A 144,179-nucleotide genomic window follows, 5' to 3' on the forward strand; every position below is an offset into this window, starting at 1 on the left:
ACACTTTGAGAGACTTGTATGTAAAGGCAACAGCAGGGAGTAAAGTTACCCTGACAAAAAAGCTGTACAAAGCCTACCTTGCAGAAGGAGATAGCCTTCCTGAGCACCTGCATTATATTCAGCAGCTGTTTGTTGAGTTGCAGGAGAGAGGAATGGAATTTACACCTCTCACAAAATCCTATATCCTCCTGTCCTCACTAAATGAAACGTGGGACACACTGATTTGTACCCTGGAGGCTATGCCTGAAGCAGACCTCACCCCATTGTATGTTACACAGTGCTTACTTGCTGAATGGGAGAAGAGAGAGGAAAGATTCCCCCCATCTCTTCTGGAAAGCTGCAGTACCAGAAAACAAGGGAAAAGAAAGAAAAGGAAGCTAAGGCCACAGCGCTAGCCAGCCAGTGATGCTTCACTTGTGGTTCAGCTGGACATTTGCAGAAAGGCTGTGCCTTGAGACCCAAGAGTAGAAAGACAGAGAAGAAGAACACAAGGGCAACACAGAAGAAGGCTCTTCAGACAACCCAAATTGCACAGGTTGCTGAGAAGGGTAATTCTGATGTATGGGTGTTAGATTCTGGGGCCAGTTGTCATTTATGTAATTGTAAAAGCTCTTTTGTGTCACTGTCTAAAACTGAAAGACAAAGTGTATCTTTGGCTGATGGGTCTGTGACCAAAATTATGGGACAAGGTGACTTGTATTTATCCTGCTTAGGAGAAACTGTAAAAGGTGTGTTGTATGTGCCAAATTTACAATCAAACCTTTTATCTGTGGCACAATTGGCTGCAACAGGGTATATCATAACATTTAAGAAAAATGGTTGTGAGATACGTAAAAATGGGAAATTGTGTGCTACTGGTATGTTAAAAGACTCCTTGTACATTGTGCAAAATGCAAGGAAGCCAAGCTGCAAGGCTGCAGTTGGCAACTCACCATATCATGACCAATGTGTACACCTGATGCACAGGAGATTTGGTCATGCTAATTTCAAGTATATAGCACAAATGCCACAGCTGTGTGCTGACCTAAAGATAAAACCCTGTGATAAATAGACTGTGTAGTTTGCAAAGAATGCAAAACACTAAAGGCTCCTGTGAGTAAGCACAGTGACAGTTACAACTAGACCTTTGGAAATTGTACACTCTGACATTATTGGTCCTTTTGCTCCAAGTCTTGGACAAGCAAGGTATGCAATGACCATCATTGATGATTTCTCAAGATACACATTTATCTACATCTTAAAACATAAAGATGAGGCATTTGAGAAATTTAAAGGTTTTGTGACATGGGCAAATGGAAAATTCCCTAGGCCTGTATCTGCACTCCAATGTGATAGAGGAGGAGAGTACCTTTCTCACAAATTCAAAAGGTTCCTAGTGGAAAAGGGGATAGAACAAATTCTTTCTAACCCTTACACCCCTCAGCAAAATGGTGTTGCTGAAAGAAAGGGCAGAACCTTGCAAAATGCGATGGAATGCATGCTTAAAGATTTTCATTTATCTTTTAAGTATTGAGGAGAGGCAATATCTATTGCCTGTTATATACAAAACAGATTGTATAACTCTGTGATTCAGGACACTCCATTCCATTTGTTTTATGGTGTGAAACCAAAGGTAAACCATCTTAGAGTGTTTGGTAGCACTGCTTGGGTTCATATTCCAAAACAACAGAGAAGGAAAGGAGGCCCCACAACAAAGAAAACCATCTTTGTTGGCTATGAACAAAGCCAAAGGAGCTACAGGTTCATAATGGGAGAGAAATTAATAATTAGCAAAAGCGCTTCTTTTGCTGAACAAAACTGGGGGAGATTAAACTCTAGCTCTCCAGTTGATCTGACCACCACAAGAGAACAGCAAGGACTTGCTGATGGTGATCTTTTGCCTGATGACATTAAACCAGAAAAGCAAACTGAAGATCTGTCTGATGAGACAGATGCTTCTCAGGAAAGTGATAGGAGTCAAAATTTAAGCCCTGTATTACCTCGCAGATCTCAGAGGAGTAATAAAGGCGTTCCTCCATCACGTTTTCAGGCTGAAACAGTAAAGGCTTTTCACATATTCACAGAACCTGAGTCTTTAGAACAAGTAAATGCTTTACCACCTGAGATTGCACAAAATTGGCATTCTGCCATGCAACAGGAATTAGCATCCTTGAAAGAAAATAAAACATGGAAACTGGTAAATCTACCTCCCAATGAACGCTGTTTAGGTTGCAGGTGGGTTTTCAAACTGAAAAGGGATGCTGATGGCAAAATCCAAAAATATAAAGCAAGGTTAGTTGCAAAAGGGTTCACTCAAAGGAAAGATTTAGACTTTGACAAGACTTTTGCACCAGTTACTAAAGCTGAATCAATTAGATTACTGTTAAAAATTGCTGCACTGAAAGAAATGTCAGTTCACCACTATGACATTCAAACTGCATTTCTCTATGGTAATTTAGACCACAAATTATACATGCAGCAACCCCCTGGCTATGAAAAAGGGGAGAATCTAGTCTGTGAACTGCAGAAGTCAGTCTATGGATTAAAACAAGCTGCTAGATCCTGGAACCAAAAATTAGATGAAAAACTGCAGAATTTTGGTTTTGAAAAAGGAAAAGCAGATCCATGTGTATATATGAAGAAAGACAAAGAAGGCTGTATGTATGTGTGCATTTATGTTGATGATTTGCTGCTGTTCACACCAACAGAAAAACAAAGGCTTGATTTTGAAGCCTGCATGAAAAGCCATTTCACATTAAAAAGCCTTGGAACTGTAACAAATTACCTAGGTTTGGAAATACACAGGAAGAAGGATGGTAGCTTTCTGTTAAACCAAAGGGGAGATAATGTGAATGGAAAGACACAAAGAGTTAACAAAGCAAATTGGTTTGCATCTTATTCTGTAGTATAAAAAGGGGAGCATTAATATGTTTTCTACTACAGATTAAGGTTACTATGGTAACTAATCATTTTGGCCAGGTGAAGAGGTTGAATTTAATTGTCCTCTTTTCTGATGTTAATTTTTGCACCTGGGGAGAAGAACTTGCCTGGACTTGTTTTAGTTTCAGTTTCCCTTCTGTGCAGGCAAGTAGAGAGTTAAGCAGCTCTCACTGAGAGCCTGTAAATATGTTTGCTTTCTGTAAATAAAATTAGTTTTATAGAAATGCCTGGTGTGTGACTTTTCTGATCTCTCCTGGGCCAAAGGCTTTCCTAGCAAACTGCTAACACTTTTCACTAAAATGGCGCATTTTATTCCTTGCAAGGGCCTCCCATCTGCGCAAGCCACAGCGCAGTTGTTCATGGACCATGCTTTTAGGTATAGAGGCATGGTAAATCACTTGGTGAGTGACAGAGGCCCTCAGTTCACTTCCAGGTTCTGGAGGGCCCTTTTCCAGTCATTAGGGGTCCAGATCCACCTATCATCATCGCATCATCTGGCTAGTAACGGGCAAGCTGAGAAAATTAACCAATGGTTACAGCAGTATCTCAGGTGTTACACCACTTATCAGCAAGACAATTGGCCAGCCCTGCTCCCCATGGCAGAATTTACTTATAACAACTCTGTACAATCCTCTACCAAGATGTCTCCTTTCCAAGCACTCTACGGGGTTAACCCTCGGGTGTTGCCCACCTCCTCCCAGCAGGGAGCTGTTCCAGCCACGGCTGATTTTCTTAAAGAACAACAAGCCACACAGGAGTTGCTAAAGGAGCAGCTGAACAGGGCAAAGAGTGCTTACAAGAGAGCTGCAGACGCTCACAGACAAGAGGGGCCAGAGATTGCAGTAGGAGACAAAGTGTGGCTCTCTACCAAGTTTTTGACCTCTACCAGGCCCTCCAAGAAGTTGGACTCTAAGTTTGTGGGTGTCATGTTCATCGTTTCAATGTTCTGTATACATCGTAATGTTTCGCATGTCACTGTTCTAACCCGTGTTGGCAAGTTGTAAATTTCCAGCCGGGCCGGGCTGTAATCTTCTTACTGCAACTGTGGAATGTATGTTTGGGTTAGTGACTCTGTTCAAGGTTACTTTCTCAGGCCGATGTGAGTAACGGTTGCTAACACCTGAGAGGGGGTGGTTGCTAGGAGGGAGGGAGGAAGGGCGGGGTTGGTTTTGAAGCGAGGGTTTTTAGTTTGTATTTGGCGCGCTTTTGCTCATTCTCAGCTTTCTTCGTATTTGCATACTATCCTTTCAATAAATCAGTTTTATTCACTAAACACTGGTGAGACTGACTTCGTTGGGATAAGGCAATCATTACATAAAGCTGAGAATCATCAAAGAAACTTATCCCGCTAGCCCCTAGCCAGGTTACCTGTGTCGGGGAGCGCTAGCGATGTCTCTACTACGGGAAGCCGAGTGGATTGAGGAGGAACCGGACACCACGGTGCAGGTAGCCCGGAGTGCCTGCGCGGAGAGGGCGGCCCACCGGGAACAGCTGGGGCTACTACCCGGTGAGCAGATGGTAATGTCAGAAACGACGGGCACGTCAGGGGCCGAATATAGAACGGGGGACGAGGACGAGGACTCCGCTGTAGGGGATGCCCAAAAGGTCCAGAAACCAGGACCTCCGTTGTCACCTACAGTGGTAGTGGTAACTGGTGCAGCCGAAGAATCGGTCACCCCCGCGCGAATGAGGGCTCTGGAGGAGAAGTTGGAGTCTTTGGCGGTGATGCTAAGGGAAAGCCGTGGGAAGTCGGGGTCGGCTGAGGGGAGACGAAAGTACGCTAGGGATCAGAGTGTTCACCCGGAGTCACCACCCCCATCTCCGCGGAGAAGAGGTCGGACTCGGTTCTGACAGTCAGCGACAGGGAGGAGGACCCTAGACGTGACTGGAAAAGCCGAACGGCTGGAGGCGGCGAGACCCCCCCCTTTCCTGTGAAGTTTGACGGTGATCCTACGAAGCTGTCTTTCTTCATTACCAATGCTAATAGCTACATGGAGGATTGGGAGCAGAGTTTCTGTTCTGAGAGGGGGAAAATCAATGTCATAGCAAATAGGCTGAAGGGGAGGGCGGCGGATTGGTACGTCCAGCTGTGTCAAGCAGAGGCCCCAGAGCTAGAGGACTTTGAGGAGTTCCTGTGGGCACTAAAGCAACATTTCGAGGACCCTCTAGCACAAGAAAGGGCAAAATGGGCTCTAAAGAACCTGGCACAAGGATCGCTGTCAGTGGCAGACTACGCGTTAGAGTTCAAAGCACTGGCCGGAAAAGTTGAGGATTGGTCCCAGTCCACCTTAGTAGAGATGTTTAAAGATGGACTGGAAACTGAGGTCCTTCGGTGGGCTCTGGGGCGTGATGACCCAAAGATGTTTTATGGGTGGATTCAACTGGCGGGCAGTGCCGAAAACGCCCTGGAAACCTTCACACATTGTAAGGTGGTGAAGCAAGGCAAAACCATCAAAAGCACCCGTGCTCCGATCTCTTTGGGACGACCCAGCCATCGTGCGTGGGGAGAGGGAGCATCGCTTTGCAAAGGGGCAATGTCTGCGCTGCGGGAAGGAAGGGCACCGGGCGGCGGCGTGCCCAAAAAGACGAGGCGCGGATAGCCCAGCTAAACCGGCTGGGAAATCGCCGTCCCTACCAAGGAAGATGAAAGCCGCTCTGGTGGAGGTGGAACCTGAGGGCATCACTTTCTTTGGAGATGTGGGGGAACAGGAGACTGATGAGCCGGTGGGAAACGCCAGCCACCTGCTTTAAAGGGCGCCGTGGGGCAGGTGGAAGATGCAGAAGATGGGCGCGACCATGTTTCGGTGAGTGGGGATTTCCCTACCCTGACCGTTAGAGTGAAGTTGGGGTCCAGCACCCGAACCATTGAACTGTGGGCCATGGTTGATTCGGGGTGCTCACGGTCCTTGATGCACCCTGACGTGGTTACTGCGTTGGGGTTACCCACGTTCCCTTTAAAACGGCCTATGATCTTTACCCAGTTGGATGGGACCATGGCAGGGGGGAAACCAGTCACCCATTCTACCGGGATGGTTGCCTTGCAAATGGGCAGCCATTGGGAAAAATTACCGTTTATTGTGGCACCGGTAGGGGGACCTTTGGTCATCTTGGGGATGCCCTGGTTTGTACGGCAAAATCCCTCCATAAACTGGGTGCATCGAACGGTGACATTCGCAGATGGATTTTATAAAGCCCCTGCGAAAGACCAGCTAGACGACAGCAAGGTGGGACGGGCAGCAACCACTTCTCTGCAAGTCCTCCAGCTGCTGGAAGGGCTGCCGGAGTAATACCAGGACTTTGCAGATGTGTTTGGTGAAAAAGAGGCGGATCGGCTACCGCCTCATCGCAAAACTGACTGTGCAATAGAATTTGTTCCAAATGTGAAATTGCCTAGTCCGAAAATTTATTCTATGACCCAGAAGGAGCTGGCAGCACTACGAGAGTTCATTGACAAAAATCTAGCTAGGGGTTTCATTGAACCCGCCAGCTCTCCAGTAGGCACACCTGTGCTGTTTCGACCAAAGAAGGACGGCACTTTGAGACTGTGTACAGATTTCCGTGGGCTCAATGCAGTATCGATATTAAATAAATATCCTTTGCCCCTGATAAAGGACACACTAACACATCTGGCAAAGGGGAAAATATTCTCTAAGCTGGACTTGAGGGAGGCATATTTCCGTATTCGCATACGGGAGGGGGATGAATGGAAAACTGTGTTTAATTGTCTTTTGGGTGCTTTTCAATACAAAGTCTTGCCATTTGGGTTGGCGGGGGCACCAGGGGTTTTTATGCAACTTATCAATGAGGTCTTGCATGACCACCTATTCAAAGGGGTATTGGTGTATTTAGATGATGTTTTAATATATACTGAAACGATGGAGGAACATATATATCTAGTCAGACAGGTGCTAAGCAAACTGAAAAAGGCGGAATTGTATGCTAAACTGTCAAAATGTGCATTTCATAAGTCGCAAATTGATTACCTAGGCTATAGGATTTCTGATAAAGGAATCGAAATGGATCCCGCTAAAATTGAAGCCATTTTGGCATGGGAGCCACCACGCACGCGTAAGCAGCTTCAAAGTCTCCTTGGATTTGCGAATTTTTATCGGCCCTTCATCCAGGGGTTTGCGGAAATTGCGCTGCCCCTCACTGAGTTGCTCAAAACTAAAGAGTTGGGGGACACACGGAGGGTGAAAAATCCAGGAGCGCTGCTAAAGTGGACACCCGCATGCCAGAGGGCTTTTCACACCCTTAAACAGCTGTTTACATCCAAACCCATCCTGCAGCATCCTGATCCTGACAAACCGTTTGTGGTGCAGGTGGACGCTTCTGATTTCTCAATTGGAGCTCTCTTAATGCAAGGAGACAATCTCGGACAGTTAAAACCATGTGCTTACCTCTCCCGAAAATTTTTGGAGACAGAAAGGAGATGGCATGTTTGGGAGAAAGAGGCTTTTGCTGTTAAAGCTACTTTAGAAAGCTGGCGTCACTTATTAGAGGGGGCTACCCACCCGTTCGAAGTTTGGACTGATCATAAAAACCTGGAGGCACTGACTGCCTCTCATAAACTGAGCCCAAAACAAATTAGGTGGGCTCAATTCTTTAGTTGTTTTGACTTTAAACTGAAATTTATACCTGGAAAAACCAACTTCCTAGCTGATGTGCTTTCGCGCCAGCCTCAGGATGCTAGTACGGTGCCAGATCTAGTGGGCACTCTCTGGACGGAGCCCCAAATGAGTCTGGCAGCTGTGACTCACAGCCAAACCTGAGTGCAATGCACAGATGCTTCAGTTTCACCTCGTCTGCCTCTTCCCTCAGACTTGCAACAACAGTTTCTTTCCGAACTAAAAACTGATACTTGGTTGCAAGCAAACCTCAACGAGGTTACTTTTAAACAAGATTTTGCATGGAAGCATGATCATCTCTATGTACCTGAGACGTTGCGCAAAACCATTCTGTCACGATCCCATGATGACAGAACGGCTGGGCATTTTGGGTTTGGAAAGACCCTTCATCTGGTTAGACGCCAATTCTGGTGGCCAACGCTCCGGTGCGACATCAAAGAATACGTCAATTCCTGCCCAGTGTGTGCTGCGTCCAAACAGAAAGTGGGAAAGCCCCAGGGCTTGTTACAACCAGTGGCTAATCCTTCCCGCCCTTGGGAGGAAATCTCTATGGACTTCATTGTTGATTTACCTCCTAGCCAAAGAAAGACTGTCATTTGGGTGGTGAAAGATTTTTTCTCTAAACAAGCCCATTTCATCCCATGTACCTCCATCCCATCTGCACAACAGCTGGCCCACCTTTTCATTGTACACATGTACAAAATTCACGGATGCCCCGCCCACTTGGTGACGGACAGAGGAACACAATTCACGTCCAAGTTTTGGCGGGATTTATGAAATTACTGGGTACTAACCAAGCATTATCAACTGTGTTGCATCCGGAGACTGATGGAAATACGGAGGCGGTCAATTCTACCCTTGAACAATATCTCCGTGCTTTTGTCAATTATCAGCAAGATGATTGGGTCGACCTCCTCCCATTCGCAGAGGTTGCCTACAACAATGCTGTTCATCAAAGCACTGGCCAAGTGCCATTCCATACCGTTTTTGGCGGTGACTTTGTCCCGATCCCAGAACTGCCTCAGCCAGCCTCCCTCCCGTCTTCACCTGCTGATTGGGCTACACGTCTGGCAGCTGCCTGGCCAACAATACAACAGGCGCTGGCTGAGGCTAAAGCCACTTACAAACGACATGCAGATTCCAAATGATCCAACCCGCCACCTTTCCAAGTGGGTGATAAGGTGTATCTTTCCACCAAATTCATCAAGTCTACACAACCTTCAAAAAAGTTAGCACCTAAGTTTATTGGTCCTTTTCCTATTATTGCTCAAATTAACCCTGTTACGTTTAAATTAGATTTGCCTGCAAATCTTAAACGCTTACACCCTGTCTTTCATTGCAGCCTCCTTAAATCTTTCCGCGAATCAGCCCGCTGGCATCCACAGCCTCCACCCCCTGCACCTATCATGATTGATGGTCAACAACACTTTGAAGTCCGAGAAATCCTCGATTCCCGACGGTGTCGTTCTGTCTTGCAATATCTGGTTTGCTGGAAACATTTCCCTCATCCTGAGTGGGTTGCTGCCCACGATGTTCACTCTCCTATTCTAGTCACCCATTTCCACGCCGCTTATCCCGCTAAGCCTGCTCCATAAGCTCGTTTCTTTTATTGAAGGGGGGTGATATGTCATGTTCATCGTTTCAATGTTCTGTATACATCGTAATGTTTCGCATGTCACTGTTCTAACCCATGTTGGCAAGTTGTAAATTTCCAGCCGGGCCGGGCTGTAATCATCTTACTGCAACTGTGGAATGTATGTTTGGGTTAGTGACTCTGTTCAAGGTTACTTTCTCAGGCCGATGTGAGTAACGGTTGCTAACACCTGGGAGGGGGTGGTTGCTAGGAGGGAGGAAGGGCGGGGTTGGTTTTGAAGCAAGGGTTTTTAGTTTGTATTTGGCGCGCTTTTGCTCATTCTCAGCTTTCTTCGTATTTGCATACTATCCTTTCAATAAATCAGTTTTATTCACTAAACACTGGTGAGACTGACTTCGTTGGGATAAGGCAATCATTACAGTGGGCCCTTTCACTGTGGTACAGCAGATAAATCCAGTGGCTTATCGCTTAAAGCTGCCAGCATCCATGAACATCCATCCAGTCTTTCACAGAGCCTTGCTAGCCAAGGACCCTCCCCCAAGTGCCTTACGATCGCAAATGCCCCCCCCACCTCCAGTGATTGTGGAGGGGGAGGGGGAATACAAAGTTGAGGAAATTCTGACTCTAGGAGGAGGGGAAGGGGCATCCAATATTTAATACACTGGAAAGGGTACCCTGAGGAAGAGCGCACGTGGGAGAATGCCAGAGATGTCCATGCACCAACGCTGGTTCATCAATTCCATCAGCTTTTCCCTCACAAACCCAAGCCTTGCACTCTACGAGAGATTCCTCACTTGGCTGAGCAAGCAGAGGAATCCCAAGCAGAGGAGTTTGTAAGTTGGCAACCTCCACTCCCGCCAGAGGCTCTGAGGCCAGAGAGAGAGGAGGAGGGGGAGCCGCAGCCCTCCACCTCGGGCTTGCATTTCCCAAGGGGGAGGGGGGGGAAATCTTCTAATTATCTAGCTATTTTCCAGCAGCAGCCACCTGGGCCAGAAGCGTTATCAGACCTGGAGAGCAGCACTGATTCGTCCTTGGAGGAGTTTTCCTTTGAAGAATTTCCATTGTTGCCCAGTTCCCATGGGAGCTTAGAGGGGGAGATGGACTCTTATGAGACCTCTGGAAGGGAGGGGGCTGAAATGGAATGTGAATCTGGAGGGGAGGGTGATGTCATGAGTACTGATGGTGAGCAGGAGGGGGCCCCTATCCAGGAGGGAAAACGCATGCGCAGTACTGAGGAATTAAGCAGCCATTCAAAGAGACACAGATCAGACCCGCCTTATCTCTTGGGATTTATCTGTCTGGGTTCTTCCCACGCTTCTTCAGTTTGTTAGGATTTTCTGTCTAATGTAGCAGTAATAAAACACTAGAGACCTATTCCTTGTCTCAGCGTGGTTCCTGACTGTTAGGACAAACTGGTTGTATTACTGCAGAGAGTGCTCAGCATGTCTTGCCTTCCTGGCTCTCATCGTTCAACCTTCTGCATAGTGGTTGCATGATGCGCCTCCCTCTGGGGCCTCTCCCTCCAGGTTTTCTGCCCAGCCATTCCTGGTCTGGGGCTTCCCCGAACACTCCAAGAGTTGCCTCCCTCCTTTCCCATCTGCCTTGGAGTTGGGGTGTAGTTTGTCCTTCCATCTGGGGTTTCATTTCTCTTCTGCCAAGGAGAAGCCTCCGGTCAACTTCTTCATCCTCTTCTCCCTCCCAGGGCCAGGGAACTGCAACTGCACACACACTTACTAGGATGCTTCTCTCCAGCCAAAACATCTAATAGCGTCTCTCCAACAGCATGTTCCGCAACCCTTGCTAAAATGGGGCAACAGAGCTCTCCATTCCTGTCCTCTCTCTTTCTCTCTCCCCTGCACAGGTCAGACCAGCAGCATGCTTCCCAGCAACTGAGGTAGGGGTCCCCCCCCAACACCTTTAGTCCCCAACACCTATACACAAGGCTTGACCAATGGGAATGCTGCCTACCTCTGCCCCACAACAGACCTGGCTAGCACTCCAAGGCCATACCTGGCCTGCTTCTCCCATTCTTCTCTCTCCTCCATCTGACTCACGCCAGCACCACAGCAGCCAAGCCAGGCCACTAAAACCCATTTGCCACACATACGCTACCATTTTCTTTGCAACTGTATTTTACACCATCGTCAGCAACATTTTCAGTGGATGAGCATCACTGCATTGTTTTTAAAGGGAAGGTCACTGAATACGATCTACAACATCAGCATGCTGTGAGTGCCTCTCATATCTCCTAGTGAGCAGATAATGAGAGTCACAGCACTTTTCAATTTGCAGTGCTGTTTCATATCATTACCACTTAACATTTAGATAGGAAGCGCTCAGATCTTGAGGTGGATCATTCCAAGAGTCCTTGCAACAGCTTTCTGAGCAGGCAAGGGAGACTCTCTGGATGCTGCACAGGATGGCAAACTGAAGCTGGGCAGCTAGCAGTGGCACCCTGGCATTGCTGGTGATATTTGACCCAGGGACTTCCCAGCTCACAATGTAAGCTGCATCAGCTCTCCTGTGGCTGGCTAGCGGGCCCTGGATGGAAATCCATTAGGAGAGGGCTGTTCACAAAGCTGCATGTTCAAGGAATGGAAAGGCAACAAAGCAGTTCTTGAGCGCCATCTAGTGGTTGCAATGCAAGCAGGCCAAGTGGGGTGTTCATCACCAGGGTTTTGTTTCCAGCTAGTTTGCATTTAGAGCCAGTTTGGTGTAGTGGTTAAGTCAGCCTTTCTCGACCTTTTGACCCTGGAGGAACCCTTAAAATATTTTTCAGGCCTCGGGGATCCCTGCACATTCAGGCTCAGATATAGGCCAGAAGTTACAAAATTATTATATTCGCTTCATGGGTAGGCCTGTATATATGTATTGAGTGTTCTTAAACTAAAAATAAAGAATGAAACTTACCTCTGTAATGTGAAGTTGCCCGAATTTGAAATAATTTTTAAATAAATTGTGATCTCCCAGGGAACCCCTAGTGACCTCTCACAGAACCCCAGGGTGTCCATGGAACTCTGGTTGAGAAACCTTGGGTTAAGACATCAGGCTAGAAACTGGTGTGCCTGTAAGTTCTAGTCCTGCCTTAGGCACACTGCCAGCTGGGTGACCTTGGGCCAGTCCTGGTCTCTCAGCCCTGGGAAGGAGGCAAAGGCGAATCACTTCTGAAAATCTTTGACAAGAAAACTGCAGGCACTAGTCCAAGCAGTTGCCAGGAGTCAAAAATGACTTGAAGGCACAAAAAAAAGTTAGCAATAGCAAAGCAAGCCAACGGAATCTTCTCATCATTTATCTCTCCATTAATAAGTTGTTATTCTGCTATAATCTACCACATATATTATCAAACTGCCCTGGACTTGGGTGCCTCTGCTATCCTAAGGAAGGCTGAGCGAAGGTAGATGCTTTTGAACTGTGGTGTTGGAGGAAAATTCTGAGAGTGCCTTGGATTGCAAGAAGATCAAACCAGTCCATACTCCAGGAAATAAAGCCAGACTGCTCACTTGAGGGAACGATATTAAAGGCAAAACTGAAATACTTTGGCCACATAATGAGAAGACAGGACACCCTGGAGAAGATGCTGATGCTAGGGAGAGCGGAGGGCAAAAGGAAGAGGGGCCGACCAAGGGCAAGGTGGATGGATGATATTCTAGAGGTGACGGACTTGACCTTGGAGGAGCTGGGGGTGGCGACAACTGACAGGAAGCTCTGGAGTGGGCTGGTCCATGAAGTCACGAAGAGTCGGAAGCGACTGAACGAATAAACCACCACCAGCCCCTAAGGGAGGTGGAGGCCCTTATGACCTTCCACATGTTGCTGAATTTCAGCTCTCAGTATTTTGCACCATTGGCCACCATTGGTCATTGGCTTTCAGTTTAACTTGCTGTGAGAGCTAAACTCCTTGGTGGCTTTAAGATGTCTGGACTCTCAGAATTCTGCGTGAACGTTTGCTTTCTCTACTCCCTATACTGAGTTTTGCCTGGAATGGGGGATGCTGGCTGGGGAATTCTGGGAGTTGCAGTCCACACATCTTAATGCTACCAAGGTTGAGAAACACTGCATTACATCATGCCACCATACAGTAATAGGTTTTATCTGTATGGGAGCAACATGCATGCAAACACAACTGTTTGTAACCTGGATGGATTCATTGTGTTCTCTGAACCTGACCTTACCAGTGCTCCGCGTAAACCCAGACGGTGTGGTTAGTATATACTTTCAATGGTTACACAAACGTAGCCCTCTCGTGGATTTGGCAGAACTAACCCGGCTCGCCTGAGGTTCTATTACGACACAATACTAGTCCCCCTCCCATTTCTGGAGGATTCCAAACTTCCGGCCCCGCGCTCCCCTCAGTCCTCCCTCTGCCAACAGGAGGTTGTGGGGGAATAGAGTTTTCGAGTTCCCTCCAGGCGGGCTCGCGGGGAGATTCCGTCGCGTTCCAATGGCGTCATCGTCGGGTATCCGGAAGCGGAAGGCGATTGGGGATGGGGAAGGTGCTGGGGCGAGGAGTTAGGGGCTTGGGCCCGTGACTGCGGGGTGCGGATGGCAAGTGCCCGGGGCGGCTCCGCCTGTCTGCAGGCCGCCGGCTCCGGGGAGCGCGCCTTGGGCGAGCTGCTGCTGGAGTTCTCGAGGGCGCAGTACCGAGCCCGGGAAAGCGGGGGCGCGGCTGGCGGGAGCGGCAGCGCAGGGAGCGCTAGCAGTAACAAGGTGAGCCGGTGGCTCAGCCCGGGGGAGGAGCGGCTGAGACTCTCCGGAGACTGCTCCGTGGCACCAACCTTCCCAGCAGGGCGATGCATTGGCAGCTCAAGGCGGAGACGGAGGAGGCTCCTGGCGCAGCCCGCGGGTTTTCCCTACCGCGCCTGCATCCAGACCCACCTGGGAAGCTTCTTGCACTGGACTTCCATCTGTCTTAAAGAGTGGGGTTGTGTTGCTTCTCTGGAGCCGCAAATCTTAGCCTTAGGGACTAAGAGATGTATCAACCGTTTAAGTCAGTGTTGTTTTAAGATGGGTGGACTTCCACTCCCAGAATTCCCTAGCGAGCTATGCTGGCTGGGGAATTCCGGGAGTGGAAGTCCACCCATTTTAAAACGGCCAAGGTTGAGAAACACTGATTTAAGTGGTTTGGGTAGTATGAAGCCAACCCTTGTGTTCTGCATGCTGGCTACCTATTAAAGAAGTGGTGCCCTATTTGTTGCCATTTTTTATCACTTCCCTGTTCCTGATATAAAGCTTCTCTCTTGTTCTGGTGCTCTTGTTTTGACAGAGCGCTTGCCTGAAATTTATCTGTGTTTCTTGTTGGACGCTTTGTCAAAAAATTAGAGAACTGAGAAGCAGTTGGGAAATTTCTTGTTGTATGAAGTAATGAGTATTGTTCCCTAATTTGGTGGAAACTCTTCAGTGCAGACATCCTAATTCTGTGCTGATTCCAACTTTGTCATCTCATAAACCCTAACCCTTACTTGTAGGAAAATTATTCTGCTGCCTTACAGGATAACTATTCTAGTTTTTGCACGATGACTATTTCTACTTAAAAGGTTTCCTTGTCAAGGTTGCCAGTAAAGGTTACTAGTCTTTTGAATGGTAAACATTTCAAATGTATGCTACTCCATGTACAAATATGGCAACTATCTTGCAAATTCATGGGATAAAGGCTAGCTGCTTAGAATATCTCTTGCTTCAATACTTTGTATTTTAATTGATATTAAATGTCAAAACTAAACATTCCTTTTACTGGTTATTAATGTTCTGATACTAAGGCCATTGTACTTGAATGTATTAGTACTTTTATGAGGAACGTACAACACTGCATTTGTAATAACTGTTTCTTACCCATATAGGTAGAGCACATTGAAAAATGCTGCCTTGAATTGTTCAGCAGGGATTATTGCTACAACCTGATCCACAATGTGAATGGCGAAATCTGCAGTCATTACCCACGTCTAATTGTCATTTTGGAATATGAGAGCAGTGACCGAGAAAGGCACACGTAAGTCGTGACTGCCCTGGGAAGACTGTGTGTATTTAATATTTAAATTAGATAAATATTTTTGTGGAAAATGTGATACTTGCCAATGACCAAGTAGAAATAAATATGTGCACAAAAATTTGAATAGTGCTAAACGTCGTATTGATTGGCTCTGGTCAAGATTATTTTGTGCTGTTAATATGCTTCTTACTATGAGGGTGCTTCCCTTAGGTTCACAGATTTCTGAGGAAACTTTCTGTGCAGCAGCTGTACTTCTTCCTGTGATTGGAAACACTTTGATTTGGTGACTAAATAGTTCAACCTCGGGTAGCGGAGTAAAGAGGCTTGCTTCAGACAGCACTGAGAAAGAGTCTGGGGAATGATGAGCATAGAAACAAGTACCTGGGGTACTTGGACCAGTCCTGATCTTGATAGGACTAATCTTTATTAAGCAGCAAAATTGAGTTACTGTTGTGGTCCTTGAAGAGTCACTTTGCAGATATCTGACATCCTACGTAGTAATGCTTTTTTCCTATGGGAAACTGTACAAATCCTGTATATAGCGTCATGTGAAATAAAAGTGGTTTGTATTGTACATTGTCAGAAATACCAGTGAATGTGTGTAAATGTTGGGTTACCTCAGAAGGAATTGGATAACCCTTACAAATAGACTTCATAAATCTTACTGGCATTGTTCATGAATACTTTTACACACTAAAAAAGAGGAGTGCATTTTTGTCTAATCCGTAGTTTTTTGTGTGGCTGCTTACATTCATGTTGTGTATTATTTTATCCTGACATGAATCCCATTAAACTCAGCAGCAGCAGCAGCACTGAAGTTGGAAAGTAGAGGACTTCTGTTTCATTGCCATAGGTGACCAAGCAAGTTGCTGTTTACAATTCTAATTCAGACTCTTCCATGCATAGGTCACGAGTCATAGAGTACATGACATTTCATATGATAGTGACAGCTATGTAGAAAATCTGTTACGTGATTTATGTCCAGAGCTGAGTGCTAGAAAGAGTAGGGCTGATTCTTCTCCACCCAGTCCTCCTTTCTGATAACTTTGCTATACTTTGAAATTCATCAGCTTTATACATACCTAATTTTCTTTGCGCAACTAATTTCTATACAGGAATGCTCATATTTGAAGTGTCATGAGGATTGTCTCTGTAAACGTCTTTATATTTCTGTTTTGAACTGTACTTAAGCACTGTAATCCCACAAACTACCATATACAGCTTGAACTTGTACATTGATCAAATATCACCATAGGGTAAGTTCTTCCTTTTCTGGTTGAATATCAAGATGAGGGCAATATCACTGAAATAGATTTTGTTTATGCCCTGAAATTCTACTTCAGTATATAGTCCCTTGTACTAAACATATTCAGTAGCACTTCATTCTGCAGTGGCATTCTTCCCTATAGCTTGAAAGGGGCTGTTTGTAGCTGCAGGTTTCCCTTCCTCTTCTTTTTTTATTTTCTGTGAATAAGGTATCTGCAGATTTCCCTCATATGCAGCAGTGCTTAACTGTACTTCCTTTTAATATACACATCAGTGGCAGGATATTTCCCTTGTCCTATGTGAATGTTTTCTATACCTGAGTGGCTTTTGATACCATTTTTGTGTGTCTTGATTTAGTTTCTCAGAGTTAAACTTAGAGCCCAGAGAAGTAGTGACTTAGATAAGACGCCCATTTAGATGTGCTTGACAAAGCAAAAGGTTCAGCAGTTGGTGATCCTCAGGCTGAAGAGTTGGCTTCTCCAGATACTTTATGCACCTTTTGGGTAGCAGTAAGAAGAAATGGAGACTAGAACAGGATTAATTGATACAGCAAAATCAATCAATATTGTTATTTTAAGCTGACAGAAGAATGATACATCCTTAAAGCATAAATTTACAACCCAAGAGGCATATTTCTTTCTGTTTCATTTCTCCTTTCTTTTAGATTACATACGTTACTGCCTTGCCTCAGTCCTAACACCTAATCCTGAAGGAGAAGGATAATATACTGGGCTTTCTTGAACAAGCCATAAGGCACATTTGCATATCTCTGCTTCAAAGCAATCTAGTGCCATGGCTTGTATAATGGTAACTTGCTTCATTCGTGACTCTGTGTACTGCCCAGACCAGTGGGAAATTAAACAATAAATTCCTAGAATCTGGACACTGAACTGAGTGGTCGGGCTAGCCACAAACCAGAATTGATTCTCCAGCAACTCTGTTGTTTCTGGTTTGACTACATCTCCCACACCTGCAGGTACTTAAGGTGGCCTCCCGCCACTGCCATGTACAATGGCTTAGCCTTGTTTGTTTATTTCCTTTTAAAAAGAGGCTGGCCAGCAAGTTGGTCACTCAAGAGTAGCCAAGACTTCAGTTGCAGAGAAGGGAGATGGGCAGTTTGCTGCCAGCACTTATTTATATGCCTACCTCTTTTACACTTAATTAGCATAAGCCAAAATTTGGTGTGTCATGAGAATGTACCCATAGTGGCTTGGCCTGCACATAATAATGAAAAGATGCCCTTGATTCAAGTTCAACTGGTGGCTTCAGTTGCAGGAGGCTTGTCATTCCCTTCTTTAACTTCCCAGTCTAGGATATCTAGGCTGTCTTTTACCCAAATATTGAACAGGCTTGACCCTGTTTAGCGTCCCAGATCAACCACTGAATCCTGTTTTCCAAAGCAGAATGGCTGGGCATAGAGACGAGCTGGTGGAGCGAGTATAAAGCAGATATGTCCCAACAGTAACCATCTCCAGCTGTTCCTTCCCACTGGCTCTTTGATTGAATTAATGGGGGTCATGAAGGGGATGGAGGAAGATCTAGATAACCCTCTATCCCATGCACAGTCACTCTAATTCCACTTGAGCCCTCAGGCTCCCAACCCCGCCCCCCTTCCCAGTGTTCAGAAGATGAAAGGTCTAAACAAGAAATGCTAGATACCAAGGTACTACAAAAGTGGTTCCTAGCCCTGGCTACAGAAGAATTGAGGCCCCTGCTGGAACTGTTAATATTTAATTAATTAATTAATACACTGCCCATCTCAGTATAAAAGTGACTCTGGGCAGTTTACAAATAAAAGTTATAAAAACCACTATAAAAATACAAAAAATAGAAGATAAAAAAGGGAAACTGAAAGGCAGAGAGAGCATCCTTCAGCCACCAACCACCCTCTGGGCTGTGTACCACTCTTGGTTCCCCAAGCTAGTTGGCAGAGCCAGGCCTCGATGCTCTTCCTGAAGGCCAGAAGAGTGAGGGACAACCTCGCCTCAGGGGGCAGAATGCTCCACAGTATAATTGTCTGTTCTGTGATGATTCAAACGGATGAGGCTCAAGGGTTGGGGGCGCTTGTGTGCTGCCAGTTTTCAGCAATTCAGCACACGTGAGGTTGGGAGCAGCATGCAGCCTGGAGATGGAAGTTTAATTGAGCTTCTCCAAATGGACACAACAAGATTATACTTTATTAATGGAAACTTCAGACACTGGTTTTTGAGATCTAACATTTGAATTTTAGACGTATTTCCAATTACTCAAATCAGCATAACCTCAAAACTGTTATTTAAGATGGTTTTGCTTGGCTGGAGCCATTCCTGCATTTGGTGTTTATCTGTTTTCTGTGTAGCATGACCTTTATCCTTCAAGGATTTTTTTTTTAAATTGGCAACCTAGCCAGCTTTCCGATCATTAAAATTTGAGACCATTTAAATGAGGGGTAGGTTAATAACGTTGGGAGATCACTGGATCTCACAGCTCCCAGTTCTTGCTGCTGTGATTCTAGTTTGTGCCTACTAAGATCTGTCTTTTTCCTGCCATGAATTCCTAGGGCACAATGCACCTTTGTGGGGAAAAAAGGGGGGGCTGACAAATCTGAGGGTATTACTCAACCTGAGAAGATTTGTATTATGTATTGTAAACCACTTTGAATTTTAGAATAAACAGGAAGGTTGTGTATCAATTCAATAAATGAATAGGTTTCTTATAAAAAGCTTCACAGCCTTTCTGCCCATTGTTCTTATAAGAATGAACACGTTTTCATCTTGTAAGATGTTCCTTGTGTGGTTGGAAAAGAACAAAATGGAATATTGACTCATGTTATGGATGATGTAGAACTACCCATGCACCATCTTCATAATCAGTATGAGGATTAGGAGAGGACGATGCTACTTCATGGCTGCCCTCTAAATGTGTTTTGCTCCCTTGCAATGTCTCTGGCAGTTTCCCCGAAGTGAAGGCAGGTTTTCAGGAGCAAATTTCATGTATTTGTAGTGCATGGTGATGGGGTATATATTTTGACCTTCTGCAGGGGATAAGAGCATGGGCACCACAGAAGCTTCCTGCTTTTGCCAAAATGACAAAATCAGCACTGCGCCGCAAGCTGCTCCCTTTTCAGGCATGTATGCAACTTAATGACACATATATAAAAGGGGTGGGACTTGTTCTGCAACGGTGCAATGTTGCTTTCATCATTCTGCCTTGCTTGAGACACGCCCCCCCCCACACCCTGCAGATATTTCTGGCTAAGTCAAGAGCGGGCAAAAGATTTCACATTCTGAAGTGCCCTAAATTAGTCTAAAAAAGAACTTCCATACTGGACCCACTGATAATGTGTTGTCTCATGTCTTCACCCCATTGGGAACAACAGCTATACCTTCCTTAAACTTAGAAGTCAACCAGGTTGCATAAAAAGCACTAGAAATGGGTTATCACTTTGAAAGAATTGGTCATGGACAAGTTCATAACATCGGTCTCTGCTAAAACACATACTGTACCTAACTCTGAGGAACCATGAACAATCTCAGAGAAAACCACTGAAGGTCGGGCAGACAATAAATAATGTGTGATGAACCCAGGCCCACTTATTTAGGAAATAAAAAGTCAGTGCTGTTTCTCACTTTGTTGCTGCTGCTGTTTTAAAGAAACTGAAAAGAGTGAATCCTGACTTTCTGTGTAGATCAGTGATTCACAGACAGGGATGGGAGACATGAAGTTCCAGGAAGGAGCAGATAGTGCATCTCCTGTCTTTGTTTCTGTCTCCTCTCTCTCGGTTCAGATGCCCTCACCTAGCAGAGGACTTTTAACTGGTTACATCATCCCACAAATTCAATGCATTCTCATAACTGCATTCTCTCATTGCAGTGTAATTTTAGGAAAAGAGAGGTCAGTTCTAACCCTCTTTTCATTTTTGTTGGGCCTTTTTCCAAAAAGGCCTATCTTGCTTCTCTTCTACTCCCTACAACAGCTGAGATAGGTTAGGCTGAGATACAATCCTCCTTTATGCATTGCGCAGTATTCATAGCAGGGAGATGAGAGCACATGCTTCAGCAGCAACCTCTCTGTGGGGGCGCGGGGAAGTTGAGTCAGTGTTCTCCTTGGTCAGCAATCTTGTGAGCTCATAAATTAATTCAGCTGAGAATGCTTACATCTCTCTGCCGACTGTCCTCATCAAGTGGGGTGCGGGGAGCAGGACCAGAGGCACCTTCCACAAGTTAATAGCCGAAGACTGGCACAGAATCACCCACTGGAGCATTTATCCTAGATCCCTGTGGTTCCCATCTGGTGGCTGCCCCTCACTGGCTCTCTGGAACAGGCTTCACTTCTCTTTTTGTGTTTCTTTGTACATGGGCATGTGGGGGGGGATAGAGAGGTAGGCACACCAGCGTGGCATTCTGCATGCAATTGCTTGCAAAGCAGATTTGAAGAGAAGACTGGTGCTGGCCTTGCTGGCAAGGAAGAGGGAGAGAGTAGTTTGAAGTTCAGAAGCTGCTTCCTTCCAGCACCTCACCCCAAAATACTTTGAATAGTCCTAGTTCCTAATTTTGCAACCAAATCTTGTCATCCTTTATCTCCTAGCATAAGGATTGTATTGCCATGCCCTTACATTGCATTCCACTTCCACTTGCAGACATCTGAATAGGAGAACTGGCTTGTCCCAGCTCCTTGTGACTAGGATGACATCTGGCTGATAAATGCCTTAACAAGACAGGGGAGATCAGGGACATTCCGACCTACAGTGTACATGACATCAGGGTATTGCGGTTTTCCCAAGTCTGGAGCACAACATCCACCATTCATCATGCATAAGTAATGGCCGTGCTGCTGGGAATGATAGAAGTTGTAATCCAGCACACCTAGGGTTGACCAGGTTGGGGAAGGTTGCTCCCTGCCTTGATTTTAAGTGTGAGGTCTTCAGGATTCTGGTAACTCTTTCTTCACAACAGCTGAGATAGGACTTTTATCTATCCACATGTGTTCAGTGGATCATAGTTTCCTTCTTGCTCCCTGAGTATCTTGATGTACTAATTGAACACAGGGGTGTATGTTGAGAGTGCAACCTTAATAATTTTTTCTGTGTTTTTAAATTGCCCCCCTTCCCCCCATCCCTTGGCAGTGGCTGGCATTGGAGCAGTCACGTGTCCACATGACCTTACTTCTTACACAACTATTTTGCTGGTTGGATGGATATATGAACTGTACAGAGTCATAGAATATTCTATGGGATGTTCTACCTTTTCTGGCAATGCTTGCTCCACGCTCTTGCTTTTTAGAACTCGTAATGCTATACTTGATGTATCTTTCATTACCAAAGGCTTGGGTTGTCATAGCAATGTCGTGGCTTATAGAGGCTTTTAAAAGTGGCTGGGAAGCTTAATGGAGTTGGCATTAAACCATAAAAACCTAAGAAGAATCGCGTTGGATCACCTCAAAGTTCAGTGTAGTTTAGAATTCTCTTCTTCCTGTGGCCAACCAGAAACATAGAAGCAAGTCAGAACTCACTTCTGTTCATGTTCCCGAGCAGCCAGTTATCAAGAGGTGTATTGCCTCCAATACTAGAGACAATGTAGAGCCATAACAACTGAAGGCCCTGAGAGATAAATTCATGCAGAAGACTAATCTTTTTTGAAAACCATCCAAGGCTATAGCAATAACTATAACTATAACACTACTATAATTACTATAACTATATACTGTATATATAGAATTTCGTCACCACCCATTGCACTCTTGTGGCAGTGAATTCCGGAGTAGGATGATGCAGAGTAGCGATGAAACACGCCTTTATCTCTGTCCTACCTCTCTACTACTTGGTCTCATTGGATGACTCCATCATCTAGTGTTCTGAGAAAAGAGGGGACATTCTTTTCCTGTCTTTGACACCTCTATCATATTCTCACCTTTTTAAAAAAAAACCAACCTAAATAAGCTCTAAATGTTGTCACGTTTCTCAGAAGCGCTGTAGTATAATATTTGAGGTGCAGTGGCTAGAAAAATGCACAAAACTCTAAACGTTGTTACTGCATAAAGTGGTTTTATTTTTCATTTCTTTCCCAACAAATTGCAATTAAAAATGTGCCCTTCTGCAAGTCACGCACGGACCGTGCATTAGAGGCCCAGGAAGGCACTGTATTTTGGCCACAACTGCTCATGAAACTGTCACTCTAGGCTGAAAAACGGTGGCTTTGCCTGCCTTTTTTTACCACAACAAGGTGAGAAATTGCAGCTGTGCTGTGTGAAATGCTCCACAACTAGTATTTTTTCAAAAGTTTGTGCTGATGTTTGCAGGAAAGCGCTGAATACAACATCTGTATGCTTATTTCAGGGTCGAACGTTACATAATAGGTGTTGATTTATACAAGCGTCTACTGCCTTTCTGTGAAGGCACTTAAGACAGTAAATAGTTTTAAAATAAAATTTTATTTTTAAAATTTATATTTAAAAAAAAAAACATAGCCATGTTGGCCAACGAAGGGGGGGAAACGTCTGTAGTAAGCAGTCCCTTTTTTTAGAGCCAGTCCAACATTTCTCAAAGGAGTATGCAAGTTTTTGAAAGTTATTTTAAATCAATCAGATGTAGCTGCAACGTGAATATGTAAAACAAACACCAACAACTTTTCTCCTTGCTTTGTAGCCAAAGTGTACCTAGTCCCAAGGGAAGTGAGAGAGGAGCTGTCCAAATAATTCTCTGCAGCCAGTTTATTGGCCCTCCAGGAATGGTTGGCGCATTCCCAAGTGCAATTTGGAGTGCTAGTTGCAAATTTTTATAAGCCTAATGGCTTGGCACTTGGATGGATTGCTGGCCTACCTCCAGGGTCTAGAACAGGGTTTCCCAGCCTTGGCAACTTTAAGGTGTGTGGACTTCAATTCCCAGAATTCCCCAGCCTGGCTGGAAAATTCTGGGAGTTGAAGTCCACACACTTCAAAGTTGCCGAGGTTAGGAAACACTGTCCTAGAATGTACTTTAATTTTTTTAACAACCCCAGAGGCCAAACCACCTCTGCCGGGGGCTAAAGAGCAGTTGAAGAAGAGAGACTCTTCCCTTAAAGGAACAAAATAGTTCCCCCTGCCAGGATTAGCAGTGCAAAGGTTTATTTTTGCTTAGGCAGGTCTTTCTTCCTCTGCCATTATATACTCAACTTTTATAAATGTATTTTATGGGAGAGGAAGAAGGTAGCAGCTAACCACTTCAAGAAAACTGCCAAGAAAACTGCACAGATGCAGTTGGCAGGAGCCAAGCTTGACTCAAGGGCCCCTTTACCTTTTTACATTGTGATACAATTTTTAATTTTTTTAAAAAAATTGATGATGCCAACAGCATAGAATAGAATTAGTCTTATTTTTCCAGACAGTAACTCAAAGCAGATTATTTGCCCCCAGCGGTTTGGATAGCAAATCATGGAGTAAGGGAATTACTAACAATGAAAGAAAAGAGAGAAGAGAAGAAATAGATGGCCGGTTGACCAGGACCGAATGTCTACCACTGGAACTAGAGGCAGTGTTGGTGAAAGTGTCCATGTTGGAGGATCCTTTTTAGAAGATGGTGGGCAGTGCCCTGTATCTAACTACAATTTGACACTACAAAGCGCCCAAGAAGTGACATGGCAAACTGGCCGGCTGTTCTGAATGTGTTTGGCACAAAGGTGAACGTTTTCCCCTTTCCATGCACATGGCTTGGCTCAGCCTCCGCTGAAAGGGGAAATGCTGCTTTTCCATGCTCAGTGCCTGAATGGGGATCTAACTTCAACCTCCTGAAGGAGGTAAGCAGATTTAGGCAATATAGTCTGCTCCAGCTACTGGAATAAGTTAGCAGGTGGTAATTGGCACCTGTTAGGAATGTGTGGCTCTTGGCCTTCTCTCTTTCTGGTCCTCCTCCTGGGCCTTCTGGCAACGTCCTTCCACCCAGCCACCCCCTTCATAGCTCTTCCTGACCCAGTGGGTTGCAATCCACAGAAGCTTGTGCTACCGTGTCTCTTAGCTTTTGTGATGTCACGAAGACCTTTTTTGCTTTTATTAACCAAGGTTTCCTGGGACAGAACAGCCTGTTTCTCCCTTAATCCTTCCTGTCTGTTTATAGTTTTGAAATAAAGCATGATACTAACATGTTCAAATCATTATTTAAGATATGGGTTGGCTTCAACTTGGCATGCAAAAGCATATAGAGAAGCTGGCTACATAACTACTTCTCTTTGCAGCCTGTTGTCCTGAGTGATTGATTGATTGATTGATTGACCCAAATCATAACAACAGGTAGCACATCAATTTTGGTAAGTAAATAAATAATCACCCAGTGAGCTTCCATGGCTGAGGATGGATTTGAGCCTCGCTCCTAGTCCAATCTCTTATCTATACAGAAAAGGGGCTAAATGTGCTTTTAATGTGTTGTTGGCTGCCCAGAGTCATGTCCACAAAATGGGTGGCCATCTAAATTGATTCAATGAATTGAATAAATAAAATAAAATAATATGAATTTCTCTGAGTAAGAATGAATGAAGACATTTTTATTATGACCTCTGGCCAATCAGTCAGTTCTTCGGTCTTTTATGATAGTTGCACACATTTCTGTTTCTGTATGGTCAGCGGAAAGAAACTTTCATTCCAGCCAGTTGTGCAAGCCAATTTTAATACAAAGGGTTGAATTCAAAGATGCCATTCTGAGGATGGTGAAGGCACTGCTGGTGGATCAGATTCCCCCATCCAGATATTTGCTTGGGAGAATTGAACACACTTTGGGAGCAGATCTGGAGGCTGCAAAAGGAGACAGAGGAACAGGGAAATTTTCTTTTCTGAGCAAATCATGTTGGATTTAGTCTAGAGTCAGATTAGCATACAGGCAGTTTGGGTTTTTTTTTATTGCAGAGTCCTAAATCCGATTTCATTGAAGGATTGTCAGATGTCTAGGATTCCCTCTGTGTTATCCAGATTATCCTGAATAAATAATGCCCCTGTTTATCCTAACGTTTTGACTGTTTTGGAGCTATTTGTGAGATTAACCATATAGTGTAGGCTTCCACTGGTTTCCCTTCTGTGTCAAGCTTTGCAATTTGAAGAATCATTGGTAATTTTGAAGAGAATTTCTAGTTTTGCTAGCTAGACATGCACCCTCTTAAGCAAGCAAAGGGTAATCATTTAAAAGTCCCTCTTTTGAGGGAGATGGGCGGTGACAAAATTTGATAAATAAATGAAAATTTAAAAAAAATTAAAAAGCTGATCAGTTAGCAAATTGCACACCTATGTATACCACCCTGTGGTAGCAACAGACAGACCCAGATGTGGTGTTGTGTTTTTTATTTTACTGTACAAGGGAAGAACAGCTGTGCTTTCCTAATCAGCAACTAGAAAGAGCTGAGTTGTGTCTCCCTTGCTGTGTAGGCAGAGTGTCTTCTACAGATTATTACACAAATTTCTTTTCAAGAATAGTTCTGAAACCATACCTGACATTTCAGTGGTTGACAGTAGAACCTCTTTCACAAGAACCATGATCTGTATTCTTTTGCCTTGGCATTTGAAACATGTCTTCATTTTAATTTCTGAGACAGGGAAAGGGAACAGACACCAGATAATTCATTCCTACATTATCTTTCCTTAGCTAAACTTCCATGGTGAAGATGCAAACTTTTTCTTCAAAGTCAGCCTTTGGGAGGCCAAATCCTTTGTGCAGGAGAAAAAAAAGGGATTTCATACGCCAGCATGGTACCATATGGTAAAAATCGGTAGATTTGGCAGCCGTGGCGACTTGTCCTGCTCAACTGTAAAGCTTCAGAATAGCCCCTGAACATTCAGCCCCCTCTGTTGAAACTGCTGAGCAGAATTAGTATTTATGTAGTTTTCCATTTTTATACTGCCCTCTCCCAAGACCCAGTGAAGTGTAAAAGCAACATATTTGTCCTCCCAAATCTACTTTTCTCTGGTTTTTGTAATGCTGTTTGCCGTTCTAAAAATAGACATGTGACAGGAAAGCATGTGTAAAAGGGCGCATTTTAAGAAGAATGTACACCAAAGTACATGCGCATTTCCATTTTTGTAAAAAGGAGCTAATGCTCATTGTAATAGTAGACAGTTACAATTCTATATATACTCATCTAATGCAAATATTATTCAGGTACGTATATATTTCTAATAGGTTTACATGACTGTCATTTTTGTTGTTAAAGCACTTTTTATGTGTGTTTTTTTCCTTTTTGTAATTAAAAATTAAAAAAATAAATAGATGCAGCAGCTAATGCTGAATGGATTTAAGCTGGGGGGAAAAATTAAAAATAGATGTATGAAACCAAACTTTAAAGCAGTGTTTCTCAACCATGACTACTTGAAGATGGGTGGACTTCAACTCCCAGAATTCCCCAGCCAGCATGGCTGGCTGGGGAATTCTGGGAGTTGAAGTCCATCCATCTTCAAGTTGCCACGGTTGAGAAACACTGCTTTAGAGCATCAGCTTTCCCTTTCGAGACCAGAACATGCTAAATTTCTGTAATATAACCTTCACTGCAGGTTGAGTTTTTCAACCAGAAACCATTGACATATGGGGGTGCCTCCCTTGTGGCCACAAAGTTTGCAAAAGCAGGAGGTTATTTGACAAAGCGTGTGCCCCCCTCCCTTCTCAAACCATTGGCCTCAAAAGGGACAGACAGAAGCTGCCAAGCTATTGAAGGCTGATGGTACATTGGCCAAATGCCCAGGTGGGAATTGGCATGCCTCCGGATGATGCTTCCCTCCCAGATCAAATGGGTGCCCATACAAATAATGAACTGCTTTGCTTCCTGCAGATTTGAAAGCACCATCCAAATTGGCAAGCTGCAAGACCTCATCCACCGCAGTAAAATGGCCAGATGCAGAGGACGGTTTGTCTGCCCCGTTATCCTCTACAAGGGAAAGGTAAAGCTGTGCGCATCCCGTACGCCTTTCATTGCTTGGCTCTGTCTTTGTGGAGAAGGGTCATGACAGCCTTTGCTGGACTAAAAACTCGGAGGCCCAAAAGACGGCCAGACCTTTCTGTGCCAAGTGGGTGAGTCTCCTGCTCCTTCTCACCATCTGAGGCTGCCCTCAGCGGAGGAGGTGAGCCCTTCTCTAACTTGCAGCCTTCAGCTTGTCACAGTTTCATGGTGGAATTCATGGAAGTTTTTTTGGGGTTTGGTGTTTTGGTTTCTTTTTTGGATAGCTCAGCCTTTTAATTTTTTTACCTGTTAACATTTGCTGCCTTTACTGAGCAGCTGGTTCTCTTCTTTTTCTTTTCTTTGGATGAATGTCAAGAAGCCCTTTTTATTTATTTATATTTTCCTTAGTTAACCTCAGCTGATTCTGAGCTTTCCATCCTCCCTGCGGTTCTGGGCCTCCTCTCTAGCCCAGGGTTTCTGACCCAGGGTTCCGTGGAGCCCTCGGATTCCATGAGAGGCCACTAGGGGTTCCCTGGGAGATCATGATTTATTTAAAAAGTTATTTCAAATTTGGGCAACTTCACATTAAAGAGGTAAGGTATTTTTAGTTTGAGAACACTGTTAATGCCCATATACAGGCCTACCCATGAAACCAATATCATAATTTTGCAACTTCCGGCCTACATTTGAGCCTGAGTGCGCAGGGGTTCCCTGAGGCCTGAAAAATATTTCAAGGGTTCCTCCAGGGTCAAAAGGCTGATCTAGACTCCCCCTTTCTGACCCAGCCCTTTTTCCATTTCTCATGTATCTCCTTTTCTGTTCTCAGATTTTAACTAAGCTTTTTGGCTTTTTCTGTTGCCTTCCAATTTGTTCCTCACTGGAATTGTTTGCTTGTGTGTTCACAGCATCTTCCTTTTCCCATTAGCTTCTCATGCCATGAGATCTTATTTATCATTGCTTTTGAGTTGGTTAAAATCCTTCTAAAGTCCAAGATACTCGTTTGATAACACTTAGCTTTAGCATAGCTTCTTTTAAAATTAAGAACTTTAGTATTGCATTTCCCCAATGTTCTTGCTATTTCTTAAATTAAATCTTTTCTAATCATCTTCGTTAAAGTTTTGAAGGAAGAAAGAACGTGATAAAGAGTTGATAAGCATTGAAAGGGTGCTGCAAATACTGATTGCATAGGAGAATGGGAAGGAATTGCAGCCCTGAGATTAGTAAGTACAGGTAGTCCTCACTTTAACAACCACAACTGGGACCGGAATTTTGATTACTAAGTGAAGCGGTCATTAAGTGAATCTGACCCAATTTTATGACCTTTTTTGCGGCAGTTGTTAAGTGAATCACTGTAGGTGTTAAGGAAACCACATGGTTGTTAAGCAAATCATACAGTTTCCCATTGATTTTGCTTGCCAGAAGCCAGCTGGGAAAGTTGAAAATGGCGATCATGTGACCATGGGACGCTGCAGTGGTCATAAATGTGAATCAGTTGCCAAGCGCACAAATTGTGTTCATGTGACCATGGGGACACTGCAATGGTCGTAGGTATGAGGACTGGTTACAAATTGGTTTTTTCAGCACTGTTGTAAGTCCGAACGGTCACTAAACGAATGGTTGTTAAGTGAGGACTACCTGTAATGAAACTTGTGTTGTAAGCTTTGCAACTATCTAGCTGGAAAGCCCAAGAGCAAAACCATTTTGATTTGGGATAGGTGTGAAGGCAAACAGAACCCATTGCTATTTCTCTGGGCCGTTATTGGTCACTGTATGTCTCCCCAGCATATATGCCGATCAGCCACGCTGGCAGGATGGGGAGAACTTTATGGGCGCACAGGATACAACTACATTTTCTCAGGTAAGAGAAAGGAGGTTTGTAGAAGGCATAGTTTTACTGTTGATAATGCTGTTTGAAGAGAAAGGGAGCTTCTTTGGAAATTAGTGGGGACTGCACATTTACGCTTGGAGGAGGAAACTATGCTGTACATCCTCTTAAGCCATCATATGGGCTGCTTGGTTTAGGTTAGTGTTATGTATGAATCCAGGCCCTGTGGCTTGTAAAATGTGGTTTAATGTTTAGTGTTGGGCATGCATCAAGTTAAAACAAATCATAGGTTAGTGAGTACAACGTATACCTTTAGCCACTGGTTATTTCAAGATGGAAACCAAGCGCCTGCGCTGCACAGAGACTCTTATGGCCTGATCCAGCCACCAGGGGAAACTTGGTAATCTTTTGCTTCAGAAACCACCAAGAGACATTAATTAGACTTAAAAACGTTACTTATTTGTCAAATTTCTGTACCACCTGAGTCCCAAACAACTCTGGGAGGCTTTCCAAGATTAAAAAGACAACAGCATTATAAATAAAATGAACGTGCAATATTATATAAAAGCCCGACAAATGTAGGAGGGAATAACGTATCTCGGCCTCACCCCACAACTAAAGGGATCTGCCTAAAACCTCATAATCCAAGGCCTGTTGGGGGAAAACCTGGTTTTTAGAGACTGCTTGAAGGTGGGCATGGGGAGGGCTGTGCTGTCTCTGGATCCAGAATTATTATTCTACAGCAGTGTTTCTCAGTCTTGGCAACTTGAAGATGGACTTCAGCTCCCAGAATTCTCCAGCCCAGCATCTCTACCATAAAACAGGAGAAGGAAAATAATGTTTGTGCGCCTGCTGGAAAAGGCTAAGGGCTCCACGTTCTTCCTTGACCTGACGTGCTCTTAAACTGGCATATGGATAGTCCTCAACTTACGACCACAGTTGGGACCAGAACTTCTGTCACTAAGCTGTCGTTAAGTGAATCGTGCCCAATTTTACCTTTTTTGCCATGGTTGTTAAGAGAATCACATGGTTCACCATTGATTTTGCTTGTTGGGAGCTGGCTGGGAAGGTTGCAAATGGCGATCACGTGACCCCGAGACCCTGAAACCATTGTAAGTGCAAGGACTGGTCGTGAATCACTTTTTTCAGTGCTGTCGTAACTTTGAATGGTTGTTAAATGAATGGTCGTAAGTTGAGGACTACCTGTAATTCATTTATCCTCTTTTGGAAAGAAAATATTCGGAAATGGCTTAAGAAAAAAGGGGAAAAGTAGGATGTCCCACCACCCTGCAAGCCAACAGGGCAGTCCAACCAGACAGTTTCTCCCACTTCCTCCTCTGTAAGACTGTTTGCCTATATCTATGGTGAGCTTATGGGAGGTCTGTGAGTGAACTGTTGTTCCCCCTTCAACTGCCGTGAAGTCTGTATGGAATATCAGAGCATGTTCCTGTCTTTGCTCCAGTTCCCCATCAGGAGAATGGATTGGGAATCTGGAACAGAACCTTCTCCAGCTGGCCCAGACTCAGGTGCAAGAACAAAACCCAACTGAATTGATTTCATTGGCTTCGTGGGATGGCCCAGTAAGCAGCCTCAATGGGGTGGTGTAATGAATGCCTATTCCAGAAATATTCTCAGACTCACAAGCCAAAGCTTAATAAAATCTGGTTTATTGTAGAATAGAGTGCAAATACAAAGAAAGCCGAGAATGGAAAAAGCGCGCCTAAAATCAAACTAAATAACCCCCGATACAAATGAAGTCCCACCCACCCCTTTACAATCATCTCAAATTCACAATCCCAGGTGCTCCTAACGAGTTCTGCTGATCAACGGGAAAAAGACCTTGAGCAGGGAAGATAACCCAAACACATTCCATCTTAACGAGCACAGATAGGGACCTTGGTACAAGGTCCCTCAGCAGCTCCCTCCCAACCAGATACGCGTGTCAGCGCCATGGCATGCGAAACGTTACGATGTACAATGCACATTGAAACGATGAACATGACATACCGTCCCCCCTAAAACGCTAAGCAGAAGGCTTGAAAGGGTAAGCTAAGTGAAAACGGTGCACCAAATCAGGAGCAGCAACGTGGCGAGCGTGGACCCACTCAGGGTGAGGGAAGTGCTTCCAGCAAATGAGATACTGAAGAGTGCCTCAAAGCTTGCGAGAATCAAGAACCTCCTTGACTTCAAAGTGTTGCTGCCCGTCAATCATGATAGGAGCAGGAGGAGGAGGTTGGGGATGCCAGGTGGAAGATTGGTGGACAGGCTTGAGCAAACTGCAATGAAAAACAGGGTGCAAGCATTTCAAATTATGAGGTAATTGTAATCAGTCACAGGGTTGATAAGGTCGATGACGGGGAAAGGACCTATGAATTTGGGAGCAAGCTTCTTGGAAGGCTGTGGCGACTTAATGAACTTGGTGGAAAGATAAACCTGCTCCCCAACTTTGAAAGTGTGCTGCAGGGAGCGGTGCTTATCCGCTTGAGACTTGTAGGAAGCCTGGGCATCAGCTAATGCTTGCTTAATCACTGGCCAGGAATCAGCCAGCTGAACAGCCCATTCCGAGGCAGAACAAGAGTGGGGAGGGGGTTGTGGCAGCTCAGGAATAGGAACAAAGTTGTGCCCAGAAACCACTCGAAAAGGGGTCTGACCAGTGCTCTGATGGACAGCATTATTGTACGCTACTTCAGCGAAGGGCAGCAAATCAACCCAATTGTCCTGATGGTAGTTTATGTATGCTCAAAGGAATTGCTCAAGTGTAGAATTCAAAACCTCCATAGATCCATCAGTCTGGGGATGCGAAGAGGTGGACAACGCCTGTTTGGTGCCAATCAATTTTAAAAATGATCTCCAGAACTGGGAAGTGAATTGTGTCCCGCAGTCGGTCACCAAACGGGAGGGGCATCCGTGGGGACGGTAGACATGGACAAGAAACAAACGGGCCAGTTGCTGGGCTGACGGGATGGAAGCACATGGGATGAAATGCGCCTGCTTGGAAAAAAAATCCTTAACAACCCAAATGACAGTTTTTTGCTGACTGGGCGGCAGATCTACAATAAAATCCATAGAAATCTCCTCCCAGGGGCGGGAGGGACTGGCCACCGGCTGTAGAAGCCCCTGTGGCTTACCTGGTTTTCGTTTTGACATGGCACAAACAGGACAGGAAGCAACATAGTCTTTGACATCACGACGCAAAGTTGGCCACCAAAATTGGCGCCAAACCAAATGTAAGGTTTTTACGAAACCAAAGTGTCCAGCAAGCTTGTCGTCATGAGAACGGTGTAAAACATCAGCCCTCAGAGCCTCAGGCACATATAAGCGGTGACCCACCCATGCCAGACTGTTCTCAAAAGAAACCTTGTCTTTATTAGCCAGGATCAGATTGCAGTGCCTGGAGGAAGTCCGTTTGTAACTGACAAGAAAGTTGCATCCGCCGCTTCCCAGCAGGAGCGGAGGGCAAAGATGCCTGTGCACGGGTTCTGCTACGGGTGACAGCAACCAACCCCAGTTGAGGTTCAGTAAGAACAGTCCTCACTATGTCTGACACCTGCCCAGAGTCCTGAGGCAGGCATGACAAAGCATCAGCCAAAAAGTTTTTCTTACCCGGAATGAACTTCAGCTGGAAGTTAAAACAACTGAAGAACTGAGCCCAGTGGGACTGAGTTTAGGACTGAGACGCCAGGCAGGGCTTCCAAATTTCTGTGATCTGTCCAAACCTCGAAAGGGCATCTAGCGCCTTCCAGGAGGTGACGCCAGGCTTCTAAAGCAGCCTTTACAGCAAAAGCCTCTTTCTCCCAAACATGCCATCGGCGTTCAGTTTCTGAGAACTTCCTGGACAGATAGGCGCAAGGTTTCAAATGACCGTCAGAATCTTTTTGAAGCAAGATTGCTCCAATTGAAAAATCAGAAGCATCCACCTGGACCACAAAGGGGCGCTCAGGGTCAGGATGCAACAAAATAGGCTCAGCAGTGAAAAGGGTTTTTAACCTCTCGAACGCTGCTTCGCATTCAGGAGACCAATTAAGCATTGCCCCAGGATTTTTAACCTTGCGCGTCTCCCCCAAACCCTTGGTGCGCAGCAAGTCAGTGAGGGGCAGTGCAATCTCAGCAAACCCCTGGATGAAGTGGCGATAATAGTTATTGAACCCCAAAAAACTTTGTAGTTGCTGCCGGGTGCGGGGCTGCTCCCAATTCAGAACCGCCTGAATTTTTTCAGTGTCCATTTCAATGCCTTTGTCAGACACTCGGTAGCCTAGGTAATCAAGTCACGTTTTGTGGAATTCACATTTGGAAAGTTTTGCATAGAGTTTCGCCTCCCGAAGCTTGCTCAACACTTGTTTCAGAAGGCGCTCGTGCTCCTCCACAGTGTCAGTGTAAATGAGAACATCGTCTAAATAAACCAGAACCCCCTTAAACAAATGATCATGTAACACCTCATTAATCAATTTGTCCTAACAGCCAGGAAACACGCTGAGACAAGGAACTGGTCTCTAATGTTTTATTACTAGTACATAACAGGAATCCTAACAAACTGAAGAAGCGTGGGAAAAACCCAGACATATAAACCCCAAAGGTTAATGCGGTCCCGATCTGTGTCTCTTTGAATGGCTGACCAATTCCTCAGTGCTACGCATGTGCTTAACAGTCTGGATGGGAGCCCCCTGCTCGCCATCCTTACTCATGACAATTGCATGAAAACACCTGGGGCCCCAGCTAACCCAAAAGGTAGGACTTTGTACTGAAATGACCCCAATGGGCAATTGAAAGCCGTTTTCCACTCATCGCCAGCTCTTATGCGAATGTGAAAATACGCTTTGCGAAGGTCGAGCTTGGAGAAAATTTTCCCCATTGACAAATGGGCTAACATGTCTTTCATGAGAGGCAGAGGATATTTGTTGCAAACCGAGACAGAATTTAACCCGCGATAGTCCATACAAAGCCGAAGCGTGCCATCCTTCTTTTCGCGGAAAAGAACAGGCCCCCACCAGAGAGTTTGCAGGTTCAATAAATCCCCTTGACAGATTCTTGTCAATAAAGTCTCGCAATGCGGCAAGCTCCTTCTGGGTCATCGGATAGATTTTCAGCTTGGGCAATTGAGCGTTGGGAACCAGCTCTATAGCACAGTCAGTCTTTCGATGGGGGGGTAGCTGGTCCACTTCCACTTCCCCAAAGACGTCTGCAAAGTCCTGGTACAGGTCGGGCAAGCCCTCCAGGTGTGGAGAGCTAGGGCGTGGCGTGGCGATCGCAGCCCTCCCTACCCCACACTTAAAGGTTTCTCCGGTGTAGGAGCTTGGTAAAAGCCATCCTCAAAAGTAACAGTCCGGTGCGCCCAATTTATGTATGGGCTGCGCCAAGTCAACCAGGGGATTCCCAAAATCACCATTGGATTGCCAACTGGGGCCACAATGAATTTTAAAGCCTCCCTGTGGCTGCCCATTTGCATCGCCACAGTTCCAGTGAAATGGGTTGCTGGTCCCCCACCCGCTGTTGACCCGTCTAATTGGGTGAAAACCAAGGGCTGCCGGAGCGGAAAACTAGGCAAATCTAGCGCAGCAACCAGGTCAGGGTGGATGAGACACCTAGAACACCCCGAGTCAATGAGAGCCCATACTTCCGTAGTTCTAGTGCGGGATCCCAACTTCACTTTCACTGCTAAAATGGGGCAGTCAGCACTCACCATCTCGTCCTCGCGCCCATCCTCCTCCACCTGCCTACAGGCGCTGTTTAAGCCAGGTGGCTGGCATTTCCCGCCGGTTGCTCAGAGGTGGCTTGCGCCTCTCCGGAGAAGTAGATCTCCTCTTCCTCGTCCGCAGCCCCCTTGGCCGCCATCATCCGTCACGAGGGGGGTGGTGATTTGGTCGGTACTTTTGGTGCTCGATCCCCAGCTTTGGCCTTCGGGCAGTCTGCGGCTCGATGTCCGCCCTTCCCACACCGGATACACTGGCCACGCGTGTAACGGCGCTGTCTCTCTTCATCCCATGTTCGGTAGCCCGATGGTGCAGCAGTTGTCCCTGGTCGGGGTCCTCGCATCGCGGCCGGTGGTCTTTCGTGCCTCCTGGCTTGCATGTAGGTGCGCTGGGCATGCTCTGCCTTCCCGGCCAGACAGATCCACTCATGCAGTGACTCTGGGTCATCTCTGCCCAGCACCCATTTTAAGACGTCCCAATTGAGCCCATCCCTAAACCTATCTACCAAGTTTGATTGAGACCACTCGGGGACTTTGCCCGCTAAGGCTTTAAATTCCAGGGCATAGTCAGCCACTGACCTGGGACCCTGGATGAGATCCTTCAGCGCCTCTTTAGCCCTTGCCTTGGCCAGAGGATCTTCAAAATACAGCTTTAAGGCTAGCAAAAAGTCCTCAAAAGACTCGAGCTCAGGGGCGTTAGCCTCTGTCAATTGGACATACCAATCTGCCGCTCTGCCTTTTAGCTTGGTGGCTACCACCGTTATCTTAGCCTTCTCGGAAGGGAAGCAGGGTTCGAATTGCTCTATGTAGCTTTTTGCATTTGTGAGGAAAAATGACAGCTTGGCGGGATCTCCATCAAATTTAACAGGAAAGTCCTTCGCCACCCCTCCTGCTGGTACTGAGCCGGCAGCAGGTCGGACGGGGGGACCCCAGGTTACGGTAGTGGCCCCTCTTCGGGGCGGAGGTGCATCCCGAAGTCATCTGCGGCCCCGCGTCAGCGGTAGTTCGGGGGGGAGGATCGGGGATGGTTGATTGAAGCCAGGGCTCCCATCGTATCTCGCCTGGCCGCTCACCGCCAAAGACAGGGTTTTCAACATATACTCCATCGATTCCAGCTTCGCCTCCAATACTCTCTCCCTCTCAGGGGTGACAGAATCCTCCCATCATCGAACGCCGGGCCGTCTCCCCGTTGCTACCGTCGTAGATTCCACCTTGGGGGTCAGCGGGAAACGGAGCTTCCAGGATGCCTGGGACATCCCCGGTTGGGGTTCCCCCATCGTATCCCAGGTCATCTCCAGGGGGGAGCCAGTCAGTGCTGGTCGTTCCGGCTCTCCCCCCTCGCTAGATTCCCCCAGCTCAGGGCTGGAACTCGAATCCCTCGGGTAATAGGAAAGTTTGGGGGGGAGGGGGCTCGGTTCTCTGCTCTGGATTGCCGATTCAGGTAACTGGGTAGTCGTCTCCTCAAGCCCCGCAGACGCTGGTTTCGACTCTGCCATCGCTAACTTCTTCCCTCACAAGAATTTTCTTGGTAGGAACTAGCGAGGTATATTGACGATTCTCAGCTTTATGTAATGAATGCCTATTCCAGAAATATTCTCAGACTCACAAGCCAAAGCTTAATAAAATTTGGTTTATTGTAGAATAGAGTGCAAATACAAAGAAATCCGAGATGGAAAAAGCGCGCCTAAAATCAAACTAAATAACCCCCGACACAAATGAAGTCCCACCCCCCCTTACAATCGTCTCAAATTCACAATCCCAGGTGCTCCTAACGAGTTCTGCTGATCAACGGGGAAAAAGACCTTGAGCAGGGAAGATAACCCAAACACATTCCATCTTAACAAGCACAGATAGAGAGCTTGGTACAAGGTCCCTCAGCAGCTCCCTCCCAACCAGATACGCGCGTCAGTGCCATGGCATGCGAAACGTTACGATGTACAATGCACATTGAAACGATGAACATGACAGGTGGCCCTGATGATCTCATTCACAGTGTCAAGTCCATTTGGACGGTTTAGTTTGCTGAACTGATGGGAAGTCTAAAACTAGCTTGAAGAAGTACTAGGTCATGAAAAGGGCTGTGGACCTGTCTCTCTTTTCCAGTCCCAAACCACGGTTGTTATAATTCATCACAACAAACAATGCGGCTGTTAACTTGATTTTCTCTTCCTTTTTTTTTCTTAATGGCTCTCTGTAGGTGGTTCAGATGACGCCTGGGCAGATACGGAAGACTTGTCGGAAGAGGACTCTGCTTTCAGGTCTGTTTCTTTCCTGTGCTGATGGATTGTATGTAAGATTATGACTTCTTTCCTGAGATCTCTCTCTCTTTCTCCAACTTAAAAACATCAAAAAAAAAATCCTTCTCTGTTACTTTGGCAGGTAGAAATTTAAAAAGCATTTCTTTTGCTAATCTGGAATTGCAAGGGGGAAAAATGGTTGTGCTTCTTAACTCTCTGTTGTGCAGTGCAGAAAAATTAAAACATCCCTGGAACTTTAGAAGTTGGTGGTGGAAACAATAGCCCTTGTCCTGTGGTGTAAACTGGTGTGTTTAGTCATAACTATTTTATTGGGCCTCGGGAGGGAAGACGTGCATTAGGTGGCTCTCAGGAGGGATAAGCAGAGCCAAGACTCATGTAGAAGATAGGATGGAAGTCTTACAACACTGCTGTGGATTTTGTTTAATATCTATTTAGTTTTAACTTCAAAAGGTGCCCTTGAAGATACTCAGAGTAGCTTATGGCAGATTTTTTTAAAAAATGATAATGATAAATTTGAAATCACACTGAAATCTCAGCAAAAAAAGCAAAGAATAAAATATTTTGTACACTTAATGAAGTATTATAGTTTCAGAACATAAATGTAGACTAAGCACTTAAAATCTTCTCTGTAGGCCTTGCTTATCTATCTATCTATCTATCTATCTATCTATCTATCTATCTATCTATCTATCTATCTATCTATCTATCTATTATCCCGCCTTTATTGTTTTTATAAATAACTCAAGGCAGCGAACATACCAAATACTCCTTCCTCCTCCTATTTTCCCCACAACAACAACAACCCTGTGAGGTGGGTTGGGCTGAGAGGAAGTGACTGACCCAAGGTCACCCAGCCGGCTTTCATGCCTGAGGCAGGACTAGAACTCACAGACTCCTGGTTTCTAGCCCAGCACCTTAATCACTAGACCAAACAGCCTGCAATATCTGTGCATTATCATCACTTAATTTAACTCGCTTGGCTTTCCCTCCAATCTGATTCTGGAGATGGTGATTTTTTGAAGGGATTGAGGAGGATTTTGGACCTTCCAACAACTGATACAAAAATGCTGCAATTTGAGAGGTGAATTGGGGAGCTGTTGTATTCAAACCAATCACGTTTTCCAGGATTATTGTGTTTATTAGCATGTCTTTCTCACCAGCTCTTGAGAACTTCTTTTCACCCATTTACACAGAGGACTTCAAATGGTTTTAGTCCTGAGTTGGATGCCATCTCTTGGGGATCCGACCTTGCACAAACCATCTTGAAATGAGTGGGACTTTCAAAGGGATCATGATCTTGGCCCGCATAGAGCATTCTGGCTGTTCTGGTGTGCAAGCCTTCCTAACATCTTTGATTCCCCACAGTGGAATGCTAACCCTCATTTTTCCTTCATTTCAGAAATGCAGACTCACAACTCTTTGACAAGGTCCGAGGTCACGACATCAAGCTCTTGCGGTATCTGTCAGTTGCATACATCTGTGACTTGATGGTGGAGAACAAAAAAGTCAAGTTTGGCCTGAAGTAAGCACCGGTGCATGCTGTGCTCCAGTTGCCGCAGGAAAACTTCAAGTAACATTCCAGCTGAAGAATGCTGCAGCCAGTGCAATGTAGTGATCAAAGAGCTAGACTTGGGCCTCAGTGACAACTGGATTCAAATCCTTATTCCACCATAAACCTCAATTGATCACTGTGGGCAAATTGCTGTTGCTCAGCTAATTTGCGAGGCTAAAAGGCAGGAAGGGATCCTGATTGCTGCCCTGAGATCTATGGAGGAAGAAATAAAATAAGACGCTAAGATTCCCAGATGACGCTAGCTTGTATTTTTTTCTGCCCTATCTACCGTCTCATAGAAATAAGAGCCACATTTGTTTAGAAAGCTGAGAGTGAGATCTGACTGCAAAGGCTACCTTACAGCCTTAATTGTTGAGAGCCAGATTATGTGTAAATTATATTTACATTATAAGCTCTGCAAATGTAAAAAATAATAGACCCCAGGGATTTCTAGGTGCAGGGAAGTGGCTCCCTAATGTTAGCCTGCCTTTGCTAAATGTTGCCAAAGGGTTTCATCACCCTCGCTCAAGGCATTTCTGTTTCTCTTTCAGTGTGACGTCTTCTGAGAAAGTGGATAAGGCACAGCGCTATGCTGACTTCACCCTCCTTTCCATCCCGTACCCAGGTACGTGGGGGTGACACGCTGAACTTGGGCAGTAGCAAAATAATTGACTCTGCTGGTCGTAAGATAAACTGGGAAGAGAAGGTACTCCAGAAACTCAAGGAGGTGAAAGGCCAGAAGATGCCGAGAACAGTTTTTAACCTTCACATGAAGTTGCATTCCAAGGTCTTCCTGCAACTTACCCACTGTTTATCGGGAACAGCATGTGGCAACTTCTCACCTGATTGGAGAGTTCTGTTGGTTTGTTTTCGAAAGCGCTCCCCCGAGTTAAGGATTCCTGCATCGTAAGATATGTAATAATTGTATCGGACAATATTTATTTAAGATGTGGGGTGTGGATTGCCTTTTCTTCCGCATCCCTTTTGGAAGCCCGTTCAGCATCTCATTAGAAATCAGTGATGTTGAAAATTGGTGTTGCGGGCTGGGATAATATATGTCGGCAATTGGAGGATTTAGTTTGGCTTCTCAGCGCTGTGCTGAAAATGGGTTTCCCCTTTCTTCTTGTCTATTTCCAAAGCTTATCTTGCTACAGGTCGCAACCATTCATTCAGTGACCGTTCAAAGTTACGACAGTGCCAAAGAAATGGACTTACGGCTGGTCCCCAAGTAACAGCCGTTGCGGTGCCCCCGCGGTCACATGATCAAAATTCAGGTGCTCGGCAGCCCACCTGCACGTACCACCGCAGGGGCGCTTCAACTCCCCCCACCTGCCTATCTCCCCCCCATCTATGCCTGCCCTGCACCCTGCCTTGCAAGGAAGCAAGCAGCCCCAGAACTGCACGGCTCTGGGGCTGCTTGCCACAGTGCAGCTCAGGGGCTCCCCTGCTGACGAGGCATGCCCAGCCTGGCCCTTTGCGCCAAGAAACCCCTTTGTGCCGTGCTGCTGGGCTGGGGCTGGGCTTTGCGCTGCGCTGCAGCTCTGGGGCTTTGGAAGAAGAAGGAGAAAGCCTCACGAATGGCCAGCAGCTTCCAACATGAGCCTTGACAGCAGCGGGAGCAAGAAGACAGCAAGGTTAGCTGCGGCAGTGGAGCGCAGGGTGGTGGGGGTCTCAAAGTGCAGGGTGGTGACTGCAGCTGGGACTGGGCTGGGGCTTCTTCCAGCCTGAGAACCACAGTGTTTAGAGAAGCCCTTGAGCTGCAGCGTGGCAAGCAGCCCTAGAGCTGTGAGGTTCTGGGGATGCTTGCTGCCCCACAAGGCAGGTGCAGGGCAGCCAAAAGAGCAGAGATGGGGACACGATAGGCAGGTAAAGGGAGTTGGAGGCAGTCGCTGACCTTACTGAGGCTTGGGGCTGGGAGGGGCCAAGCCTGGAATGGATTGGATTGGATTGGGGTGGGTCCTCGCCTAACGACCTGTGAAATTTGCTGAGCGACAGCAACAGGGAGTGCCAGGATTGCTGTCGCTAAGCAATGCAGTCACATGGCATTGTGCTTTATGACCGCATTGCTTAGTGATGGAAATTCTGGTCCCAATTCTGGTCATAAGTTGAGGACTACCTGTACAGTGAATCACAGCCCAAGGAGCTCAGCACTGCCAGGAAATTCTGGCTAAGAAATACTGACCTGGAAAGTCCTTAAACATTATGAGATGTTCCTTGGGAAGTGTTACATGGGGAAAATGAGCACACAGGCACTCGTTTCTTTTAATGGATGAGAGCCCACAGGGGGAATATTCCAATTAAAGTTGCATCAAGCCATGAATGAATTCCCCTTCCAGAGCACGATTTTGAAATTACCAAGTAACTGGGTTGGAGGTTTTTTTTCGTTTTAATGACAATGTTTTTCCTCTCTGAATCAATTTAGGCGCTACCTGGGTCTGTGCAAGTATGAGAGAGAATCAGAATGGCACGATTCTATAAACACATGCATTTCATATAACCCAAACCCGTTTCTTCCTAGTTCCACCTGTCCACTGCCATCTCTAACTTTGTGTAACTGAAACTTTTTTCTCCCGATTTTATTTTTCAAAGTAGTTTTAAAAAAAAAAGCTTGCCCAGCATTACAGCAGAAAACCAACCCCACTGTGCTTGTGCTTCTCTGTCCAGAGGCATTAATTGCACCATGAATCCTGTCTGGGGGTTGAATGAAACAGTCCAGGAGCATATGGTTTAGACCAGGGGTTGGGGATCTGCCATGACCCAGAACCACATTCCCTGCCTGGTACTCCTCTTCTGCTACTGGCTGTAGCAGACAGTCCAGGACGCCACTCCTGAACAATCAGCTCTGTGCCAGAACTTCAGAGTACCAACTTCAAGATGGATGTTAATAGCTGGAGAACTGCAGGCTGATCTCTAAAATGAGCTATGCAGGCAAAGTTGAAAATGAGCTCCTTAAGCATTTGGCTGGCTCGGGCTCTTGCTTACCTGTCTGATACCTGCTGAGAGTTGTTCATCATGGCTTGCTTGCCTGTCTTGGTGCAGGAGGGTGCTGTTGTCCAGACTGCTCTAACACTGCTGTGACACTTCATTTATTCTGGGATTCCTGGGGAGGAGCCTCTACCTCTGCAGGAGTGCTTACATTCCTTCCATTCTTCTTTCTCTCCATCCCCCTTTCTCTTCCTGCACAGGCTGCGAATTTTTCAAGGAGTACAAAGAACGTGATTACACAGCAGAAGGACTGGTTTTCAACTGGAAGCAGGTATGGGCCAGTCAGCAAAGCAGGCTTGCTCTAATGCTGTTTGAGTGGGATGTATCGAAACTAGGGGTCTGCAAGAATGCTCTGGAGGGGCTTGTTTCAACTTGCTAGTCAGCGTCCTGCCATGTTGGAAGAAACGAACTAGCCAAGGCTGCCAGGCCAGGAACAAGGGTGGATGCCAGCTTAGGTGGGTAGGAAAACCCTGTGTCTGCCACCTGAATTGACCATGTTGCTCTGCCTGACATAAGGTTAGCCCTGCATGAACCCAAGAGGCCTCTAGAATAGACAGGCCTCCTGCACCTGTGGGCCGTGTCTAGTTGCTGGACGTACCTGCTGGGATGTTGATTGTTGTTGATGCAGCTGCTGAAAATCGCATGCATTCACGTGGTTTTGAAATACATAATAAGAACCATATGGAATCTTTACAATGGACTTGAGGTATTTAAACCCCACCCCTCCCAAACGTGAAATAACCCTGAAATCTCTGTGATGTGGCACCACCAGATCTGCATCATCAGCCCTCCCATACAACCCTAGTCTCTCCAGAACACAACAAATGCAGCTTTGCTCAGTCTTGCTTGTTCTAGGCAGTGCCTGTCAAGGTTGCTACCCACCCCACTCTTGTATTTGCTGTCAACAGAGGACTGGGCGTTTTCAGCCTTTCCTGGCTTCCTCTTTCTCCTCCATCATCATCATCATCATCATCTCTGTCAGGCCTTTTCCTTTGAGAAATTCCTCTGAAAACATACCGCTGATCGGGTTTCTCCTTCTTGCCTATGAAGGGGAAAAGTTGGCAATTACATTGCTTGCAAGTAAAAAAACAGCGCAGGTAAAGCATTGTTTCTGTCAAAACCAGCAGACGTGCAAGACGTTGTTGGATGGCCATCCCTTGCTTAGGGGACCAGAACAATCAGTGCCAAGAAGAATCCCCAGGGAGAATGGAAGATAATTAGCCACTGAGGAACATGGGCATTCTGCATTTTCCTTGGCTCACCAGGACAGTCATCATCCTGCTATGCTAAGGCAGAACTAAGATTCCCGTGGACTTGGGAGGAAGTTACGTGGCAATTCAGAGGGATATCTTTGCAGTAAAATATGCACAGAGCTTGACTGAAAGAGTTGGATTTCCCTGACTGGTATATAATTTTGTATTACAGGAGTAATACAAAAGCAAATTATATGGTTCTGTTTCTAGTATTTTCTCAGCCTGGCTTTGTCACACCATCCGGTCAATGAAAGATTGAATATTCCTATTTGTTTGCAGGACTATGTAGATGCTCCCCTAAGTATCCCAGTCTCTCTTACCCAGCCACTGAGCATTGACTGGAGTGAATATCAGGTAAGAAGGAGAAGGGTCATCTTGATGCAATCAGCCTTCTTGCAGTGACAAACTGTAGGGCTTCCCAGCTCTTCCCTGGGTCGGGGTTTGCAGTGACTTCTACCTTGCATTCATTTGCTCCCGGGCTCGTCTTACGTTAAAGTGTCTGGAGGAGCTGGCTGGATTAATGTTTGAGTCACAGAGTCCAACCTTTGTGACTTCACGCTTTGTCCCCTGCTTCTTAGTTTGTCAGACAATTTTGTAAAGCCTTACACATTTATTTTGTTATAATTATTCCTTTCTTGTTCTCTGTGGATCTGACAGCAAGCTATTTCTGAGGTTCCCCGGCAGCTTCTTATCTGGGAAGCTTAATTGGGTTACGTTCATTTATAGAACTTCCATGTTCTTTCTGGTTTATTTGCTATGCCAAGGAGCATATTGGACAAAAAGAGTATTTGTTAAATTACCCAGTGAATCCACATGAGGTTCCTGGTGGGTCTCTGCGACTGTTTCAGCAGGGGTCAGCTGGATACTTCCATCTCAAGATTTTCCTTCTCATTGCCCCTCCTGATCTTGCAGCTCCTGTTTGAGGATCAGGTGGCTGTTGTGGCCAGGAGGGCTTTTGCACAGATGTTGTCTTATGCGCCAGTTGTGCCCTTTCTTAGATCAAGGGGCTTTGCTCTTGGTCACTCATGCCTTGGTCACCTCTCACGTGGGTTACTGCAATGTGGGCTACATGGAGCTGCCCTTGAAGACTGCTTGGAAGCTGCAGTTGGTCCAGAATGTAATGGCATGAGTAGTTACGGGCAAACCTTGGTGTGCCCCTCTTACAGCACTGCTCCATGGGCTGCATCGGCTCCCAGTAGGCTTCCAGGTGTAATTCAAGGTGCTGGTTACCACCTATAAAGCCCTTAATTACATGGGTCTAGGTAATTTGCAGGGCCATCCCTGTCTCATTGTTTCTGTCTGACTCACTAGATCCATTAAGATCCATTAGTAGATCCATTGATAGATCTATCTGTTAAGCAGTGTGATCTGCTGGGACCTAGGAAGCGGGCCTTCTCTTTTGTGGGACCTGTCTTTTGGTACAACAAACCCCCAAGATTCTTTTTGCTTCGACCCTGCTGGCATTTCATGAATCCTTGGAAAACCCAGATGTTCCCCCAGGTGTGGGGCCTGTGGGTTGGATAAGCCCACCATTGTTTTTTTTATTGACATGTTTGGGTTTTGAGGTTTGAGTTTGATTATCCTCCTGTGTCACTGTACTATTGTTCTGTATTGTTGTTTGTCTTATTCTTGTTCTGTTAGTTTTTTAATCTGGTGTTTGCCACCCGCAATTCCAGTTGCAAGATGGGTGGCTGTATAAATTGATCTAATGCGCGAAGAGAACTATTTTCTTCACAATATCTCCTTATACCTGCTACTCGGTGGTATATATCAAATGTACGGATATGCTTTTTTAGAGGAGGGTGGCAGTTGATCAATGGAATTACATCTTGTGTTTCTAGAAATACATCCACAAGTAGCTGGCAAGGGCTTCTTTACAAAATGATATAGATCATCACAATACGTACAACTAATAGAAAAGCCGATCCGTAATACAAAATACTAGAAAATATAACAGCAGCAGAATTGTAGATTCTTGTAGATTTGCAGTTTGTTTTTGTTTCTGTCTGGGTTAAGCTGGAAACACTGCCTGTAGAATAAGGAGTACACTTAGGGGGGGAAAAGAGATCTGCCTGGTTTGGTTTGGGCAGGGTGGGGAGAATTGCTTGCCTACGCTAGAGATGAAGAATGTGACCATTCCATGTGTCGCTTAACTGCAGCCCCAAAGGGCGTCAGTCAGTATAGCGAGGGATGCTGAGATGTATAGTTCTTCCATATCTGGAAGGGGAGAGGTTCCCCATCCTTTATCTTCTCCCTGGAAATGAGACACACGCTTTGGACCAAGACATACTTCGAGTTCTCTGGACTCTGGAAAAAGCCTTGCTCAGTATTGATGCTGTAGTGGGAGATCATGGCTTAAACAGAGCAATCTATCCTTGCAAGTTGCTATGATTTTTTTCCCAGCCATCTGTGGAACTAGAATTCCTCTTACGATTCTGCCAATCTCACTTGTTTGTGCGCACTTCTGAAGTCAACTAAAATACCAAGAAATGTCACTCTCTTTAACAGCCTCTCACCTTTGGTGGAACCTCTTGTTCTACATTTTCTCTCTTGACTTCCATGCTTACTCACCCTAAAATGAGGTATTTTACCAACCCTCTTTGCCACCTCCAGAACACAAAGAGCTTTACGGCTAGGGCTCTCCAAGCAGTGCATGCTTTATTTTTGTCCTAGTCCTTCCCGTTGTTGCTTTTTGTATGCCAAGGGCGGCAAAATGCTGACCTGGCTTGAAAAATGAGGTTATCTTGCTTATAGTTACTTGCAGACTTTGTTGGTAGTGTGCAGTGAAGAAAAAGAAGACCAATCTTACAGGGAAAGTCTTCCCTTAAAACTTGAGGGAAGTTTTTGCTCAATCTGTCACTTGAGCGATGGTCATCAGTACCTGTTGGGTCCAACTCAAGAGACAACAGCAGTTGGGCAATAGCAGCAGGCGCTGCATTATTTATTTTGTACACCAAAAGCTCCCGTATTGATGAACCTTTCTCATGTTCTGAAAATTACAGCAGGGATCGACTACAGTATCAGTGCAGGAAGCTCCGAGGGGGAAGTGATGACTTGCTAGATTTTTAGCACTTAGGATTGCCTTTCAGATAGAGCAGAACTTTTGTGCTGTGCAAAACTGGTGGGTCTTCATGCTCTGTTGTTAAGCAGGCAGTGATTGGGCTAGCTTTCTTTTCTCGAAGTTATTTTACCTGCTTAGCTGCCTCTTCTCTAGAATCACTTAACTGGGTCACTCAAGGATCTGTTGAGTTAATATTGCTTAAAGGGAACAAGAACTCTACATGGGGCTGCCCTTGAAGAGCATCTGGAAGCTTCAGCTGGTACAAAATGCAATGGCGCGGGCGGTTGTCTGTGCCCCTAGAACGGCACACGTTACACCTCTGCTCTGCAAGCTGCGTTGGCTGCCAGTTTGCCTCCAGGTCCAATTCAAAGTGCTGGTTTTGACCTCTAAAGTCCTTCATGGCATGGGGATGGATTATTTGGGGGACCGCCTCTCCCCGATTACATCTGCCCGTCCCATCAGATCTGGCATGCTGCGAGTCCTGTCAGTTAGGGAACTACACCTGGCGGGTCCCAGGAGGTGGGCCTTCTCTGCCGTGGCACCCGCCTTATGGGACATTCTCCCCCCATGAAGCGAGGTTAGCTCCATCCCTGTTGATTTTCCAGAAGTCCCTCAAGACCTGGCTAGGTCATCAGGCCTGGGGGTCCCAGGGGACCGGGAAGATCTTGAGGTGGCTCCATTACTGTGGTTAACATTTAGTCGCTTATGCCTCTTTAAAAAATTCTTTAAATAATGAGTGTTTTTTATATGTTTACTGTTTATGACTTTGTCGTATGTCGCCCAGCATCACTTTTCGTGAGATAGGCGGCCATATAAATTAGATACATAAACAAACAAACGGACAAACAAACAAATAAATAAGAGTTCCTTTGCTGATACTGTATGCCTGTTTCTCAGAATCACCTGCTCATCCTTGAAAAGGAGAGAGGAAGACCTGGAACTTAAAATCAGTGCCTCTGGTAGCAATATTGTTTAGTGGATTGTGTCGTCTGATCAAAAATAATTTTTAAAGGGTATTTTAAAAATTATTTATGCTGTAACTAATGCCCAGCATCTGTAGGATGCTCTCTGTTGTAGTCCTGAGAATGGACAGATGACAAAGCAGTAGCCTTTAACATTATGCTGATGCCCTGCAGTTTCATCTCCATTCTGCTAAGCATAGCTTACCATTAATTGGTGTTTTTTTTAAATACATCCTTGCCAGTGAGAATGTTGTGGTAGCATGTCAGTCGCTTTCTTTCAGTTTCTCGGCAGCCAGGTGGTGCTAACACAGTTGTCGGAACAGGAGTGGGGGTGGAGAGAGTTCATCTGCCTGCATTATATTTGTTCTGAAAACCAACATATAGCTGTGGTTGGGGCTAAATTGGGATGAAATATTCTTTACCTAAATGTACAGATATTTGGTTCGAATTGTGGAAGAGAAGACAGGATAGAATTGATGGGAAATTAAGGGCCAGAAGCAAACTTGGGTTTAGTCCAGAGCATTCTCGGAGAGATGTCTGCATCCCAACACTGATCTTGCACTTCAGAAAAAAAGAAAGAAATGCTAGCATTCTAGTCAGTGCTCAGCCTTCAAATTCCCAGCCCTGTCCCTGAAATGTTTTGGGGGGGGCAATTTGGTGAATTTTAAGTAGCTATCATAACTGGAGCAGAAGCTCTGCCTAATGCTGGTCAGAATGCTGCTAACTGCCACTACAGGTAATCCTCACTTAATGACCATTTGTTTAGTGAGAGTTCAGACTTATGATGATGCTGAAAAAACTGACTTAACAACTGGTGCTCACGCTTATGACCATCATAATGATCACCGCAAAAAAGGTCATAAAATTGGGTTGGATTCGCTTAGCAACCAAAATTCCAGTCTCAGTTGTGGTTAAGTGAGGACTACCTGTATCACTAGGGTAGGACAGTAGGGTACAAAGACCCTACCAAAAATTGAGACTGGCCCTGAAAAAGAGTACCAATGCAACACGAAAATAAGTAGCAAAGATAATTCAGTACTGGGGATTACATTGGCGCAAAGGTTCTGTCTAGTCCAAACATGATGGCTTTTGTGATCAATTCTGGGGCAGGGAACTTGAAACCGTCCAATGTTGCTGAGCCACAATCCCCAGCAGCCTTGGTCAGTATAGTTAATGGTGTGGGAAAGGTACTGGGGATCATGGCCAGTGGAATGAGAGCAAAAGACCGTGCCTTGCAGTGCATCTGCTGCCTTCTCCGCCTTCACCGGATGCCCTTAAACTTTCTGCGTGAGACCCGAGGCCTACATGCTCACGTGTGCTTTTAAAAAGATTTCTAGAACATAGCTTTGCAGTAGCCAAGTTCTGTCTTTTATCAAATGATCCTTTTGCCATTGGAACCTCTCTTCCTATGTGTGGCCAAAGGTTTATTCAGTTCAGGAGGCCAGGAAGAAAAGGAGATTTACTGGTTTATTCATTTATTTATTCAAATTGGTTGTGGCCGCCCAACTCCAGTGGACTCTGGGCGGTGTACAAAACCAAAAAAGTCCAAACCCCCCCCCCAGATAAAACAGAGTCACCGTGTGAGATGGGCAGCTATACAAATGTGGATGGATGGATGGATGGATGGATGAATAAATAAACCACACAGACAGCCCAGACTAAAACGATCTTAAAAGCAACACAAAGCAAACAAAACAGGTGTCCCCCTTATAATATTCCTCTGTTGATGCTTTGTTCTCTTTATGGGAAGCAGATCCTATCCTCATTCCTTGCCTTGGTTTGACCTGACCCTGCAGTCTTCTTGAGCTGCCTCTGTGGGGTAATACACGAAACGATGGGGTGAGGGCATGTCTGTGGGCCTGAAGATCTCTTCCTCCTATCTCCCAACTTTGTGGTGCTAGTGGGGGGCAGCAGAAGAGGGTGAAGACTTGGGGTCATTCTGAAAAAAAGCCATTGTGCAACGTCACTTCAGTTACAGTACATGTAAAATATGCTGTTCCCAGTGCAGAGAGAAAAACTCATCCTTTTATCTGCTTTTACGGGGCCCTTCTTTTACCAGAATATGTGTCCTATTTTTGCTGTGCAGCTTCTCCAATTTGGGGGCTTTGCTGAAGTGGGTCAGGACCCAGCAGGATATTCACAGACTCTAATCAATCTTTCAGAAAGTGCTTTGTTATTGAGCCATGGAGTGATTTTTCTCAGCTCTAGGAGTCTGGCATGCACTCTGTAATTCTCTGGGACCTAATTCTCCTGAACAATTGAGTAATGAGTCAGATAGGGAAGCTCTGCTCCCTTCTCCCCTCTCCAATTTTTTGCAGTTATGGTTTTTCATGTTTCAAAGATCCTGTGCTTAAAATCCACTCCCACCCCCACCCCGATCCAAAATAACCCAGGCCCAGGAAATTTCAGTTCAGATGTTCCATTTAGAATAAAGAGCTAGAGTGCAGAATGAAATTCCAGCAAAAGAGTTGAAATTTGAGTGGAGTGATTTGAATGTGGGTCCTGCTGAGATATAAAAGAATTTCCTTGGTGTTTTGACAGTTAATATACAGTAGTAAGTGTCCATTATATTTCAGCCTATCCCCCTGTTAGATAAAAGGTAATTTTAAGGATAATGTTTATTTCTTTATTTCTCGTATTTATATAGCTGCCTGTCTCAAAAACATGACTCTGGGTGGTGTACAATAAAAAACAGCCATAAAAACAGACATTAAAACATTCCATAATAAAAACATCCAGATTGTTAAGAAAGACTAAAAGAGAGCATCTTCAATATTACAAACAGTGTACCCATTGCAACAATTCTCCAGAACGTTGAGATCCCCAAGCCTGTTGACACAGCCTCGTTTTGAGGGGCTTCCGGAAGGCTGCCAAGGACACGGCCAGTCTCACTCGCGGGCGGGGGGGGGGATGATGTTCCACAAGGTGGGTGCCACGGCAGAAAAGGCCCGTCTCCTGGGTCCCATCAGATGTAGCTCCTTAACAGACGGGACCCGCAACATGACAGACATATTCAAGCTGGGAGTCTATATGAGCTTAAACAAGGAAAAGAGTAGACCAGAAGCTTCTACAGGTAATGGGATTAATGAAAGAGGACATAGGAAAGACTAGGACAGTGTGAGGATCTTTCTGGCCACTAAATCCTTCCCAAATCTATTTCAGTTCCTAAGACTTCAGCAAAAATGGGTTTTCTTTACACCAGGGAGTATTATTTGAGATTTTTTTGAAAAAGCAGAACTGATGCCTTTTGAACTTCAATCCTTGTGGATAGACCCACATAGATTACGCCCAATGTCCTGCTCTGCTTTATCTGGAAGCAGCCTTTCACTCATAATTTGCATTAGGACCTGAGTGTGCAGTCCTTATTGGTTATGCTCCTTTGAGTGTAGTTTTTGGCCAATCTCTTCTGGGCACTTGGAAGGAGGAAGGATGTCCCTAAAAATCTAGAAGCACAATAGCAAGAAAGCCAGTGCGGTTTAGTGGTGAAGGGGTTGGAGTAGGAGTGGGGAGACCCAGGTTCTAGGTCATCCCCAGCCACAGGAACTCCCTTGGAGACTTGGTGCCGGTCACTCACTCTCAGTCCAATCTACCTCACTGGGAAGTTGTTGTAGAGAAAAATAGGTCTTGTGCTTAGATAGGAATGCATGCCAAGTGAAAATATCAAATATCACTATACAGTAGCACATCTCAAAAGGAAAAGGTAGAATCTGTGAAAGCTGCCTTGGGAATTTTGTCTTGTGGGAGTTGAGATGTTGCTACAGAAGCCAAGAGGTTAACAGGTGATGAGCTTAGATCAAATGCTTTTGAAACCAGGTCTTGAATAGAGTTACAGGCGTCTTCCAGTGGAATCCTGTTGCTTCACGTCTTCTGTTTTCTTTCTCTCTTCCTCTCCCATCCTCCCCTCCCTCCCCAGAACTGGGACCTTGTACAGCAGACACAGAACTACCTGAAGCTTCTGATCTCCATTATCAATAGTGACGGTGAGGTTCTTTTCTTGTGATAGAACAGAGATTCAGGGATTTTTTAACTGACTCAGTTATTATTTTTAAAAGAAACTAAGGGAGGTGTAATTGGGCAAAAATTGGGAAATCAACTGTGTAACTAGTAGCTTCAATTGAGGGTTTCTTTCCCACATCATTTGAACAGGGTGTTGGTGTATGGAAGAGATGGCCCATTCTCTTTGTTTTTGTCATTCAGAAGGACTCCATTATCTTGATCACTTTTGTAAATCCTAGGATTCTGCATGGTTGACTGAACCTCCAGGAAAACTGGCTTTGTTGTTGCTGCTGCTGCTGCTGTTTGAGACCTTTATCCTCAAAATAAGTGCAAGAGAGTGCAGGGCTTCCAAAAGGGCAGAGATGGGGGGAGATAGGCGAGGGGGGTGTGTGGAGTTGAAGGCAGTGTTTGGGGCTGGGAGGAACCAAGCCTGAGATGGCGTGGATTGGGGTGGGTGTTCAGGCTAAAATTCACTTAACGATGGCAAGGGGAATTGCTAGGGTTGCCATCGCTGAGCAATGCCATCTTGCTTTACAGCTGCATGGCTTAGCGACAGAAATTCTGGGCTCAATTACCCTCATTAAGTGAAGACTACCTGTATATTGCCAGTAAAAATCTATGCAATGTAAATCAGGGCAGCATGTATTCTGTTTAAAAAAAAAGAATTGACGTTTATATGAAAATAAGAAATATTTATGTATGTATGCGTTTGTTTTAACAATAGGAAAATAAAAAGTGTTTATTTGTATGACTGCCCATCTCACATCAGTGATTCTGGGCAGTGAAAAAAAAAAACCTAACAAACCCCAAAATAATAAAAAATAAATGAATAACCAAAACAGTCAAAATAACACCTGCCCAAGTAGGTTTTAATCTGTGCCACTGATGATTAGTGATTTTTGTTGCTCTCTGCCAATTTTAAACGTGTCTATTGAGCTCCTCCTCAGAATGCATAAAGGCAAATCTTCTCTGGAATATTTTTCTTGCTTGTAGCCTGGTCTTGTAGTTCACAGTGTGATGTATGGAAATGTGCCTGAGCCTTTATTTTCAGTCCAGTCCAGTGGTCTTCAGATGAATTGGCTGTAACTCCCATCGCCCGACCCAGCCAGGTTGAAACTGAAACATCTGGAGGGCTCTGGTTAGAGAAAAGCAGAATTGAAAAGGAATGTATTCCCTTCTTCCCAGTCCTATCCTTTATAAGCTGTTTTAGACTGTGTGGCCTGTGACTGCCTTGCAGTGGCCTGGAGGGGATGTCTCATGGCCTGGAGCACCTGGTGCAGGTGTGTTGCAGAGATCAAACTAACACAGTTTAAGAACTGTATAAACCACTCAGTTTGATGGTTGATTCAGTCGCTCCTTGGGGCCCAAGCATTGATTGATTGATCATTCCATTTTTACAAAAGCAGGGAGGAAGGAGTATGGAATTTGGACATACTATCTTAAAATGCTTGCCTCGCTTATTGAAATGCAGAACAGTTTAATGCTTCTGGAGAAGCTCTTAGACTCAGGTTTTGGTGGAAGAGAAGGGTAGAAGGGAATTCTGAAACACTGTAGAGGGTGTTACAGCAGATCCTAAGACGAAGGACCTGTGGCAGTGGGTTTGCATGTGATACTGTATACCGGAGGATGCACCGGAGGAGGCCTTTGCTATTCCTTATTTACTTCTGCGGTGATTCTTAGCTCAGAGTGGATTCCAGGTCTGTATGGGAAGAAGACACAGGAAGTTCTGCTTAAAGGAAGAGTGGGCAACCACTGTTTGCACACCTTTATACAATTTATACCAGTGTTTCTCAACTGTGGCCACTTTCAGATGTGTGGACTTCAACTCCCAGAATTCCCCATGGCTGGCTGGGGAATTCTGGGAGTTGAAGTCCACACATCTGAAAGTGGCCACGGTTGAGAAACACTGATCTATACTGTCGCTAGCCTTTCTTCTGGGTGATACTTCTAATATTCCCCTGTTGTTTTCCTTCTCCCCTCCCGCCTGCTGTAGCTGCCATCTCCTCCATCTGGCAGGGTGTGGGGAATGCTCTGTCTTGTGCAGCTGGCCTAGCATATGCCACTGTATCCCCTGGAGACTGCTGGAGGCCTGGGGACAGTGGGGGGCTTTTCATCCAGAATGCCATACAAGTAACACAGCTTTTTCCCTCCGCTGTTGCTTTCCCGTCCTGCCGGCTTTGCGCAGATGATGGTGGGCTCCTGGTTCACTGTATATCCGGATGGGACAGGACACCACTTTTCATCTCTCTACTGCGTCTCTCCCTCTGGGCTGTGAGTACCAATACGTGTGCGCCTGTACCTGTAGCTGGCATGAGTGGTGCAGCTGAACCTAGAGAGAGCCTTGGAAGGGCAGGATGGTGGTGGTGGAAATGGACGTCTATTTTCCCTCTAACATGGTTAGTGGGTTCAAGGCCCCTATGGTTTTGTGGTATGCCTTTTAAAAAGTGCCCGATTCTGCTGGCAGGAAACACAGCTTTGCTGCATGTAAGGCAGGGCTTTATGGTAAGTTGGGGCTAATTTGGGGAATCAAGAGTTTGAATTCTATCCCTGTCCATCACATTCCTCTGAACAGAGAGTGCTGTTTATTTGTATTCTGCAGTACGAATGAACCAATTGGGCTCCCTTAAGTAAAATTTGCATGGATCTTTTCCATTGGCATAACTTACTTTTGTGTGGTGGAAAAAAAAACAAGACTGAGATGTTGAGTCAAGAGGCCATCCTGAGGACTGAGGAGCTAGGAAAGGATGTAGAAAAGGCGCTTCTTAATGTTACCCCTTTGGCTCTGTGACATTGAGGACTGCAAGCTTCTTTTTGAAATAAAACATTAAACTCAGGAGGTTCCAGGGTTGAGACTGTATGCTGCTGTGTCGTTTCTCGTAGAATGCACAGCACTGGAGAGAAATAAAACAGGTGGCTTCTTGAATGGGGTTTGTTTATTTAAGAAACTCTCTTGGTGCTCAAAGACCCTAAGTCATTTGGGCGTTTTGCTGTATATGTCAAAGGAGGGAAGTGCAGAGCAGGGAATCGTTATAATGTCTACTGTATTCTCAGTCTTTCTTTCCTTAGGATGGGCTGATCCACACATCCCTGGAACCTGCAGAGATTCTTTACCTGACAGTGGCTTATGATTGGTTCCTCTTTGGGTAGGCATACTGGAGATCAGCCCTGCCTTGACCAGGTGGTGGTGGTGGGAATAGCATAGGCATTTACAGGCCTGATTTATGTAGCATTTTTAGTTGGTTTAAACTGGAGGCTCCCCTGTTTAACATGCTTTTTCCATTCCTCCTGATTAACCCTTTTCAAAATCTCTGTCCCCAGGGTTTTTCTGCATCTGTCCTGCAGTCCTTTGGGGTGGGAGCTTGACCCACAGTCCTTGGGGTTGATCTAGATCTCTACCTGAATTCTAGGCATCCCGGTTAGTCTGCACACATGCGGTGGGCGTACCTTCACAGCGGTACGGAACATGCTTGGTCAATACCAAACTCTCCTCTTTCTCCTGCAGGCACATGTTAGTGGATCGGCTCAGCAAAGGAGAGGAAGTAAGTGTCTTTAGGAGCAGTGCCAAGTAACAGGGGTGTCCTGGTCACACTAAAGATATTGTTTTAGCATTTCCTGGTCAGCAGGGTGGGGAGACAATCAAAGACATAAGTTTCATCTGTGCCTGAAATTAACAGGCTAGTACAGGCAGTCCTCGCTTAACGACTGTTTAACGGCAGTCTGAAGTTACGACGGCCTTGGGAAAAGTGCTTTACGGCCTGTACTCATGACTGTTGCAAAACGTTACACCACCACCGCAGTCACGTGATCACAATTCAGGCACTTGGCAGCCGGCTCACGTTTACAACCAGTTGCAGCGTCCTGCAGTGACCACGACTTGCAACCTTTTTTGCCAGCTTCTGGCAAAAAATGTCCATTAGGGAAGCTGGATTCGCTTAACAACTGCAGCAATTCGCTTAATGACCCATAATTCACTTAACGACCATCATAAAAATGGTCGTAAAAATCAGATCTGGTCACGTGGTGACCCAGTTAACGACCATGCCACTTAACAACTGGTTTTCCAGTCTCTATTGTGGTCGTTAAGTGAGGACTACCTGTACACAATATCTAGATTCTGAACCAAGAATGCCGAACCTAAGAGCCATATTAGGCCTTACCAAAAATCCACCTAGGCCACTGTCATGCTTTCCATTGTGACACCTTTAGGAAGCTCACAAGCAGGGCTTAGCAGCAATAGTTCTCCTCCCATTCAGGGAGAGACTAGACAGCCTGCGTTAAAAATGTTTTGCTTTGGATTCCTGAGCTGAGCAAACAGCTGGTCTTGATGGCCTTAAGGACCACTTCCAACTCTGTGCTTCTGTGAATCCATGGTGTTATTCTCTCCAGCAAGTAATACCTCATGCTATATTGCTTATGAACATCATAAACCAGATTATTAGCACATGTACCCTGCCCTTCCCCTTGCATGCGATGATATCTCAGCTTACTAAACAGGGCACACGCAGTGTGTCTGTGTAATTTCATGCCACAGCCAGGCTTGTGGTCCCTTCTGTTCCAGTCTTGCAAGTGAGGTTGTGGGGGGAGAGAAAAACAAACTGGCCCTGGCACAAGAGTCACAGAGACTTGGCTTGCCCATCTGTGCCCTGTCTAATTTTGCCTTCTGTTGCAGTCATGCTGTTCATTATGAGACATTTAACACCTCCCTCCCCGCCCCCTTCTTCAATATGATTATATTGAGATACACAAGATTGACCAAGTGAATGTTCTAAAGCAGCCTTCTCCAGCCTAGTGACCTCCAGATATATTTGGAGTATAGCTCTCGTAATTACGAGCTAGGGTGCCCCAGAGATTCATCGTTCAGGAGGGCACCTAGCTGAAGAAAGCAGCTTGAACTTGCTCCAACTTGGAAAAATTGGGAAATCCTGGAAGAATTATATTTATACGGATCGATATTTTTCATGGGTCAGAACTTGGCCACCCACTATCAGCATGGCTTCCAAGGAATCCAGCGGATACTCCGAGCCAGTGTAATGTTTAGCCATAGGGATCTGGGGATTGTTTGGTGGGTTTTCTTACACCCCTTGCCTGATCCTCATAACTATTAGCCAATTATTTGGGAAATCATAAAATTATAGAGCTGGAAAGAGCAATTCCCACACATCCATCAAATGGCAGTCTGCCATCTTCTTAGGTAGTAATCAGTTTCCGCTGTCGATCTGTTCGTCAGCCGGGTGCCGTCTTGCAGGCAGTACCCAGGGCAGGGCAGGGCAGTGAGAGACGAAGGTCTTGAAGGATGAATAACGAGAGCCTTTCATTGGGATCAGTGGTAGTGGCTGCCGAACCCCTGAGTCAGCGCTCTGCAAAAATGAAGGAAGTTCTCGTTTGTCTATATGGCAATTCACCTCTCCTCTCTTTTATGCTTCCTCCTTTTTTTGCCTCTAGATTTTCTTTTTCTGCTTCGATTTTCTGAAGCACATAACCTCTGAGGAGTTCTCTGCCGCTAAGCAGCTGAGGTAAGAGCCTGTGTTTGCAATTGCCACCATCAGGGGTAGGCAGGAAGAATGGAGAATATTGTTAGTGCACACATTTCCTTTCTGCTGGGAAATGGAAACCCTGGTGTCCTGGCCCAATTCACTCTAATTGATTTTGCATTCAGAAACCAGCACGAATGGGGCCACGCCACTTTGTCTAGAGCTATTTTGAGAAGCCCCACATTAGGAGAAGCATGACTTGAGTTCAGCCAATCTATAGGCTGAGTTTAGGGTAGCAGTACCTTTCCAGTGACACTGGCTGCTGTTAGGCAGTCTGATGTAGGAGCTTAAGAGTGATTCAGATGGATCACACCAAGGGCTCATTTAATTCAGCATTCCAACTTTCAGACAGCTCACAAGCAAGACGTCCTCTCATTTCCAGAACCCAGTCATGGTCCCTGACCTAGCTGGTGTGGGTTTTATGCCACTGACCAAATGCAAGAGGAGACACACATCTTAGACTATTAGTGCCATCATCCCCAGCTAGCCCAGTCATTGCTTGGGGACTGTGGGAGTTACAGTTGAAGATGTTTGAAAATGCTAGGTTGCCTGCCCCAAAATGTTGTCAGAGTTTCAGGAGGTGAATGGGACCCTTAGTTTGGGATGGAAGACCTCTCGTTGTGTAATGGTATGTGGGAGTGACCTTGGGGGAGAGGGGAAAGTGCCACAGCCAGGGGAACGGTTGGATACGAGGCAGCTCGGCCCGCAGCAGGAGTGTGGGTGTGGCAAACATCTCAGAAGGGACCCTCCCTCGTTTCTCGGGCTGTAAAGGCGAAAGGGGAGAAATGTGCTTTCAAACTTGCAAGATACTTGTCAGCCTTGCAAGGTAGTCCAGACAGGAAACACACCTGGGTGAACTAATCCTACTTTATTCTAAGGCTACATTAACAGAATCTTGCAAGCACATTTCTCCCCCGTTGCCTTTACAGCCCAAGAAACTAGGGAAGGTCCCTTCTGAGACGTTTGCCACACCCACACTCCTGCTGCGGGCCGAGCTGCCTCGTATCCAACCGTTCCCCTGGCTGTGGCACTTTCCTCTCTCCCCCAAGGTCATTCCCACATACCATTACACATCGACTCTGGTCCCTTTAAAATTTGAAGAACTGGGAAAGAGCTCTACAGTCATGTGCCCTCTCTACCCTTCCGGTGCATACTGACTTAGTCAAATCGTTTTTCATCATCTTGTGTTTAATCAAGCTAGGAAGTAAATCATTGCTTGAATCTGCAGTAGACTAGGTTAAAATGGGGTTAGGTAGTTTGTGGTTCAGTGTCTTGTGGAAATCCAGTCTTCGTCTTAATGTATCGTGTGAACCAGGCCTCCCCGTTAAAGTGTAATACGGCTTGCTTGTTTGTTAGGACAGAACACCGAAACCCAGATTTAGCATGTTGTGTAAACCCATCCATTGAATTACTTGCGTGGTGGGGAGAAGGTTGGTTCCTCATCCTCTGAGCCGCAGTTTAGAAGATCGTGTGAATGCAACTGTTGTCAACTGGGTTTGTGCTGCTATTTCAGAATATGAATCTGGTGGGTTCTTGGTGCTCTCTGAGCTTGGTTGTTGTATTGCAGACATTTCATTACGCAGCTAGGTAACAACATCAGTGCAGCGTCCATTTCCCAGCGAACCCCTCTTCCTTGCACTGATGATGATATCTAGCTGGGTAACAAAACATCTCTAAGAAATCAGAGAGCCCCAAGAACCTAGTAGTTCAACCCTGAGCTATGTATGTTCTCTACTATAGGACAGGGTTCCTCAACTTGGCAACTCTAAGCTGTGCGGACTTCAACTCCCAGAATTCCCCAGCCAGCTTTGCTGGGAGTTGAAGTCTGCACAGCTTAGAGTTGCCAAGGTTAAGGAACCCTGCGATAGGATATGGAGCTGCCTGAGTGTGCCCTTCCCATTTCCTAACATCACTCTTTCTGGGCCAGAAGCCAAAGGAAAACCTATTCTGTTCTGAAAGGTTTGAAAGGGGTAGCAGTAGTAAGGGTGGAATGCCAGGAGAGAGTTGCAGGTGAGGAGACCTGTATGAACATCCTGGAAATAGAGTAGGGAAGCACTTAATGATAGACAAGGTCCCTTCTTTCTTGGCTCACCATAGAGTCTAAATCCGGGTTGCTGAATAAACTTCCAAACTCTACCTGCCCATCTGGCACTAATGAGTGGGGAGCCCACAGTCTTTGTTGCTTGATAACAGAAGCCTTTCTATAACATAAGCCTCTTCTCCAGCCCCCCAATTCCAATGAGTTACTTTACCAAATCAGGCAGGAATTTTTCAAAGCCAGATGTTGACGTTTGATTTAAACCTTTAAAACACTGAACAGCTTGGAACTTGGTTTTCTAAGTGACTGCCTAGTTTCATTATGGGCCTTTCCAGTTCTTCAGGCCTAGGAAAGGCACTGCTGTTCACAGCGAATGCTTGTGTGGGTAGAGGGGACAGGACCTCTTGCAGTGCTCCCAAACTATGGAAAGCATACTCTTCCGAGTTACGATCTGCCAACCCTCCATTTTTATTGACTGTGTTTAGGTGTATTCATTCCAACCATTCTTAGCAACAGTTTTCCTTATAATGATTGGTAGGTTTTCTGTATATTTTCGGGGTGCTTTGTTGTATTGCACCTATTTGTTGGAAGCCCCCAGTAGTTGCAAGAAGGGTGGCATGCCAATAATTGCAAATAAATAACTAATGTGGGTGTTGAAAGGGTTTTCTGTTTCTTTTAATGATGCTGCTGTTTGGGGTTTTTTTAAACCTGCCCTATTAATAGCTCTGTAGAACCACAAATAAGAAGCAAAACGAAGAGTGCAATGGCATGTGGCTTTTATCACAATTTCTCTCTCTTCCTGCCTCATTCTCTTTTCTGTCCCAGAAGGAAGAGTCTGCCACCTGGATTCACTCTGGAAGAAATCTGTATGCTAAGTGAGTCTCTCTTTCTGCCTTTCCACTTGGCCCTTAATCTGGGCTAGGACTCTCTTTCTCTCAGCTTTTGGGATGGTAACTCTTGTCTCCTCCGAAGGATTTAGAGAAGCCATTGAAGCAGTGCATTGGAGGACACACTGAATTGACCAAGTCAGCTGAGCACTGTACATTCCAGTTTTGGTCCACAGAAGTCTAGTGAAGGTAGCTTGCAGCAGACAGTACAGAATATAAAGATGAAAAGCAGAACCTACCACAATGTCCCAGTGGGGAAGGCACCTCTGTGGTGTCCCCATGGACCACCCCTTCCTCCACCATACCAGTAGTGTTCACTTAACAACCATTCGTTTAGTGATGGTTCAGACTTACAACAGTGCTGAAAAAACCGACTTGCAACCGATCCTCACACTTATGACCATTGCAGCATCCTCATAGTCACATGATCATGATTTGGGCATTTGGCAACCGGTTCTCATTTATGACTCACAGTGTCCTGTGGTCACATGATTGCCATTTTCGACCTTCCTGGCCAGCTTCTGGCAAGCAAAATCAATGGGGAACTGCATGATTTACTTAATGACCACATGGTTCGCTTAAGGCCCGCAGTGATTCGCTTAATGACCGCCACAAAAAAGGTCGTAAAATCAGGTCTGATTTGCTTAGCAACTGAAATTCAGTCCCAGTTGGGGTCATTAAGCAAGGACTGCCTGTATTCCATCCCGCTTTGTGTCTTTCCAGATGTTCTACCCCTCCCAACAGCCAGCCTTCTGTGGCCATGCTCAGTCTGCAGTGTGCTATATGCTATACTGATTTTGTGGAGGCTGCCACTACTGATCCTCCTGCACACGGATGGTGCCATTCTGCCTACATAAGCACTGGCGCCTCTCTCTGAACATCAGAAGATGAAAGGATGATACACAGTTGCATTTTCCATAGGGGGTTCCACGATAGTCTGTTGCAGATGAGGGTCATCTGTACATCTTTTAAGATTAATGCGTCTGTTGATTCTCTGAGGAATAGTGAGCCTTTAAATCCCCAGGCCCTTATTACTTTTTCCTGAAGGTGCTATGCTGCTACAAAATGTGATAACCACCCAGCTTGAGTTCCCAAAGGCTGCCATCATTCACTGCACACTCCTCTGTCCCATGTCAGGTCCCCTTGGAGACATGGGAGGATAATGGTTGTGGAAAACTGCAGGAGCCAGACTGGTGGCTTTGGAAACATCCCCTAATGAGAGGGGAGTGGGGCAAAGAGTCAGTGCCCAGTGCGGTTTCCTGTGTCTCAGAATCATTGGTACAAAATAAGAGCAATAGTGCCAATTTGCCTCTTGGGCGTAATCTGCACAAGCTTTTCTTGAACAGTTTTTGCTGTGCAGGACAGAGAGTTGTAACTGCTGTCTGGCCACTGGCTTTTCCAACTCCTGCTTCCAGGTCCAGCTCTCTCTGGATGGGGGAGAGGACCAGTGGGAGACAGAAGGCTGCTGCTGTGGCTCTTCTTAGCATAGCCCCTTCCCAGCCAGCCACCCCTGGTCCTGCCACCTCCAGCCAGCACCAGCTGGCAAATCCTGTCCACAGAACATGGCATGACCTCTCTCCTGGAGAAGCCTTGTGCTCAGTGCCGCAGATGGCACTGCTTAGTTTTGAAGCACATCACTTAGCTGTCATCTTGACTACCTCCCAACTGGCAATTAAAATAAATAGCGTAGGATTCCTTTCAATTCTGCTTGCTTTCTTCAACCACTTCTAAAAAAGAGTCTATTTCTGGACAATCCAAATTTAGGATACTGCATTCTCTGTGGCAAGAAAAGCCAGTTTCTACATACACAAAATAGCCATGACCTGATCATGAATATTCTTGTTGCTGCAGGTACATAAGTAATGCAAAACACATTAATTCCCATGTATGCTATTGAAATCCTACATCAACATTCCCCTTCCCCCAAAAAACCACAACTCTGATTTTTGAGGGTAATTGCCCACACACCCTTCAAGCTTGCCTCTGAAGTTTAAATCTTGGTGGTTTTTTTTAAATACCCTTAGTCACACATTATGTGTTTCTGTACTTGCTGGTATACTTTTATATGAAATCTAGTGAAATAACTATTGTACCGAGTGGATAGAAAAAGCTCGATTGTTGTTGTTGTTGTTGAAAAGACTACAATCAATCACAGATGCATTGTGTGCAAAAAATGAATTCCAAAATTTGCTCTTAACACTCCATGTCTCTAGTGTAAAACTATATGGGTAGTCCTCACTTAATGACCACTCATTCAGTGGCAGATCAAAGTTATGATGGTGTTGAACAAGTGGGACTTATGACTAGTCCTTGAAGTTCCAGCCATTGCAGCGTCCCACAGTCACATGACTGCGATTTGGGCGCATGGCAACTGCACGCAATTATGACGGTTGCTGTGTCCTGCGGTCTTGTAATTGCCATTTGTGACCTTCACTGCCAGCTTCTGACAAGCAAAGTCAATGGGAAAGCCGGCAAAAGGTCACAAGTGGCAATCTTGTGGCATTGCACTTAATTGTGACTGCACAGGATTCGCTTGACGACTGCACCGGAACTGCCATCATAAGTTGGCATGGTCACATGATTTTCCGCTTTACAACCATGTCACTTAGCGACAGAGTTGTTGGTCCCAGTTACTGTCGTTAAGCGAGCACTACCTGTATAAAGGTAAAGGTTTCCCTTGACATGAAGTCCAGTCGTGTCCGACTCTAGGGGGCGATGCTCATCTCCATTTCAAAGCCGAAGAGCCGCCGTTTGTCCGTAGACACTTCCTCCATGGTCTTGTGGCCAGCATGACTAAGCGGAACGGTGTTACCTGCCCGCCGAAGCGGTACTGATTAATCGACTCACATTTGCATGTTTTCGAACTGCTAGGTTGGCAGGAGCTGGGTACATTATTCCCTTTTCAGTTGTAACTGTCGGGAAGAAGAAAGTTAGATTTCGCTGAAAAGGCCTTTGTTTTGTCTTTTCCCAGTTTTACAGCTTTTTGTCAACCATTGCCCGGTGACTCCACAGATATGCAGGTAATCCTCATTTATCGAGCACAGTGGGGACCAGCAACTCTGCCACTAAGCAACACGATTATTAAGTAAAACATCACGTGACTACCCTGGACTTACGACAGCACTTCTGCTGTGGTTGTTAAGCAAATCACCATGGATTGTTAAGCGTGACATCACGTGCCTCTGATTTGCGAACTCCTGTCGGCTTCTTCATTGACTTTGCTTGTCAGAAGCCAGCTATGAAGGATGCAAATGGCATTCATGTGACCCCGGGATGCAGTGACTGTTGTAAATGTGCACCAGTTGTGAAGCATCTGAATTGCAATCACGTGACCATGGGGCTGCTGCAACAGCCACAAGTTCAAGGACCGGTCGTAAAGCTACTTTTTCAGTGCCGTCATAACTTTGAACGGTTGCTGAACGAGGCAGTTGGTGAGTGGGGACTACCTGTACTAAGATCCAGGGTATGATCTGAAAGCTGCTCTTATCAGCCACCAAACCAGTCTCTGTGTTACGGCATTTACCAGAACTGCTAAGGGAGTTCTGGGTCAGGCCTCACAAAGCTGAGCCACATCTGGAGCAATAGTGAGCAGCCTTAATTTGCAGATCCCTTGGAAGGGACTATAGAGGCTATCTAGTCCAGTTTCTCAACCTTGGCAACTCCCAGAATTCCCCAGCCAGCTGATCTAGTCCAAATCCCTGTTCAGTGCAGGACCCAACCCACTAGAGCAGTGTTTCTCAACCTTGGCAGCTTGAAGCTGTGTGGACTTCAACTCCCAGAATTCCCCAGCCAGCCAGGAATTCTGGGAGTTGAAGTCCACACAGCTTCAAGTTGCCAAGGTTGAGAACACTGCCCTAGAGCATCTCAGTGTTGGACTGAAGACCCCTAGCAAAGGAGGGCTCACCATCTCATGTGGCAGGCTGTTCCATGGCTGAAAAGCTCATACAGTCTAGAAATCCTGCCTGATGTTCAGCTTGAGCCTCCTTCCTTAGAGGAACTTTTGGTTTGGGTTTTGGTCTTGTCCTTTGAGGCCACAGAGAATTCATCCACTCTCTCCCTCTTGTGTAACAACTCTGCAGACGTTTGAAGACTGCTGTCATATCTCCCCTTGGCTGTCTTTCCTGCAGGCTAACCAGAGACTTCTCCTTTCATCATTCTTCACAGAGCTTGGTCTCCAGACCCTTTACGCTCTTTGTAGCCTTCTCTGAACTTACTCCCGCTTGTCACTGTCCCTTTTGAACTGTGGTGCCCAGAACTGGATGCGCTATTCCAAATGGGGACTGGGCAGAGTAAAGTGGAACAAGTGCTTCCTGTGATCTGAAGGCCATCCACCCAATCACGCACTCAAAGATAGCATTTGCCTTTTTAGTAGCTGCATCACGCTCTGGCTCATGTTTAATTTGTGCTCAACAAGGACACTCAGATTCCTTTTGCATGGACTACTGCCAAGCCAGCTCTCCCCACCCCCTCCATTTGGGCCTTACATTTTCCTACCCGGATGCAGAACTTCACACGTCTCCCTGTTTAATTCCATAGTATCCATTTTAGCCCACTGCCCATGCCTGTCTAGTTCTTTTCGATTCTTCTCTTTCATCTAGAGAATTAGCTGGTCCTCCCAACTGTATCTCACCTGCAGACTTTATAAATGTCTCCCCAAGTCCCTCATTCACGTCATTGATAAAAATATTGCAGAGCACAGAGCCCAGGACACAGCTGTGTTGCACTCCGCTTTATATCTCCCTCCAAGGTGAGGTGGCGCCATCTTTTGGTTCAGTCATTCAGCCCAACACGAGTCCCATCATCTACTAATTAAAGCCTGGTATAAAAGGCACCTGTTCCCAAAACATTCTGATCCTATCCCTGGGGGGGAAAAATTAATAAACTGCAATCATGGGCTGCAAGAAGGTTGCCTGATTTAAAGGGGTGAAAAAAATCAGAATTTTTAAAGGGATTAAAGGGAGCTCACAATCCTTCCACCCAAAACTCCAACTCTGATTACTACAATCTTTTTTTAATTTTAATGGTGGGGGTGAGGAGGGGAAAGGCTGGGCTTACCTCTTATGTTAAGCCAAAATGTGGTCAGATGTTTTTGGTTTAGCAGTTTGTATGACTCTAGCAAGTTTTGTTTTATTCAAGTAATCACGGTTAAATCATGGTTAAACAGTTGTAAAAGCATTATTTTGTTGCTGGTGCTGCTAAGAAAAATTAGAGCTGGAATATCTTGGTGATCTATTCCCAGATATCCACCTGCGGAACTTTGACCATCTCTAGTCTACAGTATAGGTAATCCTCGCTTAACAACCATTCATTTAGTGACAGTTCAGACTTACGACAGTGCTGAAAAAACTGACTTGTGACCAGTCCTCACACTTACGGCCATGGTAGCATCCCTGCAGTCACATGATCACAATTTGGGCACTAGGCAACTGCTTTGCATTTATTACCATGACAGCATCCCGTGGTCACATGATCGCCATTTTTGATCTTCCCATCTGGCTTCTGGCAAGCAAAATCAATGGGGAACCATGTGATTCACTTAATGACCATGTGATTCGACACAGTGATTTGTTTAATGGCCGCTGCAGAAAAGGTAGTGAGGTTGGGGTCAGATTTGCTTAATGACTGCTTCGCTTAGCAACTGAAATTCCAATCCCAATTGTGGTTGTTAAGCGAGGACTACCTGTATGGGCAGATTCTGTCTCTGATCTATGAATTCATCTTTGGCTTTCCTCCTTGCAAATGTGTAAATGGGGACATTAGGACATTGCCGTTTTGCAGGAAGGCATGGAAATGATCAACCAGCCCTGTCCTGGATGCTTTTGTGTGTTACAGAGCAGAGGGACCGGGGCAGCACCACCAGTCTGAGCAGTGACTTTTCTCTTGTGATGGAGAATTCCCCTGGAGCTGCTGGGAGTTTCACTTACGAAGCCGTGGAGTTGATGCTAACGGGACCCCAGACCCAAGCTTCTTGGTAAGGTGGTGTCAGCACCTCTCTCTATATATATATACATACAGACTTTCTACCATGGGAAATCTGCAGGTCCTGAGGATGAATGGCTGTGTATGTTGACCAGGAAGGAGAATGATGAAATATCCATGCAGAGGGACCAGGGAGTTTTTCAGCCACCTAATCTATCAAAGGGAGGTAGAAGCAGATTTTACTTTCAGCTGCTTCTCCCCAGTGGGGGCTGCTGCTAAATAATGTTGTACAAATCTCTACATTATTACACGTCTTTAGGATCACTTGCCATTATGTGTAGATGAACTATTAATTTAGTGGCAAATCCCTTCCACCCAGTTAAGGGTGGGCAACCTGCAGACCAGCTATGGCTGCCAAGTGTCTCTTCCTACAGTCTCATCCAGTCGTAATGGATGAAAACTGCTAGCAGGATTTTGCGCTCTTTTGTAAGAGCAAAGCATGGAAAGTGTAGTGTAAGTTGGTGTAATAAAGCTTTCAAAGAGGAAAGAGATTCCAAATCTCTTCCCAAAATCCCAGTCCAGACTCGGCTCATTTGCATCTTTGGTTTGCTTCTTGTGGCCCATGGGTTCTTCCAAAATGTTAAGTGTGGCTCTCGGCCACCAAGAGGAGGCCCATTCCCAATCATTCAGTGCTCTAAGGCACCCTTCAGTTTTGACTGAGGAGGCTCCTGTCTGTATGATCCTGGACCCTCCTTCAAGGCCGGGGAGACCTTTGGGGCTGAAAATGGCTCTCCTAAAAGCCCCTCGAAGTTCATTTGACAGTCTTGCAATCGGATCTGTGGCATCTCCAGGGACAGACTCCTCACTGCGCTTGGAGAATGGATGCCAGTGAGGGGAGTCAGTACTGAGCCAGAAGTCCTCCCAGCCAGGGTGAAGCTTCCTCTATTTCTGTGCAGACATAGTTCTTCAACCTGCAGAAATCTGTCCAGGCATAACATACAGCAAAGCTGCACGTATTCCTGGCTGCAAGTCCGTATTTCAGCAGCTCCATTTGGGGGTTATATTTCCCCCCTTTCTTTGGCTTGGCTTTGGAGACCTTGAGTTTGTGCTCGAGAAGGTCTAAGGAGCCTTCTAGCCCCCTCCCCCACCCACCCCTTGACAAGCAGGAGCAGAGAGGCTGGGGATTTCAGAACCTTGCTGCAGGCTTTCCCTGATCAGTTTAATTTTTCTTTCTTCTCCCCAAGCATGTGCGCTAATGATATTTTACAGTGCAATTATTCTGAGCTAAATCTGGGCTGCGCTGAGAAGCAAGTGGAAATCCTCTGGGTAACAGTAAATTCTCAGCTTGCTGTTGTCACGCTTTGCCTCTTGAAGTGTATAAAGTATGTGTCTGTGGGGGAGAAATCTGAATCTGTTCCTGGTAGGGGCATTCCAGAAAGGCTGCCCTTGCCAAGTCTGTCCTATACCTCTTGACAGGCTAGATGCCCGTGGAAGTAAGAGCTGATGATGAAAACTGAACCAACAGGCAAATAATTCACTCAAAGCTGAAAGTTGTTGTTCTGGGTCATTGTGGTGGTCTGCAGGACTGAGCAAAATAATAGACATTCCATAACCAGAACACCAAATTATTTTGTGTTACCAAAGTATAAGATTTTTTTTAACCCATTCACTCATGTCTGATTCTCGGAGACTGCCTGGACAAGTTCCTGCAGTTTTCTTGGCAAGGTTTTTCAGAAATGGTTTGCCATTGCCTCCTTCCTAGGGCTGAGAGAGAGGGGCTGGCCCAAGGTCACTTAGCTGGCTTAGAACTCACCATCTCCCAGTTTCTAGCCTGGTGCCTTAACCACTACACCCAAATGGCTCTCATTTAATAATATGAGATAGATAGATAGATAGATAGATAGATAGATAGATAGATAGATAGATAGATAGATAGATAGATAGATAAGGAAGGAAGGAAGGAAGGAAGGAAGGAAGGAAGGAAGGAAGGAAGGAAGGAAGGAAGGAAGGAAATGAACTTGTCTAAAGTGGCTGCTCTGTTTACATAATTTTATTAAGCCTTTGAATCTTGGGGGACCTGGCTCAGAGACACAGATCAAATAGGACCCTTGTTTTAGATTATCGTTCAAACGTTGTCCAAATTTCTTGGGAGAGAATCTCTGCCATACTCTTAGGTGGCCTGCCTTCCTTTTCCATAGACTCCTTGTTTGTTTCACCCTGTCTCTAGCACATGCACAGAATCTAGATCTAGTGAAGGGAGGATTTGCTGGTGAGGAGCTGAAATAGGAGGCCAGTCTTCTAAGAATATTAAAAAAAAACAAGTATAAAATGGGACAATGGTTAGGGATTGTCATGGGAAAGGCTTAAGGTTTAAAACTGAACAAAACACCCTAATTTGTCAATCTAAAGAGCAGTTTTGAATACAGGTATTTTTATTTTACAGTATATGTTTTCCCTTTAAAATAAGAGTGCTGGAGTCAAGCTCTTAAAATGAAAACAGAGGGGGTTTTTTGAGGGTGGAAACTATCCAACTGAGATAAAGCTCATAATCCTCAATTCAAAATGAAGCTGTCACTTCACAATGTTCTAAATACTTGGGCTGCCTATCTTGCATTGCGAGTTGTCATGAATTGGGAAAAAATGTCTTAAACTTGGGCTCCAGTGATGTCTACTGGAATAAGGTGACACAAACTTCTAGGAAAAAAGTGAAGTCTCTTATGCTCAAGGAGGCCCATTTTTAAGGGGTATTCTGGGTCTTTCTCCCTCACTGCCCCTTCTAGCCAGAACAGGATGGCTGCACATACCAGAGGGGGCCCTGTTGAGTTTGGAAAAGCCTCTCTCCTTTTAATTGCCTCTCATCTCTGGCAGCCTGCTTGCAGTGCCTGTAGCTGAGTTATTAAGCACTTCATTAAATCAGTCACAAGGAAGAAGGGAGAGGGGAGAAAAAGCCTCTTGAAAGCCTGGCGCTGCTGGCCTGACTTTTGGAGAAAGAGTGGCTGAGGGTTTTCCAAGGAAATCCTGGAGATTGAGGAGAGTCCTTATTAACATACACAGCCAGGGGTAGTAAATAAGCCAGGCCTCTGATAACTGCTTAGCAAGCATCTGAGGATTCAGAGATGGCTGAATGGGGGGTGGGGAAGATGAAGGACAAGCAAAGATGGGCCTTCATAGGGAGGCTGTGGCAGGTTCAGACCCCTTGAGCATCAAACGCTGGTTACTACAGTTGAAAAGCCACAGCACTGCCTTGATCACAAGTCTGTTTGAATTGTGCGAGGCTTTGCTTGTGTGAAAATTGAGAGTGATCCCTGAAGTTGCTTTAGTAACAAGAGCATCTGGAAGGAAGTTGTCCCCAGGGGATGGATACAGCCCGCCTCCGGGGTGGTCTAGGCCACATAAAGGGCGTTCTCCTCTTTTGTTTCTCTCTCATGTTGATGAATATTTCAGTAGGCCTTTCTAAAAACAAGTATTTATTAAATTTGTACATGTACTCCTCTCCCTTTCCAAAACTGGAGGTTTTTGAAGGACCTTCCATCAGTTTGGGTGGTCAAGAAGGGAGAGGGGCAGAAAGAAGCTTCTGGATATGGCACTGAGAAGCTTAAATCATGAAGGTGATCAATTACAGAAGAGGCCGTGGAGATGTAGAGGGTATGGAAATGTCCCCTGTGGATATTTAGGAAACTCAACTCTGTCAAGTGCTGCGTTAGCAAATCACACTTGCGTGCCTTGCTAGACTTTGCTGGGAAGTTTGAACTATGAATTCCAATAGTAATGGCAAGAAGCTGGTTGCCTTGGGAACCAGTTAAGTAGGCAGGTGATTGAAAACTTGTACAGGTCTCTAAACTGCTGGTAGAGCACCAAAGGTGATGCTGTGAATTGGAAAGTCTCCTATTTCAAATGTTGCCCCAGCTGTGAAGTAACTTAGGGAAATACTTACCTAAGGCTTGCCTTTCCCATCTGTAATATGGGGACTGTCCTATTTGAAATCTCTGAATATTGAACAAAAGAATGGAATGAATGCCCTGCGTCAGATAGCTACATCTTTATTTTGGAGGCCTTCTGGCTGTGAATAATTTTAAACTCTTAACTATGATTTGTATGTTAAGATCCTTCTCTTTCTATTGCTGGCAGATCTTTAATTATTAGATTGGCTGCCTGTTTTTCTGTGCTGTATTGCAGTGTTTCTCAACCTCAGTAACTTTAAGATGTGTGGACTTCAACTCCCAGAATTCCCCAGCCAGTATAGCTGGCTGGGGAATTCTAGGAGTTGAAGTCCACACATCTTAAAGCTGTCTAGGTTGAGAAATACTGCTGTATTGTTTAAAACAGGTTAGTAACTTCCGCTTTATTGTTTCCACTCCATTACCTGCTTTGAGTTTTCTTTCAAGAAAATTTCCCTTAGCACCGATTCATTTGAAAATAATTCTGAGCTCCGGAGGTCTAACATCTTAACTTCATAAGTTTATAAAGTTTACAAGGCAACCTCATAGCCAGGCTGCCTAGGAACCTCCCTGGTGAAAAGACAGGGCCAGGCCCATCTTGCTTTAGCAAAGTTCCCGAGCGGATCAGACATCAAGTAAGCGACATTGTGTCTTGGCAGGAGGAAAAATTGTGCATCGTCTCCCCAGTCAGTCCTGTGGAATCGGACGCAGCAACCTGAAGAGAGACTGCCTGCGCAGGGCACGCTTGACGCGAGGTCCTCCAGCTCCTCTTCTTCCAATCATTCAGAAAGCTTCTCCAGGCTAGGCAGCAGTCCGCTAGAAGTCCCTAAGGCCAGGTGAGATGCGATAGTTCCTGTCCGTCGTTGGGAAGGGGCGGAGGGGCTTGGAAGCAGATAGCAAGTACCAGCTTGAGCAGGGCTACTTCCAGGAACAGAGGAAATTCCTGTTTCCTATTGAAAAAAATCTTCTGTGTTTGGGAGAAGTCTATCAGGCAGATGCACGCAAATTGTTTGCAGAGGATCTTCTGGAAACATTTCAGATAACTTTCTAGAAAAAGCAGCATACCCTTTTTCTGCCTCTTGCGGTAAAAAAAGTATAATCGCAGTAGCAATTTAGTGCTATTCAGCTACACCTGGCTTCTGCCACCTGAGAGGCTCGCTCTTGCTGCCATAAATAGGGACTTGGCTGGCGGAATGAAAGTGGAGATAAGGCTCTGAATGTAATGGTTGGCATCTAGAATCTGGAGGTTTGGAAAAAATCAGCTTATAGGAGGAACAAGGAGCTGTAATGAACTGAATCAGGGGCAGCTAGAAGGTTCAGCTCAGTCCTCTGCTGGTCCTGACAGTTTCATGTTGTTTACTGTTTGTGGGCCTGTGTCCGTGGCTCTCTGACTGAGAAAATATAGTCATTAAAAAGAAACAGCGCTGACGTTTTTAGGGATGCCAAGTTCTGCATCCAGATTTCAAGGGACACGGGGAAATGTATATGGAGCATTATTAAAAAGACATCTTAAGGAGACTGCAGAAGGGTAGTATGTGTGAGGGTCCTTCTTTAGACCCCTAAAGCAGCTCTTTCTTAAAAGGGCACGCCTAGTGAATTTGTGTAGCTAGGAGAGGAATACATGCAAGTGGAAAAGACGTACTAGAATTGCAGTCTAAAGACTTATGGGAAGGGGAGGGATGCGCTGCCCATCTAGGTAGATGCAATTCAGCAGCCCAAGCCCAGTTTGACTGTAATACAGGTAAAATTGCAATGCAGATTTGGTGAGGAATTTGTCTTTTTGGCCAGGTAAGTCTTTTGCTGCTGCTTCTTGCTGGTCACAGTTTTCAACCTATCAAAGATGTATTTAAAATACTTGAGCAGAGTTTAGTTTTGTCAAACTACCCATTATTTGCTGTATTTGTAATAGACCTAGATCACAGGAAAAACGTCAGTGGGACAAGGCAGCAAACTAAATATGGTGCTCAGGTTACTCTCTTTGAAAAGAAGGATTGAGCGGGAGGGGGGAGGATCCTAAGCAGGATTTCCTTCTTGGCAGTAGCTCCCAGTTTAGGGAATGTTTGAACTACAAAAATGTGTCCCAAACTGGTTTTGTTTTGTTCTTAAGCAAATTCAGATATGTATTTGGCTGGTTTGGATCCATCTGTGTTATATCCTGTTGTATGTGTCACAGCTTGGTATTAAGTTTTTTGTTTTAGCTTGACTTGTATGTTGCCTAGAGGCCTGTTCAGATTAGATGTAATAAATACTTAAATAAACACTGAATGCTCTCAAACCCTTTATAAAAGCCTTTCTTCTGCTTTCCAAGAGGAAGAACTAAGCCTAGATGCTTGTATTCTGCTAGTAACTGCTGAATAGGGTGGAGGAGAAAGTCTGCTTGAGAGACAGGCAAGCTTGTTCCTGAAGGCTAGATCAGTGTTTCTCAGCCTTGGCAACTTTAAGGCGTGTGGACTTCAACTCCCAGAATTCCCCAGCCAGCCTGTTATTCCCTGAGATGAGCTTTGCTGGCTGGGGAATTCTGGGAGTTGAAGTCCACACACTTTAACGTTGCCAAGGTTGAGAAACACCAGTCTAAATCATACATGCAGCTCTGGGAAAGGAGAAGAAACTGGTGGGTCTTGATCCCATCTCCCATCAAGAGAAGTTTCTTCTGTTATATGGGCCAAGTGGCAGACTAGGCACAAGGAAACTCCACGGCTGTCTGTTTCTGAAGGCTGGAGAGATGTTTAATTGAAGCCAAAGAAACATATCGGTGGTTAAGCTGGCAGGCATATGCATCCCTGCATTCCAGTTGCCTGAAGCTGTGAATGAGTGAAATTAAATGGCATCACTCAGTACTGCCCCGTTGGGGGTTGTCTGCTTTCCTGCAGTAATTGCGGCAGAGAAATTGAGGACCTGGAAGATCGGGACATCCCTGTCTGGTGTTGTGTTCGGCTGTAGTGAAAGAGCTGCTTAAAAAAAATAACATTTGTCTGCTACTTCTACTTAATCAACATGGGCCGTGGTGGAAGGATAAAATGGGGTGTAATCGCTTATGTATCCACAGGTATATGGCTACCTAATTTGTGTCTTAGTGGCATGAAGAACTTTTGTACCATGTTGAGCTGTCCGTGTTTTTTTTGCCTCCTGCAGTGAGATGCACTTTGTGGATTTTTTTTTTTTTTTAAATCACATCTGAAGTGATCTCACACCTCATGACAAGTCTGGATGTTTCTTTTGCATGTTTGCTACGCTGTACAAGCCGCTCGGCTCAAGTTCCAGACTAGTAATATGTTTTAAGGAGCCGGGATGATGCTCAGGAGGGGGTTTGCAAGCAGCAGGATTAATGTTGTTTAACACTCACACAAGAGCTTAGCAAATAGTTCAAGCTGCACCTGGAAGCATTTTTTCCAAAAACCATTCTGCAGGAAGCTTTGTGATTACTTTGAGAATACTGTTCCAGCAGTTTCAACAGAACTGTCAGGAGGGAGTACTGGTGTTTTCCCCAGAACTACAAGATGCTGTATTTCATACTTTTTATATTTGTCCTTTATTTGAATGCATTTTGATCCAAAGGAAACTGAAACTTTAGCTTGGCAAAAAATATTACAACCGCTCTTCTAAAGGCACAGTACTTTCAAACATGGTGTCTTCCCCCTTTTCCCCCTCTTGCCCAGTGGAGCTTAAAACTGAATTCTGAGCCAGGTCTGGTACCAGGTTTACACTGATGGGGTAGGATGGTTCCCACTAGGGCTTGAGAAGTTTGTTAATGCAGGCAGTCCTCATTTAACGATCACAATGGGGACTGGCAACTTAGTTGTTAAGTGAAGCAGTCGCTAAGTGAAACCGTGACTGTGCTTTGATCTTACTTCAGCTTTCCTTTGCTTTACAGACCTGCAAAGGTCATATATGTGAGGATTGGTTGTAAAGTTACTTTTTCCATCACCGTCATAACTGTGAATGGTTGCTAAATAAAGCAGTCACTAAATGAGGACTAGCTGTGTACCTGTTGCACATCTCAATCCCTGCTGTAGCTGGAATTTAAGCTTCTGGCCACTGAATACAGACCTTTGTTCATGTGTTTACCTGCAGCCATTCTGAGCATGCCCAGTGTTTTTATATATTGCATGTATTGGTTGGTTGGTTGGTTGGTTGGTTTATTTATATGCTACTCAAGGGCTTCCTCTGATTTTATCTCCGCCTCAGCCTATGAGCTAGGCTGGACTGAGGGAGAGTGAATGACTCATTATCACCCAGTAAAGTTCCATGGATCAATGGAGTCTTTCTGGACTTAGCCCAACATCTTAACCGCTCTACCACCCACTAGCTAAAAGTCTAGAGTATCTGAGAATTGCCATAACCTGGGGAAACCTGTTATGTCCCTGAGATGAGCTCGTGGCTATTGCTGTAGATGGGGGAAAGCATCTTCTTGCATGTGGCTTGTGGTGCATGAGTCCTGGGTCTATTGTGATCTTGCAGTTATGCCCTGAGTCAGGTAATACATGCTCTACCATGTCAGCAAATTGGTTTGCTTGAAAATTTCTGACTGCCAAGTGGTGTTTGATTGCAGGCTGTGTTTTTAGGGTCTGTACAAAGATCCATCTGCCACTCAATCACTGTTAACAGAGTAATTGTTAGGTTTCTGGTGTTTCTGGTTAAATATTTACATATAGGGAGATCTTAGCATGTCTGCTGATTACCATATAGCTGCTTACAGCAGACAGAAATGGGCAAATATTAGTCATAGGCACCAGGCACTGGTGTAGAGCCAGTTTGGTCTAGTGGTTAAGGTTCTGGGCTAGAAACCAGGAGACTGTGTTCTAGTCCCGCCTGAGGCATGAAAGCTGGCTGGGTGACCTTGGGCCAGTCACTCTCTCTCAGCCCAACTCACCTCACAGGGTTGCTGTTGTGGGGAAAGTAGGAGGAGGAAGGAGTATTAAGTATGTTCACCACCTTGAGATATTTATAAAAATATAAATAATAAGGGTGGGATAGGGAAAAACTAAATGAATGCATGCAAACTAAAATCCGGATCTGTGCCAGGCATTCCAAATTCCCAAGACAAGCTGAGTTTTGCTGCATGTACACCTAATGGAGATCAAACAAATGTGCAGAGGAGGGGAAAAAAAGGAAAACTTCTTTTTTAAAATACGTTCATACTGTACAATTTATTCCAGCTTTTCTGGTCTGGTAGAAAAACTAGTAATACCTATAGCACAAGTGCTGAAATTCTGATTTATTTCTCTCCATAATGTCAGAAATGTATTGAGGTGTTGCCTGTGCTGTTTGGTAGGTTATAAACATTTTCTCTAAAAGGCTGAGATCCCTAGGAAATTCGATTTTTGTTCCAGAAGTGCACTTTTCACTTTTTCTACCTTGTGCAGAAGTTCAGTGTACTCTGTATGGGCACACAAGTGGGATTGCTGGTTGTACTGGCTCCATCTATTGTAGGCAGGTTCTTAATAGGGCAATCATGGAGTTGAAAGAGACTGTTTGGACCATATAGACCATGCTGGCTGGGGAATTCTGGGAATTGGAAGTCCACATTTATTTAGGCCATCCAGTCCAGCCTCCTGCTTGGTACAGGCATCCAAACTGAAGTAGCCAACAACCTCCACTTGAACACATTCAGGGGAAGATGGTTCCATCATCTCTCTGGCTAATTAGTTCAACTGTTGAACAGCTCTTAATGTTAGGATGATGTTGCTAGCATTCATTTGGAATTTGCCTTCCCTGGTCTTAAATCTTTTCACAGATCTTACATTTTTAGCTCATTAATCATACATACTGCCCTTCTTTCAAACTATTCTCGTTTCTCTGAATTTTTCTTAAAATGGTGCTGCTCAGATCCAGTTCTTGAGGTCTGATCTGATGAATACAGAATAAAGTGTAATGACTTCTTCCCAAGGATTGGAAACGGCACTTCCACTGATATGGTCTACAGCTGCATTTGGTTTTGTCTCAATTCATTAATTTACATTGCCCCTTCCAAGGTGGTATAGTTGCCATCTTGGTCCAAAAAATAAAAGTCCAGATAGAAAAAGCATTACAAACCATGTCACCTCAGATTTGAGGATGGAAGATAGGACTCATCTTCAGGCTGAGTGAAGATTGGCCTAACATTTTATCCATCTCCCTTTTCTTCTACACACTGGTATGCAATATGTTCTATGGCTCTGGCTGAGGACATCTTTTTATAATCCTGGTTTGTTCCCCATTCTACCCTCTCAAGGGGTGAGATTGTACAAATAGAAAATGGAGACCAAGGTTGTTAACTGCTTATTTGTTATCAGGTTATCAGCAGAAAACAGATTGGGAGTTTGCTGTGAATGACTAGGTCCTTTCCCTAAAATGTATAGTGTTTGCCCACAGGTTGATTAAATGATACAGATTATCTATTCTCTCTGTGTTAACAAGGAAGGACTTGTCGGAGCATCTCCATAACTGCCATGGTCTCTGATATTTCTAAAATCATTAGTTTTAAGACTTAATAACTGAAATGAGATACTAAATGAAAAGTGCGTGCAGTAGAACGCTCTGTGTCCCCTTAACAAATCTCCAAATTGATATCGTTCATGAGTAAAGCCATTGCCAATAAGTAGATTACAAAAATAGCATGCAGAAGATCATAGTTCACCCCCAGTATCTGGAGCTGGAAGGCTCAGATAGCAAGTGACATAAAAGACTCTGCCTGGGACCTGGAGAGCCTCTGCTGCTCTGCGGTAAGATCAGGCTGTTAAGGAGAACATGCCCTATAAGGCACTCTAAGGCAGTTGTGTATCTTCACATGCAGAGATTGATTCCAAAGCTGAACTTCCTGTCAGACTAAATCCTTGCCCAAGTTTTGAACTCACATTCTTGCACCAGTCCAAGTTTAGCATTTGATCAAGTTTCTCTCTCTTTTCCTTGCTAGCTAATTTGATTTGTCTAATCAGGCAGTGTGAGGAAAGAAAAAGAGTTTTCAGAACCCCAGATATTTTTTCTTGCCAGTTGGTGCAGTGGAAAGATATGTCCTAATTAAATGAAGCTCTTTCTCCAGGACTATAGCGTAAGACCGATCTGCTTGAAGACCCAGGGGATCTTAATGGTCTACCTGCTAGAGAGAAGGGCAGCCCCATCACAGTCTGTCTTGCCCTCATTAGCTGGTTTCCCTTTCAGAGGGGCTGGCTGGCTGCTCTATATGATGTACCAAGTTTCCGCTTCCCTCCATTTTTGAGTAAGCTTAACAACCATAGGAAAAGAACGTCCTTTGATGGACTGCTAACTGGTTCAGAAGCAGAAAGCAAAGAATAAGGATAAATTTTCTCAATGGAAGGAAATAAGAAAAGTCCCTCAGGGATCTGCATTGAGACCAATGCTTTTTCACTTGTTCACAAATTATCTTGACTGATGGGAAAGCTGTGACCTAGACAGATTTGTGAATGATACCAAACTGTTAAAAGTCATGAATAGAAAAAGTGATCAGGGAGAACTTCAGAAAGGACTCTTTAAACTGGGTGAAGGTGAGTCAAATAGAAAACGTGATTCAAATTAAATATACTGAAAATGCTCTTTAATGGACCTTTGGGGGGGGAGAGGTATCTGTTCTTCCCCAGTGTACTGATATCATTAGGCAAGTGATGTAAATACTGCTAATAATGTAAACTGAATGGGGCTTTTCAATTTTTTTAAGCCATTTGGGTGCAGGGGACAGGTCCACTATCTTGGGCTGATGACTGGACAGAAGTGTCAGTTGCTTCTAAGTCCACTTAACAAGGATCTGTTAAATTGAGGTTTCATTGTGAGGGATATTAAGACAAAAAAAATTAACTTCAACTATATAGTGATAGGGTCCAAGCATCTGTAAATGACCAGGAAAAAGTCTTGGGGGTCATAATTCTCAATGAAAATAGCATCTGTAAAAAAGGCAAGTTCCATGCCAGGAACAATTAGGAAAAGGATTGGAAAATCAACCTGCCAAGACTATAATGATGGTATGAAAATCTGTTGCATGTCCATATCTGGAATCCTGCATATAGTTCTGGTCTTCATGTTTGAAAAGGGATATAACAGAGCTGAAAAATGTATAGAAGTGCGCAACCAAAAATGGTCAGGGAGTTCAAATGACTTTGTTATGAAAAAAGGCTAGAATGTTTGGGATTCTTTAGTTTAGAGAAAGGTGACTGAGGAGGGATCTGACTGAGATGTATAAAATGATACATAGCATGAGGAAAGGAAAGGGAACATTGTTTGTCCCTCTCTGAAAACACTACAATCATCAGTGATCCAATGATGCTGATTGGAAGAAGACTTAGAACAGACAAAAGAAAGGACTTCTTCACACAGGGAATACTTAATCTGTGGGATTCATTAGTGCATGATGTGGTGATGGGCATTAACTTTTAATGTTTTTAAAAAGAGAATTGGATAAATGCAAGGAGGAGAGGCCAGTCAGGTTCTATTAATCGTGAGCCTCAATGTAGACCCTAAAGCATCACTCCAAATAGGAGTTGCAGGAAAACTGTGGCAAGAGAATGTAAGAAACAGGCCGTGATGGGCCTTGGCCTGATCCAGTGGGCACTCTTCAGACATACTCAGCCAGGGTCTTGAAACAGCTGTGGGCACTTCCCTAAAAACAAGCAACATGAAGCTGGAATTCTTGTTCTTGCCTGGGGTGTAGCTGGAAGGAGAAAAAGGATTACCCAAATATTTGTTGGAGACAAACTCTGCCAAGCATGGTTTTACCACAAAATTCTTGCCTTGCCTTGCTCTCAACTTCCTTCTTCAGAGGGTTGCAAAAGGAGAATCGGCTATCCTGGGCTTGACGCAAATCAACATGGGAGACTTAGTTGAAGAAGTAGAAATAGCAAGAACATCAGGGAATGTGAATGTGTAATGCTGGAGTTCTTGGTTTTAAAGAAAATTAAAACTTAACTGTGACCAAAATTTATTTATTTGTTTGTTTGTTTGTTTGTCAGATTTGTCACTGCCCATCTCCTCCGAGTGGAGGAACTCTGGGCGGTTTACAATACAAAACAATAAATATATAATAAAACTTCAGTATAAAACACACTATAAAACAATTTCACAGAACTACCAAATATAATAAAATCCAGATGGCTGTGATCTCCTTCAGTCATTGTATAGGAGGGGCACTTCAAGGCGCCAGCCAGCCCCAAGTATGTCGATTCTCCTCCCTGCCCCAAGCCTGGTGGCAGAGCCAGGTCTTCAACTTCCTCCGGAAGGCCAGGAGCGATGGGGCTAATCTCAACTCCCAAGGCAAGATGTCCCAGAGGGCGGGTGCTACAAGTCTAATGTTTATTAGACTTAAAGAAAGCAAAATTTAATTAACTTTTCTAAGACAATTCTAAGTAGGATACCACGGCAGAAGAAGCTAATGAGAAAAAACACTGAAGTTAGATGGGAATTCCTAAAGAAGGAGTTATTAAAAATAAAACTGCAAACAATTCCATTGAGGGAAGAGAGGGTGGCTACACAAAAAGCTTAGTGAAGATCAGAAAACCAAAACAAAACAAAACAAAGACACTACAGGGAATGTAAAAAGGGTTAGGTCAGAGTACATACAAGTAGCCTGTAACTTTAGACTTGGGGTCAGGAAGTGAAACCTCAGAATGAGTTGAGGTTAGTGAAGGTGGCTAAAAATAAAGAATTGGTATGCCTGCTGCTCATTGAGAAAGGCAAAATGCTAACAAAGAGAAAGCAGAGTTATCATCGCTGATAGATTTAGTCTTCTCTAAGAGAAAATAATATTGTGAAGAACGAGATTAAGGAATATGATTGAAGCTTGAGATAAAAAGAAGCATGGCCAGAGAATACCTCTTTACTTTAAATGAGTTTAAATCTCCAGGACTAGATTAATTGCATTCTAGTTACTGGAGGAACTATCTGATAATCTGGCCAAACCTTATTTATTACCTTTGAGAAATCCTGGAGAAAAGGTGAAATGCCAGATGACTGGAAGAGAGCAAATGTTGTCCCTATTTCCAAAAAGGGGCAAAAGGAAGATCCAACAAATTACAGACCTGTCTGTCTGACACCAACAGCTGGGAAGATTCTAAAGAAGATCATAAAGAGATTGGTAAACACCTTGATTATCAAAAGTCAGCATGGATTTGTCAAGAACAAATCTTGTCAGATTTATCTTATTTCATTTTGGATCCTGTTTAGCTTCCTTGATAGGATGTGGGAACACTGTAATAGCTCTTAACTTTTCCAAAACATTTAATTAAGTACCCTGTGTCATGCAGATTAACAAATTAGTTAAGTGTGGGCTCAACGGCGTAACAGTTAAATAGAAATATAGCTAGCTCAAAAACCATATTCAAGAAGTGCTAATTAATGGTTCCTCATCAAACTGGAGAGAATTATCAGTGCTGGATCCTCTACCCTTTAATAGTTTTAATAGTCTTGTTTATGATTTGGCTGAAGGAATACTTAATCAGATTTGCAGATGACACCAAGTTGGATGGGGTAACTAAGACCTTAGAAGACAAGAATGAAATCCCAAATAATGTTGATAGGTTCCTGGCCCCTTCCAAATCTATGAATCTATGATATTTGTTACAAAGTTGACTAGAATTATTAGATCAAATCACAGGAGATGGACAGGGACCTGACAGCATACTGTATGGGAAATCTGAAGTCTCTCTTCTCATCAATGGCTAATTGTATAAACAGTGTTTTCCTCCTAGACCAATCTGTCATTGACGATTGATTAGCAGTAACTGTAAACAAGTGCCCATGGTATAAGTAATAGACCCTTTCTTTATCACTTTTTATGTGTCTACCTCTGTAGCCTCAAAGGGACTCTTGGGCAGTTGTGTTTACCTACTAACAGGTGAGCAAATCTCATTTGGAACTCTTTATGGACCAAACGGTGACCTCGGCGGGATCATAAAAGTCACAAAATTGAACATGAAAGCTATTATATTGCCATTTATAAACTGATCACTATACTCAAGTTATTGAGAAGACCTTCTTGTCCCTTCCACCCCCTCCTCAATGTCATTGTAAAAACACTATAAACTAGAAAATTAAAGTTCAGTTTTGCTTATTTACAAGTTCATATTTAATTTCTTAAATGCTTGACTTCCCAGTGATTGATTGATCATGAAATTTGTAGATCATCTCAGTTCAGTTGGACTGTAGGCAGTTATGTATGAATATAATAATGTAAACAATATAACAAAATATAAATATATAAACAACAAAAATTGAAACTATGGTTAAGACTAAATGTCTTGCTCAAACTTCTATACTGTTAAGCACTGCTTATTGTATTCTTAATTGATTTGATATTTTCATTGTTTGACTTAACAAAAGTGTACAAAGGAATATTAAAAGGTTAAAAATACTAATGAAACAATGTGTCCTCTTGCCTGTTAAAAAAATTAGTGCGAATAACATTCTTTCACAGATCTGTTTTGAAATGTAGTACCGCTCATTTGTGCAGCTAGATGTTCCATCAGTAGAAATGTAGCATGGAGCCAAACTGTTTAATTTTTCATCTGAAAGTGGAGGCTTTTTTTTTGATGCTCACTCAAGTGTTTGGTAAATCACTGCAGCAGAAGCTTACCTATTGCTCATTCTGAAATTCCCTTTCATCAGAGCTGGGTATCTGTTATAAGCATCTGTAGGGAGATTGGTCATGTGAGTTAAGTGTAAAGTACAAAAGTAAAGTGAATATGTTTTCTGAGATGTTGGCTATTACATGTTTTATCTACTCTTTTTTTTATTTTCATGCTTGACTTTCACTGCCTCAAAGATCCTTAGACGAATCATAGTCTGATTTTACTCCAGTCTGAAGAATAGGTTCAAATTCCCAAGACATTTGGACACAAAGAAGATTGAACATAGGGTAATGTAGCTTGCTGGTGCAAGAATTCAGGCCAAATAATTTCTGAAACCTTATCCCCCAGAAAGGGAGAAGTGGATTTGCTTTGAAAAAACTGTAGTAGTTAGTGACTCACCGCTCTAAGGGATTGAAATAAAGCTGACCAGACCCATCAGGTCATGAAATGTGATGTCTGCCTGTGGCTGAAGATACATCATCAGATGTGCCTGGAGATGAGTGGGAGGCAAACTTCCCGAAGGTTCTAAGCAGCAACCCGGACATCACGGAAATGAGTCCTGCTTTCTTGGGGACTCAGGGACTCTTCAGCCTGGTCCAGTAACCTTGACCCTGATCTGGAAATGAGACCATCCAGTCCTCAAGAAAAATACAGAGTCGGAATTCAAGATCAGAAGCTTCACAGTACAGAAATGCCATGCTGGCTCAGAGGACCATAAGTTTTGACAGGGAAGCAGCTGAGCTACTGCAGGAAGACTGATGACTCTCCGCTGTATGCTGGGAGTAGATTTATTGAGAAGTCTTTGAGCCTTTCCTTACAGGTGGCCAGTTGTTGGAAGCCACTCTTCACTGTATGTGCTGCTAGCTTTGCTACTGGTTGCCACGTTCCTGTTAGCTTGTTGTTTCACTATGCTTCCAGATTCCTCTCTGGTTTGGTGTTTTGGCTCAGCTTGTTGAGGCTTCTGATGCAGCAAAGGATTGCCTAAGGTGCCTTAGAATCATAGAGTCATAGGGTTGGAAGGACCTTGGAGGTCTTCTAGTCCAACCCCCTGCCCAAGGCAGGAATCCTCATACCGTCTCAATGGTTATCCAGTCTTTTCTTGAATGGTTGTCCAATCTTTCTGCCTTCACACAAGCCTGATTGTTCCCATCTTCTGGCTGCTGCTTTTAGGGTGGGACTGAAAGGTATTTACAGCTCTGTAATTAGCTTTAATGGCCAGACTTCAGGAGGCATGGGAAACAAGGGGCAAGGCTCCGGGCTGTGACAAAACACCTTCCAAGACTTCCATTGTCCACTGATAATGAACCCTTCTTATTAATTCAGGTGAAGACAAATGACACTGCAAAGACCAGCAATACCATATTATCACTGACTTTGAAGATTTGAAAAAAACAGAGGCTTATAAAGCTCACGGTCTCCATTGTCTATGTGCTGGTGCTCAGAATTTGGGAAATAAAATCAGCATTAAGTCTTAGTAAAGGGAAAGTTTCTTTTGAATTGAACTTGACTTCTTGTGACTTCACAGACTTCCTCCACATACTGCCATTGCTAGGAAGAAGGCAATGGCAAATCACTTCTGGAAAAAACTTGCCAGGGAAAATGCAGGGACCAGTCCAGGCAGTGGCCAGCAGCCAACACTGACTCTAAGGCACGCACACACCCACCCACACACACACACACACACACACACACACACACACAGCCTAAGGTACAGCCTGGGTTGTGCCTAGTGGCCTCCCATCCAAATAATAAGCAGGCGTAAACCAGCTTAGCTGTTTGCCTTCCAACCGTTGTTGATTGAACAGTAGAACAGAGACTTGGAGGGATGTCTCTCATGATTGATATATAGCAGTGAAAGGATACAAGTGGTTCAAGAGGAACAGAAGCAATAGAAAGGGAGGAGTTGTGTTTTATGCTGAAATTATTCACACCTGCTTAGAAATCCAAGTGAATTAATTAGGCAATAATGTGGAGTGCATCTTAGTTAAATGAGGAAAAGGATGAATAAAAGCAATGTTACTGGTGGTGTTTACTGTTTCTTCTCCAGCCAAGGAGATGATATGGATGAAACTTCTGGAAACCGACGGTTTCAAAAGAGGCATGAGGTTGTAGTGATTGGGGACTAATTATCCTATCTTTTGGGAGACAAACTCTGCCAAGCAAGTTTTTTGGGAAAATCCTTGTGGGAGTTGTTGACAACTTTCTGTGTCAGAAAGTGGAGGACAAGACAAGAGCATCAGCTGTTCTTAACGTGATGATAACGTTTATGGAATACTTCACCGAGGAAGTGAAAATAGCACAGATGTTGAAGGGAAGTGTTCATACAATGCTAGAGATCTCGATTTCAAAGGAGACTCATGCTGGGTGTGTTCAGAGGTGAATCATGGAAAAAATAGATGTTCATAAACCAGGAGCAATTATAAGTTTGATCCTATGGTAAGAGAAGCTGATGGAAAAACAGGTGCTCCAGATGGGTGGGAAATCCTGAAAAAGGATATAACTGAAAGCAAAATTGCAAGGAACATCAGTGAGGAAACAAAAGGAGAACAACAGAAGAAACTAATGTAGCTACACAAAAAGCTTAGTGAGGATCTGAAAACAAAAAAGGGAACATGGGAAATGGAAAGTGGACCAGCTCACAAAGAAAAGGTGCTGGCAGCATGGACTTGGGAAGGAATTCTGGGAATGATTCTTACATCAAAAGTGCGTCCAGTGTAGGGAAAGTATAGTTTTTGTAGTTTTATTGTGGTTGTGAGCTGCCCAGAGTTGTGCTCTAAGGTGGGCAGCCATACAAATCTTTTGAATAAAACTACAATAGATACTTATATTCTGCTCTTCAAGTTTATTAAGAGAAGTACTCTTTTAGGTAAATTCAGGTTCCACGCTGAGATCGTTGCAATGCTGTGTTCAAAAAAAGCATCTCAACTCATTTACATAAACAGATATGATTTAACTATATCGCTGTCTGCAACACCTTAAAGCAGCTACTCCTTTCCCCGGATTATAAGGCTGCCTTCTGCAGTTGCTCTGTGATCTCAGGGTGAGGCCCAGCCACTTGAAGGTGTTGCAGGGAGATGCCGTGTTTGTGTTCCCACACACTCTGAAGCTTCTCCTGCCCATTGAATCCAAAGCACTGCACAGTCCTACAAATTAATATTGCAGACTTCTTGATGTCCCCTGGAAATGTTCAAGATGAAATCCCAAGATGAAGTATTGTAATGGGTGTCTTCAGTTATTGTCACGCAGACTGGTAAATACACGTTCTGGTCATGTCAAGGAGGCACAGTACATAAGGACTGTTTTTAGGGTATCCACAACAGTCAGTGGCGAATCTGGAGAGGTGCCTAGGACATGGCATGAGAAATAAATCTTGTTGAACTGCTTTTCAGTGGTGAGCACTGTGCTGTCATACTTAATTCCAGCTAGAAAACTATGAACAATTCCAACCCAAGTTTTTTGTTTATTTTGGGGAAAGAACCTGGCTTCAAAAGAAAGGACTGGCAAAAAGAAAAGGAGAGGAAAAAGCAGCAGTGTCAGGTCTCTGGAGAATGTGTTTGGCAAGAGCATACTTTGCAGTTGTAGGAAAGAACCAGTGAATCAAAATGGTCCCGGGTTCAAGAAGAACCTTGTTAGATCAGCCCAAAGGTCTGTCCAGTGCAGCGTTCTGTATTGCAGACTGACCAGCCAAAAGCATCTAGGAAGCTCACAGGTCAAGAAAGGAATGTAAGAGCTCACCTCCAGAGTCGCTCTGTAGCAATGTTTCTTTAGACATGTGGACTTCAACTCCCAGCATTCCTCAGCCAGCATGGGGAATTCTGGGAGTTGAAGTCCACACATCTTGAAGTTGCTGAGATTGAGAAACACTGCTCTGTAGCAAGTGGCATTTAAGGTATGCCCAAATGACGACAAGAACGAGGAACGGAAGTTTACACAAGGTGAAAGGAAAGGAACGTATTGCTAATGAAGCTAAGCCCAGTGCACAAAATCCTTAAATCAGAGCAGGGAACTGGCTTGGGAGGTGCTTGGACAATTGAATGAAAGGGGAATTCTGACGGAAGGCAGTAGAAAACTGAATCCTTTGTCTCTGTCTTCAGTATAGAAGAGGTAATGAAGTATGCTTGAGCTGATGTACTTAGGAAAGAGGTCTGAGGAGATGAAGCAAATGGTGGTGGAAAAAGCTTATTCTAACTTCGATTTACAATTTAAAACCTTCAAGTTTGTTTGTTTATTTTAAAAGTTCAGATGGGAACACTTTGAAGAATACCAGTGAATTTTGTTGGGTATCATACATGTACATGCTGGTAAAAGATGGTTTTAACTTTAATTGACAAATCGAAAACCTCCAATTTCAATTAATCCAAATGAAATTTGTCTTGCCTTATATACCCATGCTACAGACGTGCAATGCTTTGGTTTCAACATCACAAAGGTTTCTCAGAGCAAGTGTGGGCATACGTATTGCACCTTCTGATACTTCCTTAAAGAAGATATGTCTTTTCCTGGGCTCTCATGGTAGTCACATGATCCAGGAAAATATGCTTTTGAATTAAGGAGGTGCCCACAGGGTGTGACAAGGTGTTTTTGAATGGGAGTGGACATGCTTTTGAACATCCTTGCTGTACCGCCATACATTGTCTTTGTTCTTTAAAATTCTCACATCATTCCTTTGGAGCATCTTATAACCTCCACCCAGCTATTACATTCTTAATTTTTCTCTTGACCCAGTGATTTTTCTTTAATATATTTGTTTTACCACTTCTTCATTCTCAAAAATAACCCAACCACCTTAGCATAATTTCTTTTGTATTGGCCACTTATTTTTGAATTTAATCTATGATAATTCAGCAACTATTTATTCTTGACCCTGTCTCTTCTTGTTTTACAACATTCACTTCTCAAATGCCCCATTTCTCAAATGCCCCAAATGTCCCCATCCACTGCAGAGGGGGGACAACCAATTTCTGTAGGCAATCTCTCCTGTGCATGACCTGCCCTCCCCCGCCCCCGCCCAGACCAGAGAGATTGGAGAAGAAGGGATTACAAGAGTAAGCAGGCACACAATGGGGAATACACTAGGCTGTTTGTGTAAGCGCGCTTGGGACTGCTGGCGCCAGCGTGTTGCTTTTACCATGTATTGAATATGTATTCCCCATTGATTGCCTGCTTACTCTCTTGTAATCCCTTCTTCTCCAATGAATGTAAATACAAACATTAATTCACTTCTTGTTAATTACCCCAGCGCTGGGGTGAGCATTCCAAAGGGAGAGGGAGAGGTTAGGCAAACACAAGCTGAAGGTATGAAACTGATTATTCTTGTCAGTTTTGAGCTGGAAAGCACAGTGTGGTCATGTGATTTCCCAGTTAGTGACTGCTCTGCTTAGCGACAGTTGCCAGTCCCAATTGTGGTCACTAAACAAGGACTATCTGTAATCCTGTAGTTTTTGTGTGAACTCACGTGATCTTTCCCTTTGAATAGGGGCACCACATTTTTCTAATCATCAGGCAAAACGCAGCCTTCACACACACCTTAAATAAGTCTCATAGCCACTCCATAGGCAAACCACATCCATATTTTAACATTTCTCCAGTTACACCATCTATATCTGCAGCCTCATCATTTCCCACCATTTTCACAGGATTTGTGATTTCATCAACTTTTATTTCAGTTCCACTCTTTGACACATCACTCTCAATCCTATTAAGAAGTCTAAAAAACTCCTCCAGCTTTCCCTCACCTCCGCTTTATCCCAGATCATTTCATCACTTTTATTTTTAATCCATTCACTCTGCAGGAGGCTTCTTATTTAGTCATCTTCATCCATTTTTAAAAAATTTCTATCAAGTTTGCTCTGCATTTTTGCTGCCTATACACTTTGCACTATTTTTTCTCTATTATGTACGTATCACGATGTTTTTCTTTTTTGCAACAGTCATTTTCCTATGAGCATTTTTCTCATCCATAGCCTTTTTCACTTCATTGTTGCACCAAGCATCCTTTTCATATTACCCCTTAGCGTAACTCCATACAGTTCTGTGACACTCTGTAATATAATTCTTTTCACTCTGTTCTAAGCAGCTTCCGTATTCTCTTCCTTTTTGCCCACTTTCCTTACGTTCTGTTGGGAGACAAAATATTAGATTCTTGGATGGTTCATACAGGACCCATACTTACTCTTCTTGCACTTGTTCTACTTCCACTGTCATTTTTTAACTTCTTTCCTTCTCCTCCGTGTCTATTTTTTTTCTGAAGATCCACTCTTGATACCAAGAAATTATCTGTCCCATATTCAGAATTGCTTATTACCCTGGTATCCTTCACTAATTCTCCAGTCTTTCATCATGAACTATCACATCAATCATGCTTTTAGATTTATGTGCATTCCTTTGCTATGTGGGCTGTGATAGACTTATGTTTATACCACATAACTGAAACAAATAGAATTTTTACTAAGCAGATGCTCACCAGATAGTCCCAATTCTCATTCATTCTTGAATCTCCGAATGGACCAGTCACCTTCTGCACACTCTCACCGTGTTTCCACCCATCCAGTCATATCACCTAACGGAATAATTTTCCCTTGGATTTCAATAATTCTAATGATGCACAGTTTTTCTCAAAACTTTTACATGTATCACCAGTCACTGGAACAGAACATTGAACTATCACCGACCTATGGATTCTTACATTTCTGTGCACCCGCATTCACCTAGATGACAATAATTCATTCTTTCTGGCATTCATTTTAGCTCTTCCATTCATAATTAAACTTCCCTGCATGTATTCATCAACCCCTCCCTGCAAGATCCTTCATTTGCATCTGTTACATCCTTCACTTTTCTCTTAGCTTCAAAGGTTCAGTATGTATCTGGGTTTTTTAAAATTCTTTCATTTTTATTTCTTCCATTTCTTTCTTTTAGCTCATGTTTAAGTCACAATCTTTCATATGCCATGATTGTCACCAAACAAATCTATAGATATTGACCTCCATCTGTAATGACCTCCATCATAGCTTTGGTCAATCAAGGCTTTCACATGCTTTTTAGTAAGATTTTTTTTTTTAATGTAGCCTGCGTTACCAGGCTACCCATATCATGTGCAGCATTCTTGCTAACAGTTAATGCTAGTTAGTTCTGTCCCATTTCAGCCAGCATACCACAAGGGTAACCAAGGTCGGCGGTTCGAATCCGCGTGACGGGGTGAGCTCCCGTTGCTAGTCCCAGCTCCTGCCAACCTAGCAGTTCGAAAACATGCAAATGTGAGTAGATTAATAGGTACCGCTTCGGCGGGCAGGTAACGGCGTTCCGTGTAGTCATGCCGGCCACATGACCACGGAACTGTCTATGGACAAACGCCGGCTCTTCGGCTTTGAAACGGAGATGAGCACCGCCCCCTAGAGTCGGACACAACTGGACTTAATGTCAAGGGAAACCTTTACCTTTACCTTTATGGTTACATTATTTTCTACAAGTTTTTTTTTTTTTAATGCCGAGTCAGTTTTTGATTCCTGGTAACTGCCTGGACTAGTCCCTGCAGTTTTCTTGGCACAGTTTTTCGGAAGTGGTTTGCCATTGCCTGTTTCCTAGAGCTGAGAGAAAGTGACTGCCCAAGGACACCCAGCTGCCTTCGTACCTAAGGCAGGACTAGAACTCTCAGTCTCCCGGTTTCTAGCCCGGTGCTTTAACCACTACATCAAACTGGCTCTCTTTCTACAACCTAGGACCTCTAATCTAGAGACTATCATGAAAACCAGCATACTGTTTCCTGCATCCCATCAAGCACTGTCATGACCATCAAAGGACTGGAAAGTGGCCATTTAATATTGATTTTCAAATAGGGGGTTATAAAATTAGAGACTGGTTAGCTTAAAGTCTCTTCTTTTTAAACTGTTGAAGTGTTCTTTTTTAAAATCAAGCAAATAGAAGGGCACATTTTGCTGAAGAAGAATCAGCATGTTTCTACAAAGCTAAGTCCAGCCTCCTAATTCTTTAGCATTCCTCGAGGATGTCAATAAGCGTGCAGTTTTGACACGGTAGACTTAATTTACTTGAAGTTTCAAAAAGCTTTTCACAAAATCCCCCACCAAAGACTCAGAGCCAATTCAGCTGAGACAAGGCAAAAGGTAGTTCAAGGGACATAATGTAAAGCAGGAAGAGATAGTCCCCAGTAGGGAAGAATATAAATAGCAGGTTCCTCTAAAAATCTGTATTGGGATCAGCCTTTTTAAACAAATATCTAGAGCTAAGTATGAAAAATAAAATGGCCAGATTACCAGATAACAATCGTTTAGAGCAGTGTTTCTCAACCTTGGCAACGTTAAGATGGGTGGACTTCAACTCCCAGAATTCTGGGAGTTGAAGTCCACCCATCTTAACGTTGCCAAGGTTGAGAAACACTGATTTAGAGTATTAAAAGCAAAAACTGTTAATAGCTCCAAAAGCATTCCTCAGCTGGGTATTATGTTTATTAAAATAGCAATGTAACTCAGTGTAAGCAAGATTAGAAATGATATACAATGGGGCAAAAAGATAATTGCTGACAGAGTCTCTCTGAAATAAACTGCCAGTCTTCTAATGCCTTTATATGGCTGTTGAGCTTTGCTTACCATATACCATTTCTGGTCCTGATACCTCAAAAGTATGCCAAGCTGAAAATCATGCAGAAAAGTGCAACCAAAATGTTGAAAGATCTGGAGTAATTTCCCATGAAAAAATATAACACTAGGGATTTTTACCATAAGTACAACAGTGAGTGAATAGGGAGGGAAGGGGAAATGATAGATTATAGCATTGTTTATGATGTAGCAAAATTTGTTGTTGTTTATTCGTTGAGTCACTTCCGACTCTTCGTGACTTCATGGACCAGCCCACACCAGAGCTTCCTGTCGGTCGTCAGCATCCCCAGCTCCCCCAGGGATGAGTCTGTCACCTGTAGAATATCATCCATCCACCTTGCCCTTGGTCGGCCCCTCTTCCTTTTGCCCTCCACTCTCCCTAGCATCAGCATCTTCTCCAGGATGTCCTGTCTTCTCATTATGTGGCCAAAATATTTCAGTTTTGCCTTTAATATCATTCCCTCAGGTGAGCAGTCTGGCTTTATTTCCTGGAGGATGGACTGGTTTGATCTTCTTGCAGTCCAAGGCACTCTCAGAATTTTCCTCCAACACCACAGTTCAAAAGCATCGATCTTCCTTCTCTCAGCCTTCCTTATGGTCCAGCTCTCGCAGCCATATGTTACTACGGGGAACACCATTGCTTTAACTATGCGGACCTTTGTTGTCAGTGTGATGTCTCTGCTCTTGACTATTTTATCGAGATTTGTCATTGCTCTTCTCCCAAGGATTAAGCGTCTTCTGATTTCCTGACTGCAGTCAGCATCTGCAGTAATCTTCGCACCTAGAAATACAAAGTCTTTCACTGCCTCTACGTCTTCTCCCTCTATTTGCCAGTTATCAATCAAGCTGGTTGCCATAATCTTGGGGTTTTTGGGGGGGTTTAGCTGCAAGCCAGCTTTTGCACTTTCTTCTTTCACCTTCATCATAAGGCTCCTCAGTTCCTCTTTGCTTTCAGCCATCAAAGTGGTATCATCTGCATATCTGAGATTGTTAATGTTTCTTCCAGAGATTTTAACTCCAGCCTTGGATTCCTCAAGCCCAGTATGTCGCACGATGTGTTCCGCATACAAGCTGAATAGGTAGGGTGAGAGTATACAGCCCTGCCGTACTCCTTTCCCAATCTTAAACCAGTCCGTTGTTCCGTGGTCTGTTCTTACTGTTGCTACTTGGTCGTTATACAGATTCTTCAGGAGGCATACAAGATGACTTGGTATCCCCATACCGCTAAGAACTTGCCACAATTTGTTATGGTCCACACAGTCAAAGGCTTTAGAATAGTCAATAAAACAGAAATAGATGTTTTTCTGAAACTCCCTGGCTTTTTCCATTATCCAGTGGATATTGGCAATTTGGTCCCTAGTTCCTCTGCCTTTTCTAAACCCAGCTTGTGCATCTGGCAATTCTCGCTCCATGAATTGCTGAAGTCTACCTTGCAGGATCTTGAGCATCACCTTACTGGCATGTGAAATGAGTGCCATTGTTTGATAGTTTGAACATTCTTTAGTGTTTCCCTTTTTTGGTATAGGGATATAAGTTGATTTTTTCCAGTCTAATGGCCATTCTTGTGTTTTCCAAATTTGCTGGCATATAGCATGCATTACCTTGACAGCATCATCTCGCAAGATTTTGAACAGTTCAGCTGGGATGCCGTCGTCTCCTGCTGCCTTGTTATTAGCAATGCTTCTTAAGGCCCATTCAACCTCACTCTTCAGGATGTCTGGCTCTAGCTCACTGACCACACCGTCAAAGCTATCCCCAATATTGTTATCCTTCCTATACAGGTCTTCTGTATATTCTTGCCACCTTTTCTTGATCTCTTCTTCTTCTGTTAGGTCCTTGCCATCTTTGTTTTTGATCATACCCATTTTTGCCTGGAATTTACCTCCGATGTTTCTAATTTTCTGGAAGAGGTCTCTTGTCCTTCCTATTCTATTGTCTTCTTCCACTTCCGCGCATTGCTTGTTTAAAAATAATTCCTTATCTCTTCTGGCCAATCTCTGGAATTTTTGCATTTAATTGGGCATATCTCCCCCTATCACTGTTGCCTTTTGCTTTCCTTCTTTCTTGGGCTACTTCTAGTGTCTCAGCAGACAGCCATTTTGCCTTCTTGGTTTTCTCTTTCTTTGGGATGTATTTTGTTGCCGCCTCCTGAACAATGTTGCGAACTTCTGTCCATAGTTCTTCCGGGACCCTATCTACTAAGTCCAATCCCTTAAATCGATTCTTCACCTCCACTGCATATTCCTTAGGAATATTAGTGAGCTCATATCTAGCTGATCTGTGGGTCTTCCCTAATCTCTTTAGTCTGATGCTAAATTGTGCAATAAGAAGTTTGTGATCGGAACTACAGTCAGCTCCAGGTCTTGTTTTTACCGAATGTATAGATGTCTGCCACCTTTGGCCGCAAAGGATGTAGTCAATCTGGCTTCGGTGTTGTCCATCTGGTGAAGTCCATGTATAAAGCCATCTCCTAGGTTGTTGGAAGAGAGTGTTTGTTATGCAGAGTGAGTTGTCCTGGCAAAATTCTATCAGCCTATGTCCTGCTTCGTTTTGTTCTCCCAAGCCATGCTTACCTGTAATTCCAGGTGTCATTTGACTGCCCACCTTAGCATTCCAGTCTCCCGTGATGAAAATAACATCTCTTTTAGGCGTGTTGTCCAGTAGGTGCTGCAGATCCTCATAGAAGTGCTCTCCTTCAGCTTCTTCAGCATCTGTGGTTGGGGCGTATATTTGGATCACTGTGATGTTAGATGGCTTGCCCTGAATTCGAATTGAGATCATTCTATCATTTTTTGGATTGTATCCAAGCACTGCTTTAGCCACTTTACTATTAATTATGAAGGCTACTCCATTTCTTCTGTGGTCCTCTTGTCCACAGTAGTAGATCTGGTGGTCATTTCAGTTCACTGAAGTGGCCCATTCCAGTCCATTTCAGTTCACTGATGCCCAAAATGTCTATCTTTAATCTTGACATCTCACCAATAACCACATCCAATTTGCCCTGGCTCATAGATCTTACATACCAGGTTCCAATGGTGTGTTGATCCTTAGAACATTGGATTCGCTGTTCACCACCAGCACCGTCGGCCGCTAGCCGTCCTTTCGGCTTTGAGCTAGCTGCGTCATCACATCTGGGGCTAGTTGAACTCATCCTCTGTTCCTCCCCAGTAGCATTTTGACCATCTTCCGACCTGGGGGTCTCATCTTCCGATGGTACCACATATCTCTGGTTGTATTGATCCATTGAGTTTTCATGGCAAGAATACTGGGGTGGGTTGCCATTACCTTCCCCAGGGATCGCATTTAGTCTGACCTCTCTGTCATGACCTTCCCGTCTTGGGTGTCCCTTCACGGTTTAGCTCATGGCATCATTGAGGTGCTCAAGCTCCAGCACCACGGCAAGGTAACGATCCTTTGCTGAAGGTAGCAAAATAGATGGGAGAAATATTAACACCTGAAATCACTTGGGGACCCTTGGGGGTGGGTAATTCACAGTGCTTAGTTAACTCTGGGATTTGCTACCACAAATTTACTGCTCTCCTTTATTATAGTTTAAGTCAACTTGGATACTTTGAAAAGGAGTTAGACAAAACATACAGCGTATAATCCAGTGTTTCTCAACCTTGTCAACTTGGACTTCAATTCCCAGAATTCCCCAGCCAGCATGTTGAAGTCCACACATCTTCAGTTGACAAGGTTGAGAAACACTGGTATCATCAGTGGCTGCTAGTCATTACGAATACTTACTGCCTCTTAATATTTGTTGTTGTGGTACATGAATGAAGATACTATGGCTCACACATGCTACATGGGCTTCTCTGAAGTACTTGAACAGCTCTTCTGAGAACAGGAATGCTGACTTCTTAGACCTTTAAGCTGAGTCCTTACAGAGACTCTTACATATGCCAGGGAATGGGAGGATCTAATTCTAGGAAGATGAACTGAGCACACACAGCCTGTCTTCTCAATTTCTCCTTTTCTCAACCTCATTTCTTCAACTCTTCTTTAAAATGGTAAGGGCTAGAAACTTGTTGCGGTCTTCCTTTTTAAAGAAAGTAGAACATCCCAGGACCCTTAATCAGCTACTAGATTCCATAGTCTGAGCATCACAGATGGATGAAAATACAGCTGCTATTAGTCAACTCTTGCAGTTGAATCTCTTTGGCCAAGGCCTATCATTTTTCACTTTGGTTCTGTCCTTCTGTGCGTATGCCAGATCTTTGGCTTTTATCTCCCTTGTGCTTTACTGACCGAGAAACCAGCAGTGTTTCCTTTGGCTCTGCTTCTTGCATTCCACTCTTGGAACGGGTGACCCCACAAATTGCCATTCTTAGTTGGACTGCTTCATTGCAAAGCTCTCTGGCATGAACTTCGTCAGAATGTAAAACAAGGGCAAGCCCCAGATTTTTGGAAAGCTTGATTAAGTCTGGAGCAATGTATATGAGGAAGAATGATATTAGACTGATCCCCAGCTCCTCAATCACATTCTGTCCTTCTCTCTCTGCCCCATTTTTGTTCTTGTTATTTTGGTGTCAGATGGACAGTCTAGATCCATGAGAATCAAGGGAACTATATCTGTTGCTTACTTCTTCTGAGTAAGATGGAATTCCTGTCAGATGGAATCCTTTCTACCACTTCTATTGCAGAAGACCTCTCTGCCATCTGAAGCCTACTTACTTGTTCTCCCTCCCACCCCACCCCTACTTCTCTTATCTCAGTCCTGTGACATCAGTGCTGTTCCGGTCATTGAATATTTCTTCTCTGCCCTTGCTCAGCCATTTGCCACAATGCTCCTACCTCTACCCCCCAAAAGATCTTGTTGAAACAAATCACGTTGCCCTCTGCCATTGCAAAAGGAGGAGATGGTTGCTATGACTGCAGTGAAAGCAACCTTGTACTGATGTGCTGTGGTGTTGGTTGCTTCAGGGAGCCACTAATGCCTGACCCCATCAGAGCCATCAATTTCCCCCAACACACAAATATCCTTGTTCATCTGATTCTCCCACATTGCTGCCACGCTGTCAGCCTTTTGAGGTGGGCGAGGTCGGGAAACAGGAACCATTAGGAGTCTTGGAATGTACTTTAATGCAGTTAGGGTATTGTAATAGAATCTTGAAAGCCTGTCGAAGCCCCTCTCTATTTCAGTTTATACCCAACACAATCAAGGTAGAGTTGTTTTAAGTTTCTTTCTCAAGCTATTTCCCCAGGACCCAGATATCTTTTTTATAACTGCTCAGCATTCTCCTCCCCTTTCTCTGAGTCAAATCCACATTCCTTCGCATACTTTTCAGTTCTGCCTCCTTGTAAGCAAGATGTGCTGGCTTCCTTCTCTTCAAGAGATGTCCAGGTTTCAGAGCTATTGGTAAAAATCTCTTCAAAGCAGAGGGAAGTAGGCTTCTAGGTATTCCTTCTCTTCCCTCCTTGCCCCCAAATTTTATTACACTATGTATAAAGATATAGTATGTACCCAAATTGTTCTCTTGTAAGTTAGCTGACTATGAAGGTCCCTTTTTATTCCTGGCATGGGTTTTTTTCTTCGTACAAATCCACTTCTCCCCCAGAATTATCCACGGAAAGGTCTATGGAAAAGGCTGCCAACAGATTCCAGGTCTTAGCGTGTAGGATGTCAGAACAGATGCCATCTGATAACCAGCATCAGGGGCTACTAGTCACAATGCCTATATGGAGCTTCAGGGTCCATGGGAGAGTGGGGATGGAGGGTGCCTCTGAGTTTCAGGGAAGTATCTGATTAGCCATTATGGCAAATTGCGTGTGATCCATTACCTAAGTCCCTTTAGCTATGTTTTTGGATAAACCATTGGAAAAATTGAAAAGCTGTTTTATTCTGAGTTGTAAGTTATAACCTTGAAAAGTCCAGGAGTCAATGAATACAAAGCTGGTACTTGCATCTTAGATCACTGAATGACCATGACCAAATTATCCAGTCAGTGGTCTAGACTCAGTAAAGAGTTTGAAAGCACATTACTTTCCTGTTTCTGTTGTCAGATGTGGCAAATATCTATGGCAATATTGTAGGATAGCAAAGGGGGATGCATGAGGGTGGTACATGCTAAAAGTGGAAGACCAATTGTTTATTGGTGCTGTCGTTGACTTTTCAAACTAATAATCTGGATTATTCCTTATACATACAAATGACCCTTCAGGTAAGGCATCCAGTGTTACTGTGAATCTGCTTGGTGGGTTCCAATTGGAATAAATATCATGAAGGATCTTTTTAAAAAAATTTAAATGCTTTCCTTGTGAGCTTGCTACTGCAGAATTGATGCCTTTGTGTTTCCTTTGGCTTTACTTCACCCAAATTGCCCAGCTTGTGTTGTGGTTTAACACTTAACACAGCAGATCAACCAGCTCTACCTTCTGGGACAATAGGAGTAACATGGATGAGAGATTTGAAAAGTGTCTTGTTGGAAGAGGATGAAGGTTCACGTGCTCTACTCTACTTTGCTGCCACCAAAGCACCTTCTTATCTAAAATTCTATTTTTGCCTTCCCCTGCACAGATGCCTGCTTTTGTAATCTAAGTCCTCTCTGGGAAGGGCTGTTGCTTCCTAGAAAATTGGGAATGTTGCTTCAGGTTGTGAGCTCTCCTCTGGCTGGGAAGGGCTGGAAAGCTCAATTTGTGCCCTACAGAACTTGAATGTTGTGGGGCTGCTGGCCTGTATGGCATGGTGTGGGCATGCTCGTGTATGGAAGCAGCATCAGTTTCTTGGGCTCTTGGGCATGATGGCTCCTGGATCTTGCAGCTCCAAGGCAACCACTGCCTGGTTTGGCCCTGCTTTGAACTGTAACACTTTTGCTCTCTTGGCATGTCGTTCACTCTAGAGGGAGGCTCCATGGGATCTGTGGTCCTCCACACTTTTTTTTTATGCCCCTACTACAATGCATTGCCATGTAACTTTGAGGTGCTAAATACCAGCGAAACCTTAGCAGAAGATCTGGTTGCTGAATGAAGCCACTGATTTGCATCATCTCCTCTCTCTCTGCTTCAGATCAGCTGACCTTTCTCTTCCCGGATCCTCCATCTCTACCGACTTTGGCAGCTGGCAGCTGGTTACAGGGAGTGGCAGTATACAGGAGCAGACTGACTCCTCTTCTCTTTGCAGCTTCCCGGATGAGCTTCCTAACAGTTCCCTGTAAGTGGTTGAGAACTCTGAATGGAAGGATGCTGCTGTGCATGTCTGACTGGCTCAGTCCTTGGCGACATCCTAGCATTAAAAGGACCAGCCCAGGGAATGCATCAGCCCAAGATCCTCAGGAGCCATTTAGGGGTCAAGACTGATACAGTCATGCTAGGCTTGCTGGCTCCTTGGCCATAGGGTTAGGGTTTCTTACAGATCCCTGCCTACGAGAACCATGGGTTGGCTGGCAGTCACAGTGGCTTTTCCTCAAGTCCTGGGGCCATATATAGCCAATATAATACTTGGATACCTGTGGACTTTCACTTCCATCAATATACTTTTTTGCACAGAGTTGTGTACTGTGTTGTGATGTAGGTCCTGGATACTTGGATCATGCCTGTCAAATTCACATGCTGTCCAGGCCCCATCAGGGGCACAGAACCAGTTGCTGTGTGTTTCTGATCCTTTTCTTTTCAGGGTGTGCCTTTGTTAGACTAGTCTTTCTCATTGTTAACTTCTTCCATGTAACCCTTGAAATTGTGAGCCTCATTTCTGGATTTAATTTGTTTATGCTGCATCTCTGAGCTAAAGTGTTCCCTTGGGTTTTTCCTAAGGTATCTCTTCTTGGGCACAGGAACTCTCTTTTCTTTCCAGTGTCCTTCACTTCCAAACTCAGGATAAGAAAAAGCAGTCAGTTGAGTCCTCTTTCCTTTCTATTCTTATAGCCCAGTCCTGTGTTTTTCTGCCAAGAACAATTGTTGCAGCCACTGTGCTCAGAAGGAAAAATAGTAGTAAACGTATCTCATTTTGAAAGGTATCGTTCTGAGTGCCAGGGTCAGGATGGGTATTAGGGCATGCCCTGCTCTTGCCTCTTTATAGGGCAACTTACCCACTCATCCCCCTTTATAAATAGCCATCCACATGCTAATAGGTGCTTGGAAATTACATTGAGAAGAACCATCTCTAGCACCAGGACAGGCTGGGCTTTGTTCATTACCTGTCAGTCATCATGAAGCCTCTCTTGACTGTTGATCACATTCCACATTTGCAGCATCTCACCAGCATTAGTTAAATCATAATCCTTTTGTTAACAGGCTTTTTTCCCATATTGCAATTCCTGACCCTGCCATGCTCTCTTAGTCACTGACTGATCAGGAGTCATGCAAAGGTACAATTTGGAACTGCCGCAGAACATCGTACCCATCTAGCAATACCGTGGTCTTCGTTCTACCCTTGCGCACAGAAGTGTTGGGCATCCCTCTCAAATGTTATCTTTCATTTAATCCCTAGGGGAGTAGGAGCTAACACAAGCTATAGGTGGTACAAAGCTAAACACAGCATCTTCCTGCAAATTTGGATGCATGCTCACTATTGGTATGCAGTTTACAGATTCAGAATAAGAAAACAGTGACCATGATAAATGCAATTGTTGGACACCCTTCCAGTTGATTCAGTGCTACTTTTTAAACTGCTGTTAAGAAGGTCCAAAAAGGTGATTGATTTATTAAGCCTACCATTAGCCAAAGAGAGTGACAGTTCCATAGGTGAGCCGAATACACTGATCCTTCTGGCTTCTCAGTTTGTGATTGCTGTTCTGTGTACTTTCAGCAACCATGACCTTCCCTAAGTAGCTGTCTGAGCATTTGAAAATGAAGGCAACTCACTCTTACAAAGTGGGGGATGGCTATAAGAAAAACCTCTAAATGCTTCAAGCTAGTAGTTTCCGTGGAGAGAAGTGTGCTTAAGACATCGGAGTCATGTGTAACTCATGCAGTTAAGGCAAGATATAGAACACCAAGAAAAACATCTGCCAGAACTGCCCCCATACTGGTTATATCTGCAAAACTGAAGCCACAGATGACCGCAAACTGCTGAAGAGCTTAGCTGATGCTGGAATAAATGTCAACAAGTCCACATTGCCTATACAACAATGATCTTACACGGGAAAGTTTTGAGAAGGAAACATTCTCTCCAACCTCATCTCAAAAGTAATTGTCTAAAGCATGCAAAAAAAAAACTCTTGATAAGCCTGAAATTTTTTAGAAAAAATGCTTGGATTGATGAAACAAAAATTGAACTGTTTGCCCATAGCCATACACAATACTGTTGGAAAAAAAGGATGAAGCACTTGAAGAAAGGAACACCTTGCCGACTTGTGAGCATGAGGGTAGCTTTATTATGCTTTGAGGTTGTGTGGCAGCCAGTGGCACAGGAAATATTGTGTGTGTGGAAGGAAGAATGGATTCATCTTCAGATCAACATTATCCCAGACGCTAAATATCCCGTGGTCAGTGTAGAAATTAAAGCTGAAAAGAGGTTGGATAATTTCAGCAGGACAATTATCTGAAACGTGCCTCCAAATACAAAGGTTTGAATGGCCTTCAGTCCCCCGACTTGAATAGGACTGAAGATCTGTGGAGAGGTCACAAACATGCACTGAACGCAAGGTGACCTAAGAAAATCTTTGACCTGGAAGAGTTCTGCAAGGAAGAGGGGGAAAAAAATTCCCCAAACAAGAATAGAAGGATTCTTAGGTGGTGACGGGAAACGCTCGGAAGTTGTTATTTGTGCCAAAGAAAGTATTTTAATGTAAGTAAACTATTGCACATAAATAATAGTAAGTATGCATTCAAATGTGCAGTGAGATGTTGTGTTTAACCTTTACCATGTAGAGATTATTCAACTTCTGTTCAGCTAGGGATTCATTGAAACATAGGATCAAGGGTGTCTAAACTTTTGCATGCAGTTGTAGCTTTGGTACACAAGCATCCTGTGCACTACTAATAGAATGGATGGTCTGGACAGGAGGTTTTTCCAATTGGTGTCCTCTTGAGTTTGAGAGGCTTGCTGTGCTGAAGTGCTTCATTGTAATGAAAAAATGATGAATCTGTGTTAGGAAGAAGAGGTAAACAGACCACAGCACTCTTCTCTTGAAGAAGCTAATTCAAAAAGTTGGCTCAGTCTGCAATGCAAGTAGAAGATATACCACCTTCAGCACAGCTGGGATAAGCTGACTAGTGTCTTCAATACTTGGGTGTCATTGACCTCTCTCAGCTGTGTCTTACATCTTTGAGAGATGGGAAGAATGGTATTGTTCCTGCTTCAGATAATTGCATCTCTCTTTTCTTGCTGCCTTTCTTGAAGGGCTTCGGGTTTTGATGCTTGTATTCTGTTGTAAAATTGAAACGAATAGGAACTAAAGGAGCAATGTGCAGATTGGCATAGGAACAGGCTAAGGATGTGCATGACATTGAAAACATGGTTTTGTTTGAGCTTAGGACAAAACAACCCCACTCAAAACATTCTGCTGGAATAGTTAAGCTGGCTGAGTTTCATTAAAACAAAACTTAAGATGAGTTCAGTGTCTTGTTCCAACCCTTGAAATACATATTAAATATGTATTTATCAATGCAGAAGATTCAAAGTGGTATGTTTTGAGGTTGGAATTGCCTTTTAAAATCTGTTTTTTATGACATCACTTGAAATACCACCACTCAAAACAGCTAAATTTTGCGCCAATGTGAAATCAAAAAAAGTTTGGTTCTGACCTCAAAATGGAAATTCATGAGTTTTGTTTTGGGTTCAAAATATTTCCTCTCGAGATGCTGTGCATACCCCTGGAACAGGCTACAGTGAGCCAGAAGTTAGGGGGAAAAACTGAACTGAATGAAATAAATAAGGACACATTCATTCATCTTTAATTCTCTGTATAGAGAATAGAGGACCAAGTGCAATAATCCTTCCCAGGGAGTTTATGGACTCTACAAGATTCCACAAAGCCCCATGGAAGCCTTCAGTTGACGGGATTGGCACTACTGTTGATGCTCTGGTCGCTCCGTAGAATGCAGATATGATTTGGGTAGCTGTTTGATCCCAGAGAACCAGTGAAATATAGCAGTTGAGGCATTGAGCCTTGATGTCCTTAATCCTGGCTTAAGTCCACCCACTGCTATGGGTGACTAGGTTAGTCTCTGTTTCCCTGCCTAACCAATCACACTGAGTGCTGTGAGGGGAAATGTTAGGAATGCATGTTATACATCCACCACCTTCGGCTTCTGGAGGAAAGTATAAACCTAATGAATCTATGTACAGAAGGGCCTCTTTCAATCCTTTGATATTCTGGTAAGACTGGAAAAACTCCCAGGGATCAGGAGGGATCAGGAGCCTGTGTGATCGTAGAGACAGTTTCCAATGTCCTACATAAATAGGCAGAGTGGAAGCAAACTGAAGACTAGTCAGAGCTATTAGTGAGCCTGCTTCTGCTCACTGACTAGGACATCAACAAAGAAACTATTGTTTTCATTGCGTTTTGAGACAGCTGTTGATAGGAATGAGCTAAAATAGGTGAAAGAATTCCCAAGTGTCTGTTGGGGTGGACCTAGAGAGGGCAGAAACAGCAGACAGAGGTGATGGTTAACCCTTCATTCCTGCCTGCAGGCTCTCCCCTCAAATATCCTTCAGGCTGTGTTAATCCATAATCCATTAGAGGGTCTAATAGTCCCTCTTAGTTCTTCCAGGCTTGAAAGCAGGTATGTGCTGAGAATGTAGGTGGCGCCTCTTTCTTTTTAACCTCTTGTTTTCAGGAGAATAGGTGCCTCTGGTGTAAGCAAAAGGCTATTAGGACATGGTGTCCCCATTCAGAACCATATTCTGAAGTCCTACATATCTGATTCATAAACCACTTTATGTCTTTCCATTAAAAAAAGGATGCTGAAAGGCATCATTCTGCCTTCTCTCCTTTTTTTTTACTACCCCCCTCCCCATCTTCCTAGGCAGGGACAGTACTGTAATTCTCTTACTGTTGGGCAAACAGCCACAGCTTGGGCCTTGCAATGAGGGAAGCAGCTGCTGTGTTCTGAATGGCCAGTCTTTTTCAAGGAGCCAGTACAGGGAAGAAGATCTCAGCCCCTGGGAAAATGCCATAGTAGCAACTCAATTGTCCTACAGTGATAATGTAGAGCTTGGAAAAGGTGTTCTGTTTCTGAAAGCCTTCAACTGAGATGATGTAAGTCTGTTTGCACTGAGGTTGAAATCTGTGGATGTGCTGAAAACCTACTTAAAGAAGGGTTGGTAGTGTTCATTGGCAGTCTTCCTGGACCTTTTAGCTACGTTTGGGTCTGAACTCCTGGACTTCTTAGCCAACAGTCCCAACGCAGCAGGATAGGGTAGGCTAATCTATTGCTCTGAATAAATTTACCTCTTTGGGATTTCTTTGTTTTATTCCCATATCTGCTCCTTAGAGGTTTTTAGTTCAGGACAGTCCATTAATGCTGTTGGTTAAGTTATGAATCCTTCTAACTGCTTTACAAAGTACCTTACCTAGTGGCCAGCACCAATCTGGAGTGATGAATTCAGCGTAGGAACTAGAGATGTAACTTGGTCTAGGAGAAAAACCATCTTGTGGCACCTAAGAAGACCAACAAGTACATTGTGACAAAGGTTTTGGTGGGATAGAACCCATCATCCTACATTTAATAATTTTGGTGAGTTGGTGGATAGGTGTATCTCTAGGTCAGTGTTTCTCAACCTTAGCAACTTTAAGATATGTGGACTTCAACTCCCAGAATTCTGGGAGTTGAAGTCTACATATCTTAAAGTTGCTAAGGTTGAGAAACACCGCTCTAGGGGTACATCTTGAAGGGAAAGGGCAGGAACTTACAAAAGCCAAACTATAAGAAAGAGAAGCAAATTCTGTAGCATTTAAAGCTTTACTGTGACTGTCCTATTACAAATCAGTTCCATTAGAGGTTTTGAGATCCCCACAAGGAAGAAATGTGCTTGAAAACCAGGTGCTGTATTTAATGTGAATAAGCTAAATGGCTTTCCTCTGTGGTGGAAAAAATGCTGCTGGAGGGAGGTAGATCTTTACTGCTATTGATTAAGTTTATACCTTGCTTCAATCCAACTGGATTCTAGGCAGTTTACAATATATAGTGATGTGCAGTAATATTACTATGTATGTGTGTGTGAGAGAAGTGATATTATATGATATGTTATATTACATATAAAATAATATAATAAAACTGAGTCTGGCATTGACAGTTCCACAGGTTTCTGGAAAAACCTTTCCAAGTTTCTGGAAAGCCATAAGAATGGGGCCGTTCTCACCTTGGGGGGATAGGCTATTCCATCATAGGAAGGGAATCTCTGCAGGGTTCCCCTACTGTCAGGGCACCTTCCATCGTACCCCTTGGTAGGAGGAGACCCTTAGTGGGCACCCTCTGGCCATCTGGGCTGGGTGGGCAGAGTTTATTTGGCCAAAGTGGTCTGGCATCTACCCAGACCCCAAGCCATAGAGGGCTTTAAAGGTAGCAACCAGCACAGTGTATTCCACTTGGGGATATACTGGTAACAAATGCAGCAGTGAGGTAACATGGCATCTTGAGACCGGCCAGGAAGCGCGTGGGCCACAACATTTTGGAGCAGCTGAAATTTGCAGGGGGTTTTCAGGGGCAGCCCTGTGTAGAACAAATTATGGTTAGCCAAGTGAGAGATGACAAGGTCATGAGTGATTGCCTTCCATCCATTCTGTCCTGGGTAAGGACACAGGCGGGGCATTGGCCAAAACTGGACAAAGGTCCTCCTGGCCGCAGCTCCCCTCTGACAGAGGCTGTGACTCCAGAGGTTCCTCCAGATGTTTGGGACAGGCATGGGTGGTTTTATTTATGGACTTTGACATCTGGTTTTAGTGGAAGGTGATGCAGAGAGTTTGGGCTTCCCAGCCGTACCTGCCAAGTTTGCCCTTGAAGGAGAACGGTGGATTTTGTGACATTGAACACTCAGATATGCCACCTCTGTTTTGAAATGTCAGACATTTTGTCTTGTAATGGGGAGTTCCGTCGGCTCACCGTGCCGTTCCATTGAGGAGGCTGGAAGATAAATTCCTCTCCTCTCCCTCTCTCCTGACTCCTTCATTTGTGAAGCCAACAGGATAAATAGCAAGCCCAGTGGGCTGCCTTTCTGTTTGGACTTCTGCTTTTGTTTTTAAGCCAAGCCTTCCACCATATCCCCTCGCTGCTCTTTCCGGACTCGAAGCTGGTGGCGGTGGGTGGTTTTCTCCGGCTTCCATTCAAATTAACAGCTCTGGTTTCTAGCCTGGGAAACGCTGGGGAGATGAAAGTGAATTTCTGATGGGCGGGTTTGCGCCATGCCCTTGGGATGACCTCTCCGGAGGAAGGCCTGATTCTCTCTGAGAGAAATAAGAAGGAAGAGCTGTCTCTTCAAATACAGGAAAGACGTTTTTTCTTAGGGCTTCGGAACAGATGCCTTTGGACTCTAATCTCCCTTTGCGCTTCTCTCATCTGGAATGACTTGCTTGCCCTTCCTCCCCCCTCCCTCCTCCCCCCCCCATTGGTACAGAGATCAGATGGAGAGGAGGCCAGCCACCGAGGGGGCCTTGGCCTTACTGCGCATAAAGCATCTCTCCTGTGGTTCCTTGCTTTCACAGAATGGCAGGGGGGAAGCAGGTTTGTGCTCTTAGGTGCCATTGGGGTTTTCTCCACTCTTTCTCCTCCCTCTCAGGAAAGGATGCTCTCAACTTGAGCCTGGTAGAGGGAAGAGTCATGTGTTGCTAATATTGGAGCTCTGGCCAGCAGGTTTTGTCCCAAAGTACTTGGATGAAAGCTCAGTCAGCAGGCCAGAGCACATGTCACTCTTCCCGGCTTGACCGTATTCCTTTAGATCACTGTTTTTCCACCTTGGCAGCTGCAAGTCAAAGTCCACACATCTTCCAGCTGCCAAGGTTGAAAAACACTGCTTTGGATGGTGGAGGAAGATGCAATAGATTTGTTTGGAGGGGGTATTGCCTCCCCCCACCCCCCACTGCTGAGCTTCCTCTTTTCTTCAGCAGCAGGAGAGGACAGGTGGAATGTGCCTTCTGTGGAGCTGGTGTGGCAAATTGCAAGCAAGAGGAAAAGTTGGGGGAGGGAGGCTTTTCCTACTGAGCAATAATTTGTAACTCAGCTTTCATCAGGGACGTGCTAACTCTGAGTTCAACTCATTGGCTGTCACATTCTCCTGAATTCTTCACAGATCTGTGACTTTAAAAAAAAAAAAAAGCTTTTCCAGAACAAGCTTAACATATACCCACCCCAAGGCCTTTTTGTTTTCCCCTTGCTGTGTCACCTTTTGTTTTCATCCTCTTCCTAATCTGAGCTGTAAAAGCCAGCAGTGTGTGAGGGGGGAACGGCTCAAGTCTTGAGGTCGTAGGCAAGGAATTCATTACGTCCGAGCAGATACTGATTCTCTTCTCTTTGAACCCCTCTCAATGTGGTGGTAGCATTGCAGGCAAAGAAGCACAAGCAGGACAGTTGTTCCTGGGGAATGGCTGCTGCTCTTGGACCCATCTACTGGTCATAAACACCATTTAATCATGCATCAAGGTGCAGAAAACAAAGATGGAGAAGCCTCCTGCATCATGACTATTCTATTCCTCTTCTTCCCCATAGAGGGACTAGGAGATAAATTAGTATGACTTGTTAATCATCAGTAGCTCTATATTGCACCTATACTTTGTAAGCTAATGTTCAAGATGGAGCTGTGCACCAGAAAGCCCCACTTCCCCTCCCATTTCAAGCATTAAGACGACTTTAGGCAGCTTTGGAAAGCCAATATCTCTGAGGCTCTCCCATCTGCCTACCCCAATAAATAATATATGGTAGTGGCACACACGTGTATTGTCGGGGTACAGATTTTATGTGAAGTCCTTTGAACCTCCTAAAATTGCCATGCCAACAGTATTATTAATATTCTTACAGGTTGGTGACCCTGACGGAGAGGGAATCCCGGCTGGAGGAGGTGCGTTCAGCGTTCTTGGCTACTTACAACAGCACAGTGGGTCTGAAATTGATGTCCCCAAGCTCATCAGGAGCCATCGGGGGCCTTCTGGAGCAATTTGTTCGGGGCGTAGGACTCAGAGGAAGCAATGTCCTTTGACATTTTGTCTGCCTGCCATCACACTGAAAGGGTTACTGTCTAGTCCAACAGCTGAAGGAACCTCAAAGCCATGTGACCCCAAGTGCCAGCTTCTGGTCTGTGTCAGGGCCCTTGGCTGCCACATCATCTTCTGTATGGCTGCCAGACTTCCTGCTCTTCTGGTCCATCTGACTGATGGTGGTTGCAGTCTGTTACTTCAAGCTGGGCTGATGTCCACTGGAAACAAGGGATTCCCTCCCCAGTCTCTTAGGACTTGGCAAGCGCTGACAAATCACCACAGTAAAATGTGTCAAAACATCCTGGTTCTGACTCTTTGTGTATGTTTGTTTTCTCTACTCCCTATACTGAGTTTTGCCTGGAATGGGGAATGCTGGCTGGGGAATTCTGGGAGTTGAAGTCCACACATCTTAAAAGTTGCCAAGGTTGAGAAACACTGATCTGGGCTCTTCTTCAGCTCAACCGTAGAATCCTCTCCCTCTCCATCAAGTCTAAGCAGCCTATAAAATTAAGAGTTCTGATCCCAAGTAATCTAGACAATGTCCCCCAAAACATTAATGTTATGACCTGCATAATTCTATATTTGTGAATCAAGCTTGCATATCTTGTGTAACTTTATAATTTCGTTATTTGGCATAATTTATTTTCAGCTTGCTAATCAAGTAGCAATGGAACTCTTCCTGTGTCGTCCCACTCACTGAAAATCCGATTTAGCTCCTGTTGTGGCTGCTAAGATCTCAGCAGGCAATACCCATTTGCCTTTAAATAATGCTTTTTCTTTGCTTAACATGAAAGCTGAGATTTTTCAGGAAGAACGTTCTCTAATGCCTTTTCTGTACTACTGAAGAAATCAATTATATTTTAATGCTAGCCTAGATAAGAGGGCTTTTTCTTCTTTCTTTAGTCTAAGGACTCACATTTAAAAGGGAAAAAGTAAGATGTAAATGCTCTTCACTTCTAACCATTGAACTGCCCTGGCATTTGGTTGGGACTTTGGAGAAAAGGCTTGCTATAACAGTTTAATGTGTTAATGTATAAAGCAGCACTTTGTGACTGGAATAGCTCTGTACTTGCTCCTTTTCAGATGTGAAGGATTGCAGTTCCCTTGGCCATGCTAGCTGGGGATTATGGAGTTTGAAGTCCAACACATCTGGGATAGCTGGAGTAGATGACTTATAGGTATCTCTATCAGTAGACAGGGTAGGGCCCTCAAGAAGTTTTGGACTGCAGTTCCCACAGCTCCTTGCCATAGATCATGCAGAATGAGATTCACGGGAGGGCGCCAGGTGTAGGTTGGCAAAGCTACTGCTGTGTTCTTCATAATATGAGCCACTGATGAAATCAGGTCACATTCTTTACTGATGGCCCAATCAGTCTTTCCTTCCTCTGATTTATTTAGCATTGGTAATGAAGCCTACTAGTGGCAGGAGTTTTCCATGCTATGCTTTCTCCTAAACTTTGACATGAGGTGATTGAGCAAAAGCAGCATTATGTTAAGCTGCTAAAAAAAAAAAGCAAGTCAAACATCATGCTGAAGCAGAGATTATTTCATTGTAATCTTGATTTGTAGTAGAATTGCATGCGGTTCCTCCCCACCTTCTAATGGAGGGTAATTGCTCAAGAAGAATTGGGACTTTGGTGAGAATAAGTGGAGGAACAGCCTGCCAGGGGTTCATAAAAGGGGCTGTGACAAAAGGCTGACTTTAACAAGAATTTTTTTTCATTCGTTGATGTACTGCTGTGACACTGAGGGAATCCAGAACCAAGTCCAACATTTAATTCATGATTTGGACATGTTAGTATGACATTGAACTTGTGTTTTCGAACAAGTCAGAGCCTTGCATGCGTGCTGTGGAGTTCAAGGCTGCACTCCTCAGCATAATTGAGAATAAGCTGCCTTGCCCTCGTGGCCTCAGACAAATTGCAGCCAATCAGATCAAAACCCTAATGTGTTCCAGCATCCTGACTGAGCAGACAGCCTGCAAATCGGACAGGAGCACAACCACTGCTCCATGATAAACTAGAGTTGCAGTAACCAGGCAGAGACTCACCGGTGACCAGTTTCAAAACACAGCCATACCCTTTGCTTCTAGGACACCGGAGCAGCAGCTATCAGCCGACAGCAGCTACACAGCCTCTCCCCAAGTTTATCGTAGTCACTCGAAAGGCAAATCCAAGCCGGCTTGAATCCCTCGTCTTTCTGTTGCCCGGGGTGGACTTCCGCCCTCAAAGCCCTTTCTCCTACCCCCAACCTCCCGCTTTGATGGCTCGGGGCGGGCGTTCAGGCAGAGCCCGGGATCGCGCTGCGCTGTGCTACTCCTCCGCCTTCCTCTCCGCTATGAGTAGCCCAGCCACGCATCTGATGAGCCGAGCAACGGCGGACCTTTCAAATTCGCCCGCTTGCGGATAGGAGGGGACGCCAAGAAAGAAGGGGTAGGGGGAAAGGAGGGCGAGCCTCGATCTCCTGGCCCCGCCACCTCCCCCCCTCTCTGGTTCTCACGGGGGCGGAGCTGCAAGGGCGAGGGCGCCGCTTCGAGGAGGGACCGCCCTTCCTCAAGGCAAGGACTCTCCGACAAGCAGCACCAGCCGATGGGTTCAGCACCTCGGACAGTTCCTAGGCGCGGCGGTGGGCGGAGGCGAGGCGGACCGAAAGGGCGGGAGAGTCGGGGCCCTCCCCGGCTCTGGGTCCTCCCCCGATACGCAACACGTGCTGCCACCTGGCGCGGGAGCGGACGCGGCTAGACGGAGCGAGCCAGAGCGGCGATCGAAGGAGTTTCCTGCGCCTTCCCGCCCCATGGAGAGCGCCCCGCGTTCCCCCTAGCGCTTCTGGAGGCTGGCGGCGGAGATGGCGTCTCCGGGAGCCCTGGAGTCCGCTCCCTCCCGAGTGCCGGCCACCAAGGTGGAGCTCACCGTGTCCTGCAGGTGAGTGCGGAAGTGGCCGCGGAGGGGAGGAAGGAAGGAAAGAGACCCCTGCAACCCCGATCTGCTGGCCCCATCGCAGGAGGGTTGGCTGGATCTCAACTCACCTTCCTTGGGGGAGGGAGACGGGCTGGAGAGCTAGCTTCCTAGCGGGAAAGCCTGCATGAAGAGCGTGCAAGCAGCGATCAGGAGCACCCGGGGTGTTTTGGTACAAAAGTGTATCGTGAATATCCCACTGCGTGTGTGGGACGTGGAACGTAGTGTGCAAGTAGGTCATTAAACAATGAATACATTTCATGATGTGAGGAACACATCTAGTTGGGGTGTGACACTATTATATAGGCTGCTTACTGCCCAGTGGGGTACAACCAAGGATGTGAGGGCTGCACATCAACCACAGAGTTCCTTGTCTATATATGTACAGCGCTTGGCATCTTTTACACTTGGCATGGCTGTGAACATGTGCAACATTTACTGTCACTCTCTTCTACACTTACTGTGCCTTTGTTCAGTTCCAGGTACTTTCTCAACCCAGCATTCATCTTCCATTCATACAGTAAAGTGAAAGGGCAGCTATCCATACTCCTTCAGTGTTTATCTTGGCAATGGCCAGTTTGTGCACGTTTATGTTCTCTCAGTATTTGGGACTTAGATGTTTCCTTTGCACTAGTTGCCTTTCATGAATATCATTGCATGCACCCATATTTCCATTCTGTACAGCTGTTGTGGTGAAATGTAATGTACTTGAATCATAGGGCCGAGATAAATCAAAGATTATGGTGTCCATCTCTGTCCCTAACAAAAATATGTAGTATTGTTCTTTATTGGTGAAGTTCTAACTACAGTTAGGGCGTCTTTGGATTCTTACAAACTTACAAGCCTATTTCGTTTAAGTTCAGTCTGACCCGTTATTATACACAGGGTTTTTTGTTGTTGTTGTTTTGAATATGACACATATAGAGCTCCATGTAAAGTTCTTAACTTGGCTCCTGAAAAGATGTCCAATAGGTTTGGCAGAATCCTGAAATTCCCTTAATAGAAAAAAACACATATGTTTCTAGTCCTCATGATTAAAAGTTGTAACACGTGTGTTAGCTTTTGTTACAAGCCTAGAAACCAGAGACAAATAGAACTTCCAGTAGTCAAAAATTCAACTAATTCAGTGTTTCCCTTCACTTTTGCTTGTTTAATCGTTGTTGCCCTCTAATCCATGTTTCAGTACCCACAAATACAACAGCTGAATGTCAGCTTGCACGTTTGTCACGAATTAAGTATGGGAATTATCTTTGGTGCTTATTGTTTATTTATTCTGCCAACCTATCCAGCTTGCACCACTTATTTTAATAGCGTAATACAGGGTTTTGGTTTGGGTTGCAGAAATCTATACGGTATCCCAAAGTCTCACCGGCTGGATTCACACAATATGCTAGACTGAGTTGGGTAGTTTGCACTGTGGTGTGCTGTGATATGTATTTGAGAAGAAGATGGGTGAGAGTTGAGCCTTTTTGTCCCTTCGGGGTTCAGGTGGTAGGAAGCTGGGTACAAGTAGATTCGGAAGGCTGGCGGGAGCCTAGCTGCAGGAGGAGAAGGCCTGTACCGCAGCAATGCTGTAAGTGAATCCTTCCTAGCCCCTGGAGGCTGGGTTTAAAAATAGATCTGAATGGATAGAGAACAGAAGCCTTCAGTCAGGAAGAGGAGAGTGGTTCCCACCAATGATAAGCATCACCCGTTTTGGTAGGAAAAGAGCAGGAATCTGTGTCCCATGAGGAGTAGAAAGGATGTGTGGGTCTCAGTGCCACAAGACCAAGGGGTGTCACTGTCAGCTATGCCAAGTCTGCCAGGAACAAAGCATAAAGCAGAGAATATGGTGCCAAGGAAGGTAAGTGCACAGAAACTCTTACTAGCCAGGGGAGGTAAAAGTTGGCTTCCTATTTAGCAGCTCCATTCTGGGGATGGGTGGTGGGAATCTGCCCTTCTGCTCTGGACTGCCCCAAAGGCATTTCTCTAGCCACAGAATGTTGCCCTTGCTGTGCGAAGGAAGGCTGAATTGTAAGGGGTCATGTGGGCTCAAGGATGTTTTCACGTTTCAGCCATGATCCTTTGGGGTTCCTGGGTTTCTCTCCTAAGGACAGTTTTCAGGGGGGAAAGTGCATCATTTGGACCCACCAGGTGGCAAGGGGAGATATCAGGATGGCCACTGGAGAAGGAAACTTACCAAGGAGTCAAACTAATCTGACTTCAAGGATGGGTCTACTGCCCAGTGAAAGCTTAGGTTAGCCTTCTCTAACTTGTTGTCTTTTAGATAGGTTAATCTGCAGCTCCTGTTGTCATAGCAGCAACAGCAGCAGCAGCACAGCCAATGACCCTCAAATAAGCCCTAATATCAGAGGGGGGTGAAATTAGCTTAGGAGGGAGGGAAGATGCGGACAGTCCTGCTAACTGTGGAGTCCTTGGTGCTCTCTGAGCTTGGTTATTGGCTTGCGGACATTTCATTACCCGACTAGGTAACATCATCAGTGCTAGCATCTGAGTAATTAGGTAACATCATCAGACTAGTGCTGATGATGTTGCCTAGTTGGGTACTGAAATGTCTGCAAGCCAACAACCAAGCTCAGAGAGCACCAAGGACTCCCCAGTTCAACCCTGAGCTACAGAGATTCTCTCCTATTAGTCCTGCTTAACCATGACACTTTGTGGCAACCTTGGTCCAATGGCTATCTCTGGAGTCAGGATCAAAATGAATAGGCCACACCTCCTGCCCTGAACTTTGCCAAGCAAAGACAATAAAAATGGGTATGAGCCCTCTGAACCTTATCATTTGGGGGAAGGGATTTCCCAGTGCAGAAACTAGGAACAGAGAGGGGTTTTCCTCAGGAAGACAGCATGGGAAGGAATGGTGAAATTCCCCTCTCCCCTCTGTGAGCTGTATAATTCTCCCATCATTGTGACCCCACCCCAGTGATGCTATTCCCCCCTACTTATGTGTTCCTTGTTGCTGTTTTTTTACACTTTGCATGTTAAATGCAAAGAAGCATTTAAGATTACTCCAAATTCTGAGTCCACAGTATGGCTGGGTTCTCACAACATGATTAGTGCAGTGGCTGAATTAACCCATTTTCTGGCTTCACACAATACTTTGAACAGTCATTTGTCCCACATACCAGGCCCTTTAAAGTAACATTCCTGTCACATGAATGTAGCTAGCAAAGTCTTTAACTGGCCATATTTGTTAGCAGATTGCTAGGAAAGCCTTTGGCCCAGGAGAGATCAGAAAAGTCACACACCAGGCATTTCTATAAAAATAATTTTATTTACAGAAAACAAACATATTTAAAGGCTGTTTGCTGAGAGGAGAGATTTCTCTCAGCTGCATATTCTCTGCAAGCCTACACAGAAGGGAAACTGAAACTAAAACAAGTTCAGGCAAGTTCCTCCCTTAGGCAATGCAACCATTAACACGTGAAAAGGGGACAATTAAATTCAACCTCTTCACCTGGCCAAAATGATTAGTTACCATAGTAACCTTAATCTGTAGTAGAAAACATATTAACAATATTGTGTTGTATGAACCCAGCCAATGTTTAGGAGTAGATTTAATTTCTTACATATTTTAACATTTCTTACAGAAAAAGAGTGTCAGACTTGCAACACCCCTTGCATCAACAGAAGAGAATATATGTAGCTCAGGGTTGAACTGGGGAGTCCTTGGACTCCACACCCCTTATTCTAAAACAAGCATCATGGGTCATTGTGTACCTCACACATACCTACTGTACATATACACACATGCAATAGTGACTTGTCTTTTCCAGCCTTGGGTTCCCGAATGTTATCAACTACCACTCTTATTAATGTCAGCCAACATGGTTAACCAGAGATGATGGCTGCAGCTTCATACAATCCGAGAGTCTTAAATTCAGAATGACTACTCTGCTTTCGGCTATAGTTTTCTGTCTTACCTTGTTTAAAGCAAAGGAGGATGTTTGCATATGCAAATGTCACCACAATGATAATATGTCAATGAAGATTCTCAGTCATCCAGGTGAAATTATCTGTAGGTTGAGTCATGGCAACTGGATTTCTTTCTTTTTGGTAGAAACATTTCACTGCTTGTCCAAGCAGCTTCTTCAGTCTGGGCAAAGATTGGTGAGGGGACCCCATATATGTCTTCCAGGGTGGCTGCATTGTCCCTACACCTGAATGGCTGTTAATTGTGCAATGGAGGTGGGGATTGTCTTTGGGATGTCTTACTCCTAAAATCCCTTGCTCATCCCCAAGTGGACCGTTAACAGTGGCCTTCCTGGTGAACTTGTGAAATGGTCTTAATCTTCCTGGGGACTGATGAAAGAGCAGCATGAAAAATGGGGGAATGGTTGTGTCTGAGGCCTCCGCCTCTATTGAGGGAAGGACTTTCCACTTTGGCATGAATGGATTCCTTAACCCCTCTCTCAAACCACCTATCTTCTCTGTCCAAAATGTGAACGTTATTGTCCTCAAATGAGTGTCCTTTTTCTTTTAGATGAAGGTAAAGTGCTGATTCTGGTCCTGTGGTGAGCAGGACCTGTGCCAGCTTTCATGCCTAAGGTGGGACTAGAACCCTTGGTCTCTTGGATTCTAGCCCAGCACCTTCACCACTAGACCAAACTGGCTCTGTATATTCCTGGTGAAATATAAATTTTAAAAACACTGATGAACAACAGGGGCTCTGCTAAAAAAGTTTAAAAGGTAGAGCTCTCCAGTTCTACCTCCCCTGTAGACTGGTTTAGCAAGAGAAGATTCTCCATGGGCTGGAGCTTCTGGAAAAAGCTGTTTCCTTCCAGAATAAGAAATAAGTAAGGAGAGCTTAAGACTTGTTTATTTATTTAAATAATTTATATGGCCACCTATCCCACACAGTGATCACAACAACCAGTAAAAACAACAATATAGGAACAAATCAGACCCTTCCCATCAGGCACTGGACATATTGTAGACCCCCTGACTTGGCCCCCAACCCAGCCCAATGCCTGGGAAAAGAGCCAGGTCTTCATGGCCTTCAGGAAGGCTAAAAGGCTAGACACCCCACCCCACCCCCTGAATCTCAGGGGGGAGGCTGTTCCAAAGGGCTGGTCACTGAGAAGGCACACCTCTGAGGTCCCACCAGATGACAATGTTTGAGGGAAGGGACCTGGAGCGCACCCACCCTATCTGATCTACTGGGATGGGCAGATACCCTTGGGGACAGGCGGTCCTACAAGTAACATGGCCCTGTGCCATGTAAGGCTTTAAAGGTAATGACCAGCACCTTGAATTGAACCCAGAAAGCAATTGGGAGCCAGTGCAGCTCACACAACAGTGGCATAACATGAGGGAACCGTAGAGCACCCAGAACTGCACATGCCACTGCATTCTGGACCAGTTGCAGCTTCTGGATGGTCTTCAAGGCAGCCCCATGTAAAATGCATTGCAGTAATCCAAACGGGAGGTGACTAAGGCATAGGTGAGTGGATGACCTCTCCCAGCGGCTTCATATAGATGTTAAACGGGAGGGGAGGGAGACCCGAGCCCTGAGGCACCCCACATAACAGGGGCCTAGGGCTGGACCTCCCCTTCCCCACCAGCACTGACTGGTACCGGCCACGGAGAAAGGAGGAGAACCACTGCAAAACAGCCCCCCCACCCCCAGTCCTGGAGCCGGTCCAGCAAGATAGCCTGGTCGATGGTATCAGAAGGCGCTGAGAGATCGAGAAGGGCCAGGGTGGACACACCACCCCATCCCGGGTCCTCCAAAGGTCATCCCCAAGTGCGACCAATGCTGTCTTGGTACTACAGCACACCCTGAATCCTGACTGAAACGGGTCCAGATAATCCAAGTAATTTTCCCTAACATCCTACCCCAAGATCTTAGAGTTGTAGTAAAAACAGCAGTACACTAAGCCTGAAATCTGTCTGGCTTTGCTGTGACCAGGAATGGCCAAACATCTTTTTTTTTTCCTGCCAAGTGCTTCATCCCCTCAGGGGCAGTCTTTGGAGGTGGGTATGCCAGATGGTGATGGGTTGGGCCAAACACGTTGTGAGTAAGGACAGAGGAAAAAGGTAAACCTTTTTCTTTCCGAAAAAAAACTGCTTTTTCTTTTCTGTGTCTTTTCCAGAAATCCTTTTCTTTCTCTGCTTGTCTTCATGCAATAGCTTACAGGGGAAAACAGATTGCTCTTGTCAGAGGTCTGAATTGCTCGCTGGCAAGGGGTTTTTAACACTGGGCTAAGGGTCACTGGTGGCCAGTCTCCACTAGGCACCACTTCCCCCTGCCTGCCATAGATCAGTGCCCCCCCACTCCCAACCCACAGATGGGGGGGCAGCACTGTGGATACCATGGATGCTTACTCCATGATAAATACTGCTTATCAGTATTTAACAGAGCCTGTTTCCTGTCAGTCATTTTTGCTTAATCCCTTGGGGCGAGTGGGTTTTATGGAAGTCAAATTTTTAGGTCCCCTTCTTTGGGCTGTCCTTGTGCTTCAGGGGGAAGCTGTGGGGTGGAAGTGCCGCATGGCTTCCTTGCCACTGAGGCCAGAAAGCCGGACGGGGGCTACGGGGAGGGCTTGGCAAGCCGGTCACTTGCAAAGGAGGGGAAGCAGCTGTACAGCTCTGGAGCTTTCTCGCCTGCTCTCCATCATGGAGCGTTCTCTTTCCTTTGGGTATCCTGAAGGAATTAATCCACAGAAACTATTGCTGCTGCAACATCCAGTGAAACGTTAAAAACTGCTGCAGTGTTTGTAGCGGGGGGGGGGGTTAAATGAAAGGATGCTTCCTCCCCGCACCACAAAACTAACCTCCCAGAGTACACAGGCAAAGTCTTTGCAGTGCTAGTAGAGAAAATTATTTTTGTGTACCTCTGTATGCAGCCCCCCCCCCAACTTTTAAAAATATTTTTTTATCCCACCTTTATTATTTTATAAATAACTCAAGGTGGCAAACATACCTAATACTCTTTCCTCCTCCTCTTTTCCCCACAACAGCAACCCTGTGAGGTGGGTTAGGCTGAGAGGGAGCGACTGGCCCAAGGTTACCCGTCTGGCTTTCATGCCAAGGCGGGACTAGAACTCACAGTCTCCTGATTTCTAGCCTGGAGCCTTAACCGCTAGACCAAACTGGCTCTTTCCCCAAAGCCCTTGGCAGATTTCTGGCAAGCATCACCTGTCCCTCCCTAGCAGTTCACTGGATAAGGAAGAAGTAAGACCCAGGAGTTTAGACAGAGAGAGAACTGGGGTGGAGGGGCAGGCTAGCCATTTTTGCCCTAACAGCTCTGCCTGCTGCTTTGCTTGGCCTTGCCTGAAGAGATTGCTCCCAAGAGAACCTGTTGCTTAAGCCAACATCCCTTGATTCTCCATGGGTATGGACCAGCATGACCACTGCTGAGAATTCTGCCAGGGGAAGCCACACTTTTTGAGGGACCCAGTCTGGGCCAAGCTGTTTTAGAGGAGAAAGGGATCTAAGAGTCCCTTAGATCCAGCCTGCACCTTGGGTCTACTCAGAGGAAGGGCATAATGACTTCCTACTCAGCATAAGGCTTGCTTGCTAATGCCTCATCTATAAGAGCCAGCCTTTCTGTCCTCCCCCCCAGAAATAGGAGGAAATAATAATGACAGAGATGAAGCCAAGGGATTTTGCCCATATAGCATGAGACCAACTGCACCCACAGAGCATGGGGTCAGTATTTCAATCCAGTGGCTTTGGATGCTGCTTCACTAAGCCCGGATTACAAGCCTTAGGCCCTGAAACTATTTCTGATCCGGCCCCCCAGGGCCAGCTACCCGCTAACAATAAGCCAGCAGAAGCCTGGATGAGCTCCAGTCCTTCTAGGGAGCGAATTGAATAAACAGCTGCCAGACCTCCTCAGATACTGTTGATGCAGCCTTTTCCTCTTAAACTACAATGACACCAGAACAGTGTTTCTCAACCATGGCAACTTGAAAATATGTGGAATTCAACTCCCAGAATTCCCATGCTGCCTGGGGAATTCTGAGAGTTGAAGTCCAGACATCTTAAGCTTGCCAAGGTTGAGAAACACTGCTCCAGAAGCTGCCGAGCCAATGACTGCTGGTGACTGCTTGAGGCTGGACCATGTCACCCTCACGTCATTTCTGGATATGTTTTACCGTATTTCGCTTGTGGTCATTTATTTGGCTTCTAAGATTAAACTTTTCAAAGGACTGGGAACTTTGTGGCAGGGATGATGGGGCATGGCAAGGAGATGTCTGACCATGGCAGAGAGGAAAAGGATTGAGGGATATTGTATGGAAGACACTGAACCTCACAACTTTGTGATTCCCGTTGGCTTTATTATGCTATCTCTCATTTGTCAGACTGTGTATAGCAAGAGCTTCTGATTTTTTTTCCGAATCAGAAATGGACAGAAGTTAGGTAAGAGCCTAGCGTTAGATTTTGGGGAGATCTGCTCTAGATTACACTACCTAATTTTTTTCAAAGAAGCCTGGGTTTACCAGATACAGATTTTTTATGTGGAAGGAATGTGAGCCCCATTTTGGTGCTGACACTCAAAATAAATTCTCAGTCTCAACTTAATTACACACTGACATCTTTTGCATTGGGCTCCAATTGGTGTGGGGTGGTGGTGGTCAGGTTTCTGGTTAAAAAAAGGAACAAATGTCCTCACACTCTTGGCCTAGATATCATGAGGCCTAGCAACTTTTCAATGAAAATAATATCTTGTTCTTTGTTGGACCTCTAGTTCGAAGCAGTAACAAAATAAAGGTGTTCCTAGTTATTGAAGCTCTCCACTCCTGTTGACTCTTGCATAGAAAAAAGAGGGAGGTTCCTACTGATGGCAAGGTGGAAGGTAGACGTGGTCTTCTAATAAAGAAAGCTGCGTTTATGGCAGGGTTTCTCAACCAGGGTTCCGCGAGAGGTCACTAGGGGTTCCCTGGGAGATCACAATTTATTTAAAAAATTATTTAATATTCAGGCACTTCACAGTAAAGAGGTAAGTTTCATTCTTTATTTTTAGTTAAGAACACTGTTCATGCATATATAGAGGCCTACCCATGAAACGAATATAATAATTTTGTAACTTCCGGCCTATACTTGAGCCTGAATGTGCAGGGGTTCCCCGAGGCCTGAAAAATACTTCAAGCGTTCCTCCGGGGTCAAAAGGTCGAGAAAGGCTGGTTTATGGAGTCTAGTGCTGGACACAAGCACCAGACCGAAGCTGCCACTAAGTGGTGAGCCAAACTAGATGCAAGAGTTTCACCAGCACTTATATTGCTGGCACTTGAAAGGCTGTAACAGGGGGGATTGGTCCCTTGTCTTCTCTCCAGCACAAAGCTGCCACTGGCTGTAGATTTGATTACCTCCTTTAATGGGCTCTTAATCTAGATGCTTTATAATCCTAACAGAAGGAATTTTTGGCCAGAGAACAGAAGTAACTCAGAAGGGTCAGGGTGATTTTATTATAAGGAAATTAATAGGGAGCGAGCAAATCCCATGCTTGTTACACCAAGAGCCTCTGTATTTGCAAACTGGTAATCTCTGTGTCTTTCTTTCTACCCTTCTGCGCCTTCCTCTGCCCAGGAATCTGTTGGATATGGACACTTTCTCCAAGTCTGACCCTGGTAAGTAGGCCGAGCTGGTAACAACGTTCTTGGCACAAAATGATGGGCATAGTGGGAGACACACACACACACACCCCCAAGCATCAAAGGCTGGCATCCTTTGATGGTGGTCTTAACATTCATTTCATCTCCCAGCTCCATTAAGGGACAAGAACATCTTCCCTGATATACCACCATAAGGTGTTAATTCCTATGAGCCCTTTTTGGTAGGCCAGACCAGGAAATGGAGTCCACAAGTTTGACTGGAACTGTATTTTACTGATACAGGCTACAGCAGGGTTTCTCAACCTGGGCTGCTTTAAGATATGTGGACTGCAACTCCCAGAATTCCCCAGCCAGCAATGCTGGCTCCACACATCCTAAAGCAGCCACAGTCACAGAATCTTGAAAGCCTGACTGCATTTTCCCTTCCCTCCCTCTTGTACCCCTGGGAGTTAGGTGTAGCCGGTGTGAGTTTCTCCCTAATGTTTTCTTTGTTTCCTGGGCTTAAAACAATTTTCTTGTCACTGTCTCTGCAAAGTTTCCCCAAGGTCCTCTCTGTGACTCCCTACAGTCCCAAGACAGCCTTCCCAACCTGATGCCCTTTAGATTTGTTCCACTACAACTCCCATCACCTGGGGTAACTGGAATTGTGGTTCAATGCATTTGGAGGGCTCCTGGTTGAGGAAAACTGCTCTTTGGGATGTTCTATCAGAGTGTCATCAACCAAGTTACCCTACACGTTTCAGAGAATTTTGGGAGCATCTCAGTCCCATCATAGGCAGTTGAAGGTGACACATGGGCTGAATCTTGGCTGTTTACTTGGTGCACCGTTGGGCAGTTGTCTACAGATCTGATCAGCTCTGGCTGACATCTCTTCCCAAACCCTGTGCCAGCGTGGTGATATGTGTTGTGCAACGTCAGGAAAGAATATTACAAGCTAAATTAAATTTATAATCACAGGGTTAGAAAAAAAGCAAAGCAGCTGGCAGGTCTGTGGTGGGGAATAAATCATAGTGAATATTGGGAGGGCAGATTGTGTGTCTGAGGGAATGAATGGCGAAATGAATGAATGAATGGGAATGATGGCTTTGCTGTGACACAACATCAGAGCATATGCTTTGCATACCAAAGATTCCAAATTCAATCTCTGGCACATTAAGAGAGGATGGGAATATTTCTGCTGGAAATCCAGGAGAGCTGCTGCCAGTCAGTTTGCAGACATGTGCCAGCTTCCTATTTAATGTTCCCAGTCTTTTAAAAGGCAGTTGGGCAAACTCTCTTCTGGGCAATTCAGTTCTAAGTACAAATACTGTATATTTTGACCTCTCTCTAAAGTTACATCATATTACTCTTCTTTCTATAATCTGTCCTGTCTAATCATCAAAGCCATAAATCACCCATTCATTTTTTTTCCATTTTTACGCAAAAAATCCGTAAGAAGCTTCCAGTCACCAATAAATGTAGATAATGTCTTTTCTCTAATCAAAGAAGTCAATTTATCCATTTCAGCAAAATCTATCAACTTCACCAACCATTCCTCCATGGTGGGTATTGCCAAATCTTTCCATCTCTGTGCATATAATAATCTTGCCGCAGTAATATATTGATCCCATCTAACTGACCTTGACCTTGATTAGTATTTGTATAGGAGACCCCCGCCCCGGGAAATTTTAGCACTCTAAATTAGATCCAAATCTAATTTAGAGTGCTAAAATTTCCCGGGGTGGGGGTCTCCTATACAAGTTTTACAAAAGGCCATTGGCAAAGCACCAAGTTACTATGAGTTGAATTCAGTTCAAAAGATTTTTCACTTTTACCCAGGCAGCTAAGTTCTGTCAGCAATCTTCCCACCTTTCCCCATCATTTTTCTTTTCATGAAAAAAGTCTGTTCAGGAAGAAAAAAAAATAAAGAGCTGACAATGGGATGTGATTGCTAGCAGGAGAAGCAGAGCTGGAAAAATGGCTGGGCAGGTGCTTGACAAAGGCAATCACTTTCAGAAAATGACAGGTAATTCAAATGATCTGAATGGCAGAATGACTGAAAGATGCTCTCCTCCAAATGGCAAAGCGAATAACGGCTTGATCACGCTCAGTTGCCCACTCTGGCCCAGGGCAATGAACTTATGTCCCAGAACCTCCAAGGGATGAATTTGGAATGAATTTGGAATCCCCTGAAGGTAAAAAGTTTGAAGAAATTCATAAATGCCTTGTAGAGCTGATTAGTCGGCATGCCTTAAGCCTGGGCTGCCAATGGAAATTGTATTCACAATTAGGGCAGTGGCCTGGTTCACACATTTAGCCTTGATTGAATATGAGACTACATTGCCACACTTTGACTCATCCATCTTGGAGTCAAATGCTAGAGGCGGCAGTTATTCTTATTTTTATTTATTTACCAACAGCGTCAGTGTGAACAGATGTTACATGCAAAAACAGGGATGCAGGGCATGCCAGAAAAGCGGTCATTAAGCGAATCTACCCCAATTGTATGACCTTTTTTGTGGTGGTCATTAAGCAAATCACCATGGTCATTAAGCAGACCATGTGGTTGGTAAGTGAATCACATGGTTCCCCATTGAATTTGCTTGCCAGAAGCTGGCCAGGAAGGTCGAAAATGGCAATCACAGGATGCTGCAATGGTAATAAATGCAAACCAGTTGCCAAGTGCCCAAATCATGATCATGTAACTGCGGGGATGCTGCAACAGTCATAAGAGTGAGGACTGGCTGTAAGTCATTTTTTTCAGCACTGTCATAAGTCTGAACCATCAGTAAATGAATGGTCATTAAGTGAGGACTACCTGTACATGCCTGCTCTCAACTGTCCTTCCTCTGAATGGATCAGCACTACCTCCAGATGGCGATTTTGGGAATGCGAAAAAGGGTGTTCCAGTCAGTGGGCCACCCCATTCCCATCTCCATGTCCTCACCTTTCCTGCTTGATTTTCCAGTAAATAAAAAACAATTGGCTGTTGCAGTGTTTCTCAACCTTGGAAACTTTAAGTCGTGTGGACTTCAACTCCCAGAATTCCCCAGACTCCCCTTGCTGGCCAGGGAATTCTGGGAGTTGAAGTCCACACATCTTAAAGTTTCCAAGGTTGAGAAACACTGGGCTATTGTATGGGACTAAGCTTGGTACCTTGGCTCCAGAACAGGAAAGGGAAACTAAGGAACCAAGAGGCAGGAATTCCCACCAATACAGAATTATCAATTCTGCAGTTGCTTCACAGCATGTAGCAAACATCTGCAATGGTTCAATAGCTTCCTCTTTCCATGGGATTGCAAAAGCCGCTGCTGTTTAAGATGTTGCAGACAGCAGCTGGGCTCATGCTCTACCCACTCCAAAGCACATTTTGGAGATCAAACCCAAAGTGCTATATGCCCCTCAAAAGCACATCTGCAGCATTTCCTGGGAAGGACAGCTGAGATGGAACTTAAATTGGATCAAAGCCAACAGCATCATGGAACCCTAAAGTTCCGGCATAGATCCTGGATCAGGGCAGCCCAATGCATGGAAAAGCCCTTTATGATCATGAAGCAGCCTTTTCCCACCAAGTGCCCTGAAGACGTGTGAGGCTACAGTGACCCAGGTGCAGGCCATCACATCTGGAGGGTGACCAGCTGAAGGAGGCCTCTAGTGCTAAAGATCTAACCTGAGTTTCAAAATCTTCTCTTCTTTCCCAAAGCTGTTCTTTCCAGTGTGTTTATAACCTGAACAAATCTTTATAAAACATGCTCTGCTCACTGAGGGAAGTTGTTTGTAGATACCGTAAGCTTGAAACCCCATTAAAAAGGGAGGTCTGACATTCTATGGTTCCAGCTCCAGCACTATAGTTGGACTAGCCATGCTTCTTGCCTCTTCTCTTTCTGGGATGTTGAGGCCGATGAGTCTCCGCTGTGTTGCTTTGACTCTGGGATAGACAGATGTAGTGAGGCCCGGAGCTCTTCCACATTCTATGCCATTGGCCAAATCATCTGTCTTTAGGGGTGTTTTCTCACCCCCAGAGGAAGAGAATGCCCTAGACTCATCCACACAAGTTGCTGTTCAGCACATTTTTTGCTTCCTCCACCACTGGTTGTCCATTGGTCCCCACAGAGGTCCATAGTTAGCATAATTGCAGGGCTGACCTTATGGAAGATCCTGGGGAGCACAGCAAGGAGATGTGGACTTGATTCCTTCCCCCCACAACTAGGAATACTTGGAGACCCTAATCAGATCTGCTCCAAACAACGTACTGCTACACCCACTTGCTAGCTTCAGCAAGGTAATTCTGCAGATCACTCTACAAATGACTGTAGACAGATCTTCCATCAGTGCTGTATTTGCTGCCTCCCATCTCGTCACCAAATCTCCCAATCTTTTCTTCCTGGCTTCTATTTAGTGTCCCAAATCTATCCATATTTATTCAGAAACGAGTTTCGTCCCACTGGCCAGGATGAGTTCAACTTCAGTTCTTTCTATGTCCCTTTCCTCCACTCTCAGCTCTCACCGCACGAGGATGTGGGTTTGACCTGCAGTTTTAGGCTGATGCAGAGAGCAGATTAAAATAGGGCAATGTGAAGTTGTTGCACTGATTTTTGTGCCTGGTGCGAGTGCTGATTCTTATATCCGATACAGGCTGGAAAGGGTGGGAATTGTCTCATGCATTTGGGGAGCACCCAGACGGGGAAGCTGCTCCACAGAGTTCAGCTGGGCAGAGCAGCATCCTCTGCATCTTCTTCCCCACCGTGCCTACTGACAGTAGATGGAGAAAGGGCTCGATTGTGCTCTGAAACCCTCCAAGGCAAGACAATGTGTGCAAGAAGCACTGTAGCTGTTTTTGTTGTTGCTGTTGTTCACTTGTGATTAACATTCCCCTTAAAGGTTTCTTTTGCCGTGTTTTTCATCAGTATTTTGATTCTCAGTTATTTGATTGCGTTTTTACTGGCGTAACTATAAAGACACGCCCATTTCTTTTGCAATGGTGTAGGAAGTTAAATCTTAAGCAACTATTTTTACAGCAGCACCACAAAGATGAGACTGCAGCCTTATATCTCCCTACCTGGCAATCACGGGGCTTAATCTGAGTTCTGCATATCAGATAAGAATCAGGCAAGTGGAAAACCGGGTTAAGATTTTTGCACACTGGCAATTGATGCCCCGGGAGCTTCAGAACATCTTTCTCTCTCTCTCTCTCTCTCTTTTTGTATAAATTTTACTAAAAGTTTTACAAAGAACATAAAAACTAACACAAACTAATAAGAAGTGGAAGGAACAAAGAAAGAAAAAAGAAAGAAAAAGTACAAAAAGAAAGAACAAAAAGAAATAGAAGCTTCCGATTTCCTCTGCAGCAAATATTCATTCATTCGTTCGTTCATTCATTTTATATAGCCACCCATCTCAAACCAGTAATTCTGGGCGGCTAGCTAACAGTCATAAAAACAGTCAAACAGTTAAAACAGTACAAAACAGATTAAATACAAATAGCAGCCAAGAGATATTAAAATCCGTCAGTGTTGTGCTGACGGGGCCTTTCACACATTTGGGACCCCACTTAGCCAGGTCTTCAAGGCCTTCTGAAAAGCCAGCTGGGTTGGGGCCACCCTAATCTCAATCATATAAGTACAGTTACAAAATCAACTCTTACTTTATGATTATAAAAAAAAGCTCACTTTTTTCTATTATCCAGTTTTTTTTCCTAATCATCAAAACCACAAATCATAAGTGCAATTTGTTCCGTTTCATGCAGAAAGTCTGTAAGGGATTTCCAGTCAACCATAAATGTATATATTGTTTTTTTTTCCTATTCAAATAAGTTAATTTGGCCATCTTCACAAGTTCATCATCTTCACCAGCCATTTCTCAACAGAACTTTTGGTCATTATCCGAGGGCAGACCAAATTCTTTTAGAGTGGGAATGCCCAGGGATGCAGATTCTCGGATCCTAGGTGCTGACTGAATCTATCAGAGTAGTTGTCGTTCTGCTGGACTCTATGACAGACAATTTTTAAAAGGTGAATTTAGGTCAGGAAGTTTAATGCATTTGCTATCTGTTAGAATCCTGAGTAGTACAAGCCTGGGGGGAAGAATCTGAGATATCACAAATGAGATGTGAAATGAAGTGATGCCTGGGTTTTTCAGAAAAGGCAAAACTATCTCTTTAGGGGAAATAGGTCTGAGAAATTCCTTTCAAGTAGAAATATTATTTTTCCAAGAATAATTGGTTTGATCTGCTGAAATACTAAGTCAAGCTACGAATTGCTTGGCATGAATAAGAAAGCATTGGATGTAATATTTAGTTTTGCTTTGATATTAATCACAATTGATGTACAAATCCAGGCTATGTTTAGCAAAGCTTTAGGTCTTTTAGATCAGGGAGGCATATTGCTGGATTTTATCTAGACATATTCCTAATAAAATATCTTGGTAGACAACCGTGTTGTCATAGTGTTTTAAGTGACATTGTCATTGCTTGAAATGCACATTCTGTTAAAACAAACACAACTTAAGGAATGTTTCTTTTCTTTAAAAAGCCTCTGTGATGAAGATGCAAGTTACAGTGGACAATTGATTAACAATCCCTGCATTGATTAATAATCAATGGCATGTAACCAAAAATAACAGCAGGCTCTATCTTGTATTGGGAGCGTAGCTGCCTCCTGACTTCACTATGATATATGCAAACAGAGATATACTTGCTGAGTCTCAGCTTTCTCTTCCTGTATTTAGTCTCCCTATATTTTAGTCTGGATGCTTGTGCTTTGACTTTTAAGAAAAAAATACTTTGGCATGTTGATTTATTTATAGTTCATCCTTTGCCTTCTTATTTTGATAAACTGATATACTCATTTTTAAATAGTGGCAAAACTGCTCTAGAGGGGAGGCAGATTTGCAATGTAACCTATAACCTATGAAGTGCCAAGTGGTTTGGCACCAAGGTTCCAGAGTGCCCAGAGTTGTTGGGAGTTTGGTGGCATATAAATTTAATATATTATTGTTGGTCGCCCAATCAGCTAGATGTTTAGGCTGGATTTGGCATTTTTATCCACCTATCAAGTCCTTCCCAAGGACCTGGGATTGGCAGATGCTGTTGTTTGATGGTGTTAAAGATACCATCACAGGATGCAAGCTGTTCCAAATAAAGCTGCCTTTTGCAATTGACTGATGGAGATATTGTCAATGCCGATTGTGTTCAAGTGGTGCTCCAGATGTTTTGGGATTGCACCCAAGGCACCTATTACTATTGGTACTTTATTATTATTATTATTATTATTATTATTATTATTATTATTATTATTCCTTTCTTGCAGGACCACCTCTTTCAACCAGATTCACAAGATCAACCTGTCCAATATGAGCAACTTGGGAAAAACTCTTGACAGTTCCAATAGAAGAGAATCTCTGTAGCTCAGGGTTGAACTGTATAGAGTCCTTGGTGCTCTCTGGACTTGGTCGTTTGCTTGCAGACATTTCATTACCCACCTAGATAACATCATCAGTGTGAGCGAGTGTGGGTAGTCCCCCACCACCAAGAGATTATAGAGGCAAGGCTAGGAGAAGATGTCTCTCTATTATGGCCTCCTTGTTGTAGAATATCCCCAGAAATCAGGCTTGCTCCAACCCTTTTAGCCTTTCAGAAGCAGGTTAAAACCAAGTTATTCCAGAAGTTCTTTTTAAATGCTTAAGATAACACTGTAGAACTGTTTATGTGCTCTGGTTTGAAGATAATTTTAAATATTTGTTATAATGGTTTCCATAAACTTTGTACTGTTTTATGATGGATGTTTTCCTTTGTAAATGGCTGAGAGTCACAAGATTGTGGCAGTTGATATATCTAATAAATAAAATAAATCTCACTGGTGCTAGCCAATTAGTGCCATGTACTTAGGGAACATCTAACACTACTTATTACTGAATTAAATCATTGGTTTTTGGCTCAATATTATCTATGCTGACTGGCAGCAGCTCATCATGCTTTTAAATATAGGTTTCTCCAACCTTAGACATGTTTCAGATTCAGCCTGGAATCTTTTGCATGTTGTTTACTACTGAATTGCACCCCTTTCCTATACATATGTTGCAAATTTACAAAGAGATCTTTACTTGGAAAGGAAAACATTATGTGTGAGCTTAATACCCTGGGATCACATCTAAACATTGGTTTGGAACATTGGAGAAGAACAGCACATGTTTTGACTACTACAAAGAAAAAACAAGGTGGATGATGGTTTACAGCAAGAGTAACAGAAAACTGAGAAAGAATTAAATTTCCCTCCCTCCCCCTTCCACTCCAAATTCTCTTCCTCCAAAGTGGCATTTTTATTAGAAATAGTAGCTATGCACCAGAAAGTGGGGGGGGGACAGTGTTGTTGCACCCAAAGGTGCATTGTGAATGTGATATGAAAGGAATGGATTTATTTGCATGTGTAAAATTAAAAACATGTAGCGGCAGGGAAGACATCAAGGATGGCTTAAAGCATGTACAACTTTCACTGAACATTTTCTTGGAATGGAATGGAATGGAATGGAATGGAATGGAATGGAATGGAACATTTGGCTTGGAATGGAAGGGGGAATAGTTGTGCTTGGGGATGGCTAGCGCCCTAGAGTGACTTCCTACTCCACTCACGGTCTGATAAAGAACTTTTGCCCATCTTGATTCCATTACCTTCTTATTTTTATTGTATTTATAATTGTTTTGGTTTCTAACTCTGTTTTATTGTAAACCGCCCAGAGTCCCTCCTTGTGAGGGAGATGGGCAGTGATAAAATCTGACAAACAAACAAACAAACATTTTCCTTGTTCTTACAGTTGTGATTCTTTACATCCAAGGAAGTGCAGACAAGGAATGGCGAGAGGTGAGGAGCTGCGTTGCCCTTCGCTGTCTGATGCTGATGCATGTGTTGTATCAAGCTCCTGTGGTTGGCCGAGCCTTTCTGGCATGTTTCAGTAGCATTGTATTGATAGTCTCCTGGGTTCTGATTGGCTGGATCCTTGCCAGGACCTCATCAAGGGCCTCTCTATGGTCTACTGTTCTTCCTTCCAACCCAGCAGCAAATCTAGCCCATTGCCCACTATACTTAGGAGGTTCTAGGGTTAAAACCTGAAGATCGGATTTCTTTATTAAACTAAAAAAGCAGAAAGTCAGTGTTGGGACATTGCATAGACTATCATTCGCTGCAATCTAAATGAGCAAGTCAAGAACACAATGTATGATATATAAATTACCAAGTTATGAAGCTGGGTGGAAATATATAAATCATAGACAGAACAGCTCAAAGACATTTTACAGAACTGCTGACTTTAAATTGTCTACTGAAGTGGGAGGTGAGACCAACGTGCCTTCTTTGCCACCTAGCAGATAATTCTTTTTTACAGCTTTGCCTAGCAGATGATTTCCTTGGCTCCCAACAGATAAATACGTTCCCAGCAACAGTAGCAGCCATCACTTCTTCAAATCACAGCCTTGCTCTCTGTGGGCCACGTGGCCACAGTCTCATCAAAAGCCTTATCATCCCTGTCTCGGTTATACAGAGCTCCAGGACATATGTCCTCTTCCTCTCTCTTCCCTGGTGATTAATGTTTTGGGCCTTAATCCTTGGATTAGGAGGATGGGAAGAAAACTGGTCAACCTTCATTCAACCAGAAATGAGAAATGGTCCCTCGCTTGAGGCAAGGGAAGCCAACTGAATCTTATTTGAACACAGGAGATGGGATAGAATGATGCACTGGAGCTGAGGATGATGGGCAAGTTGAAGGCTGGGCCATGTGGCCAGCATCTAGCCATCCCGCTCCATTTCCCAGTTTCTTCTATCTGGGGCAGTTGATTGTCTAACTGTGGTGTTTACCTAGCATGCAAAGAGGGGATATGGGTAAGGAGCTGTTTCTTTATTAACCATCTGCATTTGCCTTTCTACTCCCCAGTTTGGTCGCACAGAGGTGATTGATAACACACTGAACCCTGACTTTGTCCGCAAGTTTGTACTTGACTATTATTTTGAGGAAAAGCAGAACCTGCGTTTCGATGTGTGAGTTGCTTCTGCTCCTTTCTCCTTCCTCCTTCCTCCTTCCTCCCATACCCCCACCCTTCCCTGTTTTCTTTTATTCTTTCTTGGCTTGCAGACAGACCTTGTTGCTCCTGTCTCTGGCAGCAGCTAAACTTTGGGGAGGACCAAAGTCCAAAGTGTAATGGATCTTCCCTGTTTTTTTCCAGTTACAATGTGGATTCCAAGACTTGCAATCTGCCCAAGCATGTGAGTATAATGGCTCCTTATCGTACGCACAAACTGGACATTCATGTGGGAGTTTCTTTCAGTCAGGATCTACATTAACTAATTAGTAGAAATTTTAAAAAATAGTCAACAGTAGTTGTAGCAAGGAAGGAAAGAATTGTGTTGTTGTTGCTGTTGTTTTACAAAAAAAGCACATGAAATTTCCACATGCAAATGTCATCCCAGACAACTGGCATGTGCTTCTAGGACAGCCTTTCTCAACCTTTGGACCCTGGAGGAACCCTTCAAATATTTTTCAGGTCTCAGGGAACCCCTGCACATTCAGGCTCAAATATAGGCCAGAAGTTACCAGATTTGAAATAACTTTTAAAATAAGTCATGATCTCCCACTAGTGACCTCTCACAGAACCCAAGGGTTCCACAGAACCCTGGTTGAGAAATCCTCTTCTAGGATCTACTCAGCATATTTATTACAATCATGAGATTCATAGTTCTCTTTTGGAAGAATACTCTTGTCCTTCTTCCCTTGCTTTTTGAAGCTGTCATTGGATTTTGTGCCTGAGCATTGTCCATTGTCAGGAAACCCTCCGGCCACCAATATTTTGCCCTATACAAATTCTTTCCCCTGACTTGCAGTCTCCAAATGCGTGGATCCAACTTCAGTGCTGCACAAGCATTTTTTACACTGACTTCAAAAGACTTTGAAGAGTTCCCAGGTCCAGATGTGGAGAGGGCTCCTGTACTTTTGAGAATTGCAACAGTCCAGAAGCCTGCTAGGAGCAGCTTCACTTAACACTTCTTCCTTGTGGTGACAAAAGCTGCCACAAAGACAAAAAAAAAAAGTCAGTATTCATCATTAAGGTGAAAGTTGATGTTGAATGGAATCACTTTCAGTGGTAAACACATGGGCTGTGAAAGGCCCAAAGTTCAATTTCTAGCATTTGCAGGTAAAGATTTATTTTTAATCTCAGTTGAAACCATTGTTAATCAGAGTTGAAAATAGAGGATGAGATGGACCTGTGTCCTGCTTTACTGCAAGGCCCATGTTTGCCCAGGTTCCTGCTGTTGAAATGTGGTTGCAAAATGACCATATTTTTGGCAGCAAATATTTTGGAAGAATGTGTTTTAAGGAGAATTGAAGGATGAGAATTGGAGTAGTGTTGGAGTAGGAGGCCTCTGGGATGCAAATCATTCCCATTTCTATCTATAACTCTCTCTCACACACACACACAGAGCTTCCAACTCACCAACAGCCACTTTGCTGCCAAATTTCAGCAACGTAAGTTCTGATCTCCCTTTTTTAAAGAGTTTGATGTGGTTTTAAGGGTAAAAAGGGAGCAGTTCTTCACCCATATGCCTGCTGCTCCCATGCCCATCCCTAACCTCCCCAAACTAAAAACTGTACCACCAATTTTTGACCGCGCCCCTTCTGGTGATGCTGTGCCCCCTCTGACATTCCTCCGGAAGATTCAGTGCATGAATTGTTGCCTGCAGTGGCAAGAGCCAGGACAAAGAAATACAAAGAATACATGGATAAGAATCATTTCAACCATTTTAGTTAATTTAATTTTTAGATTTATATTAGGCAAGCTCGAAAGCCTCACCCCAAAGCTTGGGAGTTGCAAATTACGCCCTCTTATCTTATCTTAAAATTACTTTTCTCCCAGCTCTTGCACAGTGCTCTTTTTTTCTGAGAAAGTCAGTAGCCCACAGTGCCAACCTGTAACTTAACTAAGGTGAATGGAATGAATGAATGAATCTCACATTTCCCCCCTCTTTACCCCTGCTTCTCCCTCCCCTCTGTTGTTTCCTTTTAGATTGTAAGCCCATGGGGAAGGCACCTCTTCCTTTGTACATCATCACATATCTAGATAAAAAATAAACACAACTGATGGATCTCTGCTCTGCCCTAGGACATGGGACGATAATGACTTGTTAAACAAGAAGAGAGCTTTCTCAGCCAAGGTGGGGTGAGAAGCTACTAACTCCACTAACTCCACTGTCCTTTTCTTTTCATGCTGCTTTGCCCAACCTGACCTACAGAAGGTAAGTTGTGTCCAGCCCTCTGAAGAGACCATAGTGTCACACTGCCCTCTGGGAGGTCCATGTGTCAGGGCCAGCCTCGCTTCGCAATAAGACACAGACTCACTTAATGGGTATTAAGGATTTCTGGTTTATTGGAATGATAGCTGACAGAACGAAAAACGGGAACGGGGTAGGTAGTGTGAGGGCGCCCCTTTTATACCCTCCTGTGTTGCCCCGGGCTTCCCCACCCCTCAATGCCTCGATCCCTCTTGATGGGACCCTTGATGGCTGCCTGGGCGTTTTCCCCGGTGTCTTCTTTGTCTCCCTGCAACGGTTGTGTCCTCCGGGGCACCATGTGCTTCTTATCTTCATTCCTCTGACGTCTCTCCTTTCAGTTGCTTATGGGTCCGTGGGTGTGGGTGCTTTTGGGTGCTTGTGTTAATCCCTGGTTTGATTATCTCCTTCCCCTTTTCCTTAATGATCATGATCCACGTTGTGAAGCTCTTTGTGCCTTGCAACGAGGTCATGACACATGGCACTATCTGGTTGGACCAGACCAGACTGGACAGCAAAGGCGAGGAGACTAAACAAGGTTCAGAGTTTGGGTTTCCACAGCCCACTTAGTCAGGTCAACCCCTAGCAGATGCATTTCCACAACATGCTAGGCTTGGTCTGTGTTAAACCACGGTTAGGGTTTTCTTGTGGCTTAATTGCTGTGCCAAGCCAGAAAATTGGAGACTTACATATGTGGTCTGAACTCAGACAAATAGTATCTGAAGATGTTCTGAGCAAGTCCCATTGAAATCAAACCATGCAGAGCATCACTTTCAAATTGGCTTCCCAAAGACTGGATGTCTTGGAGGTCCACTGGGTTTGGGCAGGTAACACCATGCCTTCAGCTACTGCTGTCTCTGCTTGTCCTGAAGCTTTTGGAGAACCTAAGCCCTGCCCCCTGCCCAGGACAATCAGATTGCAATAACTGCAGCACACTGGGGTTATCACCATCCCTATCTGGACAGTGGATGACCAAATCTTTGGCTTGGTGGGAAACTGGGCTCTCCTTTCCCTTTCCCCTGCTGGGTTGTGGATTCACCCCTCCCTCTCTCTCTTTGTCTCACGCACAGGACTTCTTAGGACAGACCTATGTGGCCTTGGGGGAGATCATTGGCTCCCAAAGAGGTCGCCTGGAGCGGACCCTCACGTGAGTCATGGGGAGGGGGGTATCTGGCAAGGTTTTGGGGAAAACCTGGATGATGGTGCCCTGGAGGAGTCTCTGTTCTAATGCTGTGGATGCATTATTGCCAGAAGGTTAAAACCAGAATTATGAGTTTGGGAAGAAGAGCTTTGGAAGGCAAAGATCATGAGGTAGCAATCCTGACACTGTTTCTCTAAGTCTCACAAATTATCACCTAACTTTTGTTCCTCTGCCTCTCCTTCTCCTTCTTCCCCAAGATGGACATCTGCCACAGTTCTGCATTGCAGAGATGCAGCTTCAGGTGAATGGGACTGATCTCCCTGCTGATTTTAAGAGGCAGATGATCCCCAGGGTACTGGGAAAGGCCACCGTCAAGGCCCTCTTGGCCTGTAAGAAGTGAAGCCCAGTGTCAAAGATTCCTCATGTCTTTGGTTCCCACAAACCCAGGAAGCAGGTGGAGAAGCTCTTCTAAGTCTTGGCTGCTGCTATGCTGTAAAAGGCCAGTGACACTGAAGTAAGGAGGGAAGCCCCCAGGGTCGGGCACCCACAAGATCATGGGATCCATTTTCCTTTGGAAAGTCCTATCCAATAGCAACATGTATCAGAATGCCCCCCGCATAGCTTCATTTCACCCCTCTCCTGGCCACACAATGGTTAGGCAGGAAAGGTCCAGAAGAATCAAACCTTCCTCCTGTATGAATTTCATATACTTCATATATTCCCCCCATGAATTTTCTGGTGGGAAGAGCTGTCAAACAGTACAATGGGTTGCCTCATGAAGAGATCAGTCCCCCTTTGCTGGAGATCTTTAAACAGAGGCTGAAGAGCCATCAGTCCAAGATGATGAAGATGATGATGATGATGATTTTATTAAATTTAAATTTATATGCCACCCAACTCCCAGCAACAGATTTTAATGTTTTTACAAATTGTTAAAAACATTAAAACACGAAAACAAAACAGTACAAAAAAGAACAAAAATGTCAAAGATAACAAACCCAGTTGGAACAGAGAAAGTAGGAAAAGGGGGTTCAATCACACTTGCCAAAGGCCTGGGCCTTTCAAAACACCAATAGGATGGGGACCATTCGAATCTTGGGGGGAACCCCATTCCAGAGGGCTATTTAGAGTGGGAGGTTGGACTGGGATGACCTCTGAGGGACATTCCAACTCTGATTCTCTTGATTCCTCTGGCTGCAGGTGTGCATCTGCATCTCTTCTCCTTCAAATATTCTTTTCCTTCAAATGCAGTCTGCTTGTATGAACAACTCTGATTTTCTTTTTAACACGGGGAACCACAGCAGCAACGGACAGCATTCCAGTGACATTCCCACCATAACAGCTTTCCGCGGAGCAGGGGGTTGGACTAGATGACCGAGGAACTTCCCAGTTGTGATTCTGTGGTTCTGTGGTTCATAGGGCTAGTGGGCTTTGAATAGTTCGTATGCCCTTTTGGCTCTGATGTCTTTATGGGATTAAACAGCCTTTCTTCTCCAATGGATGCCTTCCAGGATGTTGGGATTCTGCTGGCTGAGAATTCTGGGTGTTGGCTGGGATTCCTCAGAGCCCCGATGCCTCTGGAAATCCCCAGGTTGTAGAAATCTGAAACAGACAATTTCAAGTCCCCAGAGGTCAATGGCATCATTCTTGTTTGCTCAGTTCAGGTTACAGCAAATGTCTGAGGAGCCCAAGAAGAGCTTTGAAACACTTGAAAAACAAAAGCCACGTAATTGCCTAATCAGTTCAGCTCTTCTGAGTAAAATATCTAATTATTTGGCAGTCCGAACAAAAAGGAACTCAGCTCCGGGGAGCGGGAGGGCAGCCAAGTGTGCAGGAGGAAGCCCTTGCCGGAATACTCCAGGTTTGATACAGATGCATTAACAAACTGGGAGAGCTGGATGGCCTGGCCCTTCTGAGCCCTGGGTGGGAAGAGTTGTGTTTGGAACTGTCCCAAAACAGATGCTACTGGCTGAAAGCCCTCAGTCCTGCCCACCTTCAGCTTTGAGGAAAAGACTTGTAGGAACGTCCATCGCTTTCCAGCTGGCAGCAAGGGCAAAGCAGAGGTCCTGGGGACCTGCTTCTCCCTCAGTGACTAATTCCTTCTGACAAAGTCTGCTGGTGGCCCTCCCCATTCTTAAAGCTCAAAACAGAGGTGATGAACAGCAGTCACCTTGCTGTGATGGGAACTGGGAACCAGACCCCTGATTTCTCCTTCACTCGGATCCCCAGTGCATCACTTCCAACCAAGGGGAATCTATTCCAATGCTATTTAGTTGGCTTGGTGGTTCTGCTTTCTAACTGAAGGAAGCCATTCAGGGCAACCATCAGTTCCAGGCAAATAAGAATCACATCACTGTGATACCATGGGGGAAAGTGCAGTTCCCTGGACTAGCATCATCCCACCCAATGGCATCTTGCAGTTTAGGTATTGAATCTTTGTTCATTTCTAGTCCTTTACACTTAGATAACTTTGATTTCAGGGTCCAGTCATTTCCTACAGTAATGCTATAAAGCAAGGGAGCTACAGCATAGCTATTATTGTTATTAGTACATCATTTTTAACAAGACAATGTGAAATATAAAAGATGGTGATGGTGATGATGGTGATGGATGACAGCAAGCTTTTCTTCCCCCTTCCATTTTACAGGTAGAGGGAAGCCTATTAGAGCTTCACATAACTGTTTTGTTTCATTTTCCAATAAAAATTGATAGGAAATCAATGGTTTGCCACCCAATCTCAGCAGCACAATTTTGGGGACCTCTGGAGGCTGCAGAGAAGAGGCTGCAGGTTACCCACCCCTCTTATAAAGCAATGCCTGCAAAGAATTATTTGGTAGTTGAAGCCACAGATTATGTTTTCTGCATCATTGCTGTTTATCCTGCTTTTTACCATTCCTGAGATCCGTTTATGTGCATTTGTTAACTGTTAATGTCCATCTGTCTATTTATCATCTCTCTCTCTCTCTTATTTATCACACGGTCTTCTCTGCCTGAAGTGCCACCAGATATGCTGGGCTTCAGCTCCCATAATCCTCAGCCTGCAGGGCACATGAAGTTCTTGGGAGTTGAAGCTCAACACATCTGAGAGGTTCAGGTTTGGGAACATTGTTTTGCTATGTAACCCTAACTGGTGAGTACTTGTCCATGGCTGCTGACACCCTCCTGAACTTATTGGTGATAGTATTTGATCTTCCTCACTTGTATTCCTGTCCACATCTATACTACATCGACACACAGGTAGTCCTCACTTAACAACCATTCATTTAGTGATGGTTCAGACTTACAACAATGATGAAAAAAACTGATTTACGACCAGTTCTCACACTTATGACCATCACGGCATCCCCACGGTCATGTGATCACAATTTGGGCACTTGGCAACCAGTTCACATTCATGACTGTCACAGCATCCCGTGGCCATGTGATCGCCATTTTTTACCTTCTTGGCCATCTTCTGGCAAGCAAAATCACTGGGGAACTGTGTGATTCACTTAATGACCATGTGGTTCATTTAATGACTCCTGTGATTCACTTAACAGCCACCACAAAAAAGGTCATAAAATTGGGTCGGATTCGCTTAATGACTGTTTTGCTTAGCAACTGAAATTCCGGTCCCAATTGTGTTCATTAAGCGAGGACTACCTGTATGGGTTCCATTACTGCCAGCACAAGTAACCTCTTTGCAGCAGCAAGCAATGACTGGAGGGGGCTCCCAAACTGACCTTGTGTTTTCATCTCTCAATCACATTTAGGGGAGTTCCAGGAAAGAAATGTGGCACCATAGTGCTGTCTGCTGAAGAGCTCAGCAATTGTCGGGTGAGTGGCTTGTCCTCCCCCTCACCTTGGGGACAAGGATTGTAGGATGGGGGAGGAGTGAAAAGACTGAAGCTGCCTCTCCAAGGGGAACTCTTTTATACTGGTGTCCAATTAGAACAGGGCAAACAAACTTCTCTGAGCTGAGGGCCAAACTTGGCTGGTGAATGGCATGCTGTGAATTGCTAAGAGAGTGGAGGAAGCTACCTAACCACAACTCCCACCGTTCATTTAGCTCTGTAATTTGTAGCTCTGTAATTTGTGTAATTTGCTGTAGGCACCAAAAATAAAATTAATAGTTTTTAAAATGGCCAGATTTTGGTGTTCACTCTTGAAATCTCATGACATTTGAACATTCTTGGCCAATCTTTCAAGATTTCATGTGGGAACACTAAAATCTTATGAGATTTGGGGGTCTCTTATAATTTTAGCATTTTTAAAGCATTTAAATTAATGTTCAATTAATTTGGGGTCCCACAGAGGCCATTGTATGATCACCTGTACTGTGATACCGCAGGCATGGCTGAAGTCTAGCTTATGTGTGATGTTCAACATAAATGACAGTGATATTGACCGCATGATGGAAAAGTTTTAACTAGAGGTGCTGAAAATTAAACATGAAACCTATAATGCTTGCCACATTGCTATGCTCGCTAAATATTTGACTGAAATTTCACCTGGTTTTCAAGAATGTTGCTTCCTCTGTAAGCAACATTCTTGTAAGTAAGAAGGAAAGGAGAAGGAAATCAAAAGAGATGGGCCTCGTATACCTATAGCTGTGAAGAAGACTGGGATTGGTTATAATCCAAGAGTAGAGGACCTGTACTGTGTGCTCCTAGCTGAATTCTTGGCAACTTCTCCTAAAATAAATCATATGTGGAGTAGACCACGAATGGAAAAGGCTCGCCTTCCTGAAATCCCGAAGAGTTGCTTCCTGTTACTGACATGGAGAGTGCTCTACTCATGGCTTTTCCTCACCCACAAGTTAAAGTGCTTTCCATGATTGATTGACTGATTGATTATGTGCCATCAAGTCAATATTGATTTATAGGAACCACACAGAGAGATCCTCTCCAGGATGATCTGTCCCCAACCTGGCCCTTCCGGTTTCTCAATACTGCGCTCATCACTGCGATAATTGTGTCCATCCACCTCACTGCTGGTCATTCTCTTCTTTCTCCTTCCATGTCTCTCAGCATTTCCCAGAACTAAATATTCACATAATGAGTCTGAAATATAATTGAAGTGAGAATTCAATATTGATTGGCTCTGTGATCCATTTGTTTGTTTCCTTGGTTATCCACGGTATTCTCAGAAGTCTTCTCCAACACCGAAATTCAAAAGCATCAATACTCTGCTTCTTTGAAATCCAGCTTTTGCTTCCACAGATTGCCTGATCGATTGTGTTCTTTGTGGGTATAGACATGTCACAGCACTGGAGTATCTTTTCCGAGGCCTTCATTGCTACCTTACCAAATGCTAGTGTGTGAGGTTTCTTGACTGTTGGTTCCTGATAACCAGTCCTAAAAGGCAGAGGCTATCCACCACTTCAATAACTTCATTTTCGGTTCTAAGTGTGGTTGTTGTACCCATTGTCATTAGTTTGTTCCTCTTTAAATTTAATCACAGTCCCATTTTTTGTTTACTGTGCTCTGTGACTTTTATTACTAGGGCTTGGAGATGTTTGGATTTTCAGCTATCCAAGTAGTGTCATCAGCATAGCACAGGTTATTGATTTTATTTCCTCCAGTGTTAAAGCCATGCTCATTTTCCTCCCATCCAGCCTCATTCAAGATATATTTGGTATTTAGGTTGAATAAATAAGGGAAAGTGTTTATTTATTTATTTATTTAAATTTTGAGGCTGCCTGACTCTGGTCGGCTCACAAATCTATTTATTTATTTATTTATTTATTCGTTCGTTCGTTCGTTCGTTCATTCATTCATTCATTCATTCATCATATTTCTATAGCCACCCATCTCACAAAAAAGTGACTCTAGGCGGTGCACAATCATAAGATCAACATATTAAAAGCAAGTACAGTTAAAAAGACATCAAGCAATATTACTAATTACAAGATAGTAGAGAAAAATTGATGTTAAAAATGAGATGTAGCCATCTCATTAGATCACTATTTCCTTGAGCTCTCCAAGTCTGTTGACACAGCCATGTTTTGAGGGACTTCCGGAAGGATATCAAGGGTGGGGCCAACAAAAGAGGAAAAAAATAAAAATAAAAAAGAAGAACACAGCCAACCAGAAGAACAAACACCCAATCTTACTAACCAAATGCATTAAAAGAGGTTACACCAATTTTTGTAGGCTTCTGACTTGGTAATGATCACAGTGCTGATCTAATTTCATCTTTTAGGACTAGAGGTTCTTGTAATTAGGAAATGTCTTCTAAGGTACCTTGGATGTTGACATCTCTACTGTACATTGTTTCAGTATACTCCTTCCATCTTTGTTTGATCATCCCTGAATCAGTTCCTATTTGTCCATTGGCATCCTTTAGCATACCAATTTGAGCTTGGAACTTGCTTCTGATTTTGGAAATCTTTTGAGAAAATGTCCTTGTTTTTCAATGCCTGTTTCATCTTCAGTGCCTTTACAGCTGTCATTGTAACACTGCTGCTCATCTCTTCTAACAGCTTTCTGAAATTCTTTGTTAAGTTCTGTCCTGAGAGCTTTGATTTCCTTGGCTTTGGCTTCTTTTTTCCTTTTTGGCAGTTTCGCTTTCTTCTGTTTCTTGGACTTTGGGAATCTTTTTTCAAATTCATCCTTAACAACTTTTCTTTAAAAATTCCGTTCTGCAATTCCTCCGATTCCCTATCAAAGAGGTTCGTAAGTGATTCTGACGTTTTCCTTGAAAATAATGGGTACATGGTCAAGATCCTATTGTGGAAACTGGTGGCTTTTTCCTTCTGGTTTAGCTTGACTTGCAACTTACACATCAGCAGTTTGTGATTTGTTCCACAGTCAGCCTCTGGGCACATCTTCGCTGTTATTACTGAGCTATTCCACCTCCTTGATTTCTGTGTACTCCATCTGGTGATGTCTGTTTATATAGTAATCATTTTGGTTGTTTGAAGACTGTGTTAGCAATGAAGGAACTAACATTGTTTTGCTGTATTTCTGCTTCCTGGGCCATACGATCCAAATATGTATTCCTCCCTTCTATTTCCAACTTTGACATTCCAGTCTCAGCCAACTTGCTTGCATTTTCTATTTCAGATTGAACTTGACCATAAAAACTCATCAACCTCCTTTTCTTTTGTATCAGTGGATGGAACATGAACTTGGATAGTTGTCATATTAAATGGTTGTCTGCAAAGTCTAACTGATACCATTCAATCATTGACTGTATTGTACCCATGTCCTGCCTTTCTTAAATTGCCTTCCTGATTTTGAAAGCAGCGCTGTTTCTTCTTCGTCTTTTATGTCCTGAGGAGTAAACAGTATGATCTCCTGACTGAAAGATCAGTCCGTTTCAATTTGCTGATGCCTAAGTTGTCAAAATGTAGTCAAGATGTCAATTTTTCATTGTGTTGAGCTTTCCCGTGTTCATGCTTCTTACGTTACACATTCCCACTGTAATTCTGTGTTTGCAGCTTCGGATTTCCTTTTCCTACATGGCAACATCAGCAACTAGACATCCCAAAGGCTTAAACATGCTGTGTTATAAACAGCATTAGTACTCTGAAAGATCCTCCACTCTTTCTCAGTAGCATGTTAAGTACCATCCAACCTGAAGGACCCACTATCCAGCACTATATCATCAATCACTTTGAGCTTGTCTAGCTATATAGTTTTCTTGTAGAAGACATGAGTGATTTATCATGGCCTTCTCCCGTGCAGTACGAATTGATGCCTTTGCCGTTGTCACAAGTGATCATCTGCCTCTGGCATCTTCCTATATTACTGCTGCCCAGATAGGTGCCTGTTTGCTTCTGATGGGCAGCTGGGATGAACTTCACACCTTGGGTGACCCTGCTGGGAGTATAGACTCGTGGCATACATTCCCAACATTCTTCACTCATCGTCCCAGGAACACACACACCCTGCCATGATGAGGCAGCAGGCAGCATAGCAGAACTGGGGGCAGGGAAGTGTGTTCTCTACCATAATGGCATAAAATTAACTATCCCTATATTTGATCCCTATCCTGAATCTATTGCCTCTGTTTTGGCTTGCTGCCAAAAGGTGGTGACCTAATTTTGGGTGCGCAGGGCATATTAAACAAAGCTTTCGCTGTCCTCCCGCTGGCAGAAAACCATCTGCCACATCAGGGCAGCAGAGCCAGGATAGCGCAGTGATTGAGCTGGCACAATTGCACCTTCTTTTATAGTGTGCTTGATGTTTTCTAGGGGTGGGGGAATAGAGCTGACTGGGCCATGGTAATTGCTTACGAGGCTGAATGTTCTAACCTGCACACAGAGGTAGCCATTCCCAACCACAGTGATGCCAAATGACAAAACATGTGTTGTGATGTCATGATGCAACCTCTACTCTTTCATGCTTACATCACAATGTTGCATTCAAGTAAGGAAGGTATGGAGTTTGCGTCACTATGCATATTTCATCCCTTATCCACTCCCTTGGTCCCACACGGACGCATATGCCTTGGCAACATCCCTCCTGGAACTGTCCTCTATGGATGAGAATGTTTTCAATTCATCAGTTCGTGGCAAATTTCAGAACCGAAACTCAGCTATTTGAACTACTTATCTTAAAAGGGCCATTATGAAATTTTGCCAGTAGCAGTTTGGAATGGAAGTTGATTCTCAAAGGTATAATAGTACAAGAAGCAGGTCTGACACTGGAAACAGCCTAGACCAGAGACGGTGGAAGCCATCTGTAAGCTATTCATGTTCCTTGGGGAAAGAACATGACCGAAGCATGCAATGATGATATCTTTTAAAAATGCAATAAAATCAGAAATGGCTCTTTTGTATTTATATAGATTTTTGAGCATCCATCAGTAAAAAAAGTCTGAAGCAATGGCTTATTCTGTTTCCTATGAGTAGCTTTCCACTACTACAGGTAGTCCTCGCTTAACAACCATTTGTTCAGTGATGGTTCGGACTTACAATGGTGCTGAAAAAACTGACTTACGACAGGTCCTCACACTTATGACCGTCACAGCATCCCTGAGGCCACATGATCACAATTTGGGCACTTGGCAGTCAGTTCGCATTTATGACCATTGCAGCATCCTGTGATCATGTAATCACATTTTCAACCTTCCCAGCCGGCTTCTGGCAAGCAAAATCACTGGGGAACCATGTGATTTGCTTAATGACCACATGGTTTGCTTAACACCCACAGTGATTTGCTTAATGGCCGCCACAAAAAAGGTCATAAAATCAGGTCAGATTTGCTTAATGACCGCTTTGCTTAGCAACTTAAATTCCGGTCCCAATTGTGGTCGTTAAGCAAGGACTACCCGTATACCTGATTATTTTTGATGACCTCCTTGCCTCAGCGTCCATTTCTGATGTAGCCTTTCCCTTCCAGGACATTGTCACCATGCAGCTGTGTGCCAACAAGCTTGACAAGAAGGATTTCTTTGGCAAATCTGACCCCTTCCTTGTTTTCTACCGCAGCAACGAGGATGGCACGTACGCAAGAGAACCCCCTTTTGAGGCAACCAGCTTCCCAGGCCTGATTCTGGGCTGTTACTTCAACGGCATGTAGCTGCCTTGATCGTGTCACTAGGCCCTAGTTGTTCACAGGGACACACAAGTCTGGTCCCCTAGGAGACAGTAGGCTTGCCTTTCGACTCTCTTTTACCTTCTCAGATCATTCTTTTTGCTAGTTAAAAGGAGACAGGAAGGATGGGTAAATGTTGGATCTCAGACATCCACCCAACCCTAATCTATAACCCCAGCTACAGTCATGTGAACAAGAAAGTACATCCTCTTTGCGTTCTATGGTTTTACGTATCTGTGGTTTTACAGTGTAATATGTCATGTGTTGTTGTTCATCTGAGGTTGTATTTGCCTAATTTTAAGACCTGCTAAGGACCAGATGATTTTTATTATGTCCTGGTATGTAAAATCATAGAACTCAAAGAGGGTGTAGTTCCTTTTTCACATGACTGTACTTCCACAGCAGTTTTCACTCACATTTTCATTCTGAGATGGAAGGATGTGAGGTGAAAGGTCCCCTGTGTAAGCAATGAGTCATGCCTGAGCCTTTGGGGGGACGCACTTTCACGATGTTTTCTTGGCAGACTCTAGCGGGGTGGTTTGCCATTGCCTTCCCCAGCCGTCACCTTCCCCAGCAAGCTGGGTGCTCATTTGACCGACTTCGGAAGGATGGAAGGCCGAGTCGACCTGAGCCGGCTACCCGAGAGAGAATCCAGCTTCTGCTGGGATCGAACTCGGGTCGTGGGGAGAGTGTCAGTTGCAATACTGCCTCCGACCACTCTGCGCCACCCGAGGCTGTGTGAAGAATAACATTAGACAAAATACTATTTTTTAAAACGTTCCTAGCATATAATGAATATGCCCTGTTGTCACGTGAGAAGAAAACAATGGCAAGGCTGTAGGGCATAGCTTAAGCCAAGCTAATAGGGCTCCCTTGATCAGAAGCTGAGATTTGCTTTTGCCCTGTACCTCCTCCATGCTACCCTATTTGACAGTGTTTCTCAGCCTTGGCCCATTGAAGATGGGTGGACTTCAACTCCCAGAATTCCCCAGCCAGCCATGCTGGCTGGGGAATTCTGGGAGTTGAAGTCCACTCATCTTCAACGGGCCAAGGCTGAGAAACACTGCCGTGTGATATTCTCTCAGCTTTCTTTCTCATCCTTTCTAAAGGTCAGATTGTATGCTCGAGTCTCCAAAAAATATTATCTATTTTACTCTAGCCCATTTTAACCATTTTTCTGTACACGGGATGGATGAAGAGCTGCCACAGAGCTGTGGGAGGGAAAGGATTCACTTTTCAGTGCATGTGTTCTGAGCTGAGCAAGATTGTTGTATTACCGATAGCAGCTACAGCTGGTGATTTCCTTAGCTCAGTGTGTTTAGAGTGGAAGAGTCTAATCTTCCATATGTGGCAAAGACAACTATGGTTATGGCCTTGCTTCAGTCCTTGGCTGCATGTTTTAGTGGTAGAGGCAGAGAAGGCCATCATGGTTGCTTAGCAACTGTAGCACTCAATGTCCATTTCTAGCTTGGCTCAGAAGCAGTTGCAGAGCACATTCCACATTTGTTCTCCGTCACAACAAGCTGATCTCCATCCTTCCCCAATAAGTGGATGTTCCCATCAAAGGACATTGGGGAAGAAGGCCATCAGGCATGGGATGCAATTCCTGGGCTTGGGATACACATATGGAAAGGGGAAATTGAAATGCTGTGGCTCAAGGCTTCAGCTGAAATGCTCTCTCCAACTTTGGTGCTTCAGAAAGTCAGAGGAGCCTCGTGTCAGTGGGCAATTCTTGGGGATAGACAGCTCTTCTTATTTCTGGATGGATCCGCTTGCTTTATCCTGGTGGCTTGCAGATGTGCTAGACTACAGTTTTCATTCTGTCCAACTAGCATGGCAAATTGTATTCTCGACTACGTTGTAATCCAACACATCTGGAGGCTGCTAATAACATCTTACCCAAATCACATCCCTAAATCTGTAATATGTTACTCCCTGCCACATCACAGCCAACAGCCCTTCTTTCATCTTAGCTTTTGCCCCCTTTTTCCATGACTCCTCTCTGGTTCCAGGTTCACCATCTGCCACAAGACAGAGGTGGTGAAGAACAATCTGAATCCAGTATGGCAGCCATTTTCCATCCCTGTGCGCTCCTTGTGCAATGGGGACTATGACAGGTTAGAGTTTATACTTGAGACTTTGGGCTTGGGCACGAAGGCTGCATCTCTGGGCCCCAAAACTGGCAAAGGACAGAGAGCCCAAAATATTAGAGAAGGCGGGGGAGATATTTAATTCATAATTTTTCTGCTGTTTCCAGGTCAAGGGGTCCTCTGACAGTAGCTTGCCCCAAGGCCATTAAAACCATCGAACTAGCTTAGTGAGCCTGGGAAAACAGTCCAGGTTCCTTTAGATCAGTTCCTATAGTCTAGCACATGCTGACCTGGGGAATTCTGGGAGTTGAAGTCCATATATCTGAAAGCTGCCAAAGTTGAGAAACACTGCTTTAGATATCTGTAAGGAGCAACCACTACAGAGGGCCATAGAGGTGAGATGTTCACACATTTTTGGTGGCATAAGGAAGACTGATATTCCCTGACATGCTTCCCAGGAATGCAGGGATGGTCTAGATGATATGGAGTGGCACAAAAGGAATTTAATGGGGGTGGACTCTACAACATATGCCATATCTCCTTCTTTTTCATTAGGGACTCATATTTTCCTAGGCCGAAACCCTTCTTTTGGAATTCGCCTTCTCTCCCCCTTGACTTGTTACTTCTATTCTAGGACTGTGAAAATTGACGTCTATGACTGGGACCGGGATGGCAGGTGAGAATATAGGTTGGTTTTTATAGACACCTTCCCCAACTTGGTTCTCTCCGGAAGTGTGGAATTGGAATTCTTACCAACTCAGCCTGCATGAAGTTGTAGCCCAATTCATCTGGAGGGCATCATGGTAGGGAAGGCTGGCCTAGTCCTTTCTCTTATTCCTGGGATCCAAGAAGCAACCATCTGGGCATTGTAGTCTAATGGCAGATGGCATTAGAGCCAAAAATGGGTGAGGCTCTCTCAGTTTCTGATGCTCTCTTTCTCTCTCTCTCTATCCTCTCAAAGCTTTTGTTTCTCTCTCCTCACACAGCAAGCTGCCAGCAAAGGGACAAATAATGTTTTTTCCTAGAGGTTATTTGCAAAGATTATTGGAAGTTGAGCCAAAAGTCATACTGTTCTTGTGCCTGTCCTACATTAATTGAATAGGGCAATCCCATGCGTGGTTATTTAGATGTAAATCCCATATGAGTGTTTGTAGGATTGAAGTCCTGGCTTTAATGCAACAAATTTAAAACATAATTTACTTTATTTTCAAAATCATGTGTTCCTAATCTGAGACTAGGACTAGCA

At 44.5% G+C, this 144,179-nt stretch overlaps 1 protein-coding gene across 4 annotated transcripts; it reads left to right on the forward strand.

Annotated features, from left to right (window-relative positions):
* The first annotated feature begins 13,566 nt into the window (after window positions 1-13,566).
* On the forward strand, window positions 13,567-105,676 carry MTMR14 (myotubularin related protein 14). Of its 4 annotated transcripts, XM_063291423.1 has the most exons (19): window positions 13,567-13,848; window positions 14,979-15,127; window positions 27,148-27,256; window positions 29,038-29,113; window positions 36,964-37,024; window positions 38,424-38,546; window positions 39,128-39,201; window positions 41,762-41,832; window positions 43,094-43,168; window positions 50,751-50,817; window positions 53,019-53,104; window positions 53,900-53,976; window positions 54,336-54,372; window positions 56,276-56,346; window positions 59,228-59,277; window positions 65,122-65,260; window positions 69,806-69,982; window positions 96,317-96,460; window positions 105,202-105,676. In XM_063291423.1, exons 1-19 carry the CDS (start codon window positions 13,684-13,686, stop codon window positions 105,377-105,379), a joined length of 1,929 nt encoding a protein of 642 aa, XP_063147493.1. In that variant the 5' UTR covers window positions 13,567-13,683; the 3' UTR covers window positions 105,380-105,676. The 4 variants fall into 4 exon arrangements, with proteins under 4 accessions (XP_063147493.1, XP_063147489.1, XP_063147490.1 ...); XM_063291419.1 differs by lacking the exon at window positions 96,317-96,460 and having other exon boundaries at window positions 13,602-13,848; XM_063291420.1 differs by lacking the exons at window positions 53,900-53,976; window positions 56,276-56,346; window positions 59,228-59,277 and having other exon boundaries at window positions 13,605-13,848.
* The last annotated feature ends 38,503 nt before the right edge of the window (window positions 105,677-144,179 follow it).

This window comes from Candoia aspera, chromosome 2 (assembly GCF_035149785.1).
Source record: "Candoia aspera isolate rCanAsp1 chromosome 2, rCanAsp1.hap2, whole genome shotgun sequence".
In the NCBI taxonomy this organism is placed as follows: domain Eukaryota; kingdom Metazoa; phylum Chordata; class Lepidosauria; order Squamata; family Boidae; genus Candoia; species Candoia aspera.

Coding starts and splice junctions, on each gene's coding strand:
- MTMR14 (XM_063291423.1), top strand. CDS start 13,684: ATGGCAAGTGCCCGGGGCGGCTCCGCCTGTCTGCAGGCCGCCGGCTCC. Junction 29,114..36,963: donor ATACAACTACATTTTCTCAG/GTAAGAGAAAGG, acceptor GGCTCTCTGTAG/GTGGTTCAGATGACGCCTGG. Junction 56,347..59,227: donor TCTGCCGCTAAGCAGCTGAG/GTAAGAGCCTGT, acceptor TTTCTGTCCCAG/AAGGAAGAGTCTGCCACCTG.